The following is a 121,896-nucleotide window of genomic DNA, read 5'->3' on the forward strand; positions in this document are numbered from 1 at the left end:
TGATACGTGGAAGTAATTTGGTACATCAGTATTATACTGCTCTTACAGTGAACATGGATGTTTTTGACAGTATGCAACTTGCAGAGTCTTAAATTGGGCTTCTGTAAAAAAGGAAAGATGATAGCTACAAAGTGGCCAATACAGACCTAATATAAAGTTAACTCGGGTTTATCCTTAGGATCCAAATTTGCAGTCACTTTAACCAGAAGCCTTAGCACAGTTCTGTGGCTTGTTAAAAAATATGGAAGGTAGAAATTATTCAAACTTTGTATTCTACATTTACATTGTGGCTTTTTAAAAGTTCTCTGTAGTTAACTAATTTCTGAAATTACAAGTCCCATTGGCCAGTGTCTTGGATTCTCAGTTGAATATTATACTGAAAGCAGTCACAGAAACTTTTGACTTGCGATGTAATGATTACAGGTGTTCACTAGAGGTCACTGTTAATACTTGGTGATAACTTAAGGAACATATCTAAGGGTTATAGTTTTTATTTTTGCAGGAATAGTTAATTCTGTTGTTCTCAATCCATTGTGGGTTACTTCTGATCTCCATGTCTTAAGCAGAAAGAGAAGTTTTAATTTTATGAGATACAGATACCTTTTACCAACTATTTCTATGTTTTTTTACAGTTCCGTAAAAGATAATGTGATCAGTAGATGGCATCACCACCTTTTTAGTTAAACTCACCCATATTTGGATGGAAAAGTCCTGGTTGCTTTTTATTGAATCGTCGTGGTTCATATTTCTGCAGTGCTTTATCAGGAATGATATTTTCCAGGTCTACTGATTGATTTTTCCATCCCTGGGCTATATAGGAACCACTGGTGTAGTACTTTATATTAATGTGCTTTCATTTTCAGAATCCGAAACATGATTTAGTAGTCAGATCTGGTTGGTGGCAATGTCTTCCAGTTGTATATTTTTGTACTAGACTGTTGCCTTCTGGGTTTTTTTTTTTTTTGTTTTGTTTTTGAGAACATGAAAGACTTTATAATTAAAGTAGCTGAAGAAAAACTGGGTTGGAGTATATTTTTATGAAAACAGTCCAATACTGTTGGATTTAATTTTATATATCCACACAAACTCTCTTCATTCTACTTTATTAAATTGGCTGCTTCAAAAGAATTCAGCTGGGGACTTCCCTGCTGGTCCAGTGGTTAACACCTCACCTTCCAATGCAGAGGGTGTAGGTTCGACCCCTGGTCGGGGAGCTAAGATCCCATATGCCCTATGGCCAAGAAACCAGGACATAAACAACAAAGCAATATTGTACAAATTCAATAAAGACTTAATTAAAAAAAAATTCAGCTGTAAACAGAATAGTTGTAAGGTTCTGAGAAGAGATACTGAAAATTTGTCTTGATAAACCTAGTTAATTGCCTAATTTTGTTATGCAACTTACTGTTTGAGACTGCAGAAATTCATAATATGGTATTTTTATAATTCTGTATCCCAATTCTTTTAACTACCTGGATGGAACACAAGACAACAGCCAAAATGTTTCTCAGACTAACACATGAAGTACTTGTGTAGAATATTACTTTTTTTTTTTTTTTTTTTTTTTTAGTTTTTCCTTGGTTCTCTGACTTACGTAAAGCATTGTGGCTATTTAGTGCCTTATCTATTAGTACATGCATGTGCTTAGTCTTGAAGTGAAAATCTCTGGAAACATTGATACTTACCTTCACTAGTCATCGTTTGGAGACTAGATGAGATGGAGAATATTTCACTTCGTTTCCAGAGCAAAATTATACCTTCCAGAAAAAGTAGGCTGTAGGTGACTTTCCCCCTCTATTTGAAGTTCTATTCATTTATGAATTGGCATTTTGTTGCAGTATATAACTCACAAATTTCATGTGGGGTTAGTTAGTATCCTTTTAGTGTCCCTTTTTTTGTTGTCAAGTCCCCAAACCTCAGATTGGAGCAAAGGGGGAAAGTTGCTGAAGAAAATTAGTGAATGCTGTAGGGTTGCTGTTTGTATCGGTCATTTGGAAAGGGGAATGGAAATACTCAACATATAAAACATTCTAAGTTTTGAGAGAACTCCCTCAGGAAACAGTTTCGACATCCTTTTAAGTTTAGGCAGCTGGCACTTTGTTTCAACTCAATCCAGCTGGCTTTCTGCCACTGAATTTCTTTTGTAATGAGAAAATTTTAGTTTAGGAAAAACCATCCATGTTAACTTTGAACAAAAGTGTTTTGTAAATAAATACAAATTGGAGTGTTGTCATTTAATCCTTTTTGTGTCACACTTTTCCCACAAGGCAGCCTGACAGGCATTTATTTTAATGGGGAGTGGGGTGCAGTGATAAGGAATAACACCAGCTGTGTCTCAGAACAGCATAGGTAATACTTGACCTTTGTCCAATATTGGGATGTTGAAACCTTGAACTAGATAGTAATAAGTTCCAGCATATTGTAGATGAGAATGATTTAAGATGTTGGTTGTAGGGCTTTTACATGTTCTGAGAGGCTGTTGGATCTTGAGTGAGGTGGCAGATATCTCAGGTGCTTTGAAAAGCCCCTTAGGTAGCAGTAGTGGGAAACAAGGGACTGTAAAGAATATGAGGTGAAGAAGTGAGTATAACCTTAATCATAAAGTGGAAGTTAGAAGACAGGAGCAGTGGAGTGCACAACTCTTTGGAGGTAAAACTGAAAGTGTTTTCTTTTCTTTCAGCCCTATTGGTAAATAGTGTAGGATAGCTTGTCTAGCTTTAGTACTGGTGGAAGGGCCAAAAAGTTGGGAGTGTTACTGCGCTAATGAAAATTTTACTGGGGATAAGAAGTTGACTTAACTGACTGGTTGGTCTTCAGTTGGCAATGTATAGCTGTCCGTTTGAAGTGAGGTTGGGAGTAGAAGCTGCCCACTTTGAAAATAGGAGTGGATGAACAATGATAGTTTGGAAAAGGGTTAAGAAAGCTCGAAGGATGGTGGAAGCTGGGGGGAAGACAGTTGGAATAGTCAGGAAAGGAAATTTTTAAAGTTTTTTGTTCTGGTCCTGTCTCTACTCGGCCAGCTGTATCCAGGAAAGGAAGTTTTCTTTTTGAGTACTGGTCTGCCAAACATTGTCCATGACTTCATTCTTATGAAATGCTTAACCAGTTGAGAGGTGAGTCTCCATGATAAAAAGGGCAGAAAAAAGTTCCTCATTTATCACTCCTCATCCTGCCAAACAATACAGACAGTCGGTGATTCAGCCTGTGGTTTGACTACAGTGGTACCAAAGCAATATGCAGAAACTCCTTTGAATTTTGATCTTTTCCTGGGCTAGCACCGTACTCGATTGGTGCTGGGCACCAAGGGACAGCAAGTCAAGCCTTGGCTCCCAGACTGGCAGGTGAATTAATATGCTCTAAAAGCATTCTGTACTCAGAACCATTTTGTTTTTCATTCTGTTCAGTACTCAGTGAGTTACATGAAAGATTCAGTACTTTGTTAGATGTTTTTGCCCAACTGTAGGCTAATGTTCTGAGCACGTTTAGGTGAGGCTGAGCTCTGAAGTTGGGTAGGTTAGGTGTGTTAAGTATGTTTTTGACTTGTATTTTCAACTCATCAAGATAGCATGATCCCATCATAAGGAAGATCTGTAGTGTATTCAGCACTGAGGCCATACTAGACTCCCACGCCTTTGTTTTCTGCTTTCTGTGTTTTTATTTTACAGCCTAATTGTGTAAGACACCACTTTATTGTGACTAACAGGGTTTAGGACTTGTCTTTCTAGTTGTAAAATATGCTTGTGGTAAAAGTAAATTATACACACACTGGGGAATTAATTCCTTTCTAGAGATAACTTGTTAAAATTTTGTTAGAATGTTAGGCATACTGTGATGGGTAAGTGTTTATACAGCTAGAAGTTCTGTGTGTCCTTCAGCTTTTGACTACACGTCTGAGGCACGCTCATCTGCAATGTACTGTCTAAACTTGTGTATTGTCAGGGCAGATAGTGCGACTGTTACGCGGTCGGGGTTTATGTGTGTACTCAGTCATGTCTTGACTCTTCGACCCCATGGGCTGTTGCCTGCCAGGCTTCTCTGTCCATGGGATTTTTCAGAATGTTGGAGTGGGTTGCCATTTCTTTCTCCAGGGGATGTTGACCCAGGGATCAAACCTGCGTCTCCTGCATTGGTGGGCATTCTTTACCAGTGTGCCACCTGGCAAGACAGCTGGCTTTATCCTAGTGCCTAATTTCATGACTAAGATGTCATTGTCAAGGAGGACAAAGCTGTGCTGATATAGATGGGTTGACATTTTTTCCATCAGTCCACGTTTGACTATTAGCTTTGTGTCATGGGCATGCGTCAAAGCTGTTACTGGTTGCTATGGCTGTTCCAGTCTCCTGGTCTTGACGTCACCTGTGTTAACCCTTAAAGCAATGTGAGACCAACATTGGTGAGTATTGCATTTTATGTGAGGACTGGTAAACATCAAACTTTTGTCTAAGGGAGCATTTTAATTATTAATAATCGCAACTTCATAGAGAAAAGTATACCAGTTATGTTTTCCTTTTTTAAAATAATGGAATCTTAGGGAGAGTACCTCAGAATTCCATGGTGTTGCAGAGATTCAGGAAAACACCTCCAGGTTGAGTAGGCACATTTGAGTGATTGTTTAGACTTTGACAGTGGACTTAGTGATTAAAGCTATTGAATTGCCTCCAGCAGCCGCAGCTTGCTGACCTGGAAGATCACTAAATGATTTGGATTGATTCTCAGGTGAATGGAAGGAAGAGAGTTTAAGTGCATCATCCAAGATGGGTTCCTGAACCAGGGCCAACTTTGGGACTTGAAAGCAGGTGACAGGAAGAAAATAAGAGTCTCAGTAATAAGGTCACGTGCTCATCATGCTTAATTGAGGAGAAGGCTGGAGAAGTTGTCGAGGAGTGATCAAGCTGTAATGGTGTAAACCAGGTTGCAGTGCCAGGTGTAGAATAACTGGAAGTGGCTTGGAGTTCATAGTTGGAGTCCTGTATTTAGAGACGAGAAGGTGGATTTGCCAAAGGTCATGCAGGGACATTGGCAGAGGTGGGACAAGGATTGCCTTAACAGCTGCTGAAATGCTATTCCAGGGAGCAATATAATGTTAAGGACTTCAGGGTTTGAATCCTGGCTTCCTCACTTAAAGCCCAATGGCCAGCTGCATAATTTTTTGACACTTAATTTTTCTCATCTTAAGACAGGTTAATTACCTTTGAGAATGTAGTCATGTGAGCAGATACAGCACCCAACACATACAACACTGCTCAATAAGCATTAGCTCTTACATGGCAGGCTAACACTGGTATGCAATTTGCAGTCAAGGAATGGCTTTTAAGCAAAACTGAAGGCTTCCCTGGTGGCTCAGCTGGTAAAAAGAAAAACTGAACCATTTCGGTGCTGGGCAAGCAGGAGTGCCCCCAGTGCATACGAGTGTTTCCACTGATCCTGATCTTACCTACTTTTGGATATTTTGTCCAGTTTGAGGGGATGTTGCTTTCAGGGTTGCAAGGTCAAGAGGAACATTTGTGGTTCCAGGGTTCCAGGCAGATTTCAAAAAAGGGGCTTCTGAATTCACAAAGATAGGTAGGAATGATAAGGTGGATTCTAACTGCTAGATGGCTTCTTAGAAACAGGTTTTCAAATTAGCCCAGCCTGTGTTCCGATTTCCATCTTTTTGTGTGTCTGGGACAAGTCACTTTTTTTAAAGCTGGGAATAACAAAACATTTCAGAGGGTATTGAACTGATTGTTTGTCGGTGGTTTTTCCACTGTTGGCTGTATACTGGAATCTCCTAGAGGAACTTTTGAAACTACTACCTGGGCCCTGCCCCCAGATGTTCTTATTTAGTTTGAACAGGTGAGTCTGAAGAGCTTACAATCTGTTAAGATCAGAATTAAGATCTGTTTCTGACCCCACAGTAGTCTTTTGGGGATATTTGCCGCCTCCTCACCCCAGTTCTCCCAGGCCTCCCTGTATGTGGAGAAAGGCACATCCCTGTTCTTGCCGCTTAACTTTGCTGGGAAAGGCAGCACCGAAAACTGAGTGCTTGCCTTGGTGTTGCCTAGCAGTTGGATGAGATTGTTTTTACCAGAAAATCCTGTTTTGTTCATTGATCAAGTTGGTTGCTAGTGCTTGAGCAAAGTACGGGAAAGAAAATTGAAAACAGGAAGCTGAAATTGAAGTACCACATGCTGAGCATATGTATAGTGCTTTTCTTCATTATCAACTCTTGATGTTGGGGTTACCTCATTTACTCAAGAAGCTCAGAGAGGGAGAGTGGTCTTGACTCTTACCAGACTTGGGCCTCCCTTTGTGTAAAAATATATTTTGTAACGATCCTTCACTATCCTGACGTGAACACTATTAAAAAAAAAAGGCAAGATGAAGCCTTAGCTATAATATAAAAAGGGGAGCAGTTTATAAAATAGAATGTATTTGTGTATGTTGGGTATGACTGCCAGAAGACAAGAAATAAGTCAGATGCTTACCTGTAAGAAAAGAGAGAAGCACGTGTAGAAATCAGAATAAAACTACAGCCAGGGAGTAATGAGACCATACTTACTTGAATATTTTAGGAGGGAGAAATAAGCTTAATTGAAGTAGGGATTGCATGTCAAGACAAATACAACAGATAACTGAATTGAGAGAGAGTACAGTATTCTCATAAATGAGTTGGGCCTTAAAACTGTAATGTCGAAAAATAAACTCACAATGGGACTTTCTGGTGGTCCAGTGGTTAAGACCCGTGCTTCCACTGCAGGGGAACCCTGGTCATATCCTGCAGGCCACATGGCCAAGAAAAGCTATATGGGGCAAGGGGAGTGGAATAAATAGAGCACTGTCCCGTAAATTACGAGGATTTAAGTGAATTAATAACATGAAAGGTGCTCAAAACGTTCGTGTCACTTAAAAGTATGAGGTAGTATATAGGATCACAAGGAGCTGGACGTGGCAGTGGCTGAACGACAACCCTTGGTAGAGGGGGAATGACAGGAAAAACTGAGCAGTCCCGATGCACAGGGCAAAGTGCAATTCCAGACAGTGTCTGTCCCCCTTAATCATTCTCTTCATGGCTTTATGCAGACACTTACTACTTTCTACCTGTACTTGGTTCAGACCTGTGGGCATGGGCAGTTCTTTGTGTGCCAGACGTGGAGTGTCTCTGTCCTCTTCCCCTGATGTCAGTGATGCTCCCTGGCTAGGGTGACCACCCTAAGGAAAAGAAAAGCTGCAGTTTCCCCAGCACCCACCAGGAGGCAGTACTGCCCCGTTGAGAATACTGGGCCAAATTTGCTTGGGGTCACACACTTGTTGAGTAGAACTGTCTCCATTGACTCCAGAGTCTTTTCCACCATGATAGTAACAATAAAGGCAGTAATAAAGACAATAGAGATGATAATTCGTATTCCTTGAACTCCTGCCTGCATCTTGCTAAATGTTTTACATATACCTATTACTTGCTCACTTAAACCTCACCACTTGAGGGCAGTTTCTCATCTTGCAGATGAAGAAATCAAAGCTTAGGTCCAAGACCCATGTTAAGTGTTTTGTGTAGAAGAGGTTGTACTTGAGCTAAGTATTGAAGAATGGGATTGGGATAGAAAGCTGGCTGTATAAAGAAAAAAGCCATGCGCATAAAAGCAAAGGCAGGAAACTTAGAGGTTTTATTATGGACTGACAACTTCTAAGACTCTGTGAATTTATTCAGGGTTTAGAATTGGAGATTAGTATAAAGTGAGAACTAGAGGAGAACTTAAGAGTTCATCAGGGACTGGTGATTTTCAAACTTGAAAACTAGCTAAACCTTTTTCTGGAATGAAATTGTGTATTACAAAGTGGGTAAGAATTTAAATGATGTTGTAAGTTCTGGTAGATAAATTCAGTCACAAAGATGGGAAAAATAATGTTTTGATGAATGCAGTCTTAAATTGACCTCAGAGCCAAGGTTTTCCTGTTTTGGTTGTACAGAGAAGTGAATACATTTTTTAACAACTCATTTTGCAGTCCCAGAAGTGACAAGATGGAAAGTCTACCTCACAACAACCTAGAAACACAGATTCACTGTAACATGTTAGCAAGTTTTGTGTTCTAAAAAAACCAAAATCATTAGACAAACACAATCAAATGTATGGGAGACTCCTGAGGCACCATGTGAGTTCTTGTGCTTGCCCACACCTTCACCCTGTAGAGCCTGAGGTAAAGGGACAGGGGAGTGAGTTGTTGAGACTCGTGGAGCCCAGCTAGGGCCATCTCTTGGTGCTCAGCCTCCTGAGTCTCGGCTCAGTGCTCCTGAGAGACTGAAATCTGGTGTGGCAGCGTGCCATCGCCCTGGCTGTACAACCCCTCACCTGCAAGGCCCTGGCTGCCTGCCCATCTCCCCAGCAGATAAAGCCTCAGACAGAGGGCAAACAGTACCCGGCTCCAGGAGTCCGCACAGGTCTGATTCACCCAGCGGTTTCTGCCTGCACCACATCTTTTCCCTCGCTGTGGCCAGATCCGGGCTCTTGGGCGACAGGCAGACACCTGTGAGCTTGAGAATGTTGTCGGCTCTTTCAAGGAGGGTTTTCCAGGCCACACAGGGACTTGTCTGCCCCGTCCGCGTGGGTGGCTCAGAGCCTTGCCCCGTCGACCTCAGGGCTGGTATCAGGGTGGGGCAGTGTCATGGGGTGCGGTGCTGTGTTACCAGGGTGCAGGCATGTTGGCCACAGGTGGTGGCTCTGAAGCATGGGAGAATAGGTGGGCTACTGACTCCCAGGATTTCAGAAATACCGTTTGTCATCATTTGCCGCACTTTTTTCGGGGAGGCATGATAAACCACTGTTAGGAGGTATTCTTTTAATCACAGCATTATTCATATTAGCGTTTTTGTTTAGAGAATGCATTTTCTGCCTCCTGAAGAGAAAAATAACCATGAGCAAGCAATATGTTTATACAGAAACGTTTTAAAATTAAGTTCACACACTGAAACCTTTGGCTGGACACAGGCTGATATCAAATAATAAATTAACCTGACCTTGACTCAGAGCAGGTCCTCCAGAAGCTGGTTATCGCTATGCTGGGAACAGCTTCTCCGAGGTGCTGTGGTCACATCGCAGGAGAGGAGAAGGTTCTGCTTTCTCCAGAGTTGCAGTGCTGACCTTGACCATACATACTGTTATGTATTTGTGTTCCTGCTGCTGGCACGTCACCGTGGCCCCTAGTGATAGTGAAGCCTTTGACTCCTCTGGGAGCTCAAGTCTCCACAGCTGAGCAGCGGCAGCCAGAACTGCTTCCCTTCCCGGCTTGTTGGGACAAAACCTGAGGTAACGCGTGTATAGCTTCAACAACTCTGCCTGGCACAGAGGGAGCCCCCAAAGTGCCAAGCTCAGCGTTCTTCACATGAGCTCTACTCCATCCTCTTTACTCACTTTTTATTCAAAGGTAATCCACGATAATGACAGACAGACAGCACATAAACAAGAAGGTGACCCAGTAGCTTTGAATTTTCTTAAGTTTTTTTTTCCTATCCTATTCTCTTTATTCTGTATGCTTGGAGTGGGAAGTGTCTTCATTTATTTGTGTTTCAGTTCAGTTACTCAGTCGTATCTGACTCTGCTACCCCATGGGCTGCAGCACGCTGGGCCTCCCTGTCCATCACCAACTCCCAGAGCCTACTCAAACTCATGTCCATCAAGTCGGTGATGCCATCCAACCTTCTCATCCTCTGTGTCCCCTTCTCCTCCCGCCTTCAATCTTTGCCAGCATCAGGGTCATTTCCAATGAGTCAGTTCTTTGTATCAGGTGGCCAAAGCATTGGGACTTTCAGCGTCAACATCAGTCCTTCCAATGAATATTCAAGACTGACTGCCTTTAGGATGGACTGGTTGGATCTCTTTGCAGTCCAAGGGACTCTGAAGAGTCTTCTCCAACATCATTTGTGTTTAGGGGGTGTTAGGTGATATCATGGCCCCACTTTGCAAATGAGGAAACTGAAACCAGAAAGAGGAAGTACCTTTCCCAAGGTCACGCAGAGAGTAGGAAGGTCAAGCCAGGTTTGAACCCCGCAGCCTGTGAGCCTAAGCCCAGCGCTTGTGTCAGGACCAGGAGGGACCTCAGAGGTGGCCCTGCATTGAGGTGCCCACCCGTGAGTCTCAGACACCTGCTCCGGAACTCCCATGTTTACAGGGAGCCTGCGCCCATGATGTATTTCCCTCATGATGACTTGAGGTACTTAAAACCATTCCCCACTGAAGATAAATTCCTGTTTTGCAGCCTGTCCAGTGCTGGAGTCCTGGGAGTGGGTAGGTTGTGAGTAAACAACTCAGGGTTTTTAGCTTCCTCCATTTTGCTTTCCCAGGGATACTGGGTTTGCATTGTGCTTAGCTCTGCAAGCTCATAAGTACTCTCCTCCTGGGCTTTTCCCTCCCTCCCCCTTAAAAAAATTTTTTTTTAATCTTCTGGCGGTGGAGTACAGCATGTGGGATCTTTGTTCCCTGACCAGCTGTCAAACCTGCATCCCCTGCATTGAAAACATGGAGTCTTAACCACTGGACCCCCAGGGAAGCCCCTTCCCTCCCTTTTAAAAGGTGCTTTTTACTCTGTTGCTTTCTTCTGGTCTTTCCCGTTTGCTAGCTGTGTTGGGGTTCCCAGCAAATATTTCCACTGTATTCTAAAAGAAACCAACTGCAGTGTCTTAATGCCTAAGGTAACAAATAGGCACTGTTTGTTTCAGTGGTTAAAATTACACATTGAGGAGGAGGTCAAGTGAATTGTGGGCAAATTGCTTCCTAAAATCTATCTTTAATTTTAACGAATTCCGAAAAGATAAAGACAGCAGCTCACAACCCTAATTGTGTGGTGGTTGTGAGTGATCACGTATGATGTAGGCCCTGCCCTGTGCTAGTCCAGGTGGTACACAGACCTATCTCCTGTGCCAACATGGCAGTCAGACCTGGTAGCCCTGAGGGTCAGTTAGCTGAAGGCAGAGACGGGATCTTCACCTCCTTGGTGTGCCCGTTTGGAGGAGGGGGGATAGGGGCTGCAGGTGGCACGTACCCCCTGTGGCACCCTGTGCCTTCTCACGGCACCCAGCAAACAGATGGCCCACAGTGTCCTTCCAGCTGGATTCTCAGCTCATGAACTGCTTCAGGCAGAGGTAGCTCTTGATCAGATACAAGTTTACTACACTGGGACCAAATGGTTTGCAAGGTCTTTTCCAACACTTACATTCTAAGACTTGTCAAGTCCAGAAAAAGAATATGATATTTTGGTAAGGATGGCCGGTTCAGACAGTTATTTTTCTGGAGGGTAAAGGAAAAATGTTAAGTGCATACAGTGGGTGACAGTTTATCCAAGGCTGATACAGGCTTTTAAAAAAAATTTAAATTTATTTGGCTGCATTGGGTACATGGTGTGCAAATCTTTGCTGCAGCGTGTGGGCTCCAGAGCATTCGGGCTCAGTTGTGGTGCACAGGCTTGGTTGCCCCACGGTAGGTGGGTTCTCAACCACTGGACCCACCGGGGAAATCCTGGCATCAGGATTTTTAACAGGAACTTTCTGTTAGACAGTGGTCAGGCAAATGTTCGTATTTTATTAAGATCGGAATAGTCACACAAACAGTCCTCACACAACTTTTAACAGTTGCTATTCCCACTGCACAGATGTGGAAACTGAGGTTTAGAGAAGGAAAATTTCCTCCCAGAGTGAGGAAATGCCACAGCCAGGACTAGAACCCAGGCCTGACTCCTTAGCCCCAAGCTCTTCCAGCACATCTCAGTTTTGTGTCTGCTATTAACAGGGCTGGCACTGTGGTTCACATTGATTCAGAGGCTATGTGGATACCCACAGAACCCTAAAGGAAGCAGTGTCTTTGTCAGAGAGGGCAAGTGGGTGTAAAGGAAAAGGATGCCAGTGAGGAATGAAGACTGCCAGGGCCAGGACTTGTTTGTGCAGTGGGCACTGGGTCACCTCTTGTCACTCAGATTGGTATCAAGAAGGTTTTGTATAATGTCTCCAGGTTGCACATTGAAGTCCTGAGGCTTTGTCTGGTGGGAAGACCATAGCATTCAGAGTTGGGAGACCTAGATTTAGCTCCTAGTAATACTGTTATGTAAGCCTGGGCATGTTACTTGGCTCCCTGAGCCTTGGTCTTGTCATCTGTAAAATAGGAACATAGGGCTATTATAAAATTTAAAACAAAATTAAAAAACCTCCAGTAATCATTAATGAATGCTTAGTGGGTGCCCAGCACTGTTCACCTAATTTAATTGATTTAATCTTCACAGCAACCCTCAGAGAGTAGGTATTACTATCTTCAAGTTAAAAGAGAAAGACACAGTTAAGTAACTTGCCCAGTATTACATGGCAGCAAGTGGGGAGGCTGGAACTGGAACCTAGGCTGTCTGGCTTCAGGGTAAGAATTCCAGGGCTGGTGACTCCTAGACAGCACCTTTCTGAGTGTCAAAGACCATTCAAGGTAGATGGGTCTTTCCAAGGGCCTTAGTTTAAGGGCTGTTTAACGATGAGGAATCCACAGGTCAGAGAGTGAAAAACCTGCAGGGGGTCTCAGGCAGAGCTGAGGGTGAGGATCCAGGCCTCTGGGCAGCCTTGCCCAGTGGGGGTGCCCATGACCCACAGTCCTGAGGTTATGTTCGAGGAAACACAAATCAGTGAAAAAGTGCAGTCACTTCCATGATCACTAATACAGAGTCTCAGTGTAAGGCACTTCCATTCTGGAACAGGTTGTGTCTATTATAACCCTTCCCCCAAACACTTTAAATAACAGGAAAATGGTAACGAAAGAGTAAGGCTGCAGCAGGCTATGCGGTGCGGTAACACAGCTACAAAACCCTGCACTTAGAATACAGACAAAGAGAAGGCTACGCTAGAATGGCTGCCTGTGCTGCGGGGGGATGGGAGTGAAGGGAAATACAGAAGAGGGGCCTAGCCGGGCACGGTGATGGCGTCTGGGGAGTAGGGCTGACTCATCACTGCACCAGAGGGCCCAAAATAAAACTGAGTAAAAGAGACAAGCTGAAATCACTCTCCTGAAACACACTGGCTCTGGGCTCAAGGAGGGAAGGAGGGGGCACACCCGGGCTGCCGCCTCACCAAAGGCAGAGAGGCCTGGAAGTGTCCCCGAGTGGAGCGAGTGAGGTGAGAGCCGGTCACGCGCACGTCTGTGAGCTCAAGCCTGACACGCACTGGTCCGTGGGGCCCACCCTCTCATCTGCCGTGCCAGCTGACTGTGCCCTTGACAACCAGCTGGAGGAAGAGGGCAACTTGGTTTACTCGGCTTGCCCGTCTGCAGATGGACAGTTGGATGTAGACCTCTCCTAACAGCCCGCTGGGCTCCTGGAACCTCCTGGGGAAGTGGGTCTCCCCTGGGCACAGAGCCCACAGTTCTGGGCTCGGGTCACAAGGTGGCAGCACGGGGAAGAACATCCAGATTTGCCTGTGGACGCAGGAAGGGGGGCGTGGTCCTCGGAGCGAGAGTGACTCATGAAATATGAAACGAGGGAGAAGCCTGGAGCTCCAGGGGCTGGGAAAAAGGGCTTTAAGGAAAGTCAGGCAGGATTTTCTAGAAAGTAGTTCTCATCCCATTAGCCGTCACAGAGCTGAGCGGCTCTTATGTGTGTGTGAATGTCATCACCGCTTCTGTGTGTCCGTCTGTGAATGTGTATGTCTAGTGTGTGTGTGAGACAGACTAGTGTAATTCTGAGTGTGTGAGGGTGACTGAGTGTGGGGATGGGGAAGAGGGAAGCAGCAGGCTCAGGTGTTGCCAAAGAGTCTAGGAGGAAACTATAAAACTGGGCGATGTGCTCTTACGAGGAAGCACTTCTTCTGGGTCCACAGGGGCAGAGTGCGAAGTCCACGCAGATAGTGGTGACTTGGAGGCATGAAGCATGGGCGGTGGTGCTGGAGAGGCGGTGGTGGCACTCTCAAGGGGTAGGAAGGGCACACACTAAAGTCCACATAGCTCTAGACTCAGAGAATGGCCTCGGGACCCAGGTTCCAACCAGCCTGGCCACTTCCAAGTGGTTACAGGTGAGACAGTCAACATTCCTGGGCTCCAGTTTCCCCGCCTGTAGAACGGCAGAAATAATTTGGCCTACCTTCCTGGCTGTGTGTGGGACTTCCCCTGGCTGCACAGTGGACAAGAATCCGCCTGCCAGTGCAGGGGACACAGGATCCCCGGTTGGGGAAGACTCCGCGTGCCTTGGAGCAACTACGCCCGTGCGCCACAAGCACATGGGGGCCACATCTAAGACGCCTTGTGCCTAGAGCCTGTGCTCCCCGACGAGAGGCCAGGGCAGCGAGCAGCCCCTGTTCTCTGCGACCAGAGGAAGCCTGTGCACTGAACGGAGCCCCGCTGCAACCAAAAATAAAAATAGAATTTTAAAAAGAACTACGTATGGAATGCATTGAGGAGAAAGCCTAGTGTGTGATAAGTGTGGTTGTGGGGAAGACCTGAGCATGCTGTCCAAGGAGGCCCATGGACAGTCCGGCCCGGACATGCTGCTGGCCAAGTCAATCTCCTGCTCTCTCCCCACCCCCAGCCTCAGAAGCGGACCTTCCTGATGGTGCTGTGATCCTTCTCAGGGAGCGGGGAGAGTGCCCTGTCTCTGGGGAGGGGGGACCAGCTTGCCTGGAGGGGGCTGTTAGGCCTGCGACCTCCTAGATGCAACTCTAGCTGAGACTCCACACACTCCAGGAGGTTTGGAATATCAACTGATGCAAATTCCTGCTCAAGGTTTGCCCTTGTTTTTTCTTTTCATTAAGGACTGGGTGGGGAGCGTTTGGTGTCATCAGGGATTACTTTGAAAGTACCTCCTCACATTGGGAGCTGGCTTGAGTCAACTGGTCGGTCACCATGGAATTTCTTTTTTTAGTGCACAAACAGCCAAGTTAAAGCAGCTGTTGCCCCATCCAGGGTGGAAAGCGGGCTGTTGATGTAGAGCTGCCTGGCTCATATTTCTTGGGCAAACAGATGCCATGTCTCTCAACTCACCAATTAGGAAGCCTAGAAACTGTGGTTTGGAGACCACGTGTCCAGTTATGTCTAGTTATTCAGGTAATTTTACCTGGGAAGCCCTCTCTGAGTGTCAAAGCCACACGATAAGTGACATATATAGTAGCTGGTTGGTGGGGAGGGCCGCCACTTCTTAGGGCCCACCCCAGGAGGTGGTGGACATGAAGTGCCAAGTGAGGAAACTGTTTTAGAGCCAAAGTGTTAAAAAAAAAAAAAAAATCCTGGCCACAAACCACTGAGGCTTTTACTGAGAGCTTGTTTTGTGCAGGTTCTGAGCCCGGGGAAGGCGTCTGGGCGGGAGGGGCCGGGGGGAGGCTGGAGTGGCAGTTCAAAATAGGAGGAGGAATAACCCTGGATGGGGTATGGCCCTTCAAGAGGCGGGAATGGCATGAGCAGAGGCATGGAGGTAGGAATGTAGAAAATGTGTTACAGGGAAGAGTTAGGTTACCACAGAGTTTCCAATAATAAGTGTCCATTGTCTACTACGTGCTAGACCCTGTTCGAGTCACCGGGATGAAGCTGGTGAACAAAACAAAAATCCCTCCTCTGTGGACGTTGTAGTGCATAGCCAAGATGATAATAGCTCACACTTATTGAGTGCCTACTACATACCTCGCACTTGTTTCAAGTGCTTTATTTACTCATTTAATCCTCAAAGCATCCACATAAAGTAGGCATGGTTATTGTCTCTAGTCCGCAGATGAGGAAGTGTTGACGCGGAGAGTGGAGGCATCTGCAGACTCAGAGCCCCGGCTCTGGCCGCTCTGGCCCTGCCATTCCTCTACTCCACCACCCTCCGTGAGAAAGGGTGGGAGGTCAGGTTGCCAGGCAACACGGGCTGGTCTGGGTGGTGGCGCATGCTGGGCAGGGAAAGTGGGTATCCAAGTGTCTTTGGAAGATTACGCTGGGGGCGTGAACGTGAAAGTCGCTCAGTTGTGTCCGACTCTTTGCGACCCCATGGGCTATACAGTCCGTAGAATTCTCTAGGCCAGAATACTGGAGTGGGTAGCCTTTCCCTTCTCCAGGCTATCTTCCCAACCCAGGGATCAAACCCAGGTCTCCTGCACTGCAGGTGGAGTCTTTACCAGCCGAACCACAGGCGAAGCCCACTCCGGGGTGGGGGGTGTGTGGAGTCAAATGGGGAGAAGCACATGGCTGGAAGGACTTGGGGGTTTTGGGGCGGGCAGCGAACCCCTCTAACTTTACTGGCTGGAGGGAGAAGAGTGAAGACAGAAGAATCAGTAGATAGGGCTCGGGACATTCCTTAGGTCATAGCTTGTCTGGAATTAGTGAACTTGATGGAAATTATTCTCTCCGCATCGAAGAGGACTGACTGCCAGTTTATTGTGGATTATTCTTTGTATTATCAGTAACCGCATTTCACAAAGGGTGACGGGGCCTCTCTTGTGGGTCAGGCCCTGAGCGCAAAACACGGGGGCTTGAAAGGTCTCCCAGACTTGGCCAGAAGACATGATTTGTGCCAAGTCCAGCCTTGGTTTTTTCTCTCCAAACTCCATTACCTCAAACCCAGCGTTCGGGTAAGTTGCAGACGCGCTCCTATTCTCCTTCACCCCCTGTCCCCCACCCCCGTCTCTGCCCTGTAGGCCCCTTCATATTTCTTCATCAGAAATCCTAACGCCGGCCCCTCCTGGTGGCCGGTCTGCCGGTCCCTGGGCCTGGTGGGAGCCTGGCTTTTGTGCTCGTGGTACCACTGTTTTTGCCTCCCTGCCTACCGACCTCTCATGCCTGCTTCAGACTTGCAGAAGCACAAGCCAGATCCCTTTTTCAGCCTATTCCAGTTTCCATCCATGTTTCCTGAACGGATATAAAGTTCCACTTGGGTTTAGGTAAGAGCGGCCAACTTTATTTTTTTTGGCCGCCACCGCCCGGCTGCTGCCAGTGCAGCCTCCCGGCGGCCCCCTCCCTGCACCTGCACGCACGCCCTCTTGGCTGCACGATTTTGCCAAGCCCTCTCCTTGCTGGGTTTGCCTGTCCCCCGGAATCCCAGAAGAGCTTGGATCCTCATGCATCACGTCCCTGCTGCGTCCTTCAGCCCTTCCCCCCGCCCTCCCACCCTAACTCAGCTCTGACCCTCTGACCGCATATACCCTACTCTGCGGCAGGGTGGGGTCCAGGGATCGGGTACTCCTGTGAGTTGGCCATGATGTGAACATATTTCAAGATTGCCCTTTAAGAAGGGCCTCAGCCAGGCATAGCCCTTGAGGGCTGGGGATTCCCGCCTGGGAATTTTTCCAACATTCTGCCAGCTGTTTCTTCTCTTTCAGTAGTTTTATTATTTTTCTTTCTGTTCTGACTCCTCCTTTCGCTTTCAGTGTGGCAGCTCAGGCCAAATGGCAGGGGAGGGGGGACCTGGCATTTGCTGAGGTAGGAGCTACGACCACGGTCGGCTGTGCCAAGGGAGGGCATGGGATGAAGGGGGAAACAGGAGTGGCACACAGGAAGTGAGGCCAGCAGCAGGGTGGCCTCTAGCTTTTCTGGTGATCTTCATGTCGCTCGGCTCTGGGCACAGGGCCTCGACTCCTCCTGGCTCCTGTCAAAGTAGCCTCCTGGCTACTTGGAGGGTGACACATTAACCCAGTAACACCAATTCACTTGTCAGAAGTGCTAGCTGCTGCCTAAGAGACCAGACGCCAAGGAGAAGGGCACAGGGATCGGATCAGTTGTGAAGGAGGGCTTGGGAAGGGTTGGGCGCAGGGAGGCCGCGTTTGGGGAGGTGCCGTGACACCTCTGAGCAGGAAGGAGGTGCCAGACACCCTAGGGATTTGGGTGGGAGGGATGAACTCCTACCTAGGAGAGCTTTTTCCACTACAAAATTAGGCTCCAGGAGGGTGGGTAGTGTGAGTAGAGTCCCTTGGTGAGATTATTTCCCTAGGGAGATGTTAGTATCACAGCATTTGCCTGTGTTACTGGGCCTCCACACTGGATCCCCCTGGAAAGCTTGCTGGGGACAGCCACTGGCCTCCAGCTTCAGATAAGGATTATTAAACTCAGCTGTGTGTAACAGAAGAGCAAAATAAGTGGCTTAAACCTGAGAATATTTTTCCCTCACCTTCAACTGTGGAGACTGTCTTGAGCATTTTAAAAGCAAGACTTAAAGGAATAGAGACCTCCAGGTACGCCCTCACCTGCGGGACTCTGCTTCGTCAGGCAGCTCATTCTGTGCACAGCGTGATGCGTGTGCCCTGCAGGGACTTCCTTCCCTCCCCGTCTCAGAGCCCCACGTGATTCCTGGGCTCGCCTCCCAAATTCTTATCTGGGGCTCTATATCTGAGGGTCCCCCGAGCAAGATGCTGGTATCAGTGAGAAATTACTGCATTTGAAGCACTGTCTCATTTCTTCCTCGGCCCTGCCTGGTGGGATGCCATTATTAAACCCCATTCTAGGGATGAAGCTGTGACTTGCCCTAAGGCACCCACATTAGAGCCAAGACTAAAAAAAAAAAAAAAAAAAAATCAGATCATTTTGTGATATCATCTTGTGATGGATTCCTAGACTTCCCCAAGTCAGATAATGCACATTTTTGGACTTTTGATCTGTTCTGACAAATGGCCCGAGTCAAGTCAACCCCCCTGTCCCTCCCTGCTGGCAGTGTAGAGGCCCACTGGCTTCTCAAGTTCTCACTGCTAAGGGCTCTTAGCTTTTTTCAGCTCAGCCCCTGTGAGGCCATTCCTCCAAAATATGTATTTAAAAAAAAGATTCAGAAAGCATGAATACTAACTAGCCTGTCAGCCTTGTACTAGCAGATGTACCATATGTGTCTGTTGAGTTGAACTGCAGAGACGGCACCAAGTGGACACGCGCCTACCCGGAGCAGAAGAGTCTTGCTGGGAATGGAGCTTTTGCCCATCTTCTCTCCCTGGAGCCAGGTGGGCAGAGGTACAGGCACCTGATGGCCACAGTGTGGCCAGGCCTGGGGAGGGAACCTTTATACAACTTTGCTCTCTTCCACCACATTCCTTTTCTTTGCAGAAATGCTGCTGAGATGGGGCCTGGCTACACCCTCATCCCCCTATCTCTTCCCCTGAGACATCTGAATACACTGAGGGGGGCAGGAACTCACTGGAATTCATCTCTCACCAGCCTGTGAACCCTACCTGTGGCTCCAGCATGGGGCTGCGCTGGCCTGACCGCTCTATAATAAAGCTCTCCTACAGGGCTTTATAGTATCCAAGACACTTTGACATCAAGGAACTCCCTTGATCCTTCTGCAACTTGTAAAGTGAGCTGAGCGAGAGTATCATTATCTGCATTTTCCAGATGGGGAAATTTGAGGCTCTGATTAAAATGATGGTTCAGTGTGACATTGCTGCAAGTCAAGATTTCTGCCGCCTTATCGGGAATTCCCTGGTGGCCCCGTGGTTAGCACTCAGCACTTTGACTGCTGTGGGCCCAGGTTCAATCCTTGGTCGGGGAAGAAAGATGCTGCAAGCTGTGTGACGTGACCCCACCCACCCCGCCTCCAAAAAGGAAAAAAGACTTCTGTGGCTTTGCCTACTAATTATCATAAGTACATACTGTGTGGGGCTCTTTGGCCAAGTTACGTCACTTATTCCTCACAAAACTCTCACAGGTGTGTTAGGTAGTTAGAATAGGGAAAAGGAGTCCAGAATGGCGGTGGCCAAAAATAAGGAAGAGAAAAGCCCGTGAAAATAGAACAAAGGAAGGTCTGAGGACCGGAGTGAGGACCGCAGGTAAAATAAACAGCACTCCTGGCTGGCCCAGTTTACACAGGACAGGCCCAGGGAGAGAAAAACAGATAAAAAGAGGAGCCAAAGCTCTGCCCCTCTCTCCCGAGCGCTGGGGCGCTCTTCTCTTCGCATCTTTGGGTCGACATGCCCCCATGCCTCGATGATGTATTTTGCTGCTATTATCTAAATAAAATAGAGCTGTAACACTGATTTGTCTAAGAGCTATAAGACGGTCGGCTTGAGACCTGGGAGCTATATCACAGTCTCAGACCCAAGAGCTGTGACACGCCGAGGGGGGCTTTAATGTCCGTCACTCCAAATCTTTGTTGTGATGAGACAGAACCGAGGAGCACACACTCGCGTGACAGGTGGATAGTCAACTACATCTGGCAAACTTGAGATGCAGACCTGGGGTGTACTTCATAAGTAAGGGACTCTCAAAATGTGGTCCTTGCACCAGAGCATCTGCCAGGAACTCAGAAGAAATGCACATTCTTGGGTCCTGCCCCAGAACTACTGAATTGGAAAACTGGTGTGAGGCTTGGCAGTCTGTGGTTTAACATGCCCTCCAGGTAATTCTGATGCATTCTCAAATTTGAGAATTGCTGTCCTAATACATTCTTTTAGCTCGGTGGATTTTAATCCTGACTGCACAGTGGAATCACTTGAGAGCTTTGATGCTCAATGCTGGGCCAGACCAGAATCTCTGACCAGCACTGAGGTGGGGCTCAGGCATCAGTATTTTTTGAAACTTCCCATGTGTATATCACTGCCTTTGACATGCACCAGGAAAGGAAGCCCTGGAAGGCTCCACAGTTTACCAGAAGGTTCTAAAATAAAACAGGGCAGCCTATTCTAGAGAATCCAAGAGGCATGAAGGAAGACTTGGAGTCCAGGAATGACAGCCCCTGGGGACTCAACACCTCTTTCTTGAGATGTATCCATGCATAGCCAAGAAGCCTGCAGCCCTGGTGGGGCCCAGAGCCCCCTGAGTGTTGGTCTTGGCATTATCCCAGGCAGCTAGTTCTGTGTGGAGCTGTACTGTTTTGTTTGTGTGGTTTAATTGTTGGCCCAGTTTTTCCAGGGCCGATTAGATATCCCTGTGAGCAGTATCTCCCTCTCTGGTCCATAGGATTCCCGAAAAGGGGTTGAAGCAGCTGTTTCCCATTAGATTCAGGCAAAGCAGGGCTGTGAGGTGCTGGCTCCTGCTGTATTACTCTGGGCCTCAGGTTCGAGGATCTGATAATTTATCAATCAGGGTCCAGTCAGGAGCCAGAAACCACACCAGTCATTTCAACAGAGAATCTAACATAAAATATGATTAAAGTACGTAAAGAACTGAAAAAGGCAGAGGAGAATGTCGGAGTATCAGTGAGTCACAACCACAGGAAGCAGCGGGGCTTCCCTAGGGCTGGAGAAACAAAGGGAAAAGGTTGCAGTTGTTGAAACTTAGAAGATGGGAGGATGGCTGGCCTTGCAACTGAAACCCAGACTTCTGGTGAGGGGGTGTCAGCTGGTGGTCCTGGTGTCCCCAGGGGCAAACTTGGAGGCTGGTTCTGTGAGTACTGGTGGAAAAAAGCAAATTGGAATCAGCTGTTACTCTTGGAATGAACTGTTACTAACAGGGGGAAAAACACTGCTAGGTAGGGAAATATTGAGGCAGCTAGGTTCCTGATTGTTTTACTTCTCTCTACCCTTGAAGGCCCTCCAATTCTTACCTTAGGCTCACTCTCCCATCTCTTCAGTTTTCTTTTTTCTGGATGTTGCTGGTTCAATCAATAAGCCTTTGCTGAACACCTCTTATGCCCCAGGCCCTAGGGTGACATATAGTAACAGCACCCACATTCACTGGAGCGTTTACCTGCCTGACCCTGCTCTAAGCATCTCATATGTGTTAACTCACTTATCATTACCCTCATTTTACAGATGGGGAAACCGAGGTACAGAGACATTTAGTAACTCGCCTACGGTTATTATTTAGCTAGTAAGTGGCAGAGCCTGAGTATGAACCCAGTCAGTGTGGCTCCACTACCCATGCTCTTCACCAAATCACCTCAGTACCTCAAGTCCTAGAGCGACGGACGTACGAACAGTTGATTTCAGCACAAGGTAGGGAATGCTATGTGGTGAGGGCCTCACAGAGGTGGTAACTCATTTCATCCCCTCATTCAGTAAATCTTTAGATGGAGGTGCAATGATGAGCAAGAACAGACATTCTACGCACTCTTGGGAAGCTTCAAGTGGAGACATAGAAATTAACATTTTAACACCCAAAGAAGTTAGGTCCAATACATAGGATCCCTTGGCTAGGAAAGCTGTAATCACAGAGGTTTGTCATAAACGTGGAAAATGAGAAGAAAGCTGTTTTCTGGAGGAGGTGATGGTTGGGCTGGGGCAGAGGAGTGAGTTAATCAAATGAAGAGACTTCCAGGCAGAGGGCACGGTATGTGTAAAGGCTCTGAGTTGGTAGGACGTGCTGAGCGTGGGCACTGGAAGGCCTGCCCTGATCTCTGGCCAGCTGACCTTGGCCAGCCCTTCCAGGCATGTGGCCCACCTGTTTGGAGCACTGTGGCTAAGTCTTCCGTGACCAGGCTGGAGGCTGGCCACCCTCTGCTAGCGCAGATTCCAGCTTCCCTCAGCTCCAAGTGATAGGCTGGCCTCAGGGGCCTCCTAGGGGACGTCTGACCAAGGCCCCAGAGTAGAAGCTGATGTGGTGACTGATAGGGACAGTGATGTCTGATAGGCAGCGGGGCAACCCCCCAGTGGTTCTTTGGAGAAATAGTGAAGGGCAGATGGCGCTAGTGGTAAAGAACCCACCTGCCAATGCAGGAGAGCTAAGAAACGTGTTTGATCCCTGGGTTGAAAAGATGCCTTGGAGGAGGACATGGCAACCCACTCCAGCATTCCTGCCTGGAGAACCCCATGGACAGAGGAGGCTGGACAGTCTATAGGGTCGCAAAGATGGACACAAGTGAAGCAACTTAGCATACATGCACTGTATAAATGAACTTTGTAAAAGAAGCCTCAGAGCAGCTGTGGGCACAAAAGGGCAGTGGTCACCAAAGCCTCAGCTGACGGTCTCAGAGCACTCAACTCATACCAATTAACTCCTACCCCTTGACTGGGTCAGAAGGCAATGATTAAACCTATTTTACAGGACAGGAAAAGGGAAAGGCAAGGGTGGGGAGGAAAGTTGTTCTTTGGGGTGATTGCTAGGCCTGATCCTTTCCAGAGGCAGCTGAGCCTCTGGAAAATGAGATTCTGAGGAGCTATGTAGAGGTTTTGTGAAGATTCAGAGAAACTCTGGGATGAGTGGCAAGCCCCTAGCTTCCTAACAGGTCAGGAAAGGGGAAGAGAGAGAGAGGGCAGAAAGGGAACTGCCTCCTCCTAGGTTTCCCAGTGCCTCCTCTCCATCCTGCTTACAGAAAACAAACTGCCTTTGGCTGACTCTGGACGGGCTTCCTTGAAGCAATTAGAGCGACCACCGTCAGTGCTTCAAGGAGGACACTCTCCTCCCCAGTCCTGCCACTGACACAGCAAGGCTGAAGGCCCAGATGAGGGCCCCATGCTGGAATCTGTTGCGCTCTGCATGCCTGAGGTCCCCAACCCCCCACCCCTACCCCCAGAACTTTAGGAAGCTCTGAAAATGTGCCCAAAGCCTTCCAGATTTTCATGGGCCCAACCTAATCCAGCATTGAAGCCTGTGTCATCCTCATCACTGGAAACTTTTGATGAGGAGGAACATCATTGAATGGGCCCCTCTGATTCCCAATGGGAAAACAAGCCCCTCCCTTCCTGAACAGCACCCCCCGCCTCCCACTCCACCCTATGCCTGCCTGAGACCTTTCAGCAGAACCACCCGACCAGAGGCACTGAACAAAGACAGTCTGAATCCTCTGCCGCCCTGGGCGAGGATGAGGGTGTGTGCACAAATCCCTGCTGTGCCCTGTTGGGTAGGGGGGCCTTGTGGGATGCCACCGCCCACCTGCCATGCTGCCTAGGCCCTGGGGCTCCTGGAGGACAGGGCAACCATCTGATGGGATGACATGGGCCAGGACCCAAGGTTGTGGGCAGAGACTCAGTGGCTGAGAGAGGGGCAGCCACCATGATTTATGGGGGTCCAGAAATGGCAACCCACTCCAGTATTCTTGCCTAGAGAATCCCATGGACGGAGAGGCTTGGTGGGCTACAGTCCACGGGTTGCAAACAGTCGGACACGACTGAGTGACTTTACTTTCACTTTCAGAGGTTCTCTAACACCCCCTTAATGCCATCTTTCCTACCAGCCTGCTGTATTATTTGGGTGGCAGAGGGGGTTCTTTCTCTCTCCTCTACTTTGTTCCCACCTGCCTCACACCAGTTGTGGGGGTGTGCTGGAACCAGCTCAGACAGGCTTGCAAGAGCCAGTTACTAAATATTCAGGAGTTCTGTGAGCTGGTTGTTAAAAATAAAACGATATGATTCAGTGTTTCTCAACAGTTTGTTCATGGCCTCCTAAGGACCTTTTTAGACATTTTTCCCTTTAATCTCCTACCACTCTCCCTGGAAAATTTTAATATCACAGATACACTGCATATCTGTTTATGTATTGGATATATTTTTGTGCTTTATATATAAAGAGAATAAGACTGTTTTTCATCCCCTGCCAAAAACCAGTTTTCACCCCTGTTGACAATGCATGATATAAATTCATAATTATATTAAAAACAACATATACTCAAAATTCATCACTTCCTAGTTAGTTTACTACCATTTTTTTAAAAATTGACTCTTTTGAAATAGTTGATATATCTGCTTTTCCCCTGGAGAGTTGGTTGTTCAATATTTACCAGCCCAACACTGGGCAAATATTTTATTTTTATTGAAATACAGTTGCTTCAAAATGTTGTGTTTCTGCTGTACAGCAAAGTAAATCAGCTATATGTATACACATATCTCCTCTTTTTTGGTCTTCCTTCCCATTTAGGTCACCACAGAGCACTGACTTCCTCGTGTTATACAGTAGGTTCTTAGTAGGTAATTATTTTATATACAGTAGTGTGTGTATGTCAATCCCAATATCCCAATTCATCCCACCCTCCTGCCCTCCACTTGGTATCTGTATGTTTGTTATGTTTGTTCTTTACGTCTCTGTCTCTATTTCTGCTTCTGTATCATTTTTCTAGATTCCACATATAAGCAATATTATACAATACTTGTGTTTTCTGACTTAGTTCACTGTTTAAGTCTCTACGTCCATTCAAGTCTCTGAAAATAGCACAGTTTTGTTCCTTTTATGGCTCAGTAATATTATATTTTACATTTCCATTTTATGGCTGAGTTCAGTTCAGTTGTTCAGTTGTGTCCGACTCTGTGATCCCATGAATCGCAACACACCAGGCCTCCCTGTCCATCACCAGCTCCCGGAGTTCATTCAAACTCACGTCCATCAAGTTGGTGATGCCATCCAGCTTTCTCATCCTCTGTCGTCCCCTTCTCCTCCTGCCCCCAATCCCTCCCAGCATCAGAGTCTTTTCCAATGAGTCAACTCTTCGCATGAGGTGGCCAAAGTTCTGGAGTTTCAGCTTTAGCATCAGTCCTTCCAAAGAACACCCAGGGCTGATCTCCTTTAGAATGGACTGGTTGGATCTCCTTGCAGTCCAAGGGACTCTCAAGAGTCTTCTCCAACACCACAGTTCAAAAGCATCAATTCTTTGGCGCTCAGCTTTCTTCACAGTCCAACTCTCATATCCATACATGACCACAGGAAAAACCGTAGCCTTGACTAGATGGACCTTTGTTGGCAAAGTAATGTCTCTGCTTTTGAATATGCTATCTAGGTTGGTCATAACTTTTCTTCCAAGGAGTAAGCGTCTTTTAATTTCATGGCTGCAATCACCATCTGCAGTGACTTTGGAGCCCCCAAAAATAAAGTCTGACACTGTTTCCACTGTTTCCCCATCTATTTCCCATGAAGTGATGGGACCGGATGCCATGATCTTCGTTTTCTGAATGTTGAGCTTTAAGCCAACTTTTTCACTCTCCTCTTTCACTTTCATCAAGAGGCTTTTTAGTTCCTCTTCACTTTCTGCCATAAGAGTGGTGTCATCTGCATATCTGAGGTTATTGATATTTCTCCCGGCAATCTTGATTCCAGCTTGTGCTTCTTCCAGTCCAGTGTTTCTCATGATGTACTCTGCATATAAGTTAAATAAGCAGGGTGACAATATACAGCCTTGACGTACTCCTTTTCCTATTTGGAACCAGTCTGTTGTAATATTCTATTTTATGTACACACCAAATCTTTATCCATTCCTCTGCTGATGGACATTTAGGTTGCTTCCATGTCCCGGCTATTGTAAATAGTGCTTCAGTGAACACTGGGGTGGGTGTATCTTTTGGAATTATGGTTTTCTTCAGGTATATGCCCAGGAATGGAATTGCTGGATCATATGGTAGTTCTATTTAGTTTTTTTAAAAAGGAATCTCCATACTGTTCTCCATAGTGGCTGTATCAATTTACATTCCCCCCAACGGTGCAAGAGGGTTCCCTTTTCTCCACATCCTCTCCAGCATTTATTGTTTCTAGATTTTTTTGGTGGTGGCCATTCTTACTGGTATGAGGTGATACCTCATTGTAGTTTTGATTTGTATTTCTCTAATCTTTAGTGCTTTATTGACTATGCCAAAGCCTTTGACTGTCTGGATCACAATAAACTGTGGAAAATTCTGAAAGAGATGGGAATCCCAGACCACCTGACCTGCCTCTTGAGAAACTTATATGCAGGTCAGGAAGCAACAGTTAGAATTTGACATGGAACAAGATTGGTTCCAAATAGGAAAAGGAGTACGTCAAGGCTGTATATTGTCACCCTGCTTATTTAACTTATATGCAGAGTACATCATGAGAAACGCTGGGCTGGAAGAAGCACAAGCTGGAATCAAGATTGCCGGGAGAAATATCAATAACCTCAGATATGCAGATGACACCACCCTTATGGCAGAAAGTGAAGAGGAACTCAAAAGCCTCTTGATGAAAGTGAAAGAGGAGAGTGAAAAAGTTGGCTTAAAGCTCAACATTCAGAAAACGAAGATCATGGCATCTGGTACCATCACTTCATGGGAAATAGATGGGGAAACAGTGGAAACAGTGTCAGACTTTATTTTTGGGGGCTCCAAAATCACTGCAGATGGTGACTGCAGCCATGAAATTAAAAGACGCTTACTCCTTGGAAGAAAAGTTATGACCAACCTAGATAGCATATTCAAAAGCAGAGACATTACTTTGCCAACAAAGGTCCATCTAGTCAAGGCTACGGTTTTTCCTGTGGTCATGTATGGATATGAGAGTTGGACTGTGAAGAAAGCTGAGCGCCAAAGAATTGATGCTTTTGAACTGTGGTGTTGGAGAAGACTCTTGAGAGTCCCTTGGACTGCAAGGAGATCCAACCAGTCCATTCTAAAGGAGATCAGCCCTGGGTGTTCTTTGGAAGGACTGATGCTAAAGCTGAAACTCCAGTACTTTGTCCACCTCATGCGAAGAGTTGACTCATTGGAAAAGACTCTGATGCTGGGAGGGATTGGGGGCAGGAGGAGAAGGGGACGACAGAGGATGAGATGGCTGGATGGTATCACCGACTCGATGGACGTGAGTTTGAGTGAACTCCGGGAGTTGGTGATGGAAGGGAGGCCTGGTGTGCTGTGATTCATGGGGTCGCAAAGAGTCGGACACGACTGAGTGACTGAACTGAACTGAACTGAACTGAATTGAATCTTTAGTGATGTTGAGTTTATTTTCATGTGTTTGTTGACCATCTGCATGTCTTCTTTGGAGAAATGTCTATTTACATTTTCCACACTTTTTTTTTTTTTCTAATTGGGTTGTTTGGGCAAATATTTTAGAAAAATAACACTTGAGAAGTGGTCAAAGAAAGAGAGGTTTATCTAGCAAAATCCTCATTTGGAGATGCATGGAAGTACATGGAGAATTCCAGTGGAGGCAGGAAGAAGAGGAAAGAGGAGCCTGGAGAGGGAAAAGACCCTCTGATGCTGAGTCAGTGTTGGCTGAAGGATGTCTCTCTTGTGAAAAGTCTAAAAAGGGGAAAAACTGTGTATGTTTTGGGGGCAGGTGTGTGTGTGTGTGTATAATATACATCCTCATGCTTTAGGAGTGTGTGTGATTAGCAGTTTTTGGTTTTTCCTTTGATGTAGTGTATACCTTTACATCCCACCACTGAGGGTCAGGGGCATAAAGCTGAGACCCTCTTACCACTGTTTCTCTTCCTCCGTGTTTCGTAGCTACACACCCGAACCTCTATTCTGAATGGCATGCTGGGCCCTACGCGGAGAACAGAGAAACTGACAATGTTGTTTGGCCTCAAGTAGAGGGAGAAGAGACGACTTTCACGTGAAGATACACAAGGAGGAAGCAGTGCGTCACTCCCTTCTTTCCCAGGCCGTTTCCTCACCGATGAAATGGGAAGTGTGGACAGAGTTCTCAGGAGGACCTTCCAGTTCTCATTGTCCTTGTCTGGAACTCTCTCCTCTTCTTCCCATCTGCACAAAGCTATGAGGTCCTGCCAAGGCACTGCCTCCTTCTCTGCTCTCCCTCGTCTCCCATCTGCCTGCAGGACAGCTTTTTAAACTCCCCCCAGTGCCATCTTCTCCCACTGAAGTCCGAAAGTCTAGGATATGTGAGAGAGTAGAGCATGAACACAAATGCTGTGCCATTACTTGTCAGCTGGAGGACCGTAAGCCATTGCCAACCACTACCAGGACTAGCCTCCATGTCTTCAAAACAGATAAGGCCTCTAGTGTCCAGCCCAGGGTGAAGATGCATCGGCTAATGTGGTGTGCACATAGGTCCTTGTTATGGACTGAACAGCCCCTGCTCCAAATTCATATGCTGAAGCCCTGCCCTCAGTACCTTAGTGTCCAATCGAATTGGTATCTTCATAGGAAGAGACTAGAGCACGTAAGACACTGGGGGTGCATGTGCAGAGGCAGGACCATGCGAAGAGGTAGCAAGAAGACAGCCCTCTGCAAGCCAAGGAGAGAGGCCTCAGCAGAAATCAAGTCTTCTGGCATCCTGATCTTAGACTTCCTGCCCTCAGGAGTGTGAAGTAAATTTGTTCCAGCCACCCTGTCTGTGATATTTTGTTACAGCACCCCTGAGAAGATTAATATAGTCCTTAAGAGGCCCTGATTCTTTCTGCCTTTAATTTGTGTCAGCTCTGCTTTTCACGTGGCAAGTCTTGTTTCCTGTTTATAAGTGACTGAAGGGAGGGATCCCGTGGGTGTATCTCCTCCTGTCCCCAGAGGACACAGTTCAATGCCAGGCACAAAGTGTACTAAGTCTGATCTCTTGCCTCACTGTCCACTTCCTGCTTGCAGACAAGGGTGGGGGGACCCAGCTGCCATCCATCAGAGTGCTTCTCAAACTTCAAGGCATGGAGTTAATTTAGTGAATCACATGAGCACTTTTCAAAAAAGGCTGACATGGAATAGCAAGAGAATTAGAAAATGAAAGACTGCATCACAGGCAGGAGGAGGAGGAAGCATTATTTTATGAAACTTGCATTAGTTTCTACATATCTGTAAGTAGAAAATAATTACCAACTATTCTAAGTGTTGTGAATTATATCTATCTGGTTACTGCATCGTGGTGTAAAAATGCATTTCTTAATATGAATCACAATCCCCTAATCTGAAAAAACACAGCCCTCAACCAGTATTGTTCAGTTTCTCTTTGAGTGAGTTTATGATTGAAAAGCCAATCAGCTGTTCAGGGGAGGCCTGGGGTGGGGTAGTGGCAAGGACCTGAATGGGAGGAGTCACTGTCTAGGCCAACAGTCAAGGAGTCCTGGCCTTGGGCACTTTCCTGTGTCCGAGAGTGAGTGACATGACCACTGGGCCTGTTTCCCCATCTGTGAGAGGACTTACAAAACCTCTCACGGGGTTCTACCAGGACTACCAGGAGCCAAGAAACCTGAAGGTACCCACTCACTGATGTAAGAGACAGTTCTTTGATTTCATCATTTTGTGATTTCGTCACTTCATTCAGGTCTGTCTGCTCTAGTAGGTGAATTGTTTCCTTCCTCTTCCACTGCAGGAGAAAGGAATGTGCTTGCCCCTCACCCCTCAGGAATCCCTGGCTGGAGTAGGCCAGAGTTGAAAGTGTACCCAGAAAAGCATTTCAGAGGCTAAATCCCAAAGTAGACTCCCCTGTGGATTTTATGAAGAGAAAATCAAGTTCTGGTATATTCTCAAAGCAGCTTCCCGAAGAGCAGTCAAGATCCCAAGAAGTCAGGAGGAGGAGCCTCCCATCCTTTGTCTAGGAATCAGAGGCCAGCCGCCACTCCACTCTGGCTAGGCTCCCAGGGACACTGCCTGCAGGCTCTGAGTCACTATTAGAAGCCATCGGGGCCCCTGGGAGAGCAGGGGTGGAACAGCTCTACCCGAGATGGCTTCCTGAACCTGGCATTCCAGCACCCACCTCCTCAGCCAGGCCACTTCTCTCGGTGACACACCTATCTTTCCTGGGCCAAGGACTTTATGAAACTCATGTTGCAAACTTGCTTTCAAGCAGGGAGCTTGGACGAGTGTATTATCTGGAATATGAGGGTTTGTAGCACAACTGAACAGGTGTAGGTAGCTGACCCCCTACCCTGCTTCCTGCTCCTGCACTGGGCTCCCCTCTCCAGCCTCAGAGCTCTGTGTGTCGCATCCTGACTGCCATACCCTGGGTTCAGAACAGAGAGCACTGGATACAGAGTCAGGACCTAGCGCTGCTTCTGAGTGACCTCACTTGTGAAATAGGTGGGCTGGCATTTGATTTTCTGTAGGAGTCGGATCCTTAAAATGTTCTAAAATTCTAGGAAATGAACTAGAGAAGCTAAAATCATGCTGCTTTGCTCCCCAGAGACAATCAGGGATCTGTGTTCCTGGGGACGCAGGCTGAGCTTTCAAACCATTAGACCAGTTTCTGGGGTTTGGAATCTGGTTGATGGTGAAGGGGTGGGCATCCTTTGTGTAGCCTGCACCAGCAGGGTGCAGAATTTGGACTGTCCGGGGCGTACCAGGGTCTGGGACAGGGTAAGGAGAATGGTCATTGCCCCTCACAGGAGCTGCACTCTGCACTGGAGTGGGGAAATGGGGGGGCTTTTCCTTGGCAGTCTTCTCTAGCCTCTCCCCCTTTGTCTTAACTCAAAGACCCTCTGCCTTATTTCAAAGATACCATCCAGCACTTAGCAGAGGGACCCCCAAACTCCACCCACTCAGATCTGTTTCCAGATCCTTCCTGACACCCTACTCTCCTTGCCCAACTGGTCTTTGAGTCAGGAAGCCAACAAACATTTAGCCTCTCTGGCCTAGAATTTGACTTGGTGAAATTCTCAGAGGCGCTCAAATGCTCTTCTCTGTGAAGCCTGCCCTGACCAACACCCTTGCTCCAGCACCTTTCCCTTTTCCCCCACACCAGACATTGTTATTTAATCGTTTATTCCCTCAATGTATATTGAACACTGACTGCCTACCATCTGCTCTGCTAGGTGCCAGGATAAGGAGAGCAAAACCACACCCAGCTCCTCCCCTTCAGAGGCTGAGGGCCTGGTGGGCTCTTCTTACACACCCCTTCCTCCGTGCTCCGTTCCCAGCCCCCACTAGCTCTGAGATCAGCTCCCAAGGGCAGCACCTGTGTCCTATACACATTTGTCTCTCAACACACAGCAAGTGCCTGTCATCCAGTAGCCTTCAATATATTACAGATAATGTATGAGTAGCCAGAAAGGAAAACTGCTTTATGCCTGAGGCTGGTCCTAACTCTGTTATAGGGACAAAAGAAGATGGAGAAGGTAACTAAGGCTAGACACTGGGTTAAATCACATGCTGGTGTTGCTAACCTACAGAGTACAATTTGGCCTTATCAAAATTAAAAATGCACTCACTTTTTGACCCAGCAATTCCACTTCTAGGAGCTTATTCCACAGATGGAGGCTCACACATTTGAAATGACACACATACAGTGTTAGTCACAGTACTATTGTTGGCAGCAGATTAGAAACAACTTTATTTTTTTATGTGCTATTATCTTTAACTAAGTACAAAGACTTTTCCAATCATGTTACATAGAGATCATTTTATCCACTGCTCTGTTTGGCTGCCAGCCTCTTGTCTCTCTCCTCAGCAATGGTAAGGCGAATACCCTTTCCACGGGGAAGAGAGATCCATGGCTTGTTGCCTTTGCCAATAACGAAAATGTTGGAGAGCCGGGTGGCAAAGCTGTTGCCGTTGGCATCTTTCACATGAACTACATCAAAAGAGCCTGGATGTCTCTCCCGGTTGGTAATCACACCAATTCTTCCCAGGTTAGCACCACCAGTCACCATGCACAGGTTACCAGTGTCAAACTTGATGAAATCAGTAATCTTGCCCGTCTCCAGATCAATCTGGATGGTGTCATTCACCTTGATGAGGGGATCAGGGTAACGGATGGTGCGAGCATCGTGGGTCACCAGGTGAGGGATTCCTTTTGTTCCCACGAAGATCTTTCTCACTTTGCACAACTTGTACTTGGCCTCCTCAGGTGTAATACGATGAACAGCAAAGCGACCCTTGGTGTCATAGATTAAACGAAAATTCTCTCCAATCTTATCAATGCTGATGACATCCATAAAACCAGCAGGGTAGGTTACATCAGTGCGGACTTTGCCATCGATCTTAATGAAACGCTGCATGCAAATCTTCTTCACTTCATCTCCTGTTAGGGCATACTTAAGTCTGTTTCTTAGGAAAATGATGAGAGGGAGACATTCCCTCAGCTTGTGGGGACCGGTAGATGGACGAGGGGCAAACACGCCGGTCAGCTTATCCAGCATCCAGTGCTTTGGAGCTGCTACACGTTTCAGGTGCTTCTTGGGACCCCGAGCCATAGCTGCACTGCACACAAAGAGAGGAAAATAACCTGAATATTCACTGATGGGGCCTAATTTCTAAAAAACATTTTTTAAAAACTGAGGTATAGATGATATACAGTATTATATAAGTTTCAGGTGTACAACACAGTAGCTCACCATTTTTAAAGGTTATATTCCATCTATAGTTATAAAATATTGGTGATATTCTATTTTACTATACATTCTTGTAGCATATTTACATTATACATAGTAGTTTGTACTCATTCCCCTATCTTGCCTTTCCCCTCATGGGATCTAGTTTGATACATTATGCTACCCTACATGAAGCAGAATCCTATGTGGTATATAAAAAAAATTGAGGAAACTCTGTTTGAATATAAATAGGAAAAACTTAGATATACTGTTGAGTTTTAGAAAGTGAGTGTGCATAGTTCATTATTTTTTATGTAAAAAATGGAAAGATGAGGAAAGAATATATTTAAGTATAATGTATTTTATATATGCACATAAGGGTGCTTCAGGAGGAGGGTCCACAAGGAACAGGTAACAGTGGGTGCTATGGGAGGAAAAATAGGCAAATGAAAAATAAGTGGGGAAAAAACGTTTCCATAGTATCCTAATTTTTTTAATACCGTACTATATAAATGTGTTACATATTAAAAAGACAAAAATGAAGTTAATGTAAAGACTATGGGGCAACATGGGGAAATGAAATTAAGATAGGTGGGGAAAAAAAAAAACTGTATTTTTAGTAGGACCACAACTATGTAAAAAAAAAAATGCATGTTAGAGTTTCCCCGGTGATCTACTGGTTACGAATTCACCTGCCAATGCAAGGGACACGGGTTCGATCCCTGGTCCAGAAGATCCCACAAGCTGTGGAGCAGCTAGGCCCATGTGCCACAACTACTGAGCCCCTAAGCTGCAACGACTGAAAGCCCACACACCTACAGCCTATGCTCTACAATAAGAGAAGCCACCACGAGAGGCCCGAGTACTGCAGCGAAGAATAGCCCGTGTTCGCTGCAACTAGAGAAAGTCCACATACAGCAACGAAGACCAAGCACAGCCAAAAACAAACAAGCAAAAACAAATAAATCTTTTTTAAAAACTCATGTTAAAATTTCCATATGTAGAAGGGATATTCTGGGTAATTTTTATTTCCTATTTGCTAATTTTTTCCATAAATTTCTGTAAATAAACATATTTATTAGGAAAAAAATTAGTAACAAAAACAACATATATACTAACAGAATGGAATATTCAGTATAGCTGCAGTTATGAAAAAAACATTGAAAGAAACTGCAAGAAGGGATTTCCCTGGTGATCTAGCGGTTAAGACTGCTTTGGCAATGCAGGCTGTGGGGACTGGATCCCTGGTTGGGGAACTAAGATCCCACATGCCATGTAGTGCAGTTGAAATTAAATTTTTTTTTAAGTGTCTCTTTCTGGGACTTCCCTGATGGCCCAGTGACTAAGATTCCACACTCCCAATGCAGGGTTCCTGGGTTCAATCCCTGGTTAGAGAACTAGATCCTACACACAGCAACTAAGAGTCCAAATAACTCAACCAAAGAGACTGCAGGCCGCAATTAAGACCAAGTGCAGCCAAATAAATAAATGAATAAATCCTAAAAAAAAGAAAGTGGGCAAAATGTTCACAGTGGTTGTCTCTGGGTGTGAGATACTAGGTAATGTTTAAAATATTACAATATTTTGTATTACTTTCATGATGGATGGATGGAAGGAAGGTAGAAAGGAAGGAAAGCTAGGCAAACAGAATTATTCAAAATAACAGTTGTGTTAGGGCAGTAAGGTTATGGATCATTTTTGTTGCTTTGTTCAGCTTTCCAAACATTCCATTATTAGTTTTGCTGTTTTATTAGTGAGAATAAAACTCTCATTGCAGCAGAGTGGGATTCTACTCCCCGAAGTCCTGCTTATTTGCACTGGTGACACACTGCTGAGGAAAAAGGGTGAAACATCAGAGACCTAAGTCCTTAAACTGACTTAGCTGGCAAACATTTATGAAGCCCTGACTGCTAGGTTTGCTGTTGGAGAGTAAAGTATTCTAGGAAAGTATGTATACTTCATGCAGAGATGGAAGGAGAATTCTTAAGGAGGTCTGAGCACAAAAGCCTTGTAAGATCAGGCCCTGTTAGGCAGTGATCAACTTTGTCAATGGACAAAATTAGGCCTGTGCAAGCAGGGAGTGTAAGATTCATCCATCTAAACACCTCCATTCCAGGACGCAGAGCCCCACTCTTTCCTTGCTGGCTGCAGCCATGCATGGTCTCTCTTGTATCTACCACCTTTGTACCAAACCCTCGGGCTGATTATCAAAGCTATGGTTATTAGCTATGATTATCAGTCAAAGCTATGGTTTTTCCAGTAGTCATGTATGGATGTCAGAGTTGGACTATAAAGAAAGCTGAGCACCGAAGAATTGATGCTTTTGAGCTGTGGTGCTGGAGAAGACTCTTGAGAGTCCCTTGGACTGCAAAGAGGTCCAACCAGTCCATCCTAAAGGAAATCTGTCCTGAATATTCATTGGAAGGACTGATGCTGAAGCTGAAGCTCCAATCCTTTGGCCACCTGATACAAAGAACTGACTCATTTGAAAAGACGCTGATGCTGGGAAAGACTGAAGGCGGGAGAAGGGGCTGACAGAGGATGAGATGGTTGGATGGCATCACCGACTCAACTGACATTAGTTTGAATAAACTCCTGGAGTTGGTGATGGACAGGGAGGCCTGGTGTGCTGTAGTCCATGGGGTTGCAAAGAGTCGGACACACCTGAGTGACTGAACTGAACTGAAGGGTTCAACTCTCACTGGTCCTCACCTGTCTTGCCATGATGAGCACATGTCCACTCATGATCTTGGAGGAAGGACATTGTTTAGCATTACTAAGCAAACAGCTCAAGAAAGGTTTTGGTCATCCTAACTCAGACACCTGGGTTCTGATTCTGCTATTAACCACCTATGAGACCTTGGACAAGTAATTCCACCTTTATGAGCCTCAGTCTCATCTGTAAAATGGGGAAAATCTCCATGATAATGAATAATATTTGCCCTGACCACCTCCCAGAGTTTTGGTGAGGATCAGGTGATACGGTGTTTATGAAAAGCACTTTAGGACCTCCCTGTTGGTCCAGCGGTTAAGAATCCACCTGCCAAGTGCAGCTGACACACATTTGACCCCTGGTCCGGGAAGATCCCACATGTTGCAGGGCAACTAAGCCCATGCGCCACAACTACCGAGCCCACGTGCCCTAGAGACCATGCTCAGCAACAAGAGAAGCCAGCACAATGAGAAGTCCCCGAACTGCAATGAAGACCTAGTGCAGCCAAAAATAAATAATTAAAAAAAATCACTTTAAATGTATAAAGGATATCCAGCTGATTGATACACAACATGTAGTATATTAAATACAATGGAATACTATTTAATCTTTATGCTCAGTGAAACAAGCCAGAGGCCACATATCACATGCTTCCACTTCCATGAACTCTCCAGAACAGGCAAATGCACAAAGGCAGAAGGCAGATTAGTGGTTGCTGGCAGCTGGGGGTTAGGAACAAAGGGACAGTGACTACTTAATAGGTACAGGGTTTCTTTTGAGGTGAGGAAACTCAGGAACTAGACAGTGGTGTTGGCTGCAGAACATTGTTGAGTGTACTACATACCACTGAGTTGCATACTTTAAATGGTTAAAATGATTTTATATGTTCTTTACTACAATTTAAAAAACAGTATAAACGATGGTTCAAATCTGAGATTATTATGATTATTTCTACAATCAATAATCAAAGGCATTAGATGTTCAGAATTTCAGAGTTCTTCATCTGTACTAGCGAAGAGCAAGAAGTGACCAGAAAAAAGAAGGAAATCCCTCTCAGAAAGAGGACAGAGCCCCAGGGACATGAACCCTTGGCCCAGAAGTGTGACCACTGGAGAAAACCAGAATGCCAAGGCCAGAGAAGCACACTGACCTGTTTTCTTATAACCATCTATGTGGACCCACTCTTTAATTGGTTGGCTATGTGATTCCTCCAGGAAGATATAATTCCCAGCCTCTTGCTCCCAAACTGTTTCCCAGCAAGACTAGAAGAGCATGTTCTGGTTCTTGCCCTGGAGGCAAAGGGCAACTTCTCAGACCTAAAGGGGCCCTAACCTGATTTAGCTCCTGGGTGACCTCACACCCATAGAAGCTGGGTTTCAAAGCTGAAGAGATTCTTAGATGAAGACTTTTTGATAACGTTGGTGTGATGTTTTGATGACGATGTTGTGACATCATTGAGAGCAGTAATTCATTCACCGGACACTCAGAACACTCAGATGTACAAAGACATTATTTTTCTTCCCCTCATTTAATTTGTCTCATGAGTCCACACCTCATGGAGTGGGAACTGAGAAGGAAGGGGACAACTTGTCCATTAGGCATCTTGGTCTGCCTCCATTTCAACTGCACTTTACAGATAAATATTCAGTCACCTCATTAAAACGACCATTTCTCGCTTCTCCTCCTCCCATGTACCCTGGGGAGGGTCAGTTCTCAGTCTTGCAATCTAGCCTCTCTGCCAGGGTTTCCTAAACTTCTAGGACAAGAGTAACTGGGCACCAGCTTAAATAAACATCCCTTCAGAGGCTCCTACCCTTGGAGATTCCTAGCCATCAAGTAATTTGGGATGTGACCCAGGAATCTGAGTCTTGTTCTCTCTCGAGAAATTGCAGAAATACTGCTCTGTGCCATATACTAAGTTCTCTGTAGCCTGGATTAAGTAACCTCCTTAATGATCAAGTCCTCCAGGCTGACATAAAGGAGCGGGAGCTTAAAACATTTATAAAATCATTTCTTTCTCCCCATAACCTGGCTTTCAAGATCACTGTCTTACAAGGAGGTCCCCACCATCATCAAAAAAGGGAAACCTGTTAATTGAAGGAGTGCCATGACTTTTTTGTACAAATTTGTATCTGTTCCTCTTTAGACACTCCAGAAATCTACTGATTCTGGCCTGAGGAGTCCCAGGGGTCACATGATTAATAGAGCTACACTTTCAAAAACATATTTTAAAATCCCCATCCCTAACAATAATATCTACCATTCATCAAGAACTTACTATGTACAAGGTGGTGTGCTGCATGCCCTCGTGGTTTGCCTTCTTCGATCTTCAGAACAACCTTATACGGTAACTATCCCCAGTTTACAGATAAGGAAACTGGTGTATAGAGGCTAAACAACTTACTCAGGGTCACACTGCTAATAGTGGAAGAGACAGGATTTGAACTAATGTTTTGGAAAAGGTGATGGCATCCCACTCCGGTACTCTTGCCTGGAAAATCCCATGGATGGAGGAGCCTGGTGGGCTGCAATCCATGGGGTCACGAAGAGCTGGACACAACTAAGTGACTTCACTTTCACTTTGGGTAATTCTGAGGGTTCTTTTTAATCACTAAGATACTCCTTTCCTATTTGAGTTTGAGGCCTCTTGGAAACTGGTCCAACCATTCTATTTTACCTGTGTGGAGAATCAGGATGAGAGAGGGAAAGTGACTTGCCCAAGGACACGGTGCTAGGCAGCAGCAAGGCTGGGAATGGACCTCAGGCCTGGAACTCCTGATCCAGAGCCCCTTCCCTCAAGCTCCGTGCCTCTGTTCTCGCATTTGACGTGCAACACACATAGTTCAGTAATTGCCACTGTACAGTGTTGAACCACCTGAGGAGAGTGAGAGTCTTCATGGAACTGAGATCTGCCTGATAGTTTCACAATTTCTGTTATGTTCTTAAAATGAGAGGGGCCTATCCAAAAGCTTCAGTGCTATTTCGCTGTGCATTTTCTATTCACTGATTTCTAAAGTGCACATCTACTGGTTCCAGAAATCTGGTCATTTTTAGAAAAAGGTATAGTCAGTGGCTCCATCAGGGTAGCTCTGGACTCATAAAGGCCTGTTTCACCTTTGCAAGGTGTGAAGCCCTGAGGCAGGGAACTCCTTTGAGGTTGTGAGTAACTGAAGTGAGAAAACTTTTGACCTCTAGCCACAGGATCTTTGTCCCAAACCTGGAAGGGGAGCTCCGACTTCCAAGTGGAGGAAGAAAGGGAGTTCACACTTACTGAATGGCTGTGATGAGGCACGAGTTAGGTAATTCCCACCCTTGCCCAGCAAGGCTGTGCTATTATTCCCATTTTACAGATGAAGAAATCAAGGGTCAAAGATGGTAATTTGCCTGAGGTCTCACAGCTTTTATATTAGTTGACCTAGAACTTGAACTATTGTACTCTGGGGTCTCTATGTAGGACACCATGGACCCATCTAGGGTGAAATGACACCTGCAGATGTTATCAAGGCCTGCAGGTCTCACCATCTGCTGCCAGACATAATTCTTCCTCCTCCTCCCTCTTCTTGATCCTCTTCTAGGCTGCCAGTTCCTGATTATGTGCTACTCTCATCTGGTCATGCTTGTCTCATCTCAGATTTCATTTTCTGGCCAGGAGTTAACAGCCTTAACGAGGAACTGCTCTAGAGGTCAGTCACTACATGCCCACCCACTCTTTCTGGGGGACTCTTTACCTCAAAACTGCAGCTGTCTTCCTTGAGATGGACACCTGACCAAAGTTAGTTTAGGTGTAATTAGCCCAGATGCTTGTGGGACCTTACTTAGCAAAGAGGAGCTGTTTTCATCAGATGTTTTTTCAAGAAATGGAAACTGGGCACTGAATCAGTAACAGCACTTGAATTATAAAGATTGAGATTAGAAAGGGGACTACAAAGTGGGGAAGGGTTATGATGAACCACTTCTGAAATGAGAATATATAATGAGGAAAGAATACAGTACACGTGCAGAGAGTGGTAGAAATTACAAACATACATATGTCTGTATATATAAAATCTATATTTGTTTATATATTATGTATACATATATTTTACATATGTAAAAACAGCTGCAGTTTCCACGCTGTATAGCAGTTTCTGTTCTGGGGTTCCTATAAGCCCCTGTGTCGCTTCATTAAATCCTCCTTTCCTGAAGTAAACTGAACGGGTTCTTTTTTCCTTCCTTGAAACCAAAGAAGTTTTGTTTGGAGCAGGGACAGACTTAAAATAATTTACAAGGTTTAACTTCCTTAAAATTGGCAAAGGACACCTCTGGGTTAAGAGCTCCCAGGTGGCTCCAAGCCACATGGAACAACTTTTAAGCTGTGAGTAGAAAGTAGTCACATTGTTTTCCAGTTATATATTGCTGTGAATGATACCATCCCAAACTCAGAGAGAGCTTAAAACCATCACTCTTTGGCTTATTAAATTCATAATTTGGATTATTTGCAGGATCACCAGGGACAGCTTGTTTCTGCTCCACCTGGTCTCAACTAGGGTGGCTTGAAGGCTAGGGCTGGACTGGCCTGAAAGCTCATTCGCTCACTCATTTATCCACAAAGCTGGAGATTAGTGCTGGCTGCTAAATGGAGCCTCAGCTGGGGTTCTATCAGACACCTACATGGGGCCTTTCCCTGTGGTTTCTCCCCGTCCTTGTGGCATAGTGATTAAGGTTCCAAGAACAAGCATTCCGAGAGGTGGAAGCTATATCATCTTTTTATAACCTTGGAAGTTACACAGCACCATGGACATACTCAGATTCAAGAGGGGAAAGCCTACATATGTCAACATTACACAGTAAGAAGAACGTGCTGGATGTACTGTACCATGGTGCTCATTTTCAGAAAATAAAATCTGTCAGATATAGCTAATGAGCTATATATATTAGGAGGATGGAGAAAGCCTGTGACCCATATCCAGACAAATGCACATTAAATCAGCAGCAGAGTAAGAGCTTCAATAAAACTGCTGCTGCAGTGAGACAGGATTATAATAAGCAGAAAGAGGTATAAAATACAGCATGTGGAAACATTTAATATTAGGGCAAACAGCACAGAAGATCTCAGTAACCCCAGGGAGTCTCACTACCTAAAAGCACACTAATGTTGAACTCACCAGTTAAGAAGGCAGGGGGATGGGGTGATATACTTTGGAATAATTTATATCAAAAATCATTAAAATGTTTTGGTTTTTAAGTGGATAACTTCAGTAACAGATTAACTTTCTTCTGGGATGTCAGATAAATATCACTACAGTATCCTAAAATTATTTTATACTTTATCTTTCAGTAAGAGCAATCTACCTTATAATTCTCTTGGAGATACTCCATCATCTCCTAGCCTTCACTGCTGTGCAAGAGAAGCCTGCTGTTATTCCACAGTTCCTTTCTAAGTCATCTGTTTTACTTCCCTGCTTGCATTTAGGATAGGATTTTTTGTCTTTGGTGTACTGTATTTGCTTTTACATTTATGTTTACCTGTGGAATTACAAAAAATCCGCTCAGTTAAATATTGTTCTCCAATCTGATGATACATGTTGCATAATAAAGAATTTATCTGGTCTTTGTCCTAGGTTCTGGGAAGGGAGCTTCTGAACCCTTCCTGATTTTCCTGAGAGATAGGGTGTCTCTGTTAACCATGGTGGGGCTCTCAGATCACATCTGAATTTATGTTAATAAGTGCCTCAGGATGGGGGGTGGTTACATCAGAAAGACCAATAATGTGATTAAAGGATTGGGGATTTGAGTCATGTGATATTAGCCCAACTTTCTCCAGGAAGAGGAGGGTGGCTGGAGACTGAATTCAGTCAATCATGCAGATATAATGAAATCCCAATGAAACTCTGAACACTCAAAGTTTGGTTGAGTCTTCCAGATGAATAGATCAGTGTCCTGTGAAGGCGACACATTGGATTCCTCAAGGAGGGGCTTGGGAGGCTCATGCTTAGGGCTCTCCCAGACCTCCTCCTGTATGTCTCTTTATTTGGCTGATTTTGACTTGAATCCTTTGTAACAAAACTAATGTATCCTTTGTAACAAAACTAATCATAAAGCCTAGCACTTTCCCAAGTTCTATAAATCACCTTAGCAAATCAAGACACCTGAAAAGGTCATGGGAACCCCTGAATTTGTAGGTCAGAAGCAAGCAGGGCCTGGGAACCCTTGAACCTGCAGCTGGTATAGGTGGAACAGGGCAGTCTTATTAGGGACTGTACCCTTAACCTATGGAGGCTGCACTAACTCTGGGTTACTGACAGAATTGCACCACAGTATTATACACAGATTTCTTCACTCTGGAGAAATTTCAGTGTTAGACACACATGCTCAGTAAGTACTACACAGGATTATTGAAAAACCTGTAATGATTCCCTAGTACCTTTTGTTTCAAGAGCAGAAAACTGTGGTCCCTCTTTCTGACATCAAAGACATGCCACTAACTACAGGAGAAAAAAGTCATACCTTTGATATCAAAATAAAACAGTATGAAATAGAGGCAGTGTGGTAGCTGGCATTACTATTCCTTTAGTGTCAATTATTGGTGCTCTGTCCACATTTCCTTAAATCTTTTCAGGTTCTGTTCCCTCTCCTGACTTCTGTGTGACCTTGTTTCTAAGAGCCATGCACCGGTGATTCTTTTCGAAGGACTGGTCCAGGGCTACTGGAACTGCTTCATCCATATTCAGAAAGCAAAACGTGCCCTTAGAGCAGTCCTTAACTGATGACTCACAGCTGTGGAAATATGAAAGTCCAGCTCTCCTGCCTTGAGTTGGGATAAACTCTGGGTATAATTTATACCCAGAACCCCCTTTGGATAAGGCTCAGCCCAGGACTTGGCCTGAAATTATACCCTTACTTAGCTTTGCCTCCTTCCCTGTCCTGCTCCTCCACTCCTTTTCTGGATTCTCCTAGGAACACTTCCTTAATAGAGCACTCTAATCCCTGACTCAGGGTCTGCTTCTGGGAACCTAACCTAAAACAGTTCCCAGTTATTCACTACCCAGAAGGTTGCCACGTGACTTGCAGCGCCTAGGGAGACGGGGATTCTATTTCTCAGCCCCCTCCCAGTCAAGCTTGGCCACGTGATATGCTTTGACCAATGGAATGTGACAAGAAGTATGCCACGTATTACTTGAATCTTAAGAATCACTGCATGGTGCTAGAATTGTTTTTTTTCTCTGGGGCCAAGATAGGAGCTGCTCCTTCAGCCTGGGTTCCAGAATAAGACGTGTGAAGCAGAATCACATCTGACACATAAGCAACATGTAAAAATGTGAGCAAGAATAAACCGTCTTTACTGTAAAACACCGAAATTTGGAAGTTATTACTGCAGCATAACCTAACGTATATAATACAGACAGTGTAGTTAAAATCATGTTTTCTTGAGTTAAGATAGCTTGAGGTCAAAGCCAAACTCTGCCACTTACTATCTGTATAACCTCAGCCAAGTTACTCAACCTCTCTAAGCCTCAGTTTCTCCATCTGTAAAATAGGGATGGCAATGATATCTATGCCATAAGGTTGCTGTGGGGATCAAATGAGTTAACACATATAAAGTACTTCAAATAGTGCTGATAAATGCTTAACACGAACTAAAGTGAACTATTAATTATGAACTGTGACAGCACATCCCCAAGTTTTCAATGTTTTCTCCCACAACCACTGAACTTGTTGGTTGCCTCCCCAGCATCCATTCTACTCTTTCCTCAGTCTCAGTGTTTGGGGATCTATGTGGTTCTGAACTGATTTCACTTGGCCTAAGATAAATCAACCAACCAACAGCGTTCCGCTAAACTGGATCCCAGGAGGGCAAGGAGGGAAGCCAATTTCCATAGTGTAAATACTCCCTCCATGGCCAATTTCAAGCTACCAATGGTTTAACAACTCTCTTGCAAAATCCTTGAATATTTAACAATCTCCTGGAGAGCCAGCTCCCATATGCCACCCCTCTAGCCATAATACATAAGTATAAGCTACAATCAGTGAAAATCTCAGGGTTTCTGAAACACAAAATATAAAAGCTTTCCAAGAATTTCTTGGTGGTCCAGTGGTTAGGATACCCTGCTTCCACTGCAGGCAGTGTGGGTTCGATCCCTGGTCTGGGAACTAAGATCCTGCACGACACACCCCTCCCCCTCCCTAGCCGCCCCAAAAAGAAAAAAAAGCTTTCTAAAATGCATTAGGATGAACATATGAAATTGCCAACATTTAACTAGTTTTGATTTACATAAAAGGTAATTTCATATGATTCGGCCTAATAGATCAAATACATAGGAAGATATGGCAGAAGAAAGAGGAGGAAGGAATAAAGGATGGAAGGAGGAAGACGCCACCGGAAGCACATCTGAAGAATGACCACGTGGAACTTAAAAACTGATGTTAATCCTTCACTCCACAACGCGTATTAAACATAACTTTGGACAATTACCTTCTTCATTATTTAATTGCACACCCTCTGGGAAGTATCATATTATACCATACGAGCTTATCTAATACCTCCATTCTTCCAACTTCGTTTTCATTGCACTAACCGATGATTCCCTCCCTTTTCAGCAAGTGCGAGAAATTCAGAAAGGTCTGAGGAGAGATTTCTGGTATCTTTCGACAGGTTTCGGGGGAAACGCACGCTATTCGTTATCCCGCGGCCCTTTTTCTCGTCATAAATTCTCTCGCGCCAAGTCTGGGATTCAGGGGCCTAAGCCGGTATGGCTCCTTCCCTTCTTGGAGCTTGAGGTAACTCACCTGTGCGGTGGGGATTAGAAGGTCCCTCAGAGGCTGGCCGTATCGATTAAAGGAGAAAACAGACGTGCTGGGTACGGCGCTTGGTCGGAGCCGGCGAGTTGGACAATATAAACTCCACGCGGCTTTCAAAGGGCAGCCCCCAGCAGGCGACGGAAGAGACGGCTCCGGTAACGGCGCGCGCAACCGACTCAGCCGCTTCCCCGTGGCCTCTGCGGTGGGCGTGGCCCCGCTTCCCAGAATGCCTCGCAGGCGGGTCCGGAAGTGCGAGTCCGGCCGGGGCGAGGTCTGGCAATGGGACTCCATCCTCTTCCTCACTGCGGAAGTGGCCGCGGTGCTCTTGGCTTCCTGCCACCGCCTAACGCCCACCCCACACAAGCAACATCTACAGTGGACGCTGCACAACCGCCACTGATACACCTCCGCACACAACACCCTCTGGTTTCTGTCCACACAGGAATCACACTGCCATACATGGGAGAGAGCGCAGCTTCTCAGAGCCTGCGCAGAGCACCATGCACTGCATCTACACAGGAACTGCACGTCTGAACCCCTACACCGGGTGCAGACCTGCCAGGGTACACCCAGCCTTCACTCTGCTTGCCAAAGGCTTGTGTGCATCCCGTAGCACACTAAGCACAGCACACACAACACACACACAGGGCACCACCTCCACATGTGAAGACTGCAAACACCGTGTGTTTTGAGTCGTTCTCAACCCCACGTGGAGTTCAATTTCACACACACACACACCCACAATCCAAGTGACACGCATACCTTGCACACTACAGTTCAGTTCAGTCGCTCAGTCGTGTCCGACTCTTTGCGACCCCGTGAATCGCAGCACGCCAGGCCTCCCTGTCCATCACCATCTCCCGGAGTTCACTCAGACTCACGTCCATCGAGTCCGTGATGCTATCCAGCCATCTCATCCTCGGTCGGCCCCTTCTCCTCCTGCCCCCAATCCCTCCCAGCATCAGAGTCTTTGCCAATGAGTCAACTCTTCGCATGAGGTGGCCAAAGTACTGGAGTTTCAGCTTTAGCATCATTCCTTTCAAAGAAATCCCAGGGTTGATCTCCTTCAGAATGGACTGGTTGGATCTCCTTGCGGCCCAAGGGACTCTCAAGAGTCTTCTCCAACACCGCAGTTCAAAAGCATCAATTCTTTGGCACTCAGCCTTCTTCACAGTCCAACGCTCACATCCATACATGACCACAGGAAAAACCATAGCCTTGACTAGACGGACCTTAGTGGGCAAAGTAATGTCTCTGCTTTTGAATATACTGTCTAGATTGGTCATAACTTTTCTTCCAAGGAGTAAGTGTCGTTTAATTTCATGGCTGCAGTCACCATCTGCAGTGATTTTGGAGCCCCCCAAAATAAAGTCTGACACTGTTTCCACTGTTTCCCCATCTATTTCCCATGAAGTGATGGGACCAGATGCCATGATCTTCGTTTTCTGAATGTTGAGCTTTAAGCCAACTTTTTCACTCTCCTCTTTCACTTTCATCAAAAGGCTTTTTAGCTCCTCTTCACTTTCTGCCATAAGGGTGGTGTCATCTGCATATCTGAGGTTATTGATATTTCTCCCGGCAATCTTGATTCCAGCTTGTGTTTCTTCCAGTCCAGTGTTTCTCATGATGTACTCTGCATACAAGTTAATAAGCAGGGTGACAATATACAGCCTTGATGTACTCCTTTTCCTATTTGGAACCAGTCTGTTGTTCCATGTCCAGTTCTAACTCTTGCTTCCTGACCTGCATACAGATTTCTCAAGAGGTAGGTTAGGTGGTCTGGTATTCCCATCTCTTTCAGAATTTTCCACAGTTTATTGTGATCCACACAGTCAAAGGCTTTGGCATAGTCAATAAAGCAGAAATAGATGTTTTTCTGGAACTCTCTTGCTTTTTCCATGATCCAGCAGATGTTGGCAATTTGATCTCTGGTTCCTCTGCCTTTTCTAAAACCAGCTTGAACATCAGGGAGTTTGCGGTTCACGTATTGCTGAAGCCTGGCTTGGAGAATTTTGAGCATGACTTTACTAGCATGTGAGATGAGTGCAATTGTGCGGTAGTTTGAGCATTCTTTTGCATTACCTTTCTTTGGAATTGGAATGAAAACTGACCTTTTGCAGTCCTGTGCCACTGCTGACACCAGACACAAAATATACACTTAAACCCTGGCTGAAAAGAACAATGCGTTTGTCACACAAGTGCTAATATTACCCACCCCATGTTAAATACGACATACTATAGAAACCCTGCGCATAATTCAGGCATCTTACAGACACGCACACATCCTATGATTACACACTCAGCAACATTTATTCAACACACAAAACCCCAAGGTACCAACAGATCCACGCTACATGTTTGTGCACAAACATGAATAATCACACGTATCCACACCCCAGCAGGCTGGACAGGTATACACTCCACCCCAGACACGCCCAACCCCTGGTACACCTGTGGTGCCCAGCCGTCTCTCTGTGCTTGGGATTGGTCTGATTTTAACACTGAAAGTCCTAAGTCCCAGGAAATGCCTCGCATGGGGGTGGGGTGGGGGGAGGGAGGAGCGCGGAATCCGTGATGGTAGTCACCCTACACACTGTTCAAATGAATCAGGCTTGGACCTTCAATTAGAACCAGTGATAAAATCAGGCTGCTTCGGGGTCAAAGAGATAAGGGGCTGCTGTGGCCCAGATCTAAAGAAGCTCGGGAGTGGTTCCTGTTTGCAGCCACTACTATCCCTCCTCTACAAAAGGAATGCAGCTAAGGAGGAAATGCCCTAAAAACAAAGTTGTTATCAGCACCTTCCAAAAAAAGGAAAGAGGCAGAGAGTCCTAAGCACACTAACTTGGAGGTTTTACCCTTGGCAAAACGGTTTTTACTGAGCTTACCTCGTTTGATCCTTACACAAAACTATGAGGTAGGTAAGGTAGATGCTATTATGCCAAGATGCCAAAAAGCACAGGCACCTGTTTGTGGTCACTTAGCACAGGTCAGGCAGAGCAAGTTTGAAAGAAGTCCTGTCCTGGTCATCCCACTCAGGCTTCCTGCTCCTGCCAGCTGTCTGCACAGTCCCCCCACTCCGCCCCCCATCCTGAGACACAGCGGCTAGAATCAAGAAGCCACCTGTCTTGAGCCACCACTTTCAAAAGTCTTTCATTCCATCCCATTAGGGCAAAGTGCCCAGGCTGCCCCACCCTCAGGGTGGATTAGGCCTCCACCTCCCTGTTGGGGTTTAAAGTACATCAAAAGAGATCCTTGCCTCAAAATATCTTTCACAGCCCTGGTCTGGTGGCTGGAAATCAAACACCAGGAGAGATCCCCCCTGCCCCTTTAGGTAAAGACGTTGTATCTTGATGACTCCTGCTCAGAATGCCTGCGAGCGACTCCCACACTGCAGCCTCTAGCATCTTGGCTGGCATCGTCTCCTGTGTCACTCAGTACATTGCAACAGACATTGCTTAATGCCTGCTTGTTGATGGAACTGGATGTCTCTAGCAAGTTCTGTGGGAATGGGGCACAGGATAGCAAAAGTTTGATCGTGGATGAGGGAGGGTATGAGAAAGGTGATGGTAACTTGGAGAGGAGAAAATAGGAAAACAGAAGTAAGGGGTGTTGGATGGGGACACACCCTTGGCAGGAACTGAGGAGGAGACCCTGAGTCTAAGAAGGAAGGCAAAGGGATTTCTAGAGATGCCAGGAAGTAGGAGAGGGTCAAGTGTATGAGATGGGCATATGTAGGGGATAGAGAGGTTGGCGGGAGAGGACTGTTTACGAGGAGCCCCCTGGGGAAGGGGCTGTTTGTGGGTGACATTCCCGTTCATTGCTGGCAGCACCCTGAGCAAGTCACTTGAGCACTCACAAATGACTGCTCTGTGGAAGCTGCAGAAGAAAATGTAAAGACGTGGGAAAATGATTGCGATGTATTGATAAGTGAGAAAAAAGGAGGTTACAAAACAGGGCATAGAGTGGGATCCCTATTTTGTAACACTGGCTGGAAAGACACCAAAATGTGAACTGTGGTTGTCTCTGTTGCATGAGGATGACTTGCATTTCTTCTTGGAGCCTTTCTGTATTTTTCGGATTTTCTACAACAGACTTGAAACACAACTTTTGTATATTCAGGAAGGGTTATTTTACAGAAAAATTCATTGACTACTCGTTGAGTGCTGATTAGATCCCGAAGTGTTGCACCACTCTTGATGCAGAGAGATGTAAGCCATGGCCACTGCCCTCAGATTACCCTTAAATCCAGTCATGGCACAAGGGTACAGTTTGGGGCACAAGAATGTGCTCACTGGAACCTGACTGCCTGGGTTCAAGTCCCTCTTATGCAGCTTCCCCGCTGTGTGACCTAGGCAAACGGCTTGACCTTTCTGTGTTTTGGTTGCCTCATCTGTAAAATGGGGCTAGTAATAGTACCTGTAAGGATTAGTTGAGCTGATACATGTGTTCACTTAGAAGAGCAGCTGACACACAGTAATCATGACCTAAGTGTTAGCTGTTATTGTTATTAGTGGTTAAGAGCTTTACCTCTGGAGCCAGCCTGTCTGGGTTCAAATCCTTGTTCTGTCCCTGTCTGTCTTGAGCAAATGAGTTAATCCCTGTCTCTACTTCAGTTTCCCAATCTTTAAAATGGGGATGAAAAGAGTGATGTCTCATTCATAGAGTTGTTACGAAAACTCACCAAGTGACTATGGACAAAGTACTGAGAATAGCATGTGGCACACAGAAAGTGCTCAGTAAGTGTGAGCCTCTGTAATACTAATTATTGCTGTTACCATTATTATCATATTATTACTACTGGGGGAGTCAGGGATTAGGGCCCCATCCGTTGGAGTGCCCTGTGTAGAGCCAGCAGGGGGAGGGGTCCAGGGTGCATGAGACAAGCTGCTCTGGGTACAGCAGGATGGCCCTGTCCATTCTCTCTTGCCTCTCCCATGTTCTCCTCCAGCCCAGGTCATTCTGGTCCTTTACATTTTGAACTGTGGCCCCAGGTGCCACTCCTTGCCAATATGCCACCTCCTCCCTGATCCTTGTTTAGCCACACAGAGGGTGGGTTGATGGTAAGCTAATGAAGGCAAGTTTCCACGACTTTTATTTGCATGGGAAGGGCCCTGGCAGTACTATATTTATAGCTGTGACTTTTTTTTGTAATTATAAAAGACTTCTATCATTGCATAAACTTAAGCCCCACCTGGACCCTCCCTTGGTTTTAGGAAGGGAATTCCTCATTCAGACTTTCAAGTTCCCATCTGCTGTAATCCAGCCCCTTTCTTTACCTGGGTCTGGTCAGAGAGACTTACTCAGGTAGCATTTTCACCCATGTAAGTCTGTTTTCCTTTGTTACTGGTGCACAGTATTTTGTGTCCCCTTTTGCAGCCATAACCTCTACACATCATCATTTGGGCTGGTAACGTCATGAATAAATGAATGAATGAATGAATGAATATAGTCTTGTGCTGTTGTAGTCTCAAGAAAAATGGCTCCGTCCTGGGGTGAAGCAAAGCCCTTGGCAGACAGGAGAAGCTGGAAGGCCTTTTGAATCTATGTGGAACAAGAAGCCTCTGAGATCCCACGGTGGTTGGCAGTTTAGAAACAGGATGACAAGTCTAGCTGGGAAATGTTTTAAATTTGGAGACTTAACCAGGATGAAACTGATGAATGGTCACAGGTCAGGGAGAAAGGAGCCCTAATGTACCTGAATTCTTTATTGAGAGCTTGTGTTCTTACATTTAGGCTTTATTGATACCGCTGTGCTGACCCATTTTATTAAAGATTTGGGTTTTTATTGAAAAACAAATGAAACTGACCAGAGGGGAAGCCTGCTTGTCTCAATGTTTGGCAGGAACTCCCAGTGTCTCTCTGGCCTTCTGGATTATACATACATATATTATATATATATATATATATATATATATGATTTCTTTATTTATTTACAGCCTCACCGGGTCTTTGCTGCTATGCATGGCCCATCTCCAGTTGCAGAGTGTGGGGGCTACTCTCTGTTGTAGTGCGTCATCTTCTCACTGCTGTGATTTCCCTTGTTGTGGAGCATGGGCTCTGGGCATGTGGCCTTCAGTAGTTGCAGCTCGTGGGCTCTAGAATACATGCTCAGCAGTTGTGGTGAACGGGCTCAGTTTTCCTGAGGCATGTGGGATCTTCCAGGACCACGGCTGGAACCCGTGTTCACAGCACTGGCAGGTGATTCTTTACTGCTAAGCCACCAGGGAAGCCCCTTCTGGACTATATTTGAGGGGACTTTTTCAGGTGGTGCTCAGAACTCCCAATTTATCCCACACAAGACACTTCATACTCTCTAGGGTTGTTTTATGTACCCCAGCTTTATCTCTTCTGTGACTGTGAGCTCTCTTTCTATATACATAGAAAGAGAGAGAGGGAAAGAATGAGCGATTGGTTCTGTTTCTTTGGAGAACCCTAAGACAGTAGGTCTGAATATAAGTTGTTTTCTTGCTTGGAAAACCATTCTTAATGTGAATGACTTTCCATGACACGTGTGGCTGGACAGGTACAAGAGATCTGGGAGACCTCAGCAGGTTTTGGTATCTCTCCCTCAACCTCTGAGCAGGCTTGGGCTTAACCCTGCAGTCATAAATAAGCAGTAGGAACGAAGATCTGACTCCTCCTCTGCTCCCAGCCCCCTCCATGTAGTTAGCTACACCTAAAACTATGTGTGTTTATGACAGCAAAAGACTGGACAGAAACAGCTTAAATGTTCCTCCATGGGACAGAGTGTTATACAGCAGTACAAAGGAGCAGGAGGTATTTTCTGCACTGGTGTGGGACAGCGCTAAGATAAACACCAAAACAAAAAGCAGTGAGTCCAACACTGTGTTTCCATTCGGGTGGGTGAAAAGAATATATGCATATTTGCTGACAGGTTCACAACCCCTCATCCACAATTTCAAAATTCAAAAAACTCAGAAAATCAAGGGTTTTTTCCTTCAGTTCAGTTCAGTCGCTCAGTCGTGTCCGACTCTTTGAGACCCCATGAATTGCAGCACCAGGCCTCCCTTTCCATCACCAACTCCCGGAGTTCACTCAAACTCACGTCCATCGAGTCGGTGATGCCATCCAGCCATCTCATCCTCTGGCGTCCCCTTCTCCTCCTGCCCCCAATCCCTCCCAGCATCAGAGTCTTTGCCAATGAGTCAACTCTTCGCATGAGGTGGCCAAAGTACTGGAGTTTCAGCTGTAGCATCATTCCTTCCAAAGAACACCCAGGACTGATCTCCTTTAGAATGGACTGATTGGATCTCCTTGCAGTCCAAGGGACTCTCAAGAGTTCTCCAACACCACAGTTCAAAAGCATCAATTCTTTGGCGCTCAGCTTTCTTCACAGTCCAACTCTCATATCCATACATGACCACAGGAAAAACCGTAGCCTTGACTAGATGGACCTTTGTTGGCAAAGTAATGTCTCTGCTTTTGAATATGCTATCTAGGTTGGTCATAACTTTTCTTCCAAGGAGTACACGTCTTTTAATTTCATGGCTGCAATTTTTCCTTCAGTTTGTGGCAAATTTATTGGTAGCAAAACCAGAGCTGAAAGGATGTGAGCTGTTTGTAGCTGTTATTTATCTCAGTTAGTGTGAATATCTTATACCTCAGACCTAAGGTAACCCATCATCATGCTTGCCTGTGACTGAGGGATTCCTTGGACGTGAAACTTACAGTATTAAAACTGGGACAAAGGATCATCCTATACAGAGCCTAGATGGATCCTCGAATGGAGGGAAAGTGTCACAAAATACATGGTACATGTACCTCATTACTTGCCTAAAATCCTAGAAGTTCTGCATCTTGAAACGCATTTGTCCCCAAATGTTTTGGATGAAAGACTGTGGACCTGGATGCTCATGAAAGTGAAAGTGTTTCATTCAGTGGCATCGGACTCTTTGCCACTCCCCAGACTGCAGCCCACCAAGCTCCTCTGTTCATGGACTCCAGACAAGAATATTGGAGTGGGTAGCCATGCCCTTCTCCAGGGGATCTTCCTGACCCAAGGATCGAACCTGGGTCTCCTGCATTGCAGGCAGATTCTTTACTACCTGAGCCACCAAGGAAGTCCAGGATGTTCATAGACTATCCCTGGAAGGAGATAGAAACAACCAGCCGCAACCTCTGGAAAGGAAATGGATGGCTTGAGGGCAGGGTTAGGAGGGAATTTTCACTATCATTTTGTATCTTTGGACTGTACTAACTCCTCAGAAAATAAATATAGGGATGCATGGGAAAACAAAACTCTCTACTTTTGACTAAACTACAGATATAATTTTTAAAAATTTTGAGAAGATAAATTACTATGCTGTTGTTATTCTTTACCGTCTGAACCACCAGGGAAGTTCAGGATGTTATTGATGCTGTCAGAGAAATATTTGTCTTCCTGATTCTGCTGATTCCAGTGTATCCTGTTCTCACAGCTGTTTGTCTGTTGAGCCCTGATTTGAGAATCAAGAGACTTGATTGTCCTTTTCTGAGCTGAGTGCTAAGAAGGTCTCTCCTGGAGCAGCAGGTGGACCCTTGCTCTAGCTTCAGGAGCACGCTCCACAGCCCCAGGCGATTTTTTTTTTTTCCTGGTTGGTAGTTGTTATTATTATTTTGAGAGAAGAACAATCGTGCAAAGCAAGTAGAAACAGGCTGGGTCAGCTGAAAATACCCACGTGCTCCCGCCTTGGGTCTCCCGGTGATATAATTAGCTGGTTTTATCCCGCGGTGAGTGGGCGGCTTGCTCCCCTGGCAGCCGGCAAGACCAGAGGATGATGCAACAAAAGGCAAGCCCGGGCAAGGCCGAGCCGGGGCTGTGCCGGCCAAAGATGCTGATGCGATACACGGGTGGGGGTGGGGCGGGAATAGCCGGAGTGGTTCGGAGCTGCAGGCGTCGGGGGGCGGGGGCGGGGGGGGGGGGAGACCCGGCTGCCTGGGGGGCAAAGCTGGCCTGCTCACTGAGCCTTGCGCTCTCACCCACCTGCCCCTTCAGCCTTTCCCCCCACCTCCACTTAGTGACAGACACTATTCCCAGTTCTCTGATTCTCAACTGAGATGGAAGTTCTGGTGAGAACTTCTAGAGGTAAGAAAGGGGCCCTTGTGCACGGATAGACTAAATCAGGGTTCCTAAAGCTGTGAGGCTGGAGGGCTGGGAGGTTTCAGTTACTGGGGAGGTTTTTCAAACCCCTGTATCCTTGTGTAGCTGGTTTCAGAAAGGGGGCCAGAAATTGGAAATAAGTTTTTAAAAGAATATTTACTTTTTTGTTTTTGGCTGCAAGGAGGTCTTAGTTTCCGCATGTGGGATCTTTGTTGCAGTACAGGCTTAGGTTAAGTGGGATCTTAGTTCCTTACCAGAGATCGGAACCTTAAGCACCAGCTTTTGAAGGTTGATTCTTAACCACTGGACCACCAGGGAAGTCCTGGAAATAGGTTTTAAATTGTGTTTAATTATTATTTTAAATAGAGTTAGCTGTTAATATATTATGAGGAATAGCCTATTTTGCATTCAGGGTTGTACACAGCACAACTCCAGGGGGCGCTGTCCACACAGACTCAGATGGTGCTAATGGTGCCCATGGAGGTAGGTGACACAGCAAACCTGCCCCTCTCCCCAGAGGCAGCCACTTTCATCATTTCTTTTGTCTTCTTCCAGAGAGATTCAGTGTACTTGTAGGATTTGAACATTTTTCAAAAGGGGGTTCCCTTTCCTCCCATTCCTTATGTTGAGAATCCCTGAGCTGGAGGGCAGATGGTCTGAAAGATGGAGTTCGGGTATCTGCAAAGTGATAAAGGAGGAGCTGGCTTTCCCTTAAGTCTCACTGCAGCAGGCCCCCTCTCCTCTACCAGGTCCAGGCTGGGTCCCCGTCAAGGACTATCTGCAGGGACTTCCCTGGTGGTCTGGTAGTTAAGAATTTGCCTCCCAATGCAGGGGACGCTGGTTCGATCCCTGCTTGGGGAGCTGAGATCCCATATGCCGCAGGGCAGCTAAGCCCGTGCACCTCAGTTAGGGAAGGCTTTGTGCAGCAGCATAGTTCCCATGAGCCGCAACCAAGACCTGATGCTGCCAAATAAATAAATATATATATATTTTAAACTACCTGCATTTCAGGCAGTGAACGGCTTTTTCTCAGTAATCCTCCTAGGTCCCCTGGAGATTTTCAGATGGATTTGCTGAGTAGGGAATATTCCTGCATTTCAATCCAGTGATTTCTCAGCAGACTTTGATGTTGTCTAGTCAAAACAAAACAAACCAAACTTGTGTACCAGAAGGGGGAAATTGGATCCTGGTGTGTGACCTTATACAAGTCACACAGTCTCTTTGTGTCTTGGTTTCTTCCTCTGGGAAATGAGGAGCATCATGTCTGCCGCCACCCCCCCTTTTTTTTTTCAACCTCTCACAAAGGTTGTAAGATCATGGATATGAAAGTACCCATTTTCGAACTTCCCTGAAGGTCCAGTGGTTGAGATGCTGTGCTTCCAATGCAGAGGCATTGAAATGGCAGGCATTTGATTCCTGGTTGGGGAACTGAGATCCCATGTGCCTCGTGGCAAGGCCAAGTTAAAAAATAAAAAATTTTAAACAGTACACGTTTTATAGATGAAGATTTGAGGTCCAAGCTCATGCAGCTCAGAGGTGTTCCTGTTCTCCATGTGGTCAGGTCCAGAAACTCAGCAGGAAAAAACTGTCTTGCTGGAAGGGAGTGGGAAGAGGAAGGGCTTCTGACCCTCCTTGCTCCTCTGCTGTGGCAGAGACGGCTGGCAGGTCATCATAGATCTGTGCTCCCAGCTGGGGACTACACAGACCCTTAATCTAAGTGGGACCACATGACAAGTTCTTACCAGTGCACTGTGGGTAGGAAATGATCCGTGTTACTTCTGAACCAGGTGTGAAGAAAGGCATATACCTTCTTCATGTTCTTCCTTCCTCTCTGAAAGCAGAGATCCTGATGCCCTTGGGCATGGTGGAGCTGCAGGATGGAAAGGGCCTGGGTCCCTGAATCATTGTCACACCTGGAGGTCAGCTACTTGCCAACCAGAACAACTCAACCGTATTCATTATGTGAGTGAGACATAAACTATTGGGTTGTCACTAGAATTTGAGAGTTCGTTTGTTACAATTGCTAGTGTCACCCTGGGCTTCCCTGGTAGCTCAGCTGGTAAAGAATCTGCCTGCAATACAGGAGACCCCAGTTCGATTCCTGGGTCAGGAAGATCCCCTGGAGAAGGGCATGGCAACCCACTCTAGTATTTTGCCTGGAGAGTCCCATGGTCAGAGGAGCCTGGCAAGCTGCAGTCCATGGGGTTGCAGAATTGGACGTGATGGAGCAACTAAGCACAGCACAGCACAGTGTCATCCTAGCCCAGACTCCCACTTTTCTTCCTCAGTCCTTCACTGAGCCACTTGCTTGTACCCAAAAGGAGACTTTGGTAATCATCCCTCAGAGCAGGTGCAGGGTTGTTAAAAACCACTGAGGGTGGGGAGAGGGAGGCATCATCTCCCCTTGGCTCTGAACTTGGGGTCACCAGCATATGGGGATTGGGTTTGCAGCTGTCACATTCCACAGAGGCCCTGGTAGCATTTTGACTATGTGTGACACTCAGCGCCATCCTAGAGGAGCAAAGATAAGGACAGACAGCTGATAGGAGGGGGGAGCAGAGAGGGAGGGCCCACAACCAGAGCCCTGTGTCTGCCTGGAATCTCTGCCTGTGTCATCTCAGCCAAGCCACCATCTCTTGGGCCCTCCATTTCCCCATCTGTCACATGAATCTAAAGCACATATCCTGGATGGAAAGTGGGGGAAGGTGGAGATGGTAGGGGTCAGATAGTGGATCTCTCTATGCAGTCGGAGGACCCAAACCCAAGATCCTCAGAACTTTGATGTGTGCTGGGGCTTTTTCTTGGGAGGGGCTTAAAAATAATTTGTTAGGAAAGAAAACATGAAAGAATGCCTGATTCCTCCATTTGAGGGGATCATTCAGGAAGCTATACTGGGCTAAAGGATCTGGAAGAGGGATGTCCTGATGGCTTTGCACGCTACCTCCGAGGATTGAACTCGGCGTCTACGGGTAGTTCCTCTTGCCACCAAATGTTTATTGACAGGTGTCCAATATCTGAAATTCCACCATTAGCGCTTCATTCCTTTGGATTCCTTTTTTATTCTTCCACAAAAATGCAAGCAGTGATAATCCCAAACATGTGTTCAGCGCTTTAGACTTTTTCCAGGAATCTTGAAAGATAGACAGGTCCAAACGCCAAACGCAGGTGCTTCATTAATCGTTTTATCTCCTGACAGGAAGACTGTGGGGGAAATTCTGCTCCTGGGTGTGTATCCAAGAATAACTTGCACATGTGGCCCAAAGACATGGATAGGAATAATTATGGCAGCCCTATGCATAATAACACAAAATTGGAAATTACCAAAGTGCCCATTGACAGGAGATGGGGATCACTGGATGTGAAATAACAGTGAAAATGATCGAGCCCTGTTTTAATAACATATTGCTGCATGACAGGCCATGTTAAAACATAGTGGCAACCACAATCATTGATTTGCTCACAATTCTACCATTTAGGCAGGGGCTCATTGGGGATGGCTTGTCTCTACTCCATGTGACTTCAACTGAGGAGGATTAACTGAGGGTGAACAATCAGGGTTTTAATTAATTAATATTCATTTTGGCTGTACTGGGTCTTTGTTACTGTGTGGGTTTCTCTGTAGTTGCAATGATCAGAGGCTCTTCTTCGTTGCGGTGTGCAGGCTTCTCACGGCAGTGGATTCTCTTGTTGCAGAACATGAGCTCCAGGGCTTGCTGGCTTCAGTGGTTGCGACACATCGGCTCAGTAGCTGCAGCTCCCGGGCCCTGGAGCACAGGTGTACAAGCTTAGTTGCTCCGTGTTATGCGGGATCTTCCTGGATCAGGGATTGAACCCATGTCCCTGGAACTGGCAGGCAGATTCTTTACCACTGAGCTACCAGGGAAGTCCCAAGATCAACTTTTAAGATGGTCCACTCGTGTGGTTGGCCTGTTGATGCTGGCTGTCAGCTAGGAGATCAGCTGGAGCTATTGTGTGTGAGGTAGTAGCCTTCTTATATTGCATGTGGCCTCCAGGTGACTTCTCTCAGCCTGGTGGTCTCAAAATAATCAGACTTCTCAGGTGGCATCTCAATGTCCCCAAGAATGCAAAAGCAGAAGTCGCTGGATCTTCTTGAGGCTTAGGCCTAGAATAGGCACAGAATAACCCATTCTATTGGTTGAAAGAGTCATAAAGTCAGATTCAACTGCGAAAGAGTGTGAATAACCAGAGCTATACTTTGTGTGCCACAGACTTGCACAACCACAACCACGCATAGCCATATGGATAAATAAATCGTAGGTAAGTTATGCTGCAGGAACAAATAAGCTTTGCATTTCAGTGATTTCTTGTAACAGTGGATTATTTCTTCCTCCCATACATATCTTAAAAATATATATTATTTGGCTGCATTGGGCCTTAGTTGTTGCACGTGGGGTCTTCACTGCGTCACCTGGGCTCTTGTTGAGGCGGACGCACTCCCTAGTGGTGGTGCACAGGCTTAGCTGTTCCCTGGCGTGTGGGATCTTAGTTTCCTGACCAGGGATCAGCCCACATCCTTTGCATGGCAAGGTGGATTCCTAATCACCAGACCACCAGGGAAGTCCAGTCACATACACATCTTACACAGGCCGGTGGAGTGCTTGGCCCCACACAGCCAGCCAGTTAGGAACTTAGGCTGGTAGAGGATCTACCATACTGAGATGGCACCATCTGGGACATCTCACTTTTGCCACAGCCACAGAGGACAGAAAGGCTGGAGAATTTCACTTGACCTCAGCTCTAAAGATACAAATGTCACTTAGGTTCACATCTCATTGGCTAGAACTAATCACATTACCCTGCCTAAATTACAATTTTTCCATAGAAAAATGGAAGAGCATTACTATTCCAGTCACATGTAATAAAACTATTGAAAACAAAGGACACTTCAACATAAAATTCACGATAGTGTTTACTTTGGGGTGGGTGGAGGGGTCAGCATAGAAGAAGTCACAGGAAGGTATTAATAGCAATGATTTGTAATATTCTAATCCATGGGTTGAGCCGTGAGTATTGATTATACTATTTTTAATGAATAAATGAGTAAATAGATGAATGAAATAAAAGAGAGGGCTCAGAAGCAGCGGCACTGAAGCATAACCTCAGAGTGCAGGGCAAAAATAGCTCTTCCATAAATATTCACTGAGCTGTGGTTGAGGCTGCTAGGCCTTGAGGGTACAAAGATGAATAAAATATAGGCCCATCCCCGCTAGATTCCCAGCTCAGAGGATGCAGTAGGCACATGAACCAGACAACCAGCAAAGCAGAGTGGAGTGGACTGCTTACCAGGAACTTTGGGAGCCAGAGAAAGTCTTACCCCAAGGGGTCATGTAGGTTGGGTCATGAAGGATCAATAGGAGTTCGATAGGTGGAGAAAGAAGTGGAGGTGGGGCATGTTGTTCAGGGACACTCATTCTGGGAAGAGTGAACAATATGTACAAAGGCACAGATAGCCCTTCATTCCTCAGGTGGCCTGTGTTCACAGCATTTCCTCACCACCTTCTAGTCCCTAAATGATCTGATCAACTCATTCATACTGTGCTATGCCACCTAGAACCCTCTGCAGGACCTGCACATTCCATATCCCCACTGATTCCTATGTGCCAGGCACTATGCTAAGCAATTTACTTCTATGATTTTATTTAATGAAGAGCAGAACTTAATGCCAAAGAAATGAATTTCTAATGGTGAAATTTCAGACTTAGATAAGATGAAATCTTTAGCTTAGGGAAGCTGGAAGTATTTGTGTGGCATGAATTCTGTCGCAAATTCCTCTACCTCACCTTATGTTCAGTCCTGATCTTTGTACTGGCTGGGTAAAGCCCCTGGAAGGTCAGGAGGTGGGATGGGAGGAGCTCCCAATCTTATTCTTAAAAAAAAAAAAAAAGCAAGTGGGACTTCTGCTCAATAATATAATAATGTCTCTGTTCTGCCTCTTCTCTGGGGTCTCACTTCTTGGGAGTCTGTGTGGAGGTGAATTCCTCTGAAAGCTTTCTGCCCCTGTTAGGGACTCCCCAGGCCTTTTCTGAGAAATAGTGACATTGTTCCTAGCACTTCCCCTCCCTTCCTGGGTAGCTCCTGTGGCTATCATTGAGTTTTCCTCACATCCTCCTTCTTTGGGCTAGGGCTTTTCTAACTTTCCTTTCCATCATCACTTCCCTCCTGGATGGGGCTAATCTGGGTCCTCTTGTTCCTCAGGCTCAATCTCTTTACATCCCTAAGCCGCCTGCTTCCTTGGGAGCAGGCCTGAGCATCGGGCTGCAGGCCCGACTAGCATTCAGGCCTTCGGGAACATGTCCTAACATGTTGAGCCCTGGCATAGAAGAAGATGGTGGCTATTTTGTCCTTGGGACTGCCTGTTTTTAGACGAGAGTGGGGTTTTAGACAAAAGGAGACCCCCAAAGACCCTGGAGAGACCTTGGTCTGCATTTCTCTGAACAGAATATGTGATTTGCCTCAGACCCCTTGGGACTGGTCTGGGATCTGTTGTGTACCTGCATGCCTCTGTGTGTATATGTGTGTGTGTGTGTATTTTGGGACTTGGATCTTGAGTGTGGCTTTTATCAACCTGCTTCTTTGCCTCTTTAGGGCAGAAAGCCCTCTCTTAAGAGCAAACCTGGCTACACATTCAAGGGAATGCTTGGAAACTTTTTTTTTTTTAAGTGCTGAACAGTACTAGACAACAGTAGGTGCTTAATAAATATTTGCTGAGTTCTGTTGTGGTGGTGGTGGTGGTGAGTTAAAAATTATAAAAAAAAATCACTTCCCCAAAAAACAACAAAAAGAATTATTTCATTGTGAAGCTCAGGACCATAAAACTAATTCAATACAAGCTGTCGTTAAATTTTTTTTCCCAAAAGTAAACAGTTAGACAATGTCAAGTCTATTTACAATGTCTGAAAGCCAAGGGGATTCGAGACAGTAGGAGGATGTGCCCGTCCTGTGCTGGACATTTGACAACCCAGCCTTTAGGTGGTGTGGGCACGGGTGTGTTGGAAGTAGGGAAGGTGGAGCTGGGAGAGGAGAGGGCTGGTCCTGGGGTCTTGGCCTGTTTGAGGTTCTTCCAAAGTCCACCTACAATTCTGGCTTGATTCCAATATCAGGCAGGCAAGGGGGTCTGGTAAAGGGTCCTCCCACCCCTCCCTGGGCTCTTGTTCCAGCAGTAGAGGAGAAGCAAGCCTGTCCTCCCTGAGGTCAGCTGCTTTGGGGGAAGAAGACTGGGCATGTCTGGGCAGAGATTTCCAGACGCCAAACAGCCCTAGAGGTCAGTAATTGTAGCTGCTTCCAGCCTGCATTCTATGTTTTAGTCAATTTCTGTTCAGATTAACACTCTGTTCTCTGCAATTTTTTTGCAAGCCGAAATCAGAAATATTTCAGATGAAGGAAGGAAGCAAAGGTGGGGTACAAGTGGGGATGGGGAGCAGCAGGGCACCTCACTAGCTTTTGCATCTGTTGGAAGCTCTGGTTGGCCTTTCTAGAATTGCTTTCATCGGTGTCACCTCAGAGTATTGCCTGGAAATGACAGGTGCTGGGCATATCTTGTATTCTAAAGCCGCTGCAACAGGGCAATAAGCAGAAAGCTCTGGATGAGAAGCAAAAGGTCTGTGTTCTAACCATCACCATTGATTTGCTGTATCCCCTGAGTCAGGCCTCCAAGCTCTGAGCCTCCCTTTGCAGCAGTGTGTGTGGTGGGTGGGGATTACCCAGGAGATAACTCACCCACCCAATCCTTCTCCCCTTCCCAGCCCGCAAATCCACAGCAATCAGATTGAGCTTTCCTCTGCGAAGGTGAGACGGGAGGTGGATATAGGCGGTGAGGAGGAGGGGGTGGGAAGCTTAGCTCAGTGTCCCGTTTTCCCTGGAGACCAAGCTAGCCCTTTCTTAGCAGTGTCCCCAATTCCGTCCTGCCCTGGAGCATTTGACAAATAACTTCCCACCCCTTTAGTTCTGTGGGCTTCGGTCTGTTTCCTCTTCTGTGAAATACGGGGAATTGAATCCTCTTCTGTGAAGTAAAGCGAATTGAATCCGTTCTGGCCCCCAAGAATGCTTTGTTGGGGTCTCTGGGTGCCTCGGGTGATGGGGAGAGGTGGTGTAGTGAGGGGCCCATGGTGGTACAGTGGGGCTTTTCTGGGAATTGCAAAGTGAAGTGTTGTTTTAAAAACAAAATTATTTAAGGATTTTTTTTTCCTTTATTAATGTCACTCCTCGTGGTTTATTCAGGTGTTCGGGGTAAATCCTTGCCCAGAGTCAGTCGGTGGTGGGTCGGAGAGGGGGGGCTAGTCCGTCTGGTCCCAATAGCGCCGCCGTCACGTTGGTGGGAGGTCCAACTCGCCCTCCCCACCCCAACCACCCCGCACTGGGGGGGAAAAACAAAACAGAATTGGGACTCAGTTCGTGCGGAAATATGTCAAGTGCACAAACCCAGGCGCGGAGAGTGGGAAGGAGGGAAGCGCCCCCCTGCAGCCTGTGAGGTTGGCAGCGGAGTCATCGGGGAGCCGTCGGAGCAGAAGCGCCGCTGTGGGCGGAGCGGCCGGTCCCGCCTCCAGCCCTCTTTATAAGCCCGGCGCCCGGCGCCCGGCGGCGCCAGCTGAGGTGTGAGCAGCGGCTGGAGACCGTGGTTGGGAGACCCGGCGCTGCGCGCAGATTCACGGAGACGTCCCGAGACCCCCAGGAGAGGTGAGGGAGCCGGGGTGGGCCAGAGCGGATCCCGAGCTGAGGCTCCCGAGCCGAGCCGAGCGAGTCCGCATGTTTGTGCGTGCCCCTGGGGGGTGTGTATCCGCGGGGGCGCGTGTGTCCTGTGTTCACAGGTGAATGGCGCGCGGGGCCCTGCGCGCGGGTCTCGGTTTGGAGTACACCAAGAGTTGTGAGTGCGCGTGTGGGGACAGGGCCCGGGATGCGTCGGAGGCTCCGGGCGCGGAGAAGGCGCCCAAGTACTAGGGATCTCCCCTCTGCGATCCCTCCCCTGGAAACTCCGCCGGGGCGAGGGAAGGCGTGGACCCGGCCGAGGGTGCGCCCGGGACTCCAGGCTCGGCACGCTCGCTGCGTGGGGACAAAGCCCGGTCCGCGCAGGACTCCGGGAGGGGCGGGGAAAGCCAAGCCGAACAGGTTCATCTGGGATCCATTCCCGGGCGGTTCTCAGATCCGATCGGTGACGTCCTGGCCCAGAACCGAGGTCGGAGTCCCCGGTGCTGCTGAGGTCAGCTCCGGCTGTGTCCTGGGCCCCTGGGAACGTGTCGGGACACGTTCCTTAAGAGTAAGCTGGGAGGTGACTCACGGTGACAAGAAGACCCCGGGGAACGAGCCGGGTGACATCAGAACTCCGCCAGGGCTGGGAGACTGTGGCTCCGCCAGAAGTCCCTTCTCCCTCTCCACGGTCTCTGTGCCCCCACGCCGCCACCATCAATCAGCACAGTGACCTATTTGGCTGGCACAGAGTGTTCTCAGGGAAACCGGGACACCGGGAGGTCCAAGACCGGGTGTCCGGTCCCTGCCCCGAGGCGCGCCCTCTGGGACCCGGAGCCGCGGCCGGGCGCTGGGTGGGCTTGCGCCAGCCTGTCAGTTAGGGAAGCCCCGAAGCCGGACCTACCTCTCTCCCAGCGCTGCCGTGAGAACCCCGGCCCAGCCTGCCCTTGGGTCGGACGGACGGACTCGGGGACGGGAGCCGAGCTCTGCTCTGCGGCGCGGTGGGGGCACCCAGCCCAGGACGGGGGCGGTGGGGGAAGGGAAGGGATGGTCCTGTGTTTGAGGGATGGGGCTTCGCCGGTGCGTCGCTGCTCCGGGCCTCCGTCACCTGCTTTCAGGGACTCCAAGCCAGTCCGGAATTCCCTCTCCAAGGACAACAGGGCTAGCAGAGCAGGGCGATTCGCCCTTCGGACGCCACCGCCCAGCGCGGACTGTAGTGCGTCCGCCTTGTCCGCCTGGTCTGGGGCTCTCGGAGGACACTTGCGCTTTCCCCGTAGGGAGAAGAATCCTAGAACTGGGTTTGGTGCTTTAGGGCGCCCGGGCAGCTCCCTCCCTCCCTCCTTCCCCTTCCTCCACGTTGCGTTTCGGGGAGGACTTAAGAGCGGTTTTGTTTTCGTTGCTCCCGTCTATTTTTATTTTTCAGGGATCTGACTCATCCCTTGCTTTGGGCGTGGAGATAAGGTGGAGGGACCAGATCTCGGCGCGCTTGTTGCGTGCGTGCTGTGTGTGTATGTGTGTGTGTGTGTGTGCGCGTGTATGTACGCGCGTGCGCGCGTGTGTTTCACAAGAGGCGGCGCGAGAGCGCGCTGTTTCCCAATAGTGGCGGGCGTTTCGGAAGCCTGACTGGCTCAGCGTGACGTGTTCGCGGCCCCCGATCCCCCTCCCACTCCCCCTCCCCACCCCAGGGTGACGTGCAGCGGGAGTGGAAGCGAAGTTTTGGCGGGCGGGTAGCGCTTTGCAGGAAACTGACTCATCACAGCTCGCTGCCGGCCTCCCAAGCTCTGCCCACGCAGCTCCCCCTCCGCGCGTGATTTCCTGGAGACCGGTGCCCTCTTCTGGCCACATCGCTAATAGCTAACCCGCCTTCCCGCGGAATGAGTCTTCACCAGCCTTTGATTCCCAATGTAATCTACTCTGGTACTGATGCTGAGTCTTTGCCCACTCCTCTCTTAAAAATAGTGCCCCCATTGGATCTGCAGTGTTTACTGAGTGCTTACTGATTATTTGGGAATGAAAATATGGTTGAAGTCCAAGGCATGATAAAACCCTAGCAGGGTTCCTCCTCTTGCCAATGAAGCCCTGAGATCTGTAGTGTCTGTTCAAGCCCTTCTGTGTGTCCCTTCTTGGCTGGCACCCCAAGCATGCCCATCTGGAGAACTGTCAAGCCCTTGAATTTAATCATCTGGGGAAGAAGAGGCCTGTCAAATCTACATTTTGAAAAAGCTCCTCAAGTGGTGAGGAGCCTCTCTCTTGGTGAGGAAATCTCAGAATTAGGGAGTAGGGTTCAACACCAGCATGCAGAACACAGGGCATTTGGGGCTGGGTTCAAATCCTGACTGTGCCACTGGTGAGCTGTGTGACCTTGGGAAACTTACTTAATTTCTCTGAGCCTTGGTTACCTCTTCCGTAAAAGAGCTGATATAGCCATTTCTTCTGAAAATTAATATCCATAAACTTTTTTACAACAGCCCTTGGCTCATAAAATGTGTAAATAAGTCTCAGTCCTTACCCCTGAAGAGAGTGAGCAAAGGTTATTTATGGGCTTTGTCCACTGTGCTGTGTAACCCCTCTCTCTATGTGGTATGTGGCAGCTTGAGTAGACGCTATTGATCTTTTTAACCGTGTGGGTTCAGGGCAAGTCTTAAAACTCCTGCCCTTTAAACTTGGTCAGAGGTCATCTAGTGCCCTCCCCTCCCCTGTGTGCTGAGACTTGGAGCTGTGGGCTTCACTCACTGTGAGAGGTGGAGTGGGGACAGGTAGGTATGGTGTGGGTCCAGGGCTGCTTGCCCCAGGAGGACCCTCAGCAGGGCTTTCACCTTCAGAGCCTGCAAATCAGGACGTGTCCCCAGGAAAACCCAGTCCCTGTTAAAGTCATGCAGGTGCTCAGACCTGGAGTCAAGCCAGAGCCGGGCAGGGAGGTGCCAGCACCCCCTCATGGGCAGGCTCACCTTCAGTGTTCCCTCTCCTTTAGTTTTCCCTCTCCCACTTTAGTGGGAGGAGAGGAGCCAGGTAGACCGGTGCCTTTAATTTTCTTTGCCTGCAAAACGGGTTCCTTGGATGCAGGCAGAATGGGGCAGGGGCTTCCAGGTTGTCTAGACTTCAGGTCACCTGATGTACCTGGCAGGATGTGGCTCAGCCTGGGAGAAATCATTGCTCTGCCCTGCCCTGCCTGGCTCCTCCTTACCCGCAGGCTGCCTGCCTGATGACATCCTTGGGAAAGGCCCTCAGCCCACAACACCTGTCAGCTGCTGTCTGAAGGAGGCGGTGGCCCAGGTGGAGTGATGGGGAGGAGTCAGCCAGAACTAAAGGCAGAGAGAAATAATATTCTCCAAACACTTTCTCTGTACTTGGTACGGCTCAGAGGGCGTTATCTACAACCGCTTAGCGAATTCTCACATCTGGCCTCTGAGACAGTCGCTGTTGTTATCTCCTTCTAGAAATGACACCAGAAATAGATGTCCCTTTCATCATAGGCGACTGGAATGTAAAAGTAGGAACTCAGGAGGTACCTGGAGTTACAGGCAAGTTTGGCCTTGGAGTACAAAGTGAAGCAGGGCAAACGGAGTTTTGCCAAGGGAACGCACTAGTCACAGCAAACACCCTCGTCCAACATACACAAGAGACAACTCTACACATGGAAATCTCCATCTTATACAGGAGGAAAACAGAACCCAGAGAAGTTAAGCCACTTGTCGAAGGTTGCCCAGCAGAGCCTGGATTCCAACCCAAGTGGCCTGGTTCCAAAGCCCTCACCTTGAACCACCAAGATACAGCCGTTGAACTCTGCTCCATCTGCCTTGCCTGGCGGGGCCCGCCAATCATTTCCTTGAGCCTGCGTCTACAGCCCCACTCTTTAGACATGTATGCAGTCCCATTTTACAGATGAGGAAACTGAGGCCTGGGGACTTGAAGTGACTCTTTGAAAGTTGAGGTAGGAAGTGGCAGAGCGAGGACTAGAACCCAGGTGCTTTTAACCCCAAAATCCAGAGTAGTTTTAAGTCACTGAGCAGGATTACTCCACATGAGCATCTAGATGGAGGGATTTGAGAGGAGGCATCCATTTTCTTGGGAATTGACCTCCCCGGCCAGGCCTGGAGTTAGGAAACTGCTGGACTCTGACAATTCACACATACCTGGGGGCATTCACACCCATGAGGGACACCTCAGTGGGAAAAACAAATTGATTTTAGCTGATAACACCCAGTGGTAAACAGGACCCTGATCCCTGCTATTGCAATAAACTTGCCTTTGTTGACATAAACTTGCCCTTCAGCTGCCCACTCCCCCAGTGACCTGGGGGTGTCAGGCTGACTGACTCTGCCCCTCACACCCTTTCTGTGGGTGGAGGTTGGGAGAGCCTGTGGGAGGAACCCGAGAGCCCCTCTCACCTCACTTTCTAGTAAGGAGACTGCGCCTGAGGTTACGCAGTGGCATGGCCCGGAGAGGGAGCGTCCGACTTCCTGAGTGTCTCACGTGCCCCGGGTCTTCCTTGTGTTCCAGCCACAGGTGCCATGTCTGAGCCGTCCAGGGACGCGCATCAGATCCCCCGCAGCAGCAAGGCCTGCCGCTGCCTCTTTGGTCCAGTGGACAGCGAGCAGCTGCGCCAGGACTGCGACGCCCTCATGGCCAGCTGCGTGCAGGAGGCCCGAGAGCGATGGAACTTCGACTTTGTCACCGAGACGCCCCTGGAGGGGGACTTTGCCTGGGAGCGTGTGAGGGGCCTCGGCCTGCCCAAGCTCTACCTGCCCGTGGGGCCCCGAGACGACGTGGGAGGGGGCAAGCGGCCGAGCCCCTCATCCGCCCTGCTGCAGGGCACGTCTCAGGAGGACCACTTAGACCTGTCGCTGTCCTGCACCCTCGTGACTCGCTCCCCTGAGCGGCCCGAGGGGACCCCTGGTGGGCCTGGTCCCTCCCAGGGCCGGAAACGGCGCCAGACCAGCATGACAGGTGAGGACGGGAGCAGAGGGGGCGGCAAGGGATTAGGACTCCCAGAACTCACTGTGCCAGGGCTGACCTGTCTGGCCCAGCTTACTCATCGCTCTGAGGGGTGGGAAACAGGCCCAGAGAGGGGAAGTGGCTTGCCTGAGGTCACACAGCAAGTCTACTACCAAGACCAATTAGCTGACATTTATTTGGAACATTGACTATGTGCCAGGACCTTTGATAAGTGTCTAGATTTCTTTTAGTCCTTATAGTGATCTAATATCATAGGACATTCTTGGCATCCTTTTACAGGCAAAGGAACAGGACTCTGAGAGGTAGAATGATTTGCCTTAGGTCCCACACTGAATTTACCATGGAGAGTAAATGAATGATAATTTCCTGGCTGCCTTATCCAAACCTAACTCGCCTTCCCCTTCATACATACACACCTTCACCTGCACTTCCTAGCCTATTTTTCTCTTTTTGGCACTTTTTAAACTATCAACAGCTACTTCCATATTTTGATATAGTCCATCTTCCCAAATAGGATCCTATCATCTCCACAAGAAAGAAATCTGTATCTCTCTTGTTCATAATTGAGTCCTCAGCACCTTGGATGGTGTGTGACACATAGTAGGTGCTTGAGGGAAATGGAATAAGTGAGGCTGGCAGTTGAACACTATGCCAGGCCTTCAGCCAACGTCTTTTTATTTTTTACTTTACAAATGTATTACTGTTATTATTTTGGCTGTACGGCTTGTGGGATCTTAATTCCCTGAGCAAGGACAGAACCCAGGCCACCTCTGTTGAGCGCAAGGAGTCTTAGCCACTGGACCACCAGGGAAGTCCCCACCAAGGTCTTTCCGGAAACATTTCATTTAATCCTCTGAGCATCGTACCAGCGTTATCCTCATTTTATAGGTGAGGAAATGGAAGCTTGGAGCAGTGCAGCCAAGAATCCCACAGCACATTTGCAGCTGGGTCAAAACTAACAATAATGATAATAATAATAATAACTAACCTTTATATGGCTCAGACATCATGCAGAACACTCTCTGATATATCAGGCTCTGCAAAGAAGCAGATGCCCAGTACCGCTGGCCACATATCACTACTGAGTGTTTGCCATGAGGAACTAAATTTTTCTATTAGTCTAATGCTAGTTAATTTAAACAGCTGCCTAGGGTTAGCGACCACTGCATTTGGGCAGCTTGGCTTAAAGCAGGCCCATGCATGTAAAGTCTGTTATTGATCACGTCTGTGAAGCGTGGGGGGATGTCCTGTATGTATGTAGCCCTCCGGGAGAGAGGCTAGAAGTTTCCAGAGTTCTTCCCTATACTTGGCAGTGTGTCTCTCGGGCCCTGGGGAGGGGTCCCTGGCCCCTCTGCAGGTTGCACTGCGCAGGTGGCTCTGCTGGGCCCTCTTCCTCCTGACCTGGCTGACATCTGTTCTCTCCCCCCAGATTTCTACCACTCCAAACGCAGGCTGATCTGCTCCAAGAGGAAGCCCTAACCCCGCTGCTGGAAGCACGTCCTCGTGGAAACAGGGGCCCACTGCAGGCCTCTTCTGTACCTTTTGCCTTGGTCCTTCAGTTTGTGCGTCTTAATTATTATTTGTGTTTTAATTTAAACGCCTCCTCTTGTATATACCCTGCTTGCTGCCACCCTTCCCACACCCCCAGCCTCTGGAATTATTTAAAAAAGAAAAAAATTAGCAGAAAAAATAGGCTTATTAGATTGCTAGGTATTTTTATTATATGAACCGTTATTTAAACCCTCCTCATTCTTTGCTCGGAGAAGGCAATGGCACCCCACTCCAGCACTCTTGCCTGGAAAATCCCATGGGCGGAGCAGCCTGGTAGGCTGCAGTCCATGGGGTCGCTAAGAGCTGGACACGACTGAGCAACTTCACTTTCACTTTTCACTTTCATGCATTGGAGAAGGAAATGGCAACCCACTCCAGTGTTCTTGCCTGGGGAATCCCAGGGACGGGGGAGCCTGGTGGGCTGCCGTCTATGGGGTCACACAGAGTCGGACACGACTGAAGTGACTTAGCAGCAGCAGCAGCATCCTTTGCTTTCCTCGTCCTCGCTCCTCTGAGGCTGGCGTGACCCCCATCCTCTGGGTGGCACTCTCTGGAGGGGCCTGGTTCCCTCCCCCCTGCCATCTGATGGGTGTTACGAAGTCTCGCCCCCTCTTTCCTGCATTCTCAGACCTGAATTCCTTACAATCTGAGAAGTAAATAGATAGCACTTTGAAGGGGGCCCAACAGAGTTGGAGGCATCATCAAAACTTTGGGTTCCCCTTGCCCCTCTAAGGTTGGGCAGGGTGACCCTGAAGTGGGCACAGCCTGGAAATGGGGCTGCGGGATTGGACACCCTTCTGGCCCTTGATTCCCACCTCCGTCCTGTGAAGGCATGGGGAAGGTAGGGGCCCGTAGCAAACCACCCCTGCCTCCCACCCCGCCACCCCCATCCTCAGGGGAGCCAATCTCAGTGTTTGGCTTCCCTGTCCCCTGCATTTTTCCAGGAGCCCCAGAGGCCCCTGTTTCCCAGCCAGGCTCTCAGTCCCTCTCTGCTCCTCTCCCTTCCTCCATGCCCTTTCCCTTTAGTATCTTCTCAGCCCTGGGTGGCAGCTCTGAGGGGGTGCCCTAACCCCCAACTCAGTGGACTGGTGGAGGAAAGGACATGCTAGACGTAGGGTTCCCCAGTTCTACCTCAAGCAGCGACTGCCCCCTGCTCTTAGCTCTTGGGGTGGGGGGTCCTGGGTGGTCAGGCAGGCCTCCTTGAATGGGGATCTCTCTGTGTTAGGGGTAGGTGGGTGAGGAGCAGATTTTTCCAGGAGGGACAGTGTGACACCAGCCCCTGGAACTCGTCCAAGGACTTTTTCCATTGGCCCCACCCCTTCCCCCATTTCATTGCACTTTGAATAACAGCTGAAGGAGTCAGATGGCGGGAACAGAGGCTGTGGATAGGATATGCTAAGTGGGCAAATATGGGTCTGGGAGCTGTGAGTCATTGTCTTTCCTGGCGCGGAACCTCTTGGTGGGCCTGAGCCCAGATGCCTTCCAGCTCCTGTAGCATCCTGGCCTGGACTGTTTTCTCCTGGCTCCCATACGTCCTGTTTCTTCTGTCTCCACCTAGACTGGAAGCCCCTCAAGGGCAGGGAGTAAGTCCTGTACTGCTCTGTGTGCTTCAAAGCCCCGCCCACAGTGCTGAGTATACAGCAGGTGCTCAATAAATACTCCTGATGACTTTACTCATAATATTAGTGTTGTGGTTGATATACCTTACTATTTATAAGAACAAGTAGGTGGAGGTTTTTTAAATTAAATATGCACTTAATAAAAAAGCAAAATAGTTCAGCAAAAGAAAGACCAAGACCACAAAACAAAAAGCAGACAATAACAAAACAATAAGTCATCACACCTCTACAGATTGCCACTGTTGGGTTCTTGTGTGTGGTTTTTTAAAAAGTAAAGAATACATTGTGACTCATCAGAAAAAAATGCAAATTAAAATCACAAATAAGATACCAGTACACATCTACCAGAATGACTAACATGAAAAAGACTGACAATGTCAAGTGTTGGTGAGGATACAGAGCAACTGGAACTCATACCTCCTGGTGGAAGCATGAACTATTTCATCTCCTTTGCAATAACTCTTCGGCAATATCTTCTAAAGATGCCTCCCCTCAAGCCTAGGGGAGGAATGATGTCTAGGAATTCCATTCTTAGGTTTGTTCTCAAGAGAAATAAACACACAGTTGTGCCTAAAGATATTTCTATAGCAGCGTTATTCATAACAGAGCCTATGAAACAACCTAAATGTCCAGAACATAAGAACAGATACATAGACTGTGGTATCTGTGTATAGTGGAATCCTATATGACATTAAAAAGAACAAAGTACTCTTACATGAATCTTCTGATTATTTATATTTATCAGCCCTAAGACTGACTGACTGAAGCCTTAGTAGCTTAAAACAGCAATCATTTCTTTGCTCTGGATCCTGCAGTTTGGCCAAGAACTACTTTTCAAATACTGAATAATCTTCTGTTCTGTGGACCATGGCTTTGCTCCAGAACCCTAAGGGTCTGAGATGAGGCTGTGCCCTTGGGGCTTTTGGAGACTTTACACTGCTTATCTCCCGTGGATATTTCCAGTATTATGGGATATGCTGGGTCACGTCCCAAGTGTTTTCCCCATAGTGAGGACCTATTGCAGAGCCTCTTTAGCTCTGGACTCCACTTAATAAATAAATCATCCAATACATGAGCAGGAGCAGTATTCAGTATACTGCCTCCAATGTCCCTGTTGGCCACCAGCACTATGCCTCTTTTCAGTGGTAGGATGTCCACAGTATAATAATTTGTCCTTTAACCACATGGGGTGCGTAGACAGTGTATTAAGCAGAGACATCACTTGGCTGACAAAGGTCGGTCTAGTCAAAGCTATGGTTTTTCCAGTAGTCATGCACAGATGTGAGAGTTGGACCATAAAGAAGGCTGAGTTCCAAAGAATTGATGCTTTTGAGTTGTGTTGGAGAAGACTCTTGAGAGTTCCTTGGACAGCAAGGAGATCAAACCAGTCAATCCTAAAGGAAATCAACCCTGTATATTCATTTTAAGGACTGATGCTGAAGCTGAAGCTCCAATCCTTTGGCCACCTGATGCGAAGAACTGACTCACCGGAAAAGACCCTGATGCTTTTGAAGGAGGCAGGAGGAGAAGAGGGTGGCAGAGGATGAGATGGTTGGATGGCATCACCGACTCAATGGACATGAGTTTGAGCAAGCTCTAGAAGACAGTGAAGGACAGGGAAGCTGGTGTGTTGCAGTCCATGGGGTTGCAAGGACGCAGAGATGACTGAGTGGCTGAACAATAACACAGGGGGAATGTCCCGGCATGCCTCAACTCAGTTGGCCATTTAAATCTTAACTAATATAAGTTCCTGAATTTTTGTGGGGAATGTGGTCATGACTTTTGATCCGCTTTCCTGATATGGATTGGAAAGAATGCATTGGCCATGTATGTTATTAGCTTCTTACAATCAGAGCTATGGAGACTATTCTAGTAGACATGCCATACTTTATGATATAATGGCGGCAACTAGGGCTGTCGTGACGGTTATCAGTCACCATGCTTTGTTTGTTTTTTTGTAGGAGCAGGTGAGGGCAGATTGGGAAACACCGTGTCCTTTAAGTTTCTGAGGGTAGAATTAACCTTTGCAATTCTACCAGGGACGTGGTACTGCTTCTGATTTACCATCTTGACCAGTGGGATAACTGAAGAGACTTCTACTCAGTCCTTTCCCTAATGGCTTTTATTTCACCGGTTAGGGAAACAATCTGAGCGTTCTGCTACTTGCTGAGTACGTCCATCCCGATTTGCATTCAGGGGCTGGGAAGTAGCCACAGACTCATTTGGACCCATTGGACGCCAAGAGGGAACAGCGCCGCGTGACTCATGGGAGCTTAGTTCCCCAACCAGAAATCGAACCTGGGCCCTGGGCTGTGAGAGTACAGAGCCCTAACCACCGGACCACCAGGGAATTCCCTGGGAAGCTTAATCTCGAGTGAAGAGAGAGGGCTCAATAAACACTGTCTTTGGCTGCCTTGTACTCCTCCTCTCCCCCAGTGCCAGTCCCACACCCCTGAGATCTCCTCCCATATGTTTGCCCTGTTCCTGCCAAAACATATCAGTCAGACCCGTAGCATTCGGGCAAGTTGTCTCCTCCAGTAGCAGAAATTCTACCTTTTCTACTCCGGCAGTGCTGAGACCTGACCCAGTTATTGGTCTAAGAGACGAGGCTGGCAAACCCTACCTCCAGGGACCAGCTGCCCATTTTTGTAGAGTTTTACTTCAATATTGACTCACCCATTTGCTTGCTGTCTATGGCTGCTGTTATACTTTAAGTAGCACAAAAGCAGACGTGAGTAGTTGCGACAGACACCATGTGGCCCACAAACCTAAAATATTTACTCTCTTGCCCTTAAAGCATTTGCTGACTCTTGTCTACAGGCAGAGAGGGGAGGTGGGGTGAATCTTAAAGTGATGGATGTGTGTTCTCCTCTAGCAGGGGACGGGCATTCTGCAGGCCTGGAGGGCTCAGGGAAGTAGGGAGTGCAAGATTCACCCATCTAAACACCGTTCCAGGACTCAGAGCCCCACTCTCTCCTTGCTGGCTGCAGCCATGCATGGTCTCTCCTGTAGCTCTACCACCTTTATACCAAACTCTGGGGCTGATTATCAAAGCTATGGTTATTAGCTATGATTATTAGTCAAAGCTATGGTTTTTCCAGTGGTCATGTATGGATCTGAGAGTTGGACTATAAAGAAAGCTGAGTGCTGAAGATTTGATGCTTTTGAACTGTGGTGTTGGAGAAGACTCTTGAGAGTCCCTTGGACTGCAAGGAGATCCAACCAGTCCATTAGGAAGGAGATCAGTCCTGGGTGTTCTTTGGAAGGACTGATGCTGATGCTGAAACTCCAATACTTTGGCCACCTGATGGGAAGAACTGACTCGTTGGAAAAGACACTGATGCTGGGAAAGATTGAAGGCACGAGGAGAAGGGGACGACAGAGGATGAGGTGGTTGGATGGCATCACCGATTCAACGGACATGAGTTTGGGTGAACTCCGGGAGTCGGTGATGGACAGGGAGGCCTGGCAGGCTGCAGTCCATGGGGTCACAATGAGTCGGACTCAACTGAGCAAATAAACTGAACTGAACTGAACTGAGGCTGATTATCAACACAGTCTGCCCTTGGGCCACAAGAGATGAGGACCATTTCAAATGCTTTGATTGCGGGGGCGGGTGGGGGGTCTCTGTCTCCCATGGTCTGCCCTGAGTTGAGCCTGTGATTCTCTTTCTTCAAGACTTCTAGGGAAGTTAACAGAGGTCAGTCAGTGCCCAATCCTCATAATTATTATCTGTGTGTGCTTAGGTGCTCAGTCGTGTCCGACTCTTTGCGACCCCATGGACTGCAGCCTGCCAGGCTCCTCTGTCCATGGAATTCTCCAGGCAAGAATACTGGAGAGGGTTGCCATGCCTTCCTCCAGGGGATCTTCCCAACCCAGGGATTGCACCCAGTTCTCCCACTTTACAGGCGGATTCTTTACTGATTGAGCCACCAGGGAAGCCCTGTATTTTCTGTACCTCTCCCAGGCCTACCTCCCACAGCCGGGTCTCGGCCAGCAGGAGGCCGCAGCCTGCAGGGAACTTATCACCTCCCTACTCACCGCCAGCGCCAGGCCCCATAGTCACCTCACTGGTGAGGGAGCCATTTTCAGAAGCCCTTCTGCCATTTCTGATACCAACTTTCTCAGATTTTTTTTTTTTCCCCAAAAAGCAACCTGAGACATGGGTGTGTATGTAGGTGGTTTACTTGGGAAGTGGCTCTAGAAGCATGGAGAGTGGGGAATGTGGGAAAGGAAAAGAAAGGCAAAAGCCAGTGGAGGGAAACTTTTCTGGCGGTCCAGTGGCCAAGACTGGCTGCTTCCAGTGCTGAGAGCCTGGGTTTGATCCCTGGCCAGGGAACTAGATCTTGCATGCCACAGCTAAGACCTGAGCAGCCAAATAAATACATAAATAATAATAACAAAGAAGGGGGGCTTCTCTGGTGACTCAGGCGGTAAAGAATCCACCTGTAATATGGGAGACCTGGGTTTGATCCCTGGGTTGTGAAGATCCCCTGGAGAAGGAAACGGCTACCCACTCCAGTATTCTGGCCTGGAAAATTCCATGCACTGTACAGTCCATGGGGTTGCAAAGAGTTGGACACAACTAAGCGACTTTCACTTTCAAAAAAAAAGGCCAATGGAGGTATTGGTGAGCAAATTCTGCTGCGTGCAACCGTGAGGTCTGAGGAGACTGTGTGGAACGTGTCCTAGGTTTGTCTCTCAGGGTACTTGCCTAGGTACCTCTGGGGTACTTAACTACGGATGCCAGCCATTGTCGATTGAGAGCAGCCTCCAGGAGCAAATTCAGGTTGCTCCCTGGGTGGATGTAGTTTTCGCGATGCTAGAGTAAACCAGAAAGATGCAAGCATTTGAGATGAGATGCTGTATCCCTGCCAGGAAGTACTTACCAAAACTTCTGGTGAATGCAGACTTGAGGCTAGGGATGCGGGTGAGGGTGTCAGCAGTGGCTGCTATAACCTTTCAGCCAGCCTAGGGTCTGGGTGAACAGGTTAGCAAAGATCACTGCAGCTTTGCCCTTCCCACTCAGCCCACAGAAGCACGAACACCACGAAGGTAGGTCTTTGCTTCACTGCTGTCTTCCAGCTCCTTGAAAGTTCCCAGCACGTCATAGGTGCTGGACCAGTATTTGTTGAAATTCACTGGGGCTTGAATGTCCTTGACCTGAACATTCGCCCTCGTTCTCAGCTTCACCCACACCCCATCCCAGCTTCCATGTCACTGCCCCTCATCCCTCGACAATCAGTCTGGCATGTGAACCAGGCCACCGGCCAAGTGCTAGGATGGAGACGTTGGCAGTTCTGTAACTCTGTCTCCCTTTAACAGCCACAAAAGTAGCAACAGCTGACATTGATTATCATCTGCCAAACATGGTTCCAAGTGCTTTATAAGGTTTATAGCATCAAATCCTTATCACACACCTCCAAGGTGGGCACCATTATTGCCTCTATTTCACAGATAAAAAACTGAGGCAACCAACCTTTACGTCACATGCTTGAGATCACACCCCTAGGAAGTGGTGCGGCGCCAGGATATTCACGCTGATGACCCAGGTCATATTGCTTGCTGGATAACCCAGAAAGGGGAAGTGCCTCGCCCAGGGCTATAGCTGCGTGACAGCTCTTCAGAGGAGCCTAGGGCACCTGTCTCCTTCTGTGTCCCTTCTGGGTTTTTGTTGCTGCTTAGATTTTCTCAGTCTTAGGTAAAACGTGCTATATAAATGCAACTTTAACCAGTTCCCTGGCTTTCCTTTCCCCTGAGATCACCAGCTCATCTAAGCTCATTCTAGAAATAATTTGGACCTGGGAGTTGGACACAGGGAACCCAGGTCTCCCGGTTTGAGCCCCAGTTCTCACCACTGAACCCCAGAACAGAGAGTATCTTGCTTCACAGTTTACTAAACTGTGACGTGAATCCAAGCATCTTTGAAAGTGTTTGTCACACAGTCGTGTCTGACTGCAACCCCATGGACTGTAGTCCGCCAGGCTCCTCTGTCCATGAATTTCTCCAGGCAAGAATACCGAAATGGGTTGCCATTCCCTTCTCCAGGGGATCTTCCTCACCCAGGGATCTGACCCAGCTCTCCCACATTGAAAGCAGATTACCGTCTGAGCCACCAAGGAAGCCCTTTAGGGAAATGAAAATTAGGGACTCCCTCCCTTCCCTGTTCGCTTGAAACTATCACAACATTGTTAATCAGCTATACCCCAATACAAAATAAAAAGCTGAAAAAATAAAAAAGAAAAAGAAAATTAGGGAGTCCCTGGAGGTCCTGCGGTTAAGACTCTGGTTGGAGGATTAAGACACTGCATGCTATACAGCTAAAAAAATACATGTGAAAGTCAATCAATCAATCAATAAACAGTTCCCTGGTGGTTCAGACGGTAGAGCGTCTGCCTAAAACGCGGGAGACCCGGGTTCAATCCCTGGGTCAGGAAGATCTCCTGGAGAAGGAAATGGTAACCCACTCCAGTATTCTTGCCTGGGTGGACAGAGAAGCCTGGTAGGCTACAGTCCATGGGGCTGCAAAGAGTCGGACACGACTGAGCGACGTCACTTTCATCTTATAAAAAATTTTTAAAAGAAAATCAGTGAGCGTGGAACTTTCGCGTTCAAAAAACCGTCTCACTGTCTTTGATCCTCGTTCCTTCATTCCGTTTTTGTAAAATTTAGTTTCCGAGCTCATTCCAGTGACGTTGCATTTTCAAGTTACCTCTGCTGTGTCCCAAAAAGCCTGCATCTAATTTTTCCCCTAGCATCAAGCTATGTCTTCCTGCCAGCTGTCTCACGGGCAGGTTTCTCCCCAGGGGCCGGTGTGAAGGGGAGGCCAGGCTGAGCTCTCACCACCTACAGATTCGACTCTGTGACACAGGCTCCATCAGAGACGGCTTGGACCTCCTCCTGCTGTTTCTGTGCCCCTTTGTTTCCACTGTTGGGTGGTGGGGTGGTGGGGGTGGGAGAAAATGGACTCGAGATGCCTTGAGATCCTGGGTACTTGATCTTAACAATCCAAATGCACTCTACTCTCAGAGAAGTGGGGAGAGTCCCTTGCTGGAGAGAAAAAGGTCCCAGATCTCCTGCAGTTGCCCAAATACAGAAGCAAGCACTGCTGGCCCTCCTTCCAGAATATATTCGGAGTCCGCTCGCCTCTCCTTAGTTGCGGCTGCCCCCCTGGTCCCAGCCATCCCTTGTCCGGATTATTGTAGCAGCCCCCTCACTGGTCTCCCGCTTCGTTCCGCCTCTGCCTAAGGCAGTTTATTCTCCACAATGAAAGCAGCCACAAGGATCCTTTTAAAACCCACACAGGATCTTGCCATCCTCCAAGTGGCTTCTGTCTCACTTACAATAAAAAAACGTGTCCTTACAGGGTCTATGGGTCGCACCTCTGGCCTCATCTCACTCTGCCCTCCACTACCTGCTTCAGCCACAGTGGTTTCCTCACTGCTTCTCATGTACACAAGGCAAGTTCTTGCCTCAGGGCTTTGCACTCCCTGTTTCCTCTCCCTGAACATGCTTCTTCCAAAACTCCTTCCCCACACACTCTATCCCAGTATCAGCTCCTCGGACAGACTTCTCCTGACCGCCACCCCCCACACCATCTAAAATATACCCCTCACCATTCAATCCCTTTGCTCTGCTTTACTTCTCTCCATACCACCTGTTGCTATCAGACTATATTATATTGTATATGGATTTTCCCTATTTTTCTCACTTTTGTATCCTCAGTGCTGGCTCATATTAGACACTCAATAAATATTTGTTGACACAGGTCATAACAGCCATCATCCAAAAAAATCTACAACCAGTAAATGCTGGAGAGAGTGTGGAGAAAAGGGAACCCTCCTCACTATTGGTGGGAATGTTAATTGGTCCAGTTACTACAGAGAACAGTATGAAGGGTCCTTAAAAAACTAAAAATAGAACCACCATATGACTCACCAATCCCACTCCTCAGCACTGCCCAGAGAAAACCCGTCAATCAAAAAGATACATGCACCCCAGTGTTCACTGCAGCACTATTTAAAATAGGCAGAACATGGGAGCAACCTAAACGTCTGGCAGCAGAGGAATGGATAAAGATATGGTACATATATAGGATGGAATATTACTCAGCCACAAAAAGACAAAATAATGCCATCTGCAGCAACATGGCTGAACCTAGAGACTGCCATACTGAGTGAAGTAAGCCAGACACAGAAAAACGAAGATCATATTGCATAATATGCGGAATCTAAAAAAAATGAGTACAAAAAACCTTATTTGCAAAATAGAAGTAGGGTCATAGATATAGAAAGAAAACATGGTTACCAGGGGTCAGGGGTGGGATAAATTGGGAGATTGGGATTGACATATGCACACTACTATATATGAAATTACTAGTAGTAAGAACCTGTTGTATAGTGTGGGGAACTCTACTCAATACTCTGTAATAGCCTATATGGGAAAAAAGTCTAAAAAAAAAAGAGAGGATATGCATATCTGTGTAACTGAATCACTTCACTATACCCTTAAAACTAACACAGCATTGTAAATCAACTATGTACCAATAAAAATTACAAGAATAAAATTGTGAACAAATTTTTGTTGTATTAAAAATGGATTTTTATTTAGCTCAATAATGCCATGGAAACTCTGAGTACCAATTTTTCAGCAGTAAGAAGGGAGTGAAAGTGATGGTTGGCTGTGAGAGTATTTTTTAGAAATTAAGTTTATTCATCTTGGAAACTCTTTGTTTTGAAATCATTTCAGACCTACAGAAGAGCTGCGAAAATAGTAGAATCATTCCCATAGAGCCTTCACCAACAGTCCCTAAATGTTAGCATTTTACTACATTTTCTTCATCACTTTCTGTTTGAATATGTACAAAGGATTCTTAAATTTATTTTTGAATGGATATTGTCTAAAGATGGTAGAAAATAAACAACGAGACATAAATCTCCCTGTTTGTCCATCACAATACTTCTTTCCAGCCTACCTGTTACCAGCTTCTTGTCTTTTCTGTTAGAAATATCCTGTGCATTTACAAACATGTGCAACTGCGTGTGCGTTTATATTCGTCCACACACATACACTTCTTCATGCAAAACACACTAGACTCAGTGTTCTGCACTTCACTTTTTTCATTCAACAGTATCTTCTGAAGGTCATTCCATATCTTCTGAAAGCCTGCCTGGATCTTTCTCGTTGTCCATCATATGCTTATATCAGAACTTATTAAGTATTAATAGTTTCCTGTTGGTGGAAATTTAGGTTGTTCCCAATCTTCTGCTACGACAGACAGTGCTGTGATGAATAGCCTTTTATATCGTTATTTTGTACATCACCTGTAGGACAAATGAGTAGAAGTGAAATTGCTGAGTAAAAAGCTTTTTGCATTTTAAATGTTGACAGATATTATCACATTACTTTTCATGAAAGATGTACAAATATATATTCTTACAACTTGTGAAAATGTTTTTCTACATCCTTTATAACGCAGCATATTATCCCCTTTTTGTTTTGTTTTACCAACTGGTTAACTTAAAATCATATCTCATTATAGCTTTATTTTTTATTTCTTTTATCATATGTGAAGATAAACATTCTTCATGTGTCTGAAAGCCATTTTATTTCTCACAAATTGTATATCCATAAATGATACCAATTTCTCATATGTATTACTGGTTTTTCATTGATCTATAGGAACTCATGATATATTAATAAAAAGGAAATTAGTTTATTTTCTATGCTACATGAATACTTTTTAATAGTTTGTTTACCTTTTGATTCATCAACGGTGAATTTTTTTTGCCATTCAGTTGTTTAATTTTTTTCTTTAAAAAAATTGATATCTAGTGGACTAGCTCAGTCTTTTCTTTTATGGCTTCTAACGCTTTGTGACATGACTGGAAAGGCCTTGAATGCTCCAAGATTATTTTTAAAATTACCCAGTAATTTCTTTTGGCATTTGTTCAAACAGACACAAAAGTAGAGAGAAGGAAGGAAGCAGCAGTACCCTCAACAGCTTCAACGGCAATCAGAACAGGGCAGAGTGGGTTCTCTCGTGGCTCAGAAGGTAAAGAGTCCGCCTGCAATGCAGGAGAACCGGGTTCGATGCCTGGTTTGGGAAGATCCCCTGAAGGAGGGCATGGCAACCGCTCCAATATTCTTGCCTGGAAAATCCCATGGACAGAGGAGCCTGGTGGGCTACAATTTATGGGGTCTCTAAGAGTGGGGCATGACTGAGTGACTAACACTTTCACCTTCAGTCTCATTTCAGCTATGCCCCACCCATTCCTCCATCCCTTGACTATTTTGAAGCAAATTACAAACAACATAAAGTTGTATGAATTTTTTTATGTTTAAAATTTAAAAAACATAAATGGTATATTTGTAAAGAGGTGCAAAAAATAACCATGGTGAAATTCCAGATAGTTTTGATTTCCCACTCACTTTCAGTATATTGAACAGTTATCTGCATTGACAGAGAGTTCTTTCTTTCTATTTAATTTTTTTTATTGGAGTATGGTTGATTTACAATGCTGTGTAAGTTTCAGGTGTATAGCAAAATGGTTTATACATATACATACATCCACTCTCTGTTTAGATTCTTTTCCCATATAGGCCATTACAGAGTACTGAGTAGAGTTTCCTGTGCTTCACAGCAATTTCTTATTAGTTATCTATTTTACCTTAAAAAAATTATTTATTTATTTGGCTGTGCTGGGTCTTCACTGCTTCGACAGCTTTCTCTAGTTGTGGCGAGTGGGGGCTACTCTCTAGTAGTGATGCATGGGCTTCTCGTTGCAGTGGCTTCTTTTTTGGAGCACAGACTCTAGAACATTCGGGCTTCAGTAGTTGCAGTCAATGGGCTCAGCAGTTTAGGTTCCTGGACTCGAGAGCACAGGATCAGCAGTTGTGGCTCACAGACTTTGTTGCTCCGAGGAATGTGGGATCTTCCCACACCAGGGACTGAACCTGTTTCTCCTGCATTGACAGGCGAATTCTTTACCATTGAGCCACCAGGGAAGGCCCTAGTATATAACAGTATGTATATGTCAATCTCAATCTCCCGATTTATCCCTTCCCACCTTATTCACTGGTAGCCATAAGTTTGTTTCTACATCCCTGTGACTCTACTTCTGTTTTGTAAAAAAAGTTCATCTGTACCCTTAAAAAAAAAGATTTCCATATATGAGAAATATCATATGATATTTGTCTTTCTGTACTAAAAAACATGGAACACTCCATGAATTTGCATGTCATCCTTGGGCAAGGGCCATGCTAATCGTCTCTCTATCATTCCAACTTTAGTATGTATTGCTGAAGTGAGCACTGGAATGCTTAAATTTTTTTTTTTTTTAGCCAGAATGCTTTATTTATTTATTTTTGGCTGCCCTGGGTCTTCGTTGCTTTGTTCGAGCTTTCTCTAGTTGTGGTGAGCTGACGCTACTCTTGGCTGTGGTTTGAAGGTTTCTCGTTGCAGCGGCTTCTCTTGTTGTAGGCCACGGGGTTCAGTAGTTGTCGCACACGGGCTTATTTGCTCTGCAGCATGGGGAATCTTCCAGACCAGTGATCAAACCTGTGTCCTCTGCATTAACAGGCAGATTTTTATGCACTTGGCCACCAGGGAAGTCCATGCCTGAACTTTTGCTCTGGAATTCTTTTAGAGTTCGAGTTCCAACTTTGTTTTTGGCAGATACTTAGGCCATTCTCACAGTTTATTGACTAAACCATCTTTTCTCTACTAATTTGAAATGCCATCTTTTTTATACAATAAATTCCCGCATAAAGTAAGTCTATTCCTTTTTATTCTTTATTTTGTCCCCATAAGTTCATCCATTTGTATTCATGCTTCAGTACTGCACAGTTGCACTCATCTCACATGCTAGTAAAGTCATGCTCAAAATTCTCCAAGCCAGGCTTCAGCAATATGTGAACTGTGAAGTTCCAGATGTTCAAGCTGGTTTTAGAAAAGGCAGAGGAACCAGAGATCAAATTCCCAACATCTGCTGGATCATCGAAAAAGCAAGAGAGTTTCAGGAAAACATCTCTTTCTGCTTTATTGACTATGCCAAAGCCTTTGACTGTGTGGATCACAATAAACTGTGGGAAATTCTGAAAGAGATGGGAATACCAGACCACCTGACCTGCCTCTTGAGAAATCTGTATGCAGGTCAGGAAGCAAGAGTTAGAACTGGACATGGAACAACAGACTGGTTCCAAATAGGAAAAGGAGTAAGTCAAGGCTGTATATTGTCACCCTGCTTATTAACTTGTATGCAGAGTACATCATGAGAAATGCTGGGCTGGAAAAAGCACAAGCTGGAATCAAGATTGCCAGGAGAAATATCAATAACCTCAGATATGCAGATGACACCACCCTTATGGCAGACGGTGAAGAAGCACTAAAGAGCCTCTTGATGAAAGTGAAAGCGGAGAGTGAAAAAATTGGCTTAAAGCTCAACATTCAGAAAACTAAGATCATGGCATCTGGTCCCATCACTTCATGGGAAGTAGATGGGGAAACAGTGGCTGACTTAATTTTTTGGGCTCCAAAATCACTGCAGATGGTGATTGCAGCCATGAAATTAAAAGACACTTACTCCTTGGAAGGAAAGTTAACGACCAACCTAGATAGCATATTAATAAGCAGAGACAAACAAAAAAAAAAAGCAGAGACATTACTTTGCCAACAAAGGTCCGTTTAGTCAAGGCTATGGTTTTTCCAGCAGTCATGTATGGATGTGAGAGTTGGGACTGTGGAGAAAGCTGAGCACCGAAGAATTGATGCTTTTGAACTGTGGTGTTGGAGAAGACTCTTGAGAGTCCCTTGGACTGCAAGGAGATCCAACCAGTCCATCCTAAAGGAAATCAGTCCTGGGTGTTCACTGGAAGGACTGATGTTGAAGCTGAAACTCCAATACTATGGCCACCTGATGGGAAGAGCTGACTCATTTGAAAAGACCCTGATGCTGGGAATGATTGAAGGTGGAAGGAGAAGGGGATGCCAGAGGATGAGATGGTTGGATGGCATCGCTGACTCAATGGACATGAGTTTGGGTGAACTCCGGGAGTTGGTGATGGACAGGGAGGCCTGGCGTGCTGCGGTTCATGGGGTCGCGAAGAGTTGGACACGACTGAGTGACTGAACTGAACTGAACCATGCAGTTCTAATGGATGTAGTTCAACAGTAAATTCTGGTATTAGGTTAGACTATTCTCTAAAGGATACTTTGGGTGTGGGCCTCCCCTGGATTTCCAAGACCTGGTCTGAGGGTGAGGATCTGAGGTAAGGCATGGTGTATACTCTTGGCTTTAGCCGTAATTATGCTCTTGAACACTCTGGTTGGGATAAGTTGAAGCATCCCTCTGGCAACCAGAGACTCAGGCCCAAGTTCTGACTTTGCCATTGAGAACTGGGTGACCTTACTTTTCTGAGCCTTTGATTACAGGGGTCTCTCCACCCACTACAGCTTTCTTCAGTTCCAAGATTTGAGGACTAGTGTGCTTCAGGAGTACCAAGCAAGATTGTGAAAGGCTAACCAGTTGGTCACTTCGACAGGAAGTCCCATAGATTAGCACAGGCGATTGGCTTGCTAGGGAACGGAAAGAGTGGTTAAGCAAGAAGCAAGACTGTTAACAGTTCCAGAGCTCGTGGTCTCCTGGGGGCAGTTTTTGCCTCATTACCGGGCCCAGGAGGTACGGGGCTACATGCACGACTGGAAGCCTCTGAGAGGTGGGAGCGACCGGAGTTGCAATGCTTCTTTTCTTTGGTGGCGTGAGAGTGGGGGAGGGAGCTGTGGTTCCCCTCAGCTGCTGGGATGAGGTGCAAAGGGCTGAGCCTTTCTCTCATTAATCTGGAGCTGTCTGCAGCAAGTGGAAGGCATTTGGGCAAGAGACTCGGATAGATTATCTACCCCTAAATGGTCGTGTAACCCTGGGGAAGTCACCTGGCTTCTCAGAGCCTTGGTTTCTCTTTGAGGTTAGCAAGGGCGAGAGAGAGGATAAATACGCTAGGGGGTCTCTTGGATCTGCCGACTTGGACGACTTGAGTTCTGTGACTGTCGCTGTTACTTGTAGTTACTGAAGGAGGTGGAGTGAAGCGCAGACCCAGGTCCTCAACCCTTTGAAGAGAGGACGATGGAACTGGCGGAGGCGCTGAGGCGTCTGCAGGTGCCCTGTTGCAATTCTGTCCTAGTCCCCACAGCACCCTCTTACGAGGCTCTCCACTTCCTGGGGGAAAGCCTGTGGTCCCTGCTTCCTGAACTGAATCCTACAATGGGGAGCTGATTTCTGGTAGGACTGGGAGCAGGATTCATCAGCCCTCATGTCTAGCCTCAAACTTTATTTGGTTTCTTGGGTGAGGTGGGGAGAGGGCGCAGTGCCAGGGGTGTGCGTGTGTGCATGTGTGCGTGCCCTCCCAGGCAGGATGGCATTTCCCACGGTTACAGGTGTGAGGCTGTGATGACCAGAGAGGGGAGTGTGGGGACTTCCCTGGTGGTCCCGTGGTTAGGACTCCACGCTTCCCCTGCTGCGGGGCCTGGGTTCCATTCCCGGTCAAGGAACTAAGACCCCACAGGCCCTGCGGTGCAGCCGAAGAAAAAAGACAAAAGGGAGGATGTGGCGGAGGAGGGGGCACTGACGGAGGGAGGCCCCTGCTGGCGGACTCGGAGGACTTTGCTCTGAGTGACTCTGAGTGGGCAGGAACCTTGGTACACACCAGAGGTTGTGACAGGTGTCGTGTCTGACTATGAGGGAGTAGCGTGTGTGTGTGTCGTGCATATGCCTGTGTGTACGCGCAGGTACACCTTTGTGAGAACTGACTGAAGGACGTTCCCATTGTTTCTGAGCGGCCATCCCTGGCCTGGATGGGACACAGACTGTTTTTAGGGCACTGTTCTCGGCTGTGAGGGGGAACTCCCTGTCCCTGACTGATGGTGACAGGTTCGTTGAGGTGGTGCTGGCACTAGGGCGCCTGCTGCCTTTCAGCCCCGGGACTCCTGACAGGTGAGGAGGGGGCCGCTGAGTGCCATCTGGGCAGAGAAGACTCGACGGGCTCAGAGGGCTGACGCTGAGGTCTGAGGCATGGTGGGGACTGGCAAGGTGTCCAGTAGGCACTGCTTCCTTACACAGTGTCAGGTGGAAATGGGGTGCAGCTCAACAAGGAACTCCCCCACAGGGTGCCAACAGCATCCCGTGTCCTGAGACGTGGCCCCAGGAACTCTATTTCAGGATTGTGACTCCCTTCACTTGTGGGAGCCTGGCATCCTCAGTGACGTGGCACCCATATCACAGCAGACTCTCCTCCCCAGGGCTTCAGTTCTAGAAGCTTCCACAACAAGAATCTTATCTTTCTGCCTCATGTGTGTTATCTCCATCAACGGAAGTGCACACAGAACTTGAGTTTTCTAAGTCTGACAGCCGGAGCAAAGCCTCACACTCTGTCCTGTTTCAAAGCCCTGGTCCATCACGGCTGCTCTGTCTGGCATCTGTGATCCACACAGGCGTCTCCTGCCCACCGAGGAGGTGCTTCTCCAAGAAGCGGTCTTGGGGCAAGTCTGTCCTGTGACAAACCCAGAGAGTGGGTCTGGCATCAGGTTTGCTTCCGATGTCATGGCTTGGGCTGGTGGCCTCTGCCTTCCGGAGCCTCTCTCCCTCAGTTTTCTCATCTGTTGAGTGGGTATAAAATCATATCTGTACAACATCTGACTTTTATGAGACTCAAATGGCATTTTGCCCGCATCCATGCTATCACCCCCAATGTCATGGGCTACTGTATCCAGTGGTTATCCTATGCCATATTCGGGGCATAGTTCTGAGTGCTTTACATTGATTATATATTCAACAAATATTTGCTGAGCACTGACTGTAGGCAGGACACTGTTCTAAGGCATTTGAAATAGAGCAGTAAACAGAAGAGGCTTCTATTCAGTAAGAAGAGATGCAAATTTTACAAAATAAATGAATAAAAGACTCTATTCTGGGAAGGTGACAAGTGTTGAGAGAAAGTAAAGCTGGGGAAATTCCCTGATGGTCCAGAGGTTAAGAATTCAAGGTTCCACTTTAGGGAGCATGGGTTCAGTCTCTGGCAAGGGAACTCAGATCCTGCAAGCCACGTGGTGAGACCAAAAAAAAAAAAATTAATGATAAGAAAAATGAAGCCGAAATGCGAGTTGGGCTCCGCTGGGAATAGGAAGTGGTGTTTCCAGTCCAACTGTCTTATTTCATCTTCATGGCAACCCTGTGTGGTAGACACTGGTCTCATGTCCCAGTGAGGAGAATAAGGCACGGAGATGTTATGTGACTTCCTCATGGTCACATAGCCTGTGAGCGGCAGGGCTCGGAGAGGCAGGGTTTGCCTGACTCCAGAGCAGTGGGACTGGAAATCACTGCCTCTCTTGGCCTCTTTTTCCACATTTATGGGTCAAGAGGGTGCGATGGACCCTCTCCTGGTACTGATGCTCAGTGAGTGTTTCTTTGAATATAACATACAAGGCCCAAGGCCTAACCCACTGGAAAGTCGTTGGGTCATGGAGGAAGGAGACCCCTCCCCGCCTTAGGGGGACGGTGAGTGAGGATGGATGGTGACTTCCAGGTGTGGACAGATGCAGCCCAAGGAGGGGTGTGTATCTCTTCATTGTCTCCAGGGAGAGCTTGGAGGGTGATGTGGTTGTGGAGATGTTGATACTAGTGGAAGGACAGTTGGATTTCTGGATGAAATTCTCTATTCTAACTCCTGGAATCTCATTCTTGGCTTGGTTTTTCCTCCTCTGGTTTTTATTTTTGTTTTTGGCCCTGCCCTTCGGCTTGAGAGATTTCAATTCTTCAACCAGGGACGGAACCTGGGCCCTCGACAGGGAAAGTGCAAAGTCCTAACCACTGGTTGTTGTCCAGTCGCACATGTGTGTCTGACTCTTTGCAGCCCCATGGACCGCAGCACACTAGGCTTCCCTGTCTTTCTCCATCTTCTGGAGTTCGCTCAAACTCTTCCATTGACTTAATGATGCCATCCTGTCATCCTGTCATTCACTTCTCCTCATGTGCTCAATCTTTCCCAGCATCAGGGTTTTCCCAATGAGTTGGCTCTTCACATCAGGTGGCCAAAGTATTGGAGCTTCAGCTTCAGCAGCAGTCCTTCCAATGAATATTCAGGGTTGGTTTCCTTAAGGATTGACTGGTTTGATTTCCTTGAAGTCCAAGTGATCTCAAGTGTCTTCTCCAGCATCACAATTCAAAAGTTAACCACTGGACAACCAGGCAATTCCCATCTCCCCTGCTTTTTATTAAGAAAACTTTCAAATCTACAAAAGTTGAGCAAATAGTACAATGAAAGCTATTGGACAGATGGCTTACAATTTGCCCCATTTACTCTCTCTCTCCACACACACACACACACACACACACACACTTATTTCCTCTCAATTTGCTTATGTATTTACACAGAGCCATTTGAAAGTGAAATGCAGACATAATATATACTTTAGCATGGATCTCTTAAAGACAGAGATTCGTCTACATGATCACAACACATGTCACACCGAAAAAATTTCACATTGCTCAATGAATATCTGATATAAAGTTCACATTCAAATTTTCCCAGCTGTCCACAAAATATTCCTTTTTTTCTTTCCACAAAATGTTCCTTATTCTCACTGTTTTTTTTTAAAGGAAAATCCAATTAATAATCACATAATATATTTAGGTGTCATTTATTTTTATTCTCTTTCTCTCTGTTTTCTTTTTGGCTGCTCCACATGGCTTGTGGGATCTTAGTTCCCTGACCAGGGATCGAACCTAGGCCCTTGGAAATGAGAGTGCAGAGTCCTAACCACTGGATGGCCAGAGAATTCCCTATTTTTATTCTCTTGGATATAGAACAGTCCCCCTGCCTTGTTTTTTCTTTTACTACATCAGTATTATTTGAGTCTACTAGTTGTCTGGTAGAACACCCCACATTCTGAGGGACAGTGTGAATCAGAAGAGGAAACAGTGAGTAACATGAGGGCATGAGGGTCCAACACATGCTCAGAACAAGGCCGGGCAGCATGAAGGGATCCAGGTTAAGTCTGATCTCTTCTGCCCTGGAATTCACTGCTAAATTATGTCACCTCCCCCAGGAAGTCCTCCCTGATAGACACTGCCGAGTGAGTTGCTCCTTTTGCAATGCTCTCACAGCACTTGGCACACAGGTTTGCTGCCCCTTCCACACTGTGCTGTAATTAATCTTGTGTCTTCTTCTGCATGAGTCTGTGTGAGTACCTCCAAGGGAGACCAGGAGTTAGTCCACACCTATATATATAAAGGGCCAGGGGCTCCACTTGGGTATGTAGGTTGTGTCCTGCACAAAGGTGCCTGGTCAAAGAGGGAGCGGGGGGACTGGACTCCAGCCAACAGTCCACTTGCCAATCCTTGGGCCCTGGCACTGGGCTGCATCTGCTGGGAGGAAGGAACACTTTTCCTAATTTGCCTAATGGGACCACACACACCATGGCAGGCTCGCTTCCCACTCTGCCTGCATTCAGTTGGTGTTCAGTAAACAGTGGTCACTTAAATGCATGCTAGGTCTGGGAATGGATGTGCTTGTGACTGTTCTTTGGGGGAAGAAACTCTGATTTGTAACATTTGCTGATTCCCATGGTATAAATTGAGCCCCCCTTTTTTGCGGGGGGCAAGAATACTGGAGTAGGTTGCCATTCCCTTCTCCAGGAGATCTTCCTGAGCCAGGGATTGAACCCGGTTCTCTCACATTGTAGGCAGACGCTTTACCATCTGAGCCACCAGGGAAGTCAATGGAATGGGTGAATTTAACTCAGATGACCATTGTGTCTACTACTGTGGGAATCCCTTAGAAGAAATGGAGTGGCCACCGTGGTCAACAAAAGAGTCTGAAATGCAGTACTTGGATCCAATCTCAAAAACGACAAATGATCTTTGTTTCCAAGGCAAACCGTTCAATATCACAGTAATCCAAGTCTATGTCCCAACCAGTAACACTGAAGAATCTGAAGTTGAACGGTTCTATGAAGACCTACAAGACCTTTTAGAACTGACTCCCGAAAAAGATGTCCTTTTCATTATAGGGGACTGGAATGCAAAAGTAGGAAGTCATGAAACCCCTGGAGTAACAGGCAAATTTGGCCTTGGAGTACGGAATGAAGCAGGGCAAAGGCTAATAGAGTTTTGCCAAGAGAACGCACTGGTCATAGCAAACACCCTCTTCCAACAACACAAGAGAAGACGCTACACATGGACATCACCAGATGGTCAACACTGAAATCAGATTGATTATATCCTTTGCAGCCAGAGATGGAGAAGCTCTAAACAGTCAGCAAAAACAAGACCAGGAGTTGACTGTGGCTCAGATCATGAAGTCCTTAATACCAAATTCAGACTGAAATTGAAGAAAGTAGGCAAAACCACTAGACCATTCAGGTATGACCTAAATCAAATCCCTTATGATTATACAGTGGAAGTGAGAAATAGATTTAAGGGCCTAGATCTGATAGACAGAGTGCCTGATGAACTATGGACGGAGGTTCGCCACATTGTACAGGAGACAGGCATCAAGACCATCCCCATGGAAAAGAAATGCAAAAAAGCAAAATGGCTGTCTGAGGAGGACTTACAAATAGCTGTGAAAAGAAGAGAAACGAAAAGCAAAGGAGAAAAGGAAAGATATATGCATTTGAATGCAGAGTTCCAAAGAATAGCAAGGAGAGATAAGAAAGCCTTCCTCAGTGATCAATGCAAAGAAATAGAGGAAAACAACAGAATGGGAAAGACTAGAGATCTCTTCAGGAAAATTAGAGATACCAAGGAAACATTTCATGCAAAGATGGGCTCAATAAAGGACAGAAATGGTCTGGACCTAACAGAAGTAGAAGATATTAAGAAGAGGCGGCAAGAATACACAGGAGAACTGTACAAAAAAAGAGGTTCAAGACCAAGATAATCACGATGGTGTGATCACTCACCTAGAACCAGACATCCTGGAGTGTGAAGTCAAGTGGGCCTTAGAAAGCATCATTACGAACAAAGCTAGTGGAGGTGATGGAATTCCAGTTGAGCTATTTCAAATCCTGAAAGATGATGCTGTGAAAGTGTTGCACTCAATATGCCAGCAAATTTGGAAAACTCAGCAGTGGCCACAGGACTGGAAAAGGTCAGTTTTCATTCCAATCCCAAAGAAAGGCAATGCCAAAGAATGCTCAAACTACCACACAATTGCACTCATCTCACACACTAGTGAAGTCATGCTCAAAATTCTCCAAGCCAGGCTTCAGCAATATGTGAACCGTGAACTTCCAGATGTTCAAGCTGGTTTTAGAAAAGGCAGAGGAACCAGAGATCAAATTGCCAACATACGCTGGATCATTGAAAAAGCAAGAGAGTTTCAGGAAAACATCTATTTCTGCTTTATTGACTATGCCACAGCCTTTGACTGCGTGGATCACAATAAACTATGGGAAATTCTGAAAGAGATGGGAATACCAGACCACCTGACCTGCCTCTTGAGAAATCTGTATGCAGGTCAGGAAGCAAGAGTTAGAACTGGACAGGGAACAACAGACTGGTTCCAAATAGGAAAAGGAGTATGTCAAGGCTGTATCTTGTCACCCTGCTTATTAACTTGTATGCAGAGTACATCATGAGAAACGCTGGGCTAGAGGAAGCACAAGCTGGAATCAAGATTGCCAGGAGAAATATCAATAACCTCAGATATGCAGATGACACCACCCTTATGGCAGAAAGAAGAAATAAAAAGCCTCTTGATGAAAGTGAAAGTGGAGAGTGAAAAAGTGGCTTAAAGCTCAACATTCACAAAATGAAGATCATGCCGTCTGGTCCCATCACTTCATGGGAAATAGATGGGGAAACAGTGGAAACAATGTCAGACTTTATTTTTTGGGCTCCAAAATCACTGCAGGTGGTGATTGCAGCCATGAAATTAAAAGACGCTTACTCCTTGGAAGGAAAGTTATGACCAACCTAGATAGCATATTAAAAAACAGAGATACTACTTTGCCAACAAAGGCTATGGTTTTTCCAGTGGTCATGTATGGATGTGAGAGTTGGACTGTGAAGAAAGCTGAGCACCGAAGAATTGGTGCTTTGGAACTGTGGTGTTGGAGAAGACTCTTGAGAGTCCCTTGGACTGCAAGGAGATCCAACCAGTCCATCCTAAAGGAGATCAGTCCTAGGTGTTCATTGGAAGGACTGATACTACTCCAATCCTCTGGCCACCTCATGTGAAGAGTTGACTCATTGGAAAAGACCCTGATGCTGGGAGGGATTGGGGGCAGGAGGAGACGGGGATGACAGAGGATGAGAAGGCTGGATGGCATCACCGACTCGATGGACATGAGTTTGAGTGAACTCTGGGAGTTGGTGATGGACAGGGAGGCCTGGCGCACTGCGATTCATGGGGTTGCAAAGAGTCGGACACGACTGAATGATTGAACTGAACTGAACTGACTGATGGTATAAATACTCCCACAGCAGCTGATCTCCAGCTGCTGAGTTGGGAAGAGAGACTCACAACTGGTTTTCTGCAAGCCCCTAAGATGTGACTCCAGTGTGCCACTGCAGTTTGACATCTGTAATCTTTTTATAAAAAGCACTTTATTATTTATTCATTTTATGTTTGGTTGTGCTGAGTCTTTCCTTGCTGCCTGCAGACTTTCTCTAGTTGCGGTGAGGGGGCGCTCCTCTAGTTTGGGTGCTCGGCCTTCTCGTTGCGGTGGCTTCTCTTGCTGTGGAGCATGGGCTCTAGAGCGTGTGGGCTTCCGTAGCTGTGGTGTATGGCCTCTGTCGCTCCGTGGCGTGTAGGCTCCTGCTGGACCAGGGATCGAACCTATGTCCTCTGCATTGCAGGTGAATTCCTATTCACTGTGGCACCCTTACACCTCAATCTCAAAACTGCATCTGCAGCAGACTTTGAAGTTCCTGAGAGAGAGAGACAGAGACAGAGAGAAATGGAGAGAAACCAGGTGGACAGAAAAAAGCAGAAAGGGAAGAGAAAAAGGCAATAACTGATGGGGAGCCAGTGAGAGAGACTCGACTTCACTTAAAAGTTTGGGGCCTCCTCAAGAGTGAGGAATTGCTTCATTCAGCTCCTGTGCAACCTATGTAGAGGAACTTGCTTAAGGGGAACCTAGACCAGTGGCCCCAGACTCCTGCCATGAGCCAGTTACCCCTGAGGCAGAGCCTCCCGACCCTTCTACTCTGCTTGTCTGTGACCTTTGATCCCAACAAAGAAAGCCCTCTGCGGCCCCGGTCCCTTCACACACGCTGTTCAAGGCTTCTAAATCCTACCTGCCCTCTTTAGAGCTTGACTCAAGTTTCACCACCTGCACGAAGCTGCCTACGTACAACGTCAATCCCTTCCCCTCAATACAGCTTTATGTGCCCAAGACTTACTCCCCCCCAGACCCCCTCCCTCCCCCCAGCATAGAACCTGACTCTTCTCCTTTCAGACTCCAGCCTCCTTCTCTCCTACCTTGAGCCCTCACCTGGACAAATCTTTATCCATCAAAATCTTTATCAACTGACTTACCTGACCTTCAGTGACAGATGGAAGTACTCCAATGAATGAATTGGACAACCCTTACTTGAGCATCTACTAGGTACTAGGGAGGGGCTTCCCAGGTGGCGCTAGTAGTAAAGAGCCTGCCTGCCAACACAGGAGACCTAAGACACCTGGGCTTGGTCCCTGGGATGGGAAGATCCCCTGGAGGAGGGCAAGGCCACTCACTCGGGACTTGACTGAAGCGACTTAGCACTGATGAATATGCTGGGGAGCTAGGAGCAGTGTGGACTGAGGCACAGGGTGACTTACCATTCACAGGCATGAGCCCAGCACATCATCAGGTCACATAAAGTATGTGCTTGAGATATGGAGGGGGGCTTTAGGGAGGATCTCAGAGGAGGTGGCCTCTAAGGTGAGGGAGGAAGAGGTATCAGCTAGGCAAGGGGGTGGGGGAATCAGGGAGGTTTGGGGCAGAGGGAGGAAGCATGGGGGAGGGTCTGGAATTCCAGGAACGGTGGGTAGTCCAGAAAGGTTGACATGGAGCATGATGGGATGCGGAAGTGAGGGGGCGAAGGATGGAAACGTCTGGAAAGGCCATAAGGGCCACGTGTGGAGCTACTGATTCCCTGGTGCGTATGTCAAAGGGATGGAGAAATGTTGTTGAGGAAAACGAGGCTGGGGGCCAGCTGAGGCTGGGAGAGGGGGCAGAGGAGGGTGGAGGAGTCCCTACAGGAAGGTGACAGGTGAGGAGGGGAGCTGAAGGAGCAGGCGGAGGGATAGCTCAGCTGCTCCTGCGCCTTCAGACAGAGAGATCCTGGACCGCCACGTGTAGCTGCCGCCAAGTCAAAAAGTAGAACCTAGAAAGGCTGCAGAAGACTGTGCACAGTTGAGCGGAGAATTGAAGGAGATGAGGGTGTGTGGACAGCTCCGGGAAGGGCATTCCAGCCCGAGGGAGCAGAAAGGGCAAAGGCCCTGAGTGAGACGTGTTGGAGGCAGCAGGTCGGGGGCAGGGGGAGGATGAGGTCCGAGAGGCCAGCGCAGATCTGATCAGGCAGGACTCCTCCGCTGGCCACGGTGGATGTTCTCCAGGGGTGATGGGGAATCGTGGGAGAGTTCTGAGAAGGGAGTGAGGGTGTTCAGCAGCCTAGTGCCCCCTCGCCTTTCTGTCCCCAAGCCAAAACACCATGGAGAGTGGACTCAGAGTGACCCGGAAAGGACGGAAGCTAGGCTCCAGCCGCCGGCGGCAGATGCTAGAGCCAGCTGATGGCCAGGATGTGCCGGTGGCCCCCGAGCCAGAGTCCTGGTCCTCCCAGTCAGCTGAAGAACTGCAGAGCTTCTTCCAGGACTGCGGTGCCGAGGAGAGGGGCTTTGTCACTCGAGAGGATCTGGCGGTGAGTCCAAGGCCCCATCCCATCCCCTGAATCCCTTTGCTTCTCCTGAGACTCTCCTTCCTAGGAAGGCAGACCATCCCTGCCCCTTTCCCTTTCTTTCATCTCAAATTTGCTTTTAGGAAAGGCTAGGGATTTATTATACTAAGGTGGGAATGACTAATAAGGTATTTTGTATTACCCTCTTCCAGAAACACTTGCATTTTAATAAAGGAAAGGTTTTAAGTCAAAGAAGGAACTTGCAGATGGTATAATTTTAGGCCCATTGAGCAGGGAAGTTTATCTTGGGGAGCAGTCAGGGCCCTGGAAATAAAACCCTGTTAATGTCTGCAAACTTCAGTCAAACAGATCAGCCAGTGATGTACATACCAATAAGGAATCTTAGGCTGTGACCTAGGCTGAGATTGGCTGACTTTTGTTTGTGTGTTTTTTTCATTTTCTGCAATGGGTCCTATGTGAGTTGTTGGCATCACACTGGACCCTCTGTCTCCTCCTGATTTTGCTCCATGCTCTAGACTTTGACCTTTTTCCATCAAAACTGACCCTTCCTATCTGTATTCTGCCGTCAGAGCCACAAAAAAGTATAAATGGCTGATGTTAAATTATAATTTTCAAAATGGTAAAGAAAAAAGACTTTTGAGTAAATATAAAATCAATACTTATCAAAGATCTAGCTAATTCATTATCATTATTATTATCAATCAGTGAGGGACTCAGTATGATGTTATGACAGGCTCAAGGAGCATTTGAGAAGCTGCAAGTATTTATGGGCAATTTGGGCTTCCATTGTGGCTCAGTTGGTAAAGAATCTGCCTGCAATGCAGGAGATCCGGGTTTGATTCTGGGTTGGGAAGATCCTCTGGAGAAGGAAATGGCAACCCACTTCAGTATTCTTGCCTGGAGAATCCCCATGGACAGAGGAGCCTGGTGGGCTACAACCTAGGGGGTCACAAGAGTTGGACATGACTTAGGGACCGAACACCACCACCATAGGCAATTTGACAGAAGAGTGTTAGGATAAGTTTGCTGAGTTCATTTTTGAAAACGACTAATGTCCTACAGGCCACAAATCTTTGGGGTTGTCTGTACTGCTAGACAAAATCATTTTCAGTTCTCCTGGACAAAATCTACATGTTAACAAGTAACTTCAATATGTCGGACTTTTCAAGGTAAACAATGAGATGAGCTAAGTGCATTCCTCTTGTCTAGACAAGGCTTGGGTAGTCTTTACTCCCATATAATATTGAAAAGGTGTGCTGTGTACATTTTCACTTTATTTCCAAGTGTCCAGTAATTTCCTGTGATCATAAATAATCTCCAAAGTGTACTCTTGACATGAAAAAGGCTGATCTCATTCGGTTTGGCTTGATCACTTCTGTAGGTGTAGTGAAGGTGCTAATGAAGCAGGTGGGTCTCCTTGACTGGGCTCTGCACATCTGAAATTTTGAAGTATTGAGCTATTTTAGCTTCTCTCCAGAAGTTTTCATATGGAAGCTTAAGTTGAAATTTTAAAACCTCTGAAATTGGCTTTTCTATCTAGAGTGACCTTCTGTCCCTGTTTGCCTGCATTGGAGGGTTACCTGGGATGTGGGACTTTCAGTGTTAAAACTGGGAAAGTCTTGGGCAAACAAACCAGCTGGCTTCCCTACTTCTATGGAAACCAAGCACAAGACTCTCTCCACTAGTTTTTACCTACACTTGTGAGGGACTTCTCTTCTTGAGGTTCTCAGTTTTTCCAAGGTCCGTCTCCTGCCCAAAAGTAACCTTTCACATTACCCGTTTTCAGGCCAGCTTTGCAGGTATTGGGTCCATGGGTGCTCCTTACAGTGGACCTGTAACACCTGATTAAATGAGAATCATCCTTTAAATTAAAATCTGGTTAAACAGTTGATCTATCCAACTGTATCCCAGTAAAAAGGAGGACAGATTCTTATTGAACCTGTGTAAATAACTATATTGCCAGAGAAAGGAAGGAGATTCAGGAGAAGTATTGGTTTCTGAGTCAGGAAGGGATCAGTGAGACTCAAATACCACTTAAAATATTAAATTTCAGTTTGAAAGTGAAGTGAAAGCGTTAGTCGCTCACTCATGTCTGACTCTTTGTGACCCCATGGACTATGGCCCATCAGGCTCCTCTGTCCATGGGGATTCTCCAGGCAAGAATACTCCAGTGGGTAGTCATTCCCTTCTCCAGGGGATCTTCTTGACCCAGGAATCGAACCCAGGTCTCAAGCATTGCAGGCAGATTCTTTACCATCTAAGTCACCAGGGAAGCCCAGGTTTCAGTTTGCAAAAGCATATTCTCCTAAACTGAAAATTAGAGGTAGCTCAAGAATCCAGAGAGAGGACTTCCTCACAATATCCATAAAAGTGAAACAATAAAAAAATAGTACTGGCATTTCCTCGGTGGTCCAGTGGTTAAGAATCCACCTTGCAATGCAGGGGATGCAGGTTCGATCCCTGGTTGGGGCATTAGATCCTACATGCCGAATGGCAACTAAACCAGAGTGCCGCAACTACTGAGCCTGTGCACCATAACTTGAGAACCCAAGTGCCGTAACTGAGACCCAATCCAGCCAAATAAACAAGACGATAGTAATAACCACACCAACTATATTCCCAGCAAATAACCACACCAACTGTGTTCCCAGCAAATAACCGTACCAACTGTATTCCCAGCAAATAGCCATAAGCCAGTTTTCTTCAACCATTGATTTAGCTCCATGTGATTAGCTCTTGAGCTACTGGATCTTGGGTAAGCTGGCTGCTTCTGGACTGAAAAGAGTTCTAGCAACTGTAATCCACTGGTTCAGTTTGAAGGTTGGCCACTGTCAGCTTAGAACCCTGTACCCACGCGAAGCAGCAATAGTTAATAGAACCTGGTACAGTCCTTTTCCACACGGCTTTGACGCTGCACTTTGTGGAAGACACAAACTGAGCTGGTTCGTAACCAAGCCTTCAGGGTAGGTTGGAAAGGGTAGGAAAGAAGAAATGTGTTTAGTAATGAGACTCAAAGCCTGTGGCTTGTTTTTTTTTTTTTTTGCATTTTTTATTGGCGTAGAGTTGCTTTACCATGTTATGTTAGTTATTGCCGTACAACATCGTGAATTAGTCAATGTATACCTATATCCCCTCCCTCTTGAGCTTCCCTCCCACCCCACCATTCCACCCCTCTAGGTCCTCACAGAGCACCACATTGAGCTCCCGCTACCTTTTTACAGTAACCTAATAGTGTCAGAATGGAAGAGAGTAAAATGTTCTGTTGGGATACAGTATATAACTATTTCATGAAGTTTGATCAGCATTTTCCCTAAAGAACATAGTTTGCATAGCAAAGACATTGAGAAATCTCTAGGGCCTTTCCCTAAAGCATGCAATTTATGAAATATTTATATAAACGCTTTTTACCTATGTAAACTTAGCCTAGGAAAGGGTGGATATCTCTTCTGATCTGACAGTTCTTCCCATGATGCTCTTATAGTAGTGATGAGGTATTTAACAAATAAAGAGAATGATATCTTGACATTTTTATTTTTTCTTCTAAATTTAGAATCTGATGTTGGGAAGGCAAACCCAAAGAGATATCAGAGAAGGTAGGGCACTAGATTAAGATACAATCATGGGATCCTGAGAAATAGTGCTTGGTTTCCTATTTAATTAGGGACAATAAAATAAAGTATTTTGAAATAAACATAGAAGAAGACAACACTTTTGCTGATTAGTCTCTAAGTTGTGTCTGATTCTTTGTGACCTCCCTGGACTGTAGCCCGCCAGATGCCTCTGTCCATGGGATTTCACAGCCAAGAATACTGGAGTGGGTTGCCGTATCTTTCTGCAGGGCATCTCCTACATTGCAGGAGGATTCTTTACTGCTGAGCCACCAGGGAAGTCCAACTCTATAAGAAGGCAATACTATTGCAAGGTTATTTAGCTCTTTTATATGGGAAGTGGCTTTGCTTTCTGTTTTATGAAAATTAGAACACAACTGAGCCAAAACAAAGCAGAGAAAATTATTCTGCTGAGACATGAAACAGTTATCTGGGCAACTTACACAGATGACTAATAGTAACCCTCTTTTAACCCTTGCCTGGAGCTCTAAGACCAGTTTGTCATTTAATAGAGAGAGAGCCAAATTCTAGTTTTGCATGAATATAACATGCGGCAGTCAAAGTTTCACAAGTTTTATTTCTTTATTTATAAACCCATCAAAACTGAGCCAAATTTGTCAAAATGTGAACATAAACTTTATAGCCTATTTTCAGACTCAGGTATTAGAAAATCAAGACAAACAAGATTCCTGTTCAACAAACACTCTACAGTCTCCTATATCCATTCAGATTTTGCCAGATGCTTTAAAACAAAACCACTTCCTGTATTTCCTGGAGAACAAAAACACATCCCATTCTCCTTGCAGACACAGTTAATTTTCTGCCACTCCTGTTTCTAATATCAAGTAAAACATTGTAGTGATTATAACTTTTAACAAAGTAATCAGCTTCTATTTCCCAGAAAAAAATTGATGGGTAAAAAACTGAGAACTGTCTTGGACAGCATTTTAGTAAACAGCAAAGCTCACAAATACACATAACACAACTTTCTACAGTCATACATATGCCTTGCACAACTTTAAAAAATTGTGACAGAATATACATGATATAAAATTTGCCATAGAATGTATCCTTGTATTATATTAATATAAGTTGTGGGAAACACAGATTGCTATTATTTATCTTTTGTAAACAAAAATTATTAAACCAATCTAATTGATCTAAGATTCATCTTAATTATCTGAACCTGACTCCTTAGAAGTTTTCTGAGTTAGCTAGTTCTCATAAGAGGAATTTTTTTTTAAAGTCCAGCACATTTAAAGCCTTAGAAGTTTGGTTTCTTTATTTTCTGTGACTTTGGGGACCATTAGATTTATGTAGGCACTTATTTGTCTCTACAAACCAATCCACCCAGAGCCCCTGTAAGGGACGTAGTACTCTAAGTCACTAATACCCAGGTATAGAAAAATGCTCACATTCACAATGAGAGTTAAGGGCCTTTCTGAATTACAGACAGTCTGGCTTCTTTTCTACAACTCCAACCACAGTTCAAAAGTAAACACAGAAACACCAAAACTCCAGTTCAGATTTCAAAGAGCTATTCTCCTCCCCAGTGGGCACAAAATTCTTAACCGATTTGAGGTCATTCACAGAAAAACAAACACACCACCACCAACAACAAAAGATTAGCAAACCAGATTTTCCACTGTGTCTCAACCGACAGACACTAGGTCTCCATCATGTATCCCATGGAGATCTCCAAATGGTCAGTCCGTAAGACAGAGTGCCCCATCGTGGCTACCGCTAAAACCAAAAGCAGAAAATCTGTAAAATCAAAAACATAAAAACTGGAGAAACAGAATCAGCAAACAAAGTTCTATCACACGTGGGATTCCCTTCAAGAGCCAAGGAAAGAAGTGTCCAGGACGCCCCTGATGGTCCAGGGGTTGAGATTCCCTGTTCTCGGTGCAGGGGGCCTGGGTTCCATTCCTGGTCAGGGAACTAGATCCCACATGCCACAGCAAAGACCCAGCACAGCCAAACAAATAGGTCAATAAACAAATAAATAAATAAATAATATATATGTAAAAGAAATGCCTGTGTTCCCAGAGCCCATTTAGGGCTCTTTTCCAGCAACACAGTTTACTGGGTTCTGACAGCCGAGTCCACTGGGGCATCTCCATGGAACTTCCAAAACCGCTAAAGCAGGATTTCCAAGAAGATAAAATCATGACCCTTAGACAAAAATAAAATGAATCTATACCAGAGATTTTATTTAACTCACTTATTAATGGGAGATGTTCTGAATGGTTGAAAGAGCATTTGAAAAGTGGGATAACTTAACAGAGAAATGTTACAATCAGGTTGTTGAGGTAGATTGCTTAAAGCTGGTTAATGTACAACAGGTCATAAATCTTTGGGACTCTCTTGTTCCGTCAGGCAAAAGTTATTTACACCTCTCTTGAACAGAATCTACAAGTTAACACGTGACTTCATTTAGTCTGGGATCTCTAATCAGTACCATGAGACAAAGTGCATTCACAGAATCTAGAAGATGCTTGGGTGGCCTTGCCCCTGTAGAATACCAAAAGGGTGTGCTGTCCACTTTGGGGACTTATTTTCCCATGTTAGGTAATTTTCAAATAGTGATAAACACGTGGACAGGGCTGGCTACTGTCCTTTATTACAGTCCTAGAAAGATGAGACTCAGAAGAGGTGGGTTTTGATGCTGGATGGAGGAAGAGAGAAACTGAGGATGAAGTTCAAGGCTCTGCTTGGGTCCGAGAGACTCAAGGACTGGTCTTGAGGTCAGGTTGAGGGTTGGACTCTGAAAATGGGGAGAGGGGAGGTGGGGGTGGCTGAAGATAAACACCTCTCCTTTTCTGAGAGTGGCCGAGAGCCTTCCTTGGTAGGAACATCACCCAACTTACCTCTATCCTTGCAGGCAGCCAAGTTCAGCTTCCTGAGCAGCGAGGATGAGCTGGAGATGATTTTTGACTGGGTGGATGTGGAGCGGAAGGGACGCCTCTCCCTTGAAGAGTTCAGCTCCGGGCTCAGTATGTCTGTCTTGGGAGGGCCTGCCGGGGCTGTGCCGAGCACGAGATGAGGCTGAGCAGACAGGAAAGGCCGCAGTGACCCATCACAGGACCTTCACAACACCCCTGAGGGCAGTTCTGGGTGTGGATGACATGTGAATGACCGTAGAGATGAGAATGCTGAGCCTGAGTGGGAAGCCAGTTGGTTTGAGGCAGAGCTGACTTAAGACTCTAGCCCAGGAGACCTTACTTCCTTTCTAACAATAAGAGCAAATCATTACTAGGGGTGGGCAGGGTATCCCCTGAGCATTCCCCTTCTCCAGAGAGGCCTCCAGGATTGCTTTCTGATACCTCCCTTGTCTTCTCCCCAGTAAAAGCTTTCTCTTGAGCAGGAGGTTAGACACCCCCTGTTCTTGAGACCACAGGCCTTGTTTCTTCCTGGAGAAGGTCCCATTCTGGCTTTGGTCAAAGGAATATGAGGCCCCAGGGAGCAGCAGAGGGTGATATTTAGTGGGTGGAGGCTCCCCACGCCCTTAACCCCACTGGGCAGGGCAACTCCAACACTGTCTTCTTAAGACAGACCTAGAAGGACCTAGAGACATCAAAGCTGGAAATACACAATATTCCAGCTGAGCTCGATGGGGAAGACCTTTGGTCCAGGGAATGGAAGGAGTGGTGTCCTTGTAGAGACCCTGAAAAGGATTGTCAGCCTTTAATGTAGCCAAAGCCACCCCTAGTTCTTGGGTCTGCTGAGTCTCCAAGAGTTTGGGAGACAATGGAAAGGGGAGTCAGGAATCTGCATTTACAGGTTGGGCCCTCCCAAGAGATGGTTGCTCTGGCTCTGGTGATTGAGAAGCTGGGAGCAGGGAGGGGAAATTAGGGCCTGGAATCAGGCGTGCTGTCCATGTGGCCCCAAGGGGCCATCTTCACATCTGTGTCCAGCTGTGTCCACTATCTGGAAGACCTCCCAATGCCTACAAAACAAAATTCAACTCCCTTCCCAGGGCCTGCAGGCCAGCGCTACTGAGACCCTTCCAGCCTCTTAGGCTCACTCAGTACCACTCACCTCCTCCAGCCTGCCGATCTAGCTCCTACCTCAGGGCCTTTGCATGTGCTGTTCTTGCAACCTGGAATATGCTTCCTGAGAAAACCGCATCACTTGCTCCTTCCTTTTAGTCATATCTCAGTTCCAATGTCACTTCCTCAGGACCCTCCTGACCACCCTCTCTAAAGTAGACCCTCTCTAGTCTCTCAAAGGAAATTACCCTGTTCCTTCCTTTAGCTCACTTGGAAATTTTATTTATTTATTAAATGTGTCGTTTTCCGTATTCATAGAATGTCGGCTCCACCAAGGCAGAGATTTCAGCCAGTTTTGTCCCCAGCACATAATAGATGCTCAATGATTATCCTTTGACCTAGTGAAAAGAATGTGTTGGCCACAGTGGAGCTGCTGTGTGACTTCTAGCAAGTCTCTTGCCTCTCTGGGCCTCAGATGCTCATGTGTGGAATGGGCACAGGGTCTGCCTTGAGTAGACTCCCAAGGTTGACGTGAGGAGTGTATGACCCTGGCCCTGTATAAATGTGACTGGCACAGATAAAACCATTTCCCCAAGGGCTGGAGCAGGGCAAGGTGGGAAGTCAAGTGATGGAGCCCAACCCCACCCTGCTCCTTTCTGGCCCTCTTTGTTCCATAGAGAGCATCTTTGGCTCCAGCTCGAGCACCCACAGGCTCCATAGAAAGAGGCCACTGCTCTCCAAGCGAGGATCTGTAGCCACCAGCTTCCCGGTGGTGGAGGAGGCCAACAGTGAGGAGAAGGAGGCATTCTTTGCCTTCATGGAGCAACTAGGAGCCAGCAACTCACTTCCTGAGTAAGGCCAGCAGGGTTGGGGGTGCGGGGAGGAGGCACCGCCTGTCAGAGGGGATGAGCACTGGCCCAGACGCAGGATCAAATGGGAGCTACCAGGTGGTGTTGGGCAGATATCCCGGTTTGGCCACTTGTTGGCTGTGCGACTGCAGGCAAGCAGCCTAACCCCTTACCTGCATTTCCCTGGCTGCAGGGTGAGCAGAAGAACTGGTGTGGGATTAAACAAAGCCCCGAGTGGAGAAAGCCTACCCACTGAGTCCATCCCACTCGAGCCCTCCCTCCCTGTCCTGCCCTATAAGGTCACTCCCCAGAAAGATTGGCAAGTTGAATTATCAGCTCCCTAAAGGGACCCACGATCTTTTTTCTTTCTTTCTTTTGGCCCCTTCGCGTGGCATATGGGATCTTATCTCCCTGGTGATTGAACCTGTGCCCCCTGCATTGGAAGTGCAGTCTTAACCATTGGACTTCCTGGGAAGTTCCAGGACCCACATTTGCAAAAATACAAACCTCCCAAGGGTGCCTTTTCCCTAAAAAGAGAGTCCCCCAGTGGAGTGATTTCAGGTGTGGTGATGCTCTGAGTTGGGCAGGCTTGGAGACAGGAGGGCTTGGAGACGGTCTTGGGCTCTGGGATTTTTGGGGCTCACTCATGCTTAGAGAAAGGGACCCTGCCTAAAAATACCCATCGCACACCCCCCCAGGTCCCACTGGCTCTGTTAGAACTAGCAAGGGAATCACCCTCGCCCATCTGCCCAGGTTTTCCCAGGTTCCCCTGCCCCACAGGGCTCTGTGAGGACAAGCTCTCAGAGGGTGGGGCAGGCACTGTGGGCAGGCAGGGTGGGACTGGGGTACAGGCTGGCAAGGCAGCTGTGGTGGAAAGTGATTTACCTACTTGGCAGCTTGGCCTGTGCTCAGCCCTCAGGCATCTGTCTTCACGACTTAATTAAATCCGTGTGAAAGCAGCATTTATTGAATGCCAGCTCAGTGCCAGACCCTAGGCTGGTGCTCTCCACTGGGTGCGCCTCATTCTCCTGTGGCCCTGTTACAAATAAGTTCAGAGAAGTCGTGGGACTTGCTAAAGGTCACGCAGCCACAGAATGGGAGAAGAGAGAAGGCAGATGGAAGCTCTGGGCCATCAGACACCCAGATCCCCCGCCCCACAATGAATCACCAAACCGTAGAGAGACAGTGGGATATGGGGATCCACGAAGGGATAAACGCACAAATGGGAGAGGTTCCTGGAGGAGGTGGCACTGGAGCTGCACCTGGCAGAGTGTAAGGAGATTTTTGTGATCCAGCTGCCACCGTCTCTTGGAGTGTGGCCATTAGAACCTAGGAGTGGGCTTCCCTCTGCCTCCTGGTCCCACTCAAGGGTGATCTCTGGCTGTCCTCCCCTCCCAGGCAGGCGGAAATCTGGCAGCTATGGAGAAAGCTGCGGCAGGAGGAGCCCCAGCTGGCAGGCAACCTAGAGGGCTTTCTGGCCAAGATGAACACTCGCCTACAGGAGGCACAGGCCGACAAGGAGGTTCTGGAGCTGACTCTGAGGAAGTGAGTTGGAGCCGGGTTGATACACAGTGGATGCCCTTTACATTAGTTGAATCTTTTTTATTTTTGTCTGTGCTAATGGCAGCATGTGGAATCTTAGTTCCCCGACCAGGGATTGAACCTGCACCCCATGCAGTGGAAACACAGAGTCTTAACCACTGGACCACCAGGAAAATCCCTTAGTTGAATCTTAAGTGAATTTTCTGCTGGATGGGCAGAGCTGAGCTAGAAGAAGGGGTAACTAAGGGAATCTATTGGGATGGACAGAGTGAGGCCTTCAGCCAAAGAGGGGATGGGCCAGTGTGTCCTGGTGCAGGGCCACTGGGGTACCTAACTCCAGGGCACCGCTCACGTAGATTGCCATGTGTGTGGTGATCCTGGGGTTGGCATGGGCTCAGTCCTGGCAGGGAGTCTGTGTTTGGGGGTGGGGGTGCATAGGAGGATGGTGACAGCAGGAAGTGGGGACAGAGTGATGGGGTGATTGGGGACTGTGAGACAGGAACCAACATCCCGATGATGGTCAACAGGAATCAGCAGGATGGGCTCAGATGATTCATATCAAGGGCCTCTGTCAAGGTCAGGAGCTGTTACTGGGATGACAGTTCCCAGGGTGACAGGGGTCAGTGACCGCTGGCAGAGTGAGCTGAGCAGTAAGGTCAGCTCACTAAATGCGGGCCCAGACCGCCCCTGCCAGCAGCAGGGTGGCAGGGTGAGGCTTGGCCACCCCCCACCCCTTCCAGGAGGGACACTGACCATCACCGCGAGGTCCAGCAGCTCTACGAGGAGATGGAGCAGCAGATACAGCGGGAGAAGCAGCAGCTGCAGGCCGAGGTGAGCCCCCAGCCCGAGCCGGCCTCTCCCCCAGCCCGGGACCCCTCTGCTGCTCTCGCAGTGAGCCCAGGGGCTCAGCGTGGGGCAGCGGGAGGCCGCTGCGAGCAGATCGTCTCATCTCCCTCAGTGTTGGAGAGTCAGTTTGCTCAGACAGACGGGGTGGGGAGTGCTCACAGCTGCCAGCTCTCGGGGGTCCCCTGGGGCCACTCCTCCCACTCTCTGGGGCTCTGTCTCCTTGTTGCCTGGGCCAGGGAAGTTGTCCTGAGACCCCCCCTCCTTGTGGACACATCCTGGACCGGGCGCCCCAGGCCTGAATGGAGGTGGCACATGGGGAGGGCCGACCCAGGCCGGCTGAGTCTTGGACTCGGCCACACAGGGGGAGCTGAGACCTCTCTGCTCCCCAGAGCGACTCCCGGGACCTGGCCCTCAGCTCCCAGATGCAGGAGGTGCTGGAGGCCAAGGAACTCGAGGTGCAGCGGCTGACCGAGGGCCAGAAGGAGGTGAGTGACTAGGGCTCCCCTGGAAGCCCAGTTTCTGAGGATTCGCAGACCCTGATACCCACCTCCAGGGAGTTCGCTGGGCTGCTGGGCTCCTGTATCAGAGATGGCTCCCCTAGGAAAGCGATGTCTCTGGCCCTTTTTCTGAGACGAGGCCAGGTAAGGGCAGTGGCAGCCCTGGGACGTGAATCAGAAGGTCCAGGCTCAATTTCCTGCTGTTTCAATGAAAAGCCCCATGAATCTCAGGAAAGAGCTTTGCTTGTCTTGGCCTTAGGTTCTCCATCTGTAAAATGAGAATGACCACATCTACTGCAGCTCCCCGGCCAGTTGTATCAAAAGAGGTAATAAATGGGAAAGCCCTTTGAAGCCAGAAAGCACCAGGCAAACATGAAGTCTCAACACTGGAGAGGCTTGGTGATAGGTGGGGCTCAACTCTCATCTCTGCTGTCAGCTGAGTGCCCTTGGGCAGGATTTTAACCTCTCTGAGCCTTGGTTTCCTCATCAGAGAAATGGAGATCAGAACTTTTGCCTTAGAAGGCTGCCGTGTAGCCTTTCCCTTCTCCAGAGAACCTTCCTAACCCAGGGATCGAACCCCAGGTCTCCTGCATTGCAGGATTCTTTACCAGCTGAGCCACCAGGGAAGCTCTTGTAGGCTTGGAGCCTTGGAGCCTGAGGCAGGCCCCTTTTGGTGATAGAGGAGGTTGGACTTTTCACACAGGACCGTTCTGTCCTGTCCCCTGTGGATGTGAAGCCTCTTCCAGCAAGTCCATTCATTCCTCCATCCAACCACTATTTATGGTGCATCCGCTATGTGCCAGGCACCGTGCTAGCTTCCGGGGAACATAACAGACACATATCTCCTGCCGGTGGGGTTATTGTCTAGTTGGGGAAATAGATGATAAACTAAATAAGCAAGTAAAGTCTATAACTTTCACTATTAGATAGTGAAAGTGCCAAGGAGAATAAGTAACACAGGACAGGAGGATAGGAGGGTTTTGAGAGGAGGGGTCAAGGAAGCCTCATTTAAGATGATGACTTTGGAGTAAAGGCCTGAGGAGGTGAGGAGTGGGCCCTGTAGTATCTCAGGGAAGAGCAGTCCAGGCAGAAGGCACAACGAGAGCAAAGGCCCTGAGGTGGGCGTGACGCGCTGTGAATGTTCAAGGACCAGTAAAGGGGCCTGGGGGCTGGAACAGCCTGAGCGGGCAGGGAGCAGGGTAGTGAGAGAGGTGGTCAGAGATGTAATGGGGGTGGGGTGGGGGCAGACTGCAGGTCCTGGGGGCTGTCGTGGGGATCTTGCCTTCCATTCGGCACGGTCAAGCAGCTCTCCATCTCCCAGTCTTAGACCAGGAGCTCCTTAGCGACCACATGGGCTCAGAGGTGAGCAGCCAGCGCAGAGTACTGAGCAGAGGAGGGGGTGGCCCCTGGCGCTGCTGGCGGCCTGGGCTTCTCACGCCGTTCCTCCTCCCTCCCCCACCCCGCCAATTCCAGTGTCTCTCCCGGGTGGGAGGTAACGGAGCTAATTAGGCCGATGAGGGGGTAACACCCGATCCGATGTTTTAAGCTGGGTCTCCAGGAGCCTGGAGTCTGTGCCCCAACATGGTCCTGGGAGGCTGTTTAGTCCCCCTGAAGGGCAGCTGGGCTTCTCTTCCCCTCACCCGCCACCTCCTGCAGCTGGAGGCCCAGCTCCACCGTCTCAGCAGCACACACCAGGAGGCCAGCTCAGAGAACCGGCAGCTTCGGGAGGCCGAGCAAGACCTGGCTGGGCGGCTGGAAGAGGTTCGGGGGCAGCTGCAGGTGACCCGGGGACACCTGGATGCCACCAGGGGCCGTGTGTCCTGGCAGATGGAGGAGGAACCCAGGCAAGTAGCTGCCACCCCCGGGCTGGGCTGCAGACAGAGGGCTTCCTGCAAGAGGGGAGAAAGTCTTTGAGTTCTCAGAGACTCTGCCCAGCCTTCAGAGCTCACGGTGCAAGTGAAAAGTGAATGTTAGTTGCTCAGTCCTGTCTGACTTTCTCTGCGACCCCATGGACTGTAGCCTGTTAGGCGCCTCTGTCCATGGGATTCTCTGGGCAAGAATACTTGGAGTGGGTAGCCATTTCCTTCTCCAGGGGATTTCCCAATTCAGGGATCAAACCAGGGTCTCCCACATTGCAGACTATCTGAGCCACCAGGGAAGCCACACACAGACTCCCTCCTTAAACCTCACAACAACTCCACCAGGCTGGGATTGTCATGCCTGTTTCTCAGACAAGGGAGCAGAGCAGGGAAAACCATGTGCCTGCACACACATGACGCATGACTCACACAACTGGGATTCAGGCACACACACACATAGAGGCTAGCACAGTGCTGGATCCTTGGCAGAGCGGGATGGGCTGGAACAGTAGGAAGGCTTCCTGGAGGAGGTGAGGCTCCACATGGGCCTTGAAGGATGAGCAGGATTGGATGAGGGGAGGGGCAGGGAGTGAGTGCCAGGTGAGAAGCCCTGCCGAAGGGAAGACTGAAGGGAGGCCTAGCTGTGAGATGTGTGTCCACCGCTGAAGGAGGCAGACAGGATGGGTGTGACAGCTACCTGCCCCTCCCTGACCCTAGCTTCCCGCACCCTTCCTAGTGTCCCCAGAGCAGGTGAGGAGAAGGCTCCAGATGCTCAGGCAATCTCCTCCGTGGAGGCTCCCCTGCCTGGACTGTTCGGGGACAACGATGACTGGGACCAGCTCCTCAGCGGCATCGGCAGCACCCCCCTCAGTGCCCTGCAGCTCTCCTGGAGCCCGCCCCCAACCCCAAAAGCCTCCTCAGGCCCCCCGACGCCCCGAGTGGTCAGGCAGATCTCCCTCGCGGAGCCACATGCTCTTCTGTTTGCTCAGGAGCTCTCTTCAGAACCAGGGGGCTCTCCAAGGAGCCCCCTTGGGGCACCTTCTGGGACCAAGGAAGAGAAAGGAGCGAACCCAGATGGGCCGGTCATGAGCCCTCCAGAGCAGACCGCACGGCCCCCCAGCCCGGAAGCTAAGGAGGAGTCAGGGCTTGGCCCCAGGGTCCACTTCCCCTGGGGTCTCCTGGGGGTCCCAGCTGGGGAGTCAGGGAGCCTGGTGGCAGCTGCACTCAAGGTGCTTGTTCCTTTGGAGGATGCGCCCCCTCCTCAAGTGACCTCGCCCCCTCCCCAGGCCTCAGCTGGGCCTGGCACACAGTTCCAGACCTCACACCCAGATGATGAGGGCCCTGGCCCTGGGCCGGCCCCACCCAAGCCGCCCCGGCAGAGAGAGGCCCTCCATCAGGACCCCCATTCTGCTGGCTCTGAGCCAAGGCTGGGGTCCTCGGGAGCCGGAGCCCTCCTGGTGGGGCTGGGTGAGCCCTCCCAGGGCCTGGTGCCTGGGGGTCCGGCTCCCACGGATGGATCAGAGTGGGGCAAGTGGAGCCCAGATGCACAAGAGGGCCATTCAGGGGAGCTGCAGGAGGCTCGTGGCCGGGTCCCTGGGCTGCCCGCTCTCCTCCCCCAGAGCCTGGAAGAGGAGCCCGGGGCTGAGGAAAGGAAAGCAGTGGACCAGGGAGGGCGGAAGTTCAGGTCAGAGCTGACCGTCGAGGCTCGTGGCCTGAAACCCGAGCACTCAGAACTCCCCCAGCTCGATCCCCAGCCCGCACCTCACCCACCTGACGGAACACAAGCTAAGGTTGAAGCAGAAGCCCCGGCTCCCAGGAAACCATCAAGGGGCTTTCCCCCAATGGGGGCTCAGCCTGGGGATGGAGCAGAGCCCCCAGAGCCCACACAAACCCTTCCCACCAGGGCTGAGCTGGAAGCCCAACCCAGGCCCCGGCCTACAACTGCCCACGCAGAAGGAGAACAAGCCCCCTCTAAGTCCAGGGAGCCAAGGGCAGAGAACAGGCCTGAAGATTCAAGAATGGACTCTGGAGGTCCGGGGCTGACCCCATTCCCTGGGGACCGCTCGGCCAGCGAACCTTTGGCCAACCCTGATTACGCCTTCCATGTCATCTTCCTGGGAGACTCGAATGTGGGCAAAACCTCCTTCCTGCACCTGCTGCACCAGAACAGCTTCGCCACTGGGCTGACGGCAACTGTGGGTAAGAGCCGCCTGGGGAGGATGGCAGGGGAGGGAGGGGAGAGCCGGGGGACCGGGCTGGCGAGCTGGAGCAGGCCCAGAGCAAACCATCCCTGAGCAAGATGTAGGTTCTGCCCTCGCCACAGGCCCTGTGTTAGATGTTATTTTATACCGGCATAACCTGGCTATTTTACTAATCATCTCTAATTATAGGTAATTTGCTTTCTCTGGATTGATCTGATTAGCTAATAACGTGCCACGTTAACAAAGCACCTACAATTTAGGTGGCAGCACTGGCCGATGGTGAAAACAAGCCAGTCTCCACACATGTGGTCCTGAGGCAGGCCACCTCAGGAACCCCACTGCTTGAATGCCCAAGAGCAGCCCTAGGCCAGCCAGCCGGACTCTGGCAGGAAGCTACCTTGGGCAAGTTGAATATTTTACACAGAATGTATTTGTAGAGTGGGGTAAGTTAGGAACACCGGTGCCTGAGTTCAGAATCCAGTTCTGCCACTTACTAATGGTATGAACTTGAGCAAATTATTCAAGCCCTCTGAGCATAATGGGGACAATGGTAGTGCTGACCTCTGAAGGGGCTGTAAGAATTAGTTCAGTTAATATATATCAAGGTCTTAGAATACTATCTGGCACATATTAAGTGCTTAGTTAGTATTAGTTGTTTTTATGGTTGTTATTATTATAAGTACACTTTTGATAATGTCTAATCCAGTGGCTTTTGCAAATAAAATGTCCTAAAGCACAAAGCATCCTCTCCCTAAGAATATTGGGATATGTGGCCACTCGTATAAAGCCATAGAAAAGAGCTCTTGGGAGTGTTCGGCTTGGGGTGAAAATGGAGGGATCTGTGTCTTTGTGTCTGTCTAGGTACATGCTAACTGGGCACCAGTGGTAGACCAGTGGGTAAAGTTCTCAAACTTTACCTAGGAGACTCCCTTACCCCTCACCCAGGACAGCTTCTCGAAATTTTCTCTGCCTGAGAAGCCTCACCTGGGGAGCCAATTAAAAATGCAGTGTTGTCAAGAACAGGGACCCATAGGAGGTCTGTTCCGGAGAAGGCAATGGCAACCCACTCCAGTGTTCTTGGCTGGAGAATCCCAGGGACAGGGGAGCCTGGTGGGCTGCCGTCTATGGGGTTGCACAGAGTCGGACACGACTGAAGCGACTTAGCAGCAGCAGCAGCAGGAGGTCTGTTCCGATGTTGAACAGGGTCACAAGGTCTGCAAGGCCACCATCATTAATCACACAAGCCAGGGGTCCCCAACCTCCAGGATCTAATGTCTGATGATTTAAGATGGAGTTGATGTAATAACAGTGGAAATAAAGGGTATAATAGATGAAATGTGCTTGAATCACCCCCAAACCACCACCCGCCCCCACCACCCTAGTCCATGGAAACATTGTCTTCCATGAAACCGGTCCTTGGTCTCAAAAAGTGTGAGGACTGTTGACCTAAGCTGCTGGTTACTGACCACCTACAGTGCACCTGGCACACTTGCCTTATTCCGTACGAGAGCCCTCTCATGCCTGTGAGCCTCTCCCATTGTCAGCCCTCTCATGCCTATGAGCCTCTCCCATTGTCATGTGGTAAGAAGTTTCCACGAAATTCAATAAAGAAAATACAGGTTGTTTAATTGTAAAAAGACAAGGCAAGCCTGTGTGCACTGCTAGTCAGCTGGGAGGAGTGTGTGTGTGAAAGCGGCTCAGTCGTGTCCAACTCTTTGCGACCCCATGAACTATATAGTCCATGGAATCCTCCAAGCCAGAATATTGGAGTGGGTAGCTGTTCCCTTCTCCAGGGGATTTCCCCAACCCTGGGATCGAACCCAGGTCTCCCGCGTTGCAGGCCGATTCTTTACCAGCGGAGCCACCGGGAAAGCCCTGATACCCAAACCTGTCCCACACCTAGCTGTGGTTTGGAGCCCCCGGTGATTGCCATCCATCGGGCTTCCCTGTCACTGGGAATGATTCCAGCTTCCTCAGTTGTAGTTTCCCCACTCAGCATCACCCTCGTCTCTTCCCACCCTGCTTTCTCACCTGTCTGCCTTGGAGAATAGGGCTGGTGGAGGACCAGAGCCAGAGCCAATCGAATTATAGCTGACTGCACATTTTTGTTAGGTTTCTCTGCAGCTATCCCCATTTTACACATGAGGAAAACAGAACTGAAGTCCTGGTAAACTTTTTGGCCCTATCTGGGCACCAAAGTTCATACCTGGGGCCACCTGCCTTCAAAGTACAGGCCCTCACCCCAGACGCTCTACACTTTTATGCGCTCAGCACTGCCCGCTCCCTGGGGTGGTTCATGTAAAACAGCAGATTTCTTGGGAAGCAGAAGACGTTACAGTTCTGACAGTTTATCTGGTTTAAGTTGTAACATGTGGGGATACGTGGGTAGACTGAGGGTGGGTGATGGGCAGGAGGGCGGAAAGTGGGAGTAATGGAAGTTACTAAATGCAAAGAATAATCATGAGGGTTGCTCTGTAGATCATGCTGCGGATGTTTATGCAGAGGCTGGATGTCGTCACAGCGGGCGGGACTGGGTAACCGCAGAAGTTTCTGCAGACCCTGGGCTTCCTTAGACCTTCAGGAAAGGGGGCAGTGAAGAGAAATGGATGCTGCAGACAGACTTTTGCTGAGGTCAGGACTTCCCGGCTGCCACTTCTCCCAGTCTCCTCTGGGGAGCACAGATGGGGGCGTCTGTGGCTTGTCACCACCGGGGGCAGAAGTAAGAGCTTGTGGGGGGTCACCATGTGTCACCTTGAGGAAGGTTTCTCCCGGCTCAGGGATATGTGAGGAGCTGCCTCTTTCCTGAGCTGGTCGGAGCCCCATTGTGGGCTCAGCAGGGACAAAACAGCCCCTCTCTGTCACCCCCATCCCACTCGGTGTCCCTGGGAACTGGGGGTTGGCAGGAAGTTGCTCCCCAAAGATTCCAAACCTCCCGGGGATTTCGCTAGTACGTCCACATTTCCAGGGACAGGAGGGGTCTGGAACCATGACCCAGGGAAGGATTTGTCTATGAAATTTTGAGGAGGTGGAGGTTCAGATAGATGAGAATTCATCAGTTCAGTTCAGTTCAGTCGTTCATAGTAGATAATAAAAATGACCACTTCCCAAGCAGCCCCTAGACATTGGACCAGACCTTGAACGTAAGTTATTTAATCCTCCCAATCACCCAGTGATATGGGTCTTTTTAAATTGCCACCTTGCAGATGAGAAAGGAAGGCTCAGAGGGGTGAAGTGACCCACACAGGCAGTAGAGCAGCAGAAGGTGGACGACTCAGAGCCCACCTGGTCCTCCTTGAAGCCTGCACTCCCTTCACCCTCCCAGGTTGCCTGTCTGCCCTGCTGTTTGGGTAGAGAATAAAGATGCATGCAATAATTAGGAATGAAACAAGAAGTATTATAAAAAAAAAATAGATGAACGAAACTGATTTTCCTGAGTAGCCTGAGGAATAAACATTGCCAGGTAGTTGAGAAGACAGGTATTTCTGTAGAGGTAAAAACAAGGCAGGGTGCCTCATGTCAGCCAGCTGTCAGGGTGGGAGTGCAGTGGGAGCTGGGTAGGCAGAGCAGGCTTCTTGGAGGATGTGGACCCTCAAGTGTGGATGGCATTTGAAGAGCAGAAGGGAAGCCCGGCTGCCAAAAGTTCCCCCCACCATGGCTGGTACTGGGAGCAGGTGTATATTCAGGCAGGCGTCAGCTCCAAGTCCTGGATGGTAACTTGAAAGTAGGCTTGACTCTCATCCGTGTGTCCTAGGAGTGGATTTTCGAGTCAAAAGCCTGCTGGTGGATGGCAAGCGCTTTGCACTGCAGCTCTGGGACACAGCTGGCCAGGAGAGGTAATGGACGCTGTCAACATTAGTGGCCGAGCCTGGACTGCAGAGCAGTGGAGCCCAGCTTGTGCCCGCTGAGGATTCAGGAGGTGGGGGATGGAGAGATGAGCCCAGGCCCAGGGCAGGAGACAGGAGAGTGTACCCAGAGGCCCCCTCAGCCTGGCGGGGCAACTGTGAGGGCCGTCCCAACACGGCCCTCGGGGCACAGCTACTCAATCACTTTTTTTTTTTTTTGGCCATGCCTTGTGGCATGTGGGATCTTAGTTCCCCAACCAGGGATTGAACCTACGCCCCCCTGTGAAGTGGAGGCTTGGACTCCCAGCCACTGGTCCTCCAGGGAAGTCCTTCCACCTATCCTTTGAAAATATTAGCTTTCGACTTTCTAGTTAAGCGGTAGCGATCAAAACTGAAAAGGGACATCATCTATGACCCGGAAGTTCTACTTCTAGAAATTCATTCTACTGATAAATTCATACTATATTATCAAAAGGACCAAGACTGTTCACAGCAATAGTGTTTATATTATGAAACACTGGACGCCTCCTCAGCACCATCAGTAGTGGGCCAGTTAAATAAATTAGAGTCTCTTCACACAATAGAATATAATGAAGCCGGAGAAAAGATGGAGGATCCTCTTTATGTATCTTTGTGACCCCAAGGACTATAGCCCTCTGGGCTCCTCTGTCCATGGAATTCTCCAGGCAAGAATACTGGAGTGGGTAGCCATTCCCTCCTCCAGAGGATCTTCCCAACCCAGGGACTGAACCTGGATCTTCGGCCTTGCAGGCAGGTTCTTTACCATCTGAGCCACCAGGAAAGTCACCTTTATGTACCAATAGGGAAATGTCTCTAAGACATTTTATTATCTGGAGAAAACAAAGAACATAGTAAAAATATTAGTGAGTACAGTGCTTTACATTGTATTTGCTTAAACAGTGTGTGTATGGGGTGTGTATGACTATATATATGCATTTATGTATATGCATGAAATATCCCTGGGAGACTATTTAAATAATGGGTAACTCTGGTTTCCTCTGGGGAGGAGGGCTGCGTGGCTGCAGGATGAAGGTAGAGTCGCCCGAGAGAGACTTTTCGTTAGATGCCCTTTGGTACCCTTTGAAATCTGAGCCATGAGGACTGTTAACCTATTCAACAATAAGCACACCGGAAGAAGGAAAATACACGCACACCCTCTCCGGGAAGCAGTTAGAAGCCGCGGTAGCAGCTGAGGCCTAGAGAGGCCGGAGCCTGGGGCCAGGGTGCCTGGCATCATTGGCGCGGACTCTCTGGGCAGGTACCACAGCGTGACACGCCAGCTGCTCCGCAAGGCTGACGGCGTGGTGCTCATGTACGACGTCACCTCCCAGGAGAGCTTTGTCCACGTACGCTACTGGCTGGACTGTCTCCAGGTGAGTGGGCAGTCAAGAGGGAGCTTGTGTCTTTCCCACTCCCTTTTTTTGTCCCGGGATTACAAAGGACACAGCGGACATGTGGGTGACAATCTGCTGAGGGCATGTGGCTGGATGAGCTGGGAGCACAGTAGTACAAAGAAGCCACAGCCACATAGTATGGTCTCCAAAACAAACTCCTTCCTGTGTCCTTCCTGTGACCGTTTCTTTGCTATGCACCGAAGCTCTGTGATGTATTCTTAACACCTGGGGATAATGCAGGTCTAGTGTCAGTCTGGATGATCATTCCTTTGTCCATATATCTCTAGTTCCTTCCCCCACATACGTATGTGATATACGTATGAATGAAACTCATATGCTGAAACTCTACAGTACGTACTAGCACAGAAGACGGACATGAAGAAAGCCATGTTGTCTTCTCTCTGGAAGTTTCTGGTCTAGTTGAAGAGATGCAGAGGAAGCAGAATACAGTAATATTTAAGGGAAACTGGGTTCTGGGTTCTGATGAGACCTGGGTTTGAATCCCACCTTCCCCATCCTGACTCTGTACCCTTGGACAAGTGACTTAAACTCTGAATTCAATTGCCCAACTTTTCTCATAGAGGAGTTGTGAGGATTAACAGCTATAACTGCTTTCAGCACAGCGCCTGGTATATAGTAAACTCTCCATTAACAGAAGCTATTATTATTATCCTCCATTAAACAGTTAGGAGATGAGTCAAGGCAGCCTGTGTAATCTAATGCTAGGCTGTTCAGCACAGGCAGGAAACGACAGGACTGGGCAGGAGCAATCCAGGAAGGCTTCCTAGGGGAGGTGACTTTGAGGTTGGCCTTGGAGAGTGGGTGACATGTTTGCAGGCTGAGAGGAGGGGTAGGTTTGCTGCAGATGGAAAGGAATGTGTCAGAGGTGGGAAGAGCATGGAGTGGGTGTGATATAGAAAGTGGGCTGTGTGTGTAGGGAGGAAGTGGCACAGGGTCAGCTTTTCCTGGAGGGCAGGGTCAGATCCACCAGGGCCTGGCTCACAGCAGGTGCCCTACACGTGTGGCTGAGGGAACATGTTCTCTGTGCAGGATGCAGAGTCTGATGACGTGGTCATCCTTCTCTTGGGAAACAAGACGGACTGTGAGGAGGATCGGCAAGTGTCCACTGAGGCCGGGCAGCAACTGGCCCAGGTGAGCAGCTGGGCATCCGCCCCTCCCCCAGCCTGGACTGGGCAGACCCATCCCTGGCGGGTAGTGAATAGGTCACCCTGGCCAGGGCCACAGAGAACAATGGGCTCCTGCCCCTGCTCAGTCAGAGACTAACAGCCTTCCACCCACCCGGGCCCAAGACCCAGACATGAGAGGGTAACAGTGAGCAGGACATTGAACCTTACTGTTGCATTAGCAAATCCCCACAGTGTCCTGACCTACATAAAAATTACCTTCAGGGTAAAAAGCTTTTCAAGCTTCACTTAAAAGTCCCAATCAAATCTTCATTTTATCTCTGGTCTCTAATTAACATAACATTCCTTCTAATTTATTCTATCTTAAGACCCAAATTCTTCCCTGAGAAGATTGCATCAAAAGCCCCACCACCAGACAGGGGAGCGTGGATACAATTTATTTTTGAATAGAACTTGAACTACGTTCCAGAAAATCTGGAGAATAATTAAGATGGGAAAAAGTCTCGCTCCCCACCCTACCTCTGACACCACCCCTCTTGACATTTCCATATCGTATTTCCTTCCCATTTCTTCTCTCATTTCTCCTAACCATGAGGTCATCATTGTAGCTCCTGGTTGGTGGGAATTTTTTCCTCTTAAAAGTCCTAGCTCACCTCGTTTGACAGGAACGCCTTCTCTAGCAATTTATCCTAAGGAAAGAGTCAGAAATAATAATTCCTAAGAGAAGAACGTGAGAGATCCTGTGTATAATTGAACATGTTTGTAAGAGAATGTTCTTTATGAGAACACTTGGCAACATTTGGTGGTTAATTTGTGGAGCTTCATGCAAAAAGCTAGCATTTGCTGTTAAGAATCCTGTTCTGAAAAATATTTAAGGTTGTGGAGGAAATGTATTACAATATAATGTGAAGTCAGAAAAATAGCCATGTCTCTGGGGACAGGTTAGGTTGAATCATATGAGATTGCTGATATTTGACTGTTTGGCATCTATCAGAGCAGCGATTTCATATAGTTTAACCTAACAGTATAATGATAATTAGCCCACACTCCACACCCCCAATAAAAGGGTCATATAAAACAGAACAGAAATATTGGATTGGCCAAAAAGTTCATTCTGTTCTTTTCTAAAGAACTTTTGGTCAACTCAACATATGTTGAAACACTAACAAAAGTGGTTTATAATTTGCGCTTACCTTTTTCACTAAAAAACTTTATTTACTTATTATTGGCTGTGCTGGGTCCTCATTGCTGAGTGGGCTTTCTCTAGTTGCGGCAAGCGGGGGCTACTCTTCAGTTGCAGTGGGCTGGCTTCTCATTGCAGTGGTTTGTCTTGTTGCAGACCGTGTGCTCCAGGGAGCCCGAGCTCAGTAACTGTGGCTCCCGGATTCTAGAGCACAACCTGTATAGTTGTGGCACACAGGCTTAGTTGCATGGCATGTGGGATCTTCCCAGATCTGGGATGGAACCTGTGTCTCCTGCCTTAGTAGTCAGATTCTTTATCACTGAGCCGCCAGGGAAGCCCTGTACTTATGCATTTTTATGCTACATTTCCCAATATTTCCAATTCAATACTTTTGAAATTGAAAACATAATATACACACACACACACACACACACACAACGAATGACTTTAAAGAGCTTCTCACATGGCACAGTGGTAAAGAATCCACGTGCAATGCAGGAGGGCAAGAGACACAGGTTCGATCTCTGGGTCAGGAAGATCCCCTGAAGTAGGGAATGGCATCCCCTTCCAGTACTCTTGCCTGGAAAATCCCATGGACAGAGGAGCCTGATGGGCTGCAGTCCACGGGGTCACAAAGAGTCAGACACGACTGAGCAGACACAGACAACAACTTAAAAATGTCCCCAAGGACATTTCTCCTAATTGGAATACAGGCTTTCCACCGTCACTCGGAAGGCTGTGGGGTGTTTCTAGGTAGCATCTTTGACACCTTGGCCAGCCAAAATGGAGAGACAGTGGGCAGAGGGGCACGGCTGGGGACCATGGAGACGGGGAGACAGAGACAGGCTGCCTCGCCTGTTGGGGCTGGCTTGGGGATGTACGGGATGGGACTCTGTCTGATGGTCGGGTTTTCGGTGGCGGGGGCTGCCGCCTGGACTCTCAGGGGTCTCCTCCACGGCACCTGTACCCCCATCTATCTGGCTGCAGGAGCTGGGGGTCTCCTTTGGAGAGTGCAGCGCTGCGCTGGGTCACAACATCCTGGAGCCCGTGGTGCACCTGGCCCGGTGAGTGCCGCCCTCCCCCTCCCCACCCAGAATCTTCTGGACAGCCTTTAGCTGACTCATGCGGGAGGCGAGGCTCATCTGAGGAAGCACCTGAGAAAGCACAGGGCTCAGAAGCCTGGGGAAGGAGTGAGAGCCCTGCAGGAGTCTCCTGACTCCAGTTCTACCAGTCCTGTCAGCAGCCCCACCTCCAGGAAGTCTCCCCTCCCCTCTCTGAGCCTCCGTGCCCTCCCGAGCTTCCAGTGACTTCCACTGCATTTAGAACAAAATTCAGATGCCTCCCAATGGCCCAGATTCGCTCCAGTGCCATCTCCCTGCCCCCCACCCGACCCCCTCAGTCATAAGCTTCAGCCACTCAGAGGAACCCTCCCTGACCACACCTGCTCCCACCACTATTCTGAATCTCATTCTCTGTGTCCCTCAAAGGCCTTCACCGCCGCCCCCCCCCCCCCCACCCCGGCTGCAAAGAGCAGTTTGAGGGATCTTAGTTCCCTGACCAGGGATCAAACTCAGGTCTTCAGAGTGAGAGCTCGGAGTCAGGGAAGTCCCACAAAGCCTTTTTTGGCAAACTGTCGTTACAGAGTTTGTCTGTTTTCCTGATGCTGACTGCCTTCCCCACCAGGCTGGAGCTTTAGCAGGGCCAGGTCTTTTTGGTTCAGCTCCTCCCTGTTCTGTCCCTGGGTCAGAAAGATCCCCTGGAGAAGGAAATGGCAACCCACTCCAGTATTCTTGCCTGGAGAATTTCATGGGCAGAAGAGCGTGGTGGCCTGTAGCCCCCGGGGTCTCGAAGAGTTGGACACGACTGAGTGACTAGCACTTCCTCCCCCTGGAGCCTGGCACATGTCTGTGTTCAACTAATGAATGAAATGCGTGAGGTGGGAGGGGTCTTAGATGGCCCGATCTCTAGGCCCCTTCTCTGACAAAGCAACTTTCAGAGGGAGCTTGGTGAACTGCAAACCTGATCCCGTCTGATCCCTGGGACAGGAAACTGCTCAATGACTTCCTTTTGCTTTACAATAAAAGCCCTACTTGTGGCTTCCTGGCCAGCAGAACCCTGAATCCTTGCTGCCTCCAGGGCTTCTTTCTGGCCGTTCAGTCCTTAGGCTCTGTGATTTAGGACAGTGCCAGGCACACAGGAAATATACTGTGAATAAACAAATGAATGAAGAGGCTTTGCTTCACCAATCCCCCAGCTCTCTCTTGACACTAAGCCTTTGCCCTCTGCCTAGAACTCACCCTTCCCTCTTTTCTGCAAGTGGACCCTTGTCCAGTGCTCTGTCTCGGCTCCAGCACTGCTTCCTTTCACCCTAAATCCCTCCAGGATCTGGTGTGAAGTCCCTCTGTGTGCCGCCCCATTCCTGGATCCTGATGGCCCCTTCCCATCTCCGTCTCCCATACTATGCAAGGCAAGACCTGCTGGCTTCACGGTTATAATCAGACTCCCTTGCCCCTGGCACACAGTAGGCTGCAGAGAATGCTAGGGAGGAGACAGAAAGGTATTTCATGCCATGTGGAATGCAGGGCAGGGGCAGAGTGGAAGTTCAGGGGGTCCAGCCCCCAGCTGCACCCTTGGGTCCCTCCCTGCTGCCTCTGGCAGGTGAGAGAGAGAACTGATGCCCGGGCATCTTCACGCAGGTCCCTCAAGATGCAAGAAGAGCGCCTGAAGGGCTCACTGGTGGAGGTGGCCCCCCAGAAGCCTCCAAAGAGAGCTGGCTGCTGCTCCTGAGGCGCTGGCCTGGCCGGAGTGGGCTGGCCACCTCCCTGGGTTTCCTGTGCTTTGGCTCCGGTCCCACCTGCCTGGACACAGCAGTGACAGAGACGACTAGCTCAGAAGTTCTGGAAAACCCTCCTTGGGTCAGGACTCAGACCCCAGGGCAGAGGCTGCACTAACGTTGGCCTTTGCACTCCCAGAGAGGGACTTTTCTGAGTAATAAGATTGGTGGGGTGGGGATGGGGGTGGGGGGGGCAGTTAAAACTCTTTAAAGAAAGGAAAAGTCCAGAAAAAGGACTTAAGGAAAATACACCACAGTATTGGCAAAACATCTCTAAGTGATAAAATTATAGGGTAAAGGTGTGGGGGTGTTTTCCTTTTTACATGTATTTGTATTTTCAGATCTTCTACAATGACTGGGTATTCCTTCTGTAGTCAGAAATAAGAATAACTCTTGAGGGGCGAGAGGGAAACTTTTCAAAGAGCTTGCTTCGGTGCTGATTCCTAATTGAAATGGCCTGTTAATTGCAAAGTACTCTTAAAGCAGTCCCACTGTTCCATGCCTGGCAAAGCTGGTGAACCTTGTCATTCTCAATGTGTTGGTTTGCAAACAGGGGGTTTCTTTCGAGCAGAATCTGATTCCTGGGGAAGAGCTGATGGCCCCTGGTATGTTCCATTCCCCTCATCTCCCTGAGCCCCAACCCCACTCTCTTTTCCCAAGATCTGCCTCTTAAGGGCTCACATTTGGGGCCCTCACCCCCTGCTCCATGCCATGGTGCCTCTGATGCCAACCTCGGCCTTGAGGATACACTTGTCAATCTCTGGACACACTCAGAGTGCAGCTGGGGTGTGGCTGGGGGAGCCTGGGAGCAGCAGGAAACTGGATTCAGATTATTCACAGGCTCCTCTCTGGAGTTTTTGTGAGAGTTCCCAGAATTACACAACATTCGCCTCCTGAAAGGTGGCTGTGCGTTGTAGCCCGGGGTTGGGGATTTCAGTGCCCTTGGGGAGCTTGCTTTGAAAGTCTTAGATGGCCTTGGGTGTTATGCTATCTCCCGGCATCAGTGTTTGCTGTAAACGTTGACTGTCACATCTTTCCGTTAACCACAGAAATGGCTTACCAGGTACTGTGGTCCAGAGTGGGCAGGTTGCTGAATCTGGTACTTTGTAATCATTCGGATACTGGTGACTTCCTCCTCTGAATCAGAGGAAACCTCAGTTTCGTAGACAGACAAGCAGATTCAGTTCCAGAGACAGAGGTACAGAGAGAGAGACTGAAGGAGAAAGAGGAGGGAAAGAGACACCGATGTAGAGAACAAATGTATGGATGCCAAGGGGGAAGGGAGGTGGTGGGAGGAATTGAGAGATTAGGACTGACACCCATATACACCACTGATACTACATATAAAGTAGATAACTAATGAAAGCATACTGTATTGTGCAGCGAACTCTACTTAATGCACGGCAGTGACCTGAATAGGAAGGAAGTCCAGAAGGGAGAGGACATGATTACGTGTAGCTGATTCATTGTGCTGCAAAGTAGAAACTAACGCCACACTGTCAAGCAACTGTACTCCAATAAAAATTATATATATAAAAAAAGTCTCTGTTCTTGGTCCGTATCCCTCTGCTCAGTTCTAAACGACTGAGCTCTCTGTCACTAGAGGCAAACAAGCAGAAGCCAGGGAACACTTGGCAAAGAGGTGAGGTGGAGAAGATTCACGTATCAGAAGGCAGCAGAGGTTACATTAGATTCCTTTAGTGGATCCCATCTCTAGTCAGTGCAGAACAATCCCTGTGATCCAGCTGTTTGTCTTACCAGTCTGCCTCACTGATTCTCAGCCCCTATGTCTTCTCCCTCCCTGGGTCCTGGGAGCCCACAGCCTTCCTCCTGTTCTGAGTAGGTTTTAGGTCCTAGTGTGCTCAGAGAAAGACAGCCAGAGACAGCCAGAGACAGCCAGAGACAGGAGGAGGCGGGCCAGCGTAAGTGATGCCGGGCCCTGGCTGAGAGTGGCGGGCAGGTCCTGCTGTGGCTCCTGGGCCTCTCTCTGGGGTCTGGGGATCTGGCAGGCACCAGCATCTCTGTCCTAAGGGCCAGCGAGTTAATG

At 47.8% G+C, this 121,896-nt stretch overlaps 3 protein-coding genes, 1 long non-coding RNA gene and 1 other non-coding gene across 10 annotated transcripts; 3 read left to right on the forward strand and 2 right to left on the reverse strand.

Annotated features, from left to right (window-relative positions):
• The first annotated feature begins 17,719 nt into the window (after positions 1–17,719).
• LOC138425504 (uncharacterized) lies at positions 17,720–19,909 on the forward strand. Its single transcript, XR_011251237.1, has 2 exons — positions 17,720–18,877; positions 18,981–19,909. It is a non-coding gene; the product is annotated as an uncharacterized lncRNA (long non-coding RNA).
• Positions 19,910–31,716: 11,807 nt separating this feature from the next.
• On the reverse strand, positions 31,717–44,782 carry LOC138425502 (small ribosomal subunit protein eS4, X isoform-like). Of its 2 annotated transcripts, none has more exons than XM_069563464.1 (2): positions 44,204–44,782; positions 31,717–32,614 (listed from the first exon to the last, which is right to left on the reverse strand). In XM_069563464.1, the coding sequence occupies exon 2, from the start codon at positions 32,605–32,607 to the stop codon at positions 31,816–31,818; it is 792 nt and encodes a 263-aa protein (XP_069419565.1). In that variant the 5' UTR covers positions 32,608–32,614; positions 44,204–44,782; the 3' UTR covers positions 31,717–31,815. The 2 variants fall into 2 exon arrangements, with proteins under 2 accessions (XP_069419565.1, XP_069419566.1); XM_069563465.1 differs by having other exon boundaries at positions 31,717–32,609; positions 44,204–44,732.
• Positions 44,783–53,120: 8,338 nt separating this feature from the next.
• CDKN1A (cyclin dependent kinase inhibitor 1A) lies at positions 53,121–70,202 on the forward strand. Of its 5 annotated transcripts, none has more exons than XM_069563467.1 (4): positions 53,127–53,300; positions 55,157–55,277; positions 66,516–66,962; positions 68,401–70,202. In XM_069563467.1, the coding sequence occupies exons 2-4, from the start codon at positions 55,193–55,195 to the stop codon at positions 68,448–68,450; spliced, it is 582 nt and encodes a 193-aa protein (XP_069419568.1). In that variant the 5' UTR covers positions 53,127–53,300; positions 55,157–55,192; the 3' UTR covers positions 68,451–70,202. The 5 variants fall into 5 exon arrangements, with proteins under 5 accessions (XP_069419570.1, XP_069419568.1, XP_069419569.1 ...); XM_069563468.1 differs by having other exon boundaries at positions 53,147–53,300; positions 55,154–55,277; XM_069563469.1 differs by lacking the exon at positions 55,157–55,277 and having other exon boundaries at positions 53,121–53,300.
• Positions 70,203–81,350: 11,148 nt separating this feature from the next.
• LOC138426129 (U6 spliceosomal RNA) lies at positions 81,351–81,456 on the reverse strand. Its single transcript, XR_011251553.1, has one exon. It is a non-coding gene; the product is annotated as a U6 spliceosomal RNA (small nuclear RNA).
• A 2,291-nt stretch (positions 81,457–83,747) lies between these two features.
• Positions 83,748–121,390, forward strand: RAB44 (RAB44, member RAS oncogene family). Its single transcript, XM_069562746.1, has 14 exons — positions 83,748–83,857; positions 93,825–94,041; positions 100,531–100,642; positions 102,316–102,490; positions 103,885–104,031; positions 104,769–104,859; positions 105,264–105,359; positions 107,028–107,215; positions 107,967–109,429; positions 113,183–113,264; positions 114,553–114,667; positions 115,739–115,840; positions 118,004–118,080; positions 119,713–121,390. Exons 2-14 carry the CDS (start codon positions 93,835–93,837, stop codon positions 119,801–119,803), a joined length of 2,946 nt encoding a protein of 981 aa, XP_069418847.1. The 5' UTR covers positions 83,748–83,857; positions 93,825–93,834; the 3' UTR covers positions 119,804–121,390.
• Positions 121,391–121,896: the final 506 nt, after the last annotated feature.

Source organism: Ovis canadensis, chromosome 20 (assembly GCF_042477335.2).
Source record: "Ovis canadensis isolate MfBH-ARS-UI-01 breed Bighorn chromosome 20, ARS-UI_OviCan_v2, whole genome shotgun sequence".
NCBI lineage: Eukaryota > Metazoa > Chordata > Mammalia > Artiodactyla > Bovidae > Ovis > Ovis canadensis.

Bases quoted from the DNA above. Each gene is read 5' to 3' on its own strand.
- CDKN1A (XM_069563467.1), top strand. From the start codon at position 55,193: ATGGAAAGGGCCTGGGTCCCTGAATCATTGTCACACCTGGAGGTCAGC. The intron at 55,278-66,515 runs GTGAGTGAGACA...CTTGTGTTCCAG, and splicing joins AACTCAACCGTATTCATTAT to CCACAGGTGCCATGTCTGAG. The intron at 66,963-68,400 runs GTGAGGACGGGA...CTCTCCCCCCAG, and splicing joins GCGCCAGACCAGCATGACAG to ATTTCTACCACTCCAAACGC.
- LOC138425502 (XM_069563464.1), bottom strand. From the start codon at position 32,607: ATGGCTCGGGGTCCCAAGAAGCACCTGAAACGTGTAGCAGCTCCAAAG.
- RAB44 (XM_069562746.1), top strand. From the start codon at position 93,835: ATGGAGAGTGGACTCAGAGTGACCCGGAAAGGACGGAAGCTAGGCTCC. The intron at 94,042-100,530 runs GTGAGTCCAAGG...CTATCCTTGCAG, and splicing joins TCACTCGAGAGGATCTGGCG to GCAGCCAAGTTCAGCTTCCT. The intron at 118,081-119,712 runs GTGAGTGCCGCC...ATCTTCACGCAG, and splicing joins CCCGTGGTGCACCTGGCCCG to GTCCCTCAAGATGCAAGAAG.